At 45.4% G+C, this 142,465-nt stretch overlaps 4 protein-coding genes across 18 annotated transcripts in view; 2 read left to right on the forward strand and 2 right to left on the reverse strand.

Annotated features, from left to right (window-relative positions):
* Positions 1-225: 225 nt before the first annotated feature.
* Positions 226-24,427, forward strand: LOC105494648 (syncoilin, intermediate filament protein). Of its 5 annotated transcripts, XM_011763267.3 has the most exons (5): positions 622-785; positions 8,248-9,427; positions 20,319-20,443; positions 20,607-20,683; positions 22,823-24,427. In XM_011763267.3, the coding sequence occupies exons 1-5, from the start codon at positions 733-735 to the stop codon at positions 22,831-22,833; spliced, it is 1,446 nt and encodes a 481-aa protein (XP_011761569.2). In that variant the 5' UTR covers positions 622-732; the 3' UTR covers positions 22,834-24,427. The 5 variants fall into 5 exon arrangements, with proteins under 5 accessions (XP_070952813.1, XP_011761569.2, XP_011761570.2 ...); XM_071096712.1 differs by lacking the exon at positions 622-785 and adding an exon at positions 226-297 and having other exon boundaries at positions 20,607-24,427; XM_011763268.3 differs by lacking the exon at positions 20,607-20,683.
* LOC105494649 (RB binding protein 4, chromatin remodeling factor) lies at positions 17,884-53,769 on the reverse strand. Of its 2 annotated transcripts, none has more exons than XM_011763271.2 (12): positions 53,612-53,769; positions 52,875-53,022; positions 46,880-47,025; positions 37,089-37,262; positions 36,631-36,746; positions 36,353-36,513; positions 36,124-36,250; positions 35,923-36,000; positions 33,348-33,424; positions 33,175-33,232; positions 32,973-33,083; positions 17,884-25,033 (listed from the first exon to the last, which is right to left on the reverse strand). In XM_011763271.2, the coding sequence occupies exons 1-12, from the start codon at positions 53,625-53,627 to the stop codon at positions 24,968-24,970; spliced, it is 1,278 nt and encodes a 425-aa protein (XP_011761573.1). In that variant the 5' UTR covers positions 53,628-53,769; the 3' UTR covers positions 17,884-24,967. The 2 variants fall into 2 exon arrangements, with proteins under 2 accessions (XP_011761573.1, XP_070952844.1); XM_071096743.1 differs by lacking the exon at positions 53,612-53,769 and adding an exon at positions 53,161-53,179.
* Positions 53,770-53,954: 185 nt separating this feature from the next.
* Positions 53,955-94,995, forward strand: LOC105494647 (zinc finger and BTB domain containing 8 opposite strand). 5 transcript variants are annotated; one of them, XM_024796867.2, is made up of 7 exons: positions 53,955-54,505; positions 81,319-81,343; positions 82,032-82,153; positions 82,383-82,465; positions 84,246-84,298; positions 88,508-88,544; positions 93,875-94,995. In XM_024796867.2, exons 3-7 carry the CDS (start codon positions 82,081-82,083, stop codon positions 93,959-93,961), a joined length of 333 nt encoding a protein of 110 aa, XP_024652635.1. In that variant the 5' UTR covers positions 53,955-54,505; positions 81,319-81,343; positions 82,032-82,080; the 3' UTR covers positions 93,962-94,995. The 5 variants fall into 5 exon arrangements, with proteins under 5 accessions (XP_024652635.1, XP_070952850.1, XP_011761567.1 ...); XM_011763265.2 differs by having other exon boundaries at positions 53,971-54,501; XM_071096760.1 differs by lacking the exon at positions 53,955-54,505 and adding an exon at positions 73,952-74,105.
* Positions 94,996-113,324: 18,329 nt separating this feature from the next.
* Positions 113,325-142,465, reverse strand: part of LOC105494644 (zinc finger and BTB domain containing 8A) — a 66,450-nt gene continuing 37,309 nt past the window's right edge. For 3 of the 6 annotated variants that reach the window (XM_071096714.1, XM_071096724.1, XM_011763261.3), the window contains 3 exons: positions 127,685-128,508; positions 122,688-122,857; positions 113,325-116,795 (listed from right to left, as the gene is read on the reverse strand). In XM_071096714.1, coding sequence (XP_070952815.1) covers positions 116,463-116,795; positions 122,688-122,857; positions 127,685-128,507 — 1,326 coding nt within the window. In that variant the 5' untranslated portion in view covers position 128,508 and the 3' untranslated portion in view covers positions 113,325-116,462. The remainder of the gene's footprint in view (positions 116,796-122,687; positions 122,858-127,684; positions 128,509-142,465) is intronic. The other 3 variants (XM_071096734.1, XM_071096737.1, XM_071096729.1) reach the window with 2 other exon arrangements.

Here is a 142,465-nt window from a genome sequence, read left to right on the forward strand (position 1 = left end):
GAAGCCTCAAAGGGTGGGGCAGAAAGGGGGGTTAAATATGGACTCAATGTGATAGGCGTAAACTCCTCCGCAGTTTTTTTTTAAACTCCCCAGCCACCCAGCCCGTCCCCAGGCTCCAGGCTGTCCCCAAATGCGCGGGGTGCGGCCGTGAACTCTCCTCCCCGGCCGCGCCCTGCCCCGCCCTTCACGACAGCTGCGGGGGACAGCCCGGAGTGCCCTGAGGGTGGCTGCGGTCCTTCCCCTCCTGGGTGGGGACCAGAGGGCGCTGAGCGGCGGCGGACACCCCCAAACACTCGCGTGAGAGGGGTGCTGGGTCCCTTTGAGCAGCCCGCCCAACCCTGCCCCCACCCTCCCAGGCTGGACAGTGGAGGTGCTCCTTGGGGCTTCAGACCCTTCTCCCTCCCCCTGCAACGGGACCCCACGAAAGGAAGGGTGGGGAGAAGGTTCGGGAAGACCAGGGGGCTGGGAGGTTTGGAAAGGCCACTCCAGGCCCCAGTTCCCACTCCCGCCTCAGGCTGGTCCGGGAGGGGCAGAGTCTCCCCGCCCCCAGGTCCGCGCGGCCGCTCCCTCCTCCCCCGGCAGGAGCCCCGGCCAAGTGGGCGCGCCCGGCCCGGGGCCGGCAGGGATCCGGTGTCGGCTGCAGCTGGCAGTGCGGCGGGCACGGGCGCCGGAGCGAGGGGCCCGCGGGCCCGGCTATTAATAACGCGGCCGCCAGTCCGGGGTCGCGTAGCCATGGCCAGCCGGGAGCCCCGGCGCGGCGGGGACGGCGCCGCCCAGGCCGCGAGGTAGGACCGTGCCGGGCCCGCGTCGCCGCCCCCCTGGGGAGGGAGTGCTGCTGGACGGGTTCCCTTTCCCCCCGACCGCGGGCGTCTTTCGCCTGCCTAGGGGTAGTGGTCCAGCTGGGGTGGGGCACTGGAGCCGCCTCGTGAGGGGACATCGGGGAGTCGGGCCGGCCCGGGGTCCTGGCACCTCCGTTTGTCTGTGGCTTTTTATAATACCCCTCCCCCTCCCGGGGCTGCATGAGAGTTAACCCTTCCAGGCGAGTGGGCATCCACCGCTCAAGTGCCATTTGGCCAATAGCAGCCAAAGACACTTCTCGCTTGCCTTCATTCCTCCCTGCAAATGTCAGCTGGAGACGGAGGCCTCCCCTGCTGAATTGGCTGTGTGGAAGCCACTTGGTGCAAGGCTGGGCATCTGCCAGCAGCTTGAAGTTAAGAGTCTGTCAAGACTTGTTCTCTCCGGTCTGGCCTGGGATAGATGGGGGAAGGGTCCAGGGGCCCTCCCCACTATCCCTGCTGGCAGGGCACCGCTGATTAGTGGGGAAAGGGACCTGTGGCTGAGGGGTTTGGGGTGAGAGGCGAGTATTTCTGTCCCAGGTCATACTGTGGCTCTGAGACTTCCCAGTGTACCAAGAGGTGAGGGTGCAAATACACACCTCCCAACACCCCTTCACTGTCACACAGGGGCAAAAAGCTGAGCGGTCTTACACACACACACTCACCCATACTTCTGTCCACACCTACAGCTACACAGTCAGACACAGGACTCTTGCCTGCACAGTGTCACATGCACTCCCAGCCACATCCCTGAACAGGGTTGGAGAGCTCTGCAGTCCTCTGGGGACAGGGACAGAGTGGCAGAGGCAGGCTGCCCAGGGCCCAAGGAAGCTGGAGGTCAGGGGCCCCAGCTAAGCTGGCTTCCTCTCCTCTGAGCCTCCTGTCATCTGCTTCTTTCCCTCCTCTCTCTGTTTAAAAGAGGCGGCTGCGTGAGGGCAGCACCCAGCAGAGGCCTGGCACCATGGGTGGGGTGGCGGAAGCAATACGACGTGTGCTAGCAGCGCAGCTTGGAGGTCAGGAGGCCTGGGTGCTACTTCCAGCTTTGCCATTCGACCTTGGGCAGATTTCCTCCTTGGAGTTCATCTGGTTTCTGCCTGTCTGCCGTTACAGAGCCCCACCCTAGGATATAGAGCAGAATGAGAACTCTGCTTGTCCTTAGGAAACTCACTATCAGGGAGACAGACACATGCACTTCTGTAACTGGAGCAATAAGTGTGAAGATGTGCTGCATACAGAGTATCCTGAGAACACAGATGGGGTTGTCTGGGAGATACTTTATGGAAGAGATTAAGTTTGAGCAGGGCTTGAAGGATGAGTACAAATTTGTTAGGTAGATAGAAGTATATTGTGGGCTGGGCGCCGTGGTTCACACCTGTAATCCCAGCACTTTGGGAGGCCAAGGTGGGCAGATCACCTGAGATCAGGAGTTCAAGACCAGCCCGGCCAACATAGTGAAACCCCGGTTCTACTAAAAATACAAAAAATTAGCCAGGCGTGGTGGCATGTGCCTGTAATCCCAGCTACTTGGGAAGCTGAGGCAGGAGAATTGCTTGAACCCAGGAGTCAGAGGATATATCGTGACTGCTGTGTGCCAGGCTCTATTATATGTGCTGTAGTTATCTCTTTTGAACCTCACGCCTATCCTAGGAGGGTGGTAAATACCGCAGGCCTTCTCCAGCCTCCACCACTTACAACAGTTGTGGAACCTCGTGTGAGTTATTTACTCTGTGCATTGGCTTCCTCATCTATTAAATGGGGATAATAGATGAGGATTCTTTTTTTCTTTTTTCTTTTGAGATAGTCTTGCTCTTGTTGCTCAGGCTGGAGGGCAATGGCGCAATCTCAGTTCACTGCAACCTCTGCCTCCTGCGTTCAAGCGATCCTCCTGCTTCAGCCTCCCGAGTAGCTGGGATTACAGGCACGTGCCACCATGCCCAGCTAATTTTTTTGTATTTTTAGTAGAGACGGAGTTTCACCATGTTGGCCAGGCTGGTCTCAAACTTCTGACCTCAGGTGATCCACCTGCCTTGGCCTCCCAAAGTCCTGGGATTACAGGCGTGAGCCACCACTCCCAGCCAATAGATGATGAGGATTCTATAAATGAGTGTTCATGTAAAATGCCTAGAATAATCTTGAACACAGTGAAGTCATTCCAAGGTGGGCGGCTCGGCAGGAGAATGATGAAAGGGCCGTCTGCTGGGAAAGCAGGGACTACTGAATATCAGAGTGGGTTTGGCTGACTGAGCAGGTGCATCCTTCCTGGCCCTGGCTCTAGGAGCTCTGCCTTCCCAGGTAGTACAGGGTTGTTCTCTCTTTAGGTGGTTTTGAGAAGCTGCATTTCTCAGCTGGACACTGTGGGCTAAGAGTAGGAGGTGTAAAAAGTTAATGCATGCTCTGGGATGTCAAGCATTGGGTGGGTTGCAGGAATAATGTGAGAGGCGGCTAACAAAGGTATGTTTGGGGCCAGGCGCGGTGGCTCATGCCTGTAATCCCAGCACTTTGGGAGGCTGAGGCGGGCGGATCATGAGGTCAGGAGTTTGAGACCAGCCTGGCCAAGATAGTGAAACCCTGTCTCTACTAAAAATACAAAAAATTAGCCAGGCATGGTGGTGGGCACCTGTAATCCCAGCTACTCGGGAGGCTGAGGCAGAGAATTTCTTGAACCTGGGAGGCGGAGGTTGCAGTGAGCCGAGATTGTGCCACTGCACTCCAGCCTGGGCACCAGAGCGAGACTGTCTCAGAAAAAGAAAAAAAAAAACGGTATGTTTGGGCCACATCTTTAAGGACCTTGAAACCATGCCTAGCAGTTTGGGTATTTACTGGTGAAGTGGAGCAATAGTTAACTCTGTGTTGTAGCAAGTTAGCTGTGGTAGTGTAGAGAATAGATTGGGGTGAGGAGAGGAGGAAGTCCTTTTAGAAGATCAGGACAGAAGTGCCAGTGAGACATGATGACTTGGAGTAGGGCCCTGATAGTGGGATGCAGAAGAGGGGGATGGAGACTGTAGTCTTTCTAAGATAGAAAGGTTACTTTTTGGCCAGGTGTGGTGACTCATGCCTGTAATCCCAGCACTTTGGGAGGCCGAGGCAGGTGGATCATGAGGTCAGGAGATTGAGACTATCCTGGCCAACATGGTGAAACCCTGTCTCTACTAAATATACAAAAATCATCCGGGCGTGGTGGTGTGCACCTATAGTCCCAGCTACTCAGGAGGCTGAGGCAGGAGAATCACTTGAACCCAGGAGGCGGAGGTTGCAGTGAGCTGAGATCACGCCACTGCACTCTAGCCTGGGCGACAGAGTGAGACTCCATCTCAAAAAGAAAAAGAAAAGAAAGGACACTTCTTAGTGAACTGGCTATACAGGGGAGGGAAAGAGCTGTTTGAAGATTTCTTGCCTATGGCCGGATGTGGTGGCTCATGCCTATAATCCCAGCACTTTGGGAGGTCTAGGTGGGAGGATCGCTTAAGCTCAGGAGTTTGAGACCAGCCTGAGCAATATAGTGAGAATTCATCTCTACAAAAAGTTAAAAAATTAGCAGGTGTGGTGCTACATGCCTGTAGTCCTAGCTACCCAGGAGGGAGACAGGAGGATGGCTTGAGCCAGGGAGGTTGAGGCTGCAGTGAGCTATGATCACGCCACTGTACTCAGGCCTGGGCGACAGAAGGAGACTCCATCTAAAAAAACAAACAAACAAACAAACAAACAAACAAAAGCAGAGACAGGAAAGACCAAAGCCATTTGCATTTGTGCGGCAAAGCAGCAAGAGAGCACTCCCCACTGGGAACTGACTGAGCTGGCAGCTGGGTCAAAGAGCTCAGATGTCGGAATGATAGAATCTGACTTCAAGAGCCTTTGACAGGCTAGAAGGGTGGGCCAGTTCTAACAAGATGAACTTTTACAGAAACAAGAAATGTTGCTTTTTTTTTTTTTTTTTTTTTTTTTTTTTTTGAGACGGAGTCTTGCTCTGTCACCCAGGCTGGAGTGCAGTGGCCGGATCTCAGCTCACTGCAAGCTCCGCCTCCCGGGTTTACGCCATTCTCCTGCCTCAGCCTCCCGAGTAGCTGGGACTATAGGCGCCCGCCACCGCGCCCGGCTAGTGTTTTTTTTTTGTATTTTTAGTAGAGACGGGGTTTCACCGTGTTAGCCAGGATGGTCTTGATCTCCTGACCTCGTGATCCGCCCGTCTCGGCCTCCCAAAGTGCTGGGATTACAGGCTTGAGCCACCGCGCCCGGCAAGAAATGTTGCTTACAAGCACTTGGTATGAAAAACTTTTTTTTTTTGAGACATAGTCTCGCTCTTTCGCCTAGGCTGGAGTGCACTGGTGCGATCTTGGCTCACTGCAAGCTCCTCCGCCTCCTGGGTTCATACCATTCTTCTGCCTCAGCCTCCCCAGTAGCTGGGACTACAGGCGACTGCCACCGTGCCCAGCTAATTTTTTTTTTTTTTTTTTTTTTGTATTTTTAGTAGAGACAGGGTTTCATCGTGTTAGCCAAGCTGGTCTCGATTTCCTGACCTTGTGATCCACCTGCCTCAGCCTCCCAAAGTGCTGGGATTACCGGCGTGAGCCACTGTGCCCGACCTGCTTTTTTTTGTTGAGATGGAGTCCTGGCCTGTCGCCCAGGCTGTGGTGTGATCTTGGCTCACTGCAACCTCTAACTCCCATGTTCAAGCCATTCTTATGCCTCAGCCTCCTGAGTAGCTGAGATTACAGGCATGCACCACCATGCCCTGTTAAGTTTTATATTTTTAGTAGAGACAGGGTTTCACCATGTTGGCCAGGCTGGTCTCGAACTCCCGAGCTCAGGTGATCCACCCATCTTGGCCTCCCAAAGTGCTGGGATAACAGGTGTGAGCCACCTTGCCTGGCCCTGGAGCACTGCTTTTGATACCCATCCCAATTTCTAGCTCTTGGGGAACTTAAGAATAAAGGTAAATTAAAAAAAAAAAATCCTCAAGAGAGTGACAGTCTGAAAGGTGTCACTTGTGTCACAAGGATATGACACAAATGAAGAGGGCGCTGGAAACCTGGACATGTTTGGAATAACAAAGATAAGCTGTTTTTTGTTTTTTGGTTTTTTTTTAGACAGGGTCTCTGTTGCCCAGACTGGAGTGCAGAGAAGTGCAATCACGGCTTACCACAGCCTCAACCTCCCAAGCTCAGGTGATTCTCCCACCACAGTCTCCCGAGTATCTGGGACAACAGGTGTGCGCCATCATGCCCAGCTAATTTTTTGTATTTTTTTTGTAGAGATGGGGTTTCGCCATGTTTGTTGCCCACGCTGGCCTCAAACTCCTGGACTCAAGAGGTCTTGGCCTCCCAAAGTGCTGGGATTATAGACATGAGCCACTGCACTTGAACATGGTTATTTTTTATTTTATTTATTTTTTGAGATGGAGTCTTGCTCTGTCGCCCAGGCTGGAGTGCAGTGGTGCGATCTCGGCTCACTGCAAGCTCGGCCTCCCAGGTTCACGCCATTCTCCTGCCTCAGCCTCCGGAGTAGCTGGGACTACAGGCGCCCGCCACTACGCCTGGCTAATTTTTTGTATTTTTTAGTAGAGATGGAGTTTCACTGTGTTAGCCAGGATGGTCTCGATCTCCTGACCTCGTGATCCACCCGCCTCGGCCTCCCAGAGTGCTGGGATTACAGTTGTAAGCCACTGCGCCTGGCCTTTTTTTTTTTTGAGACGGAGTTTTGCTCTTGTTGCTCAGGCTGGAGTGCAATGGTATAATCTGGTCTCACTGCAAACTCCGCCTCCCAGGTTCAAGAGATTCTCCTGCCTCAGCCTCCCGAGTATCTGGGATTACAGACATGCACCACCACGCCCGGCTAATTTTGCATTTTTAGTAGAGATGGGATTTCTCCATGTTGGTCAGGCTGGTCTTGAACTCCCAACCTCAGGTGATCCACCTGCTTTGGCCTCCCAGAGTGCTGAGATTACAGGTGTGAGCCACCGCACCTGGCTGACCATGGTTATCTTTAAGTGTTTAGATAACTTACATAGAAAAGAAGGTTGAAATATCTGATCCTAGAAGGAAGTATCAGGTAAATCCAGCGGCTAAAAGTTATAAGGAAGGGCTGGCTATGGTGGCTCAATGCCTGTAATCCCAACACTTTGGGAGGCTGAAGAAGGCGGATCACTTGAGGTCAGGAGTTTGAGACCAGCCTGGCCAACATGGTAAAACCCCATCTCTACTAAAAATACAAAAATTAGGTGAGTATGGTGGCACATGTCTGTAGTCCCAGCTACTTGGGAGGCGGAGGCTGAAATGGCACCACTGCACTCCAGCCTGGGTGGCGGAGCAAGTCTCCCTCTGAAACAAAAAAAAAAGTTAAAACGAAGTTTTTTTTTTTTTTTTTTTTTTTTTTTTGAGACGGAGTCTTGCTCTGTCGCCCAGGCTGGAGTGCAGTGGCTGGATCTTGGCTCACTGCAAGCTCCGCCTCCCGGTTTTACGCCATTCTCCTGCCTCAGCCTCCCGTGTAGCTGGGACTACAGGCGCCCGCTACCTCGCCCGGCTAGTTTTTTGTATTTTTTAGTAGAGACGGGGTTTCACTGTGTTAGCCAGGATGGTCTTGATCTCCTGACCTCGTGATCCGCCCGTCTCGGCCTCCCAAAGTGCTGGGATTACAGGCTTGAGCCACCGCGCCCGGCCGAAGGTTTTAATCTCAACATTATAATTTTATTAGAACTGGGTTGGGCGCGGTGGCTCACGCCTATAATCCCAGCACTTTAGGAGGCCAAGGCGGGCAGATCACGAGGTCAGGAGTTTGAAACCAGCCTGACTAACATGGTGAAACCCCATCTGCACTAAAAATACAAAAATTAACCGGGCATGGTGGTGTGCACCTGTAATCACAGCTACTCAGGAGGCTGAGGCAGGAGAATCACTTGAACCTGGGAGGCAGAAGTTGCAGTGAGCCAAGATCGCACCACCGCACTCCAGCCTGGAGACAGAGCAAGACTCCGTCCCCCACCAAAAAAAAAAAAAAAAAAATTGGTGTGGTGGTGCTACTTGGGAGGCTGAGGCAAGAGAATCGCATGAACCAGGGGGCAGAGGTTGCAGTGAGCCAAGATTGCACCACTGCCCTCCAGCCTTGGCAACAGAGTGGGACTCCATCTCAAAGAAAAAAAAATTTATTATAATTGTGGAACAAACAGCGGTGCCTCAGGTATCTGAAGTCCTTGGAGCTGCATAAGCAGAGACCATATGGTGATGTCACTGGGAGGCTGGCAGGGGATCTACACAGTGGTTGGGTGTGTGGAGGGGTGGATTGACAGACTGGAGGGAGCAGACGAGTGGCTGCTGACATCTAAGAACCTGGGGTAGTCTAGGCCCGTGGCTGCTGGTTCCAGGATTGCACCATCCTGGGATTGTGGCTGCCCTTTCACTTTCAATCATTTCTTTTGCAGGAAAATAAGAGCAGAAGCCAATTATCCTCTTCCTGAGAACTCTGACTCCCTAAATGAGGCAGAAGCCTTGAATCCAGAAGTTACTCTATCTTCAGAGGGGTACTTAAACCTCGAAGACATTCTCTACCTGGAGGACACAGGGGACCTTGATGAGACACTCTATGTGCAAGAGACTGAGAAGCCAGAGGAGGCCCTGTATATTGAAGAGGCCATGCAGCCAGATGAGGCTCTGCATGGGGAGGAGCCTGGGAATCCAGAGGAGACAGTGAGTGTGGAGGAAACCATGGAGCCAGATTGGATGCAGTTTGTGGAGGGGCCCATGGAGCCAGGAAAGCCCACAAACCCAGAGCAGGTTGTTCATGAGGGAGACACAGTCACAAGGGTGGAGAAATCTAACCCTGAGGAGAGCCTCAGAGCCGAGCCGAGCCCCAGCATGGAGGAGAACCTGAGCATAGAGGACCTGGAATTGCTAGAAGGGCGTTTCCAGCAGTGTGTCCAAGCTGTGGCCCAGCTGGAAGAGGAGAGGGATCAGCTCATCCATGAGCTTGTATTGCTCCGGGAACCAGCCCTGCAGGAGGTACAGCAGGTCCATCAGGACATCCTGGCTGCCTACAAGCTCCATGCCCAAGCAGAGCTGGAGAGAGATGGCCTAAGGGAGGAGATCCGGCTGGTCAAGCAGAAGCTTTTCAAGGTGACGAAGGAATGTGTGGCCTACCAATACCAACTGGAGTGCCGCCAGCAGGACGTGGCTCAGTTTGCCGATTTCCGGGAAGTGCTGACTACGAGGGCAACCCAACTCTCAGAGGAACTGGCCCAGCTCCGGGATGCCTATCAGAAGCAGAAGGAGCAGTTGCGGCAACAACTAGAAGCCCCTCCAAGCCAGAGGGATGGGCACTTTCTCCAGGAAAGCCGGCGACTCTCTGCCCAGTTTGAAAATCTCATGGCAGAGAGCCGCCAGGGCCTGGAGGAGGAGTATGAGCCTCAGCTCCTGCGGCTCCTAGAGAGGAAAGAAGCTGGGACCAAAGCTCTGCAGAAAACCCAGGCTGAGATCCAGGAGATGAAGGAGGCTCTGAGACCCCTGCAAGCAGAGGCCCGGCAGCTCCACCTGCAAAACAGGAACCTGGAGGACCAGATCGCACTTGTGAGGCAAAAACGAGATGAAGAGGTTCAGCAATACAGGGTAGGCCCATTGGACATGAAAGGAACTGACGTCTTTTAACCTGGGGAAAGAGCGGCCAGAGTCCAAGGTCTTTGGGGCTGAAGGATAGTGTCACATGTAGGAGCAAAAATTTTGTTCTTTGGGGCCATGCAATTCTTTTCTCCATTCTTCATTCATTCGGGCCCATGCTAAGGACTAAACGTTATCTGCACTCTGGGTTTTTTGTTTTTTGTTTTTTGTTTTGAGAGTCTCAGTCTTACTCTGTCTCCCAGGCTGGAGTGCAGTGGCGCGATCTCAGCTCACTACAAGTTCTGCCTCCCGGGTTCATGCCATTCTCCTGCCTCAGCCTCCTGAGTTGCTGGGACTACAGGCGCCTGCCACCACGCCCGGCTATTTTTTTGTATTTTTAGTAGAGACAGGGTTTCACCGTGTTAGCCAGATGGTCTTGATCTCCTGATCTCGTGATCCACCCGCCTCAGCCTCCCAAAGTGCTGGGATTACAGGCGTGAGCCACTGTGCCCGGCCGGCACTCTGTGTTTTTTTGTGACAGGGTCTTGCTGTCACTTAGGCTGATGCAGTGGCATGATCACAGCTCACTGCAGCTTCGACCTCTCAGGTTCAAGCGATCCTCCCACCTCACCCTCTTGAGTAGCTGGGACTTCAGTCGTGCACCACCATGCCCAGCTAATTTTTTCTTTTTTGAGACAGGTGCAGTCTTGGGGGCTCACTGCAGCCTCAACCTCCTGGGCTCAAGCGATCCTCCTGCCTTAGCGCCCCCAAGCAGCTGGGACTACAAGTGTGTGCCACCACACCTGGCTAATTTTTTGTAGAGACAGGGTTTCACCATGTGCCCCAGGCTGGGTTTGAACTCCTGAGCTCAAGCTATCCGCCTGCCTTGGCCTCCCAAAGAGCTAGGATTATAGGTGTGAGCCACTGCGGCCAGCCAATTTTTGTATTTTTTGTAGACAGGGTTTTGCTATGTTGCCCAGGCTGGTCTTGAAATTATGGGCTCAAGTACTTTTAATGGCAAAAGCTGCAATTAATTTTGCACCAACCTTAATAGAATCCTCTAATCTTCATTTTCCTTTTATGTGCATTTGTCCCCATCTCTCTTGCATTCAAGTTATTTCTGATTAAGTGTGAGCCAGTTCTAATCCCTTTTTAGAACAGAGTGGGATATAAATACTAAGTGAATAAACAATTACGTAGTCCCTCCTAGACTGTGGACTTTCAGAAGGTAGGGAATACATTTTGCTTGTCGTTCTATTACTCTGTGCTACTCAAGGCTCAGAGCACATGTGCTGCGGGGCACTAATGAGAAGACTGTAGTGTGGTGCTCTAAGCAGTGTTTTAATCTTTTGGAACACTGATTCCTTTGGATAAACTTAAAAATCTATGTCCTCCCACAGATTTTGATATGCCCTTAAAGGAACAAGTTTCCCTGTTGAAATGGCTGCATTCACTTCACTGAAGATTTTGTCAAGCTTTCTGTAGTTTGTATTATGAAAACAGTCTGGCCGGGAGCACACGCCTGTAATCCCAGCACTTTGGTTGGGAGGCTGAGGTGGGTGGATCACAAGGTCAGTAGTTTGAGACAAGCATAGCCAATATGGTGAAACCCCATCTCTACTAAAAATACAAAAATTAGGGGGGCATGGTGGCACGTGCCAGCTACTTGGGAGGCTGAGGCAGGAGAATCGCTTGAATCCAGGAGACGGAGGTTGCAATGAGTTGAGATTGCGCCACTGCATTCCAGCCTGGGTAACAAAGTGAGACTCTGTCTCAAAAAAAAAAAAAAAAAAAGAAAGAAAAGAAAAATGAAAACACTGTGGTTTTTGGGGTCATAATACTGCTGAATGTTTTTTTTTTTTATTCATTTATTTATTTTTGAGATGGAGGCTTGCTCTTTCACCTAGGCTGGAGTGCACTGGAGCAATCTCAGCTCACTGCAAACTCCGCCTTCTGGGTTCAAGTAATTCTCTTGTTTCAGCCTCCTGAGTTGCTGGGACTACAGGTACCTGCCACTGCGCCCTGCTAATTTTTTGTATGTTAGTAGAGATGGGGTTTCACCATGTTACCCAGGGTGGTCTCAAACTCCTGAGCTTAGACAGTCCACCCGCCTTGGCCTCCCAATTATTTTTACAGAGTCTTACTCTGTCACACAGGCTAGAGTGCAGTGGCACGATCTCAGATCACTGCAACCTCTGCCTCCTGGGTTCAAGCAATCTTCCTGCCTCAGCCTCCCAAGTCGCTGGGATTACAGGCCTGTGCCACCATGCCCGGCTAATTTGTGTATTTTAGTAGAGATGGGGTTTCACCATGTTGGTCAAGCTGGTCTCGAACTCCTGACCTCCAGTGATCCACTGGCCTTAGCCTCCCAAAGTGTTGGGATTACAGGGGTAAGCCACTGTGCCCGGCCGTAATACTGTTTTTAAACTCTTCATACTCCCCTGACCCCATTTTTAAAAAATTGTTCACAATCTAGTGAAAAGTCATTTATTTAGCATCAATACTATCCTTAATAGCCAGTACTCAGACAGAGTATTAATGTATTAATGAGATACAACATTAATAATTGTATCTCAGGGTAGAAAGTAACAGGCGATTTATGAGAGGTGCAGGTAAAATGGCTGTGGGATAGATGATGATGATGATGATTATTATTATTATTGTTTTCTGAGACGGTGTCTTGCACTCTCGCCCAGGCTGGAGTGCAGTGGCGCGATCTCGGCTCACTGCAACCTCCACCTCCTGGGTTCACACCATTCTCCTGCCTCAGCCTCCCGAATAGATGAGATTGCAGGTGCCTGACACCACGCCCGGCTAATTTCTTTTATTTTTAGCACCGTGTTAGCCAGGATGGTCTCAATCTCCTGACCTTGTGATCCGCCCATCTCGGCCTCCCAAAGTGCTGGGATTACAGGCGTGAGCCACCGCACCCAGCCGGGATAGATTATTTTTAGCCACTGGCTAAATCAGAGAACTCTTCATTAAAAAAGAGGTGAAATTTGAGCTAGGTATGAAAGTATAGGGACAATCTAGACCAGTGCTGCCCAACAGAAATATAATGCAAGTCACATAAATAATCATAAACTTTCTAATAGCCACATTAAAATACGCAAAGATTCAGCTGAGCTAAACCCGAGGGGAGCAGGGGAGAAAATACATAGGTAAAAAAAAATTATAATGTATTTTATCAACATATCTGAAATATAATTAGTAACTTGGCTGCAGGTAAAAAACTTGTGTTTTGGACTTTATTCAGTAGACTGCTGCATCATTAAAGGGATTTAATCAGGGAAGTAACATGATTGCCTTACTACTTTTTTTTTTTCTTTTTTTTCTTTTTTTTTTTTTTTTTGAGACGGAGTCTCGCTCTGTCGCCCAGGCTGGAGTGCAGTGGCGCGATCTCGGCTCACTGCAAGCTCCGCCTCCCGGGTTCACGCCATTCTCCTGCCTCAGCCTCCCGAGTAGCTGGGACTACAGGCGCCCACAACCGCGCCCGGCTAATTTTTTGTATTTTTAGTAGAGACGGGGTTTCACCGTGGTCTCGATCTCCTGACCTTGTGATCCGCCCGCCTTGGCCTCCCAAAGTGCTGGGATTACAGGCCTGAGCCACCGCGCCCGGCCTACTTTTTTTTTTCTTTTCTGAGATGGAGTCTGCCTCTGTCACCCATACTGGAGTGCAGTGGCACGATCTCGGCTTGCTGCAACCTCTGCTTCCCAGGTTCAAGCGATTCTCTTGCCTCAGCCTCCCAAGTAGCTGGGATTACAGGCGCCTGCCACTATACCTGGCTAATTTTTTTTTTTTTTAAGTCAGAGTCTTGCTCTATCGCCTAGGCTGGAGTGCAATAATGCGATCTCGGCTCACTGCAACCTCCACCTTCTGGGTTTAAGCAATTCTCCTGCCTCAGTCTCCCGAGTAGCTGGGACTACAGGTGCACACTGCCACGCCCGGCTAATTTTGTGTTTTTTTTTTTTTTTTTGAAAAGGAGTCTTGCTCTGTCACCCAGGCTGGAGTGCAGTGGTGTGATCTGGGCTCACTGCAACCCCTGCCTCCTGGGTTCAAGCGATTTTCCTGCCTCAGCCTCCTGAGTAGCTGGGACTACAGGTGCATAACACCATAGCTGGCTAATTTTTTGTATTTTTAGTAGAGACGGGGTTTCACCATGTTAGCCAGGATGGTCTCAATCTCCTGACCTCATGATCCACCCACCTCGGCTTCCCAAAGTACTAGGATTATAGGTGTGAGCCACTGAGCCCGGCCAATTTTTTGTATTTTAGTAGAGACGGGGTTTCACCGTGTTGCCCAGGCTGGTCTTGAACTCCTGAGCTCAGGTAGTCTGCCCGCCTCAGCCTCCCAAAGTGCTGGGATTACAGGCATGAGTTACCGGGCCTGGTCCTAATTTTTATATTTTTGGTAGAGATGAGGTTTTACCACGTTAGCCAGCTGGTCTCAAACTCCTGACCTCAGGTGATCATCCTGGCTCAGCCTCCCAAAGTGCTGGGATTATAGGCTTGAGCCACTGCCTGCCTCTCTACTTTTTTTTTTTGGAGATGGAGTCTTGCTCTGTCACCCAGGCTAGAGTGCAGTGGCATGATCTTGGCTCACCGAAATCTCCGCCTCCCGGGTCAAGCGATTCTTCTGCCTCAGCCTTCTAACTGGGATTACAGGTGCCCGCCATCATGTCCCGCTAATTTTTGTATTTTTAGTAGAGATGGGGTTTCACCATCTTGGCCAGGTTGGTCTCCAACTCCTGACCTCGTGATCCATCCGCCTCGGCCTCCCAATGTGCTGGGATTACAAGAAGTACTGGTGCAGGATGTAAAGTGGGCTAGAGATACAGAGCAATGGAGAATAATTAGAAAGCTACTCTAAGGAAGAGGTTAAGATGGTTTCAGATTTGATGATTTGTGCATCTTTCCAAGGATCGTTTTCCAAAGATAATCTTATGACACAAAGTTTTTAAAAAAATATTCAGAAGTCTGTCTGTCTATCTAATCTCTATCAAATGAATCTTTCTTTCTATTGATAGGAAGTCTTGGTCTTCCTGCCTCAGCCTCCCAAGTTGCTGAGATTACAGGTGTGAGCCACCTTGTCTGGCCTGAAACACTCTTGGTAGTATAATAGCTTCTCTTGTTGCTATACCATCATTAAAGTAGGAATCAAGGTCTGAAGGACCTAATTTTTCTTTCTGAAATGGCTTCCTAAACTGTTTGCTAAATTTCTATTTCATCAACTTACTTTTTGTTTGGTTTTCGAGACGGAGTCTCGCTCTGTTGCTAGGCTGGAGTGCAGTAGCATGATCTTGGCTCACTGCAACCTCTGCCTCCTGGGTTCAAGCGATTCTCCTGCCTCAGCCTCCCGAGTAGTTGGGACTGCAGGCTCACGCCACCACACCCAGCTAATTTTTGTATTTTCAGTAGAGATGGGTTTCACCATGTTGGCCAGGATGGTTTCGATCTCCTGACCTCGTGATCCACCCGCCTCGGCCTCCCAAAGTGCTGGGATTACAGGCATGAGCCACTGCGCCCAGACCATCAGCTTACTTAAGGGTGTCCCTTTAATCTTTAGGCTGTACTCCACTCTTAACGATGGCAAAGTTTGCCTCTGTCATCACCTTAATCATCAATTCATTCAAGTTTCTAAGTGCCTAACTACTCTGGACCAGGCAGTGAGCTAAGTGCTGGCAATACCAATTAGAAATAGTATGTGGCCGGGCGCAGTGGATCACGAGGTCAGGAGTTCAAGACCAGCCTGGCCAAGATGGTGAAATCCCATCTCTGCTAGAACTACAAAAAAAAAATTAGCCACGTGTGGTGGTAGGCGCCTGTAATGCCAGCTACTCGGGAGGCTGAGGCAGAATAGCTTGAACCTGGGTGGCAGAGGTTGCAGTGAGCTGAGATTGTGCCACTGCACTCCAGCCTGGGTGACAGTCACTCACCTCATAAAAAAAAAAAAAAAAAAGAAAAAAAAAGAAAGCTGGGCGCGGTGGCTCACGTGCCTGTAATCTCAGCACTTTGGGAGGCCAAGGCGGGCGGATCACAAGGTCAAGAGATGGAGACCATCCTGGCCAACATGGTGAAACCCCGTCTCTACTAAAAAATACAAAAATTAGCTGGGTGTGGTGGCAGGTGCCTGTATTCCCAGCTTCTTGGGAGGATGAGGCAGGAGAATCGCATGAACCTGGGAGGCAGAGGTTGTAGTGACCTGAGATTGTGCCACTGTGCTCCAGCTGGGCAAGAGCAAGACTCCGTCTCAGAAAAGAAAAAAAAGAAATTGTCTGTGTGTGTGTGTTGGGGGGTGGGGGTAACGCTCCTGCCCTCAAAGAGTTTGTACTCCAGAGGCCAGGCTTGGTGGCCCATGCCTGTTATCCCAGCACTTTGGGAGGCAGAGGAGAGTGGATCATGAGGTCAGGAGATCGAGACCACCTGGCTAACTCGGTGAAACCCTGTCTAGCTAAAAATACAAAAAAAATTAGCCGGCCGGGCGCGGTGGCTCAAGCCTGTAATCCCAGCACTTTGGGAGGCCGAGACGGGCGGATCACGAGGTCAGGAGTTCGAGACCATCCTGGCTAACACGGTGAAACCCCGTCTCTACTAAAAAATACAAAAAACTAGCCGGGCGAGGTGGTGGGCGCCTGTAGTCCCGGCTACTCGGGAGGCTGAGGCAGGAGAATGGCGTAAAAACCCGGGAGGCAGAGCTTGCAGTGAGCTGAGATCCGGCCACTGCACTCCACCCTGGGTGACACAGCGAGACTCCGTCTCAAAAAAAAAAAAAAAAAAAAAAAAAAAAAAAAATTAGCCAAGAGTGGTGGTGCATGCCTGTAATTCCAGCTACTCAGGGACTGAGGCAGGAGAATCGCTTGAACCCACGAGGTGGAGGTTGAGATCATGCCACTGCATTCCAGCCTGGGCCAGAGACTCTGTCTAAAAAAAAAAAAAAAAAAAAAAAAAAAAAAAGAAGAAGGCCGGGCGCGGTGGCTCAAGCCTGTAATCCCAGCACTTTGGGAGGCCGAGACGGGCGGCTCACAAGGTCAGGAGATCGAGACCATCCTGGCTAACACGGTGAAACCCCGTCTCTACTGAAAAATACAAAAAAAAACCTAGCCGGGCGAGGTGGCAGGCGCCTGTAGTCCCAGCTACTCGGGAGGCTGAGGCAGGAGAATGGCGTGAACCCGGGAGGCGGAGCTTGCAGTGAGCCGAGATCCGGTCACTGCACTCCAGCCTGGGCCACAGCGCAAGACTCCGTCTCAAAAAAAAAAAAAAAAAAAAAAAAAAAAGAAGTTTGTACTCCAGAATGAGGCGTAACAGATAAAATGAATGTATTTCATAAAATCTAAGCAATGTGGTTTTTTTTTTGAGACGGAGTCTCGCTCTGTCACCCGGGCTGGAGTGCGGGGGCCTGATCTCAGCTCACTGCAACCTCCCGCTCCCAGGTTCAAGTGATTCTCCTGCCTCAGCCTCCCTAATAGCTGGGATTACAGGCACCCGCCACCATGCCTAGCTTATTTTTTGTGTTTTTAGTAGAGACTGGGTTTCACCATGTTGGCCAGGCTGGTCTCGAACTCCTGACCTCAGGTGATCCGCCTGCCTTGGCCTCCCAAAATGCTGGGATTACAGGAACGAGCTACCATGCCTGGCCAGTTTTATGTATTCTTTAGACCAGTGGTTTCCAAAACTAAAGTTTTCTCTAAAGCTATGGACCTTCTCCCCCAGAGAATTGTACGTAGAATGCCAATATATACACCAGGTAAAAGTGAGTTATTCTCTAACTGGAAAGTACCAAGGGCCCTCCAATTTGGCCATCTTTTGGGGTTGCACAGAAAAGTCTGAGAACCACTAAAAAGCCTATTACCTTGAGTATGAGCTCTAAGCCAACAGCAAATCCTAGCTCTATCACTAAGTTGGAAACTTTGGACAAATTACTTAAGCTCTGTGGCTCAGCACCCTCACATGAAACATGAGATTAATAATACTCCCATATCCATAGGATTGCAAGGAATGAACTAGTAAGCCACTTTCCCACAATTCCATGACTATACATTGACTAGACCTCTTCTCCCCCTTTAACTCTTACTCATCCTTTAAACCCGTTTCCCTTCTTCCTGGTTTCCCGACAGGTAACCCTCCTGTTTTCACAGCACCTGTTACTTCATACTATTGCTGTAGCAGTTTCACTTCTGAGTTGGGGAATGTATCCTTTCTGTCTTTGGCCTATGTAGAAAATTAAAATTGGGAATGCTGTCAATGCAAGTGCTGGGGCAACTGTAGACAGACATGTACTGGCCCTTGAGAAGTTAGTATGTAGGTTAGAAGGTGGCAAAAAACAAGGGACTGTTTGTCTAGGTGAAAGAAGTGGCAGGAACACAGGCAGAGATCTGAGTTGGTCAGGGTAGAGTAGTGCTATCCCTGCAAGCCACAAATGTCATTTTAAATGTTCTGGTAGCTCTATTAAAAAAAAGAAACAGGTGAAATTAACTTCAATGCATTTTATTTAACCCAACACATATTTCAACATGTAATCAGTATCAAATATTGACGTATTTTACATTCTTTTTGTGTGCTGTCTTAGAAATCTGCTGTGTAGTTTACACTTACATCACATCTCAATTGAGACTAGTCATATTTCAAATGAGTCATATGTGACTAGTGGCTTCAGTACTAGTAGTCCAGGGCTAGAGGAAAATGTTCATATGGAAGAGTAACAGAGGTTCAAGTTGGAGGTAGGGGTCAAACTAGAGGGGGTCTGAATGCCACTAAATAAAGTGGAAAGCCTTTGAAGGACTGTGAGTTGACTGGAAAGTTAATCTAGTGGTTAACACAGGATTAAGAGAGACCATCCTTAATGCCACTGTAGCGATCCTTTCTTCATTTCATTGAGGCTGCTGCACTCTGTCACAGCTTATCACTGGTGGTGCGGACTGCTTTTCCAAGCATGCACTTTTGTGCCTTGACAACAGGTCTGGTATGTAGTGAGGACTGAGAAATCAGGACAGCAGTATGCAGATGCTTCCCTCTTTAGACGACACACTCTTAGGCATGGCTGGGCACTAAAAAAGGTCCTTGGGCCGGGTGCGGTGGCTCAAGCCTGTAATCCCAGCACTTTGGGAGGCCGAGACGGGCGGATCACGAGGTCAGGAGATCAAGACCATCCTGGCTAACACGGTGAAACCCCGTCTCTACTAAAAAAAAAATACAAAAAACTAGCCGGGCGAGGTGGTGGGCGCCTGTAGTCCCAGCTACCCGGGAGGCTGAGGCAGGAGAATGGCGTAAACCCAGCAGGCGGAGCTTGCAGTGAGCTGAGATCCGGCCACTGCACTCCAGCCTGGGCAACAGAGAGAGACTCTGTCTAAAAAAAAAAAAAAAAAAAAAAAAAAAAGGTCTTTGGACAATGTTGGTGAAAGCTGAGATACAGCCAGAGTATCAAACACTGCAGGCTGATGTGCCACAGGTATGATGTCAAGTATGACTCAGAGGACAAATTTTCTAGATCCTTTTCATAATAGCATTTACCCCAACTGGACTCCTTAGTATTCTTTAAAATGAGGTAAAGTTACTCTCCCTTTAAAAGATACCAACTTCACCCATTCCTCTCTTCCCGACTCCCTCCCGCCTCCTTAAGGATCCATGCCAGCTAGCAGGTCAACCAGAGACTGACTTGCTGACATCTTCCTTACCTTATTCCTCAGGTATATATCCTAGGCAGGGACAATTTACAGAATGCATCCCAACCTGGTTTTGTAAGAATAAGAAAATTATCTGAGGGCTCCCAAGGGTCTCCTGTGCATAGCATCTTCATCTTCCAACTTAGAACAACAAAAGAAATTCAGTCTTTTTGTGTAATGAAAAAAGGATGAGCTGGACACAGTGGCTCACACCTGTGATCCCAGCACTTTGGGAGACCAAGGTGGGGGGATTACTTGAGCCCAGGAACAAGACCAGCCTGGGCAACATAGTGAGACCCTGTCTCTATAAAAAAAAAAAAAATAAGAAGAAAAAAGGATGCAGGAAATTAGCAACTAGGATAGCCAACACCCTCACTAAAGCATCAATTTCCACATGATGTTAAGGTAAGTACCAAGTAGAAGTATCTCTGACTTTAAGGAGCTTTGGACACAAAAACTTTTCCTTAAACAAGCCATTTATTTTCTAAACATGGACTTCCACTAGTTGTGTAACTCTCCTAGAATTCTAGCCAATATTTAATAATTGTTGCCATACTTTTAGTATATATATATATATATATTTTTTTGAGACGGAGTCTCGCTCTGTCGCCCAGGCTTGGAGTGCAGTGGCCGGATCTCAGCTCACTGCAAGCTCCGCCTCCCGGGTTCACGCCATTCTCCTGCCTCAGCCTCCCGAGTAGCTGGGACTACAGGCGCCCGCCACCTCGCCCGGCTAGTTTTTTGTATTTTTTTAGTAGAGACGGGGTTTCACCATGTTAGCCAGGATAGTCTCGATCTCCTGACCTCGTGATCCGCCCGTCTCTGCCTCCCAAAGTGCTGGGATTACAGGCTTGAGCCACCGCGCCCGGCCAAGTAGTATATTATTAAAAACTACCAGTTATCTTAAACTTGCACATGGAGGGAGAAGCATATGAAACTCAGTTCACTAACTAGACCAAAATCCTCCTCAATGACACTAAGGTTGTAATACTAAAAAGTCCCCATCACCCTCCCAGGAGTCTATTAAGCTGTGGTTAACAGACAAGATTCCTTTTAGGTCACCATTTTCACTTTTTTTCCAAGACCAACCTCTCTGAACCTCTGTTTCGTAACCTATCATATAAATGCTGCTCAATACTGCTACGAAGATTAAACAATGAACAAAAAAGTGTTTTATTTAGAGTGGACAATGTCAGGTTTTTATTGTTTGGCTCATTAGAAATGTTCTTGGCCATCTCATGCAGGAACAGCTGGAGGAAATGGAAGAACGCCAAAGGCAGTTAAGAAGTGGGGTGCAAGTCCAGCAACAGAAGAACAAAGAGATGGAACAGCTAAGGCTCAGTCTTGCTGAAGAGCTCTCTACTTATAAGTCAGTTTCCGCTGCTACACAAATCTCATCTAACACTGGCTGAGGGGATGGTGGAAGGGCTTAGGGAAAATTTTAATTTGGAGTCAAAAACAAGGATTTGGGAAATGATTTTCAAATTGTGCTTATCCACAAACACATGGAAAATGGCTCTCTTCTTTTAAAGGGCTATGCTACCCAAGAGCCTGGAACAGGCTGATGCTCCCACTTCTCAGGCAGGTGGAATGGAAACACAGTCTCAAGGTGATCTTTGTGGAGAGAAGAGTGGTGTTTGCATTGTTACTGCTTTCCTAACAGTACTAATTAATGTCTTAAAAACAACAGGCTGGGCGGGGTGGCTCATGCCTGTAATCCTAGGACTTTGGGAGGCCGAGGTGGGCAGATCATGAGGTCAGGAGTTCAAGACCAGCCTGGCCAAAATGGTGAAACCCCATCTCTACTAAAATACAAAACTTAGCTGGGCATAGTGGGCATAATCCCAGCTACTCAGGAGGCCAAGGCAGGAGAATTGTTTGAACCGGGAGGCAGAGGTTGCAGTGAGTCAAGATCACAATACTGTACTCCAGCCTGGACAACAGACTGAGATTCTGTCTCAAAAAACAAAACAAAACAAACCCCCCCCCCCCCAAAAAAAAAAACAACAAAAAAACCCTTAAGTGTGTGCCTAATGACAAGGGGATAGCAAAAACCTCCAAAATGCCTGGGTCAGGCATTCAGAGTTCATTTGGAATGTTTCAGTTTCTAGTAGGACTCAAAATATGCCCTGATTATCACCACGAATTCTGTGGCATCTAGGCTTTGGGCATCTTGTTTCCTCACCCTACCCTACCCACCTGCTATTCTCAGTTTTCCTTACAATAGCAGGGAAGGCAGTTGTGCTATCAAAAATAATAAACATATCTATCCATTAATTTCCTTATTTAATATTCAAAGGCTGTGGTTTTGGGTAGAAGCAGAGATGTTCATATTACAGACTTACCTTTTTTTTCCTTTTTTTTGAGACGGAGTCTTGCTCTATTGCCAGGCTGGATTCAGTGGTGTGACCTCTGCCTCCCGAGTTCAAGTGATTCCCCTACCTCAGCCTCCCAAGTAGCTGGGATTACAGGCACGCACCACCACGCCTGGCTAATTTTTTGTATTTTAGTAGAGACGGGGTTTCACCATGTTGGCCAAGATGGTCTCGATCTCCTGACCTCGTGATGCACTCGCCTCGGCCTCCTAAAGTGCTAGATTATAGGTGTAAGCCACCGTGCCTGGCCCACACAGACTTACTTTTAGACACTGACAAAACTGAAGGCATCTTTCTGACCAATCACCTATTCAGGATCCCTCCCCAAATGTTTTACTAGTATATTCTCCTAAAAGTTCTAGAGTCCCTTAAAGAAACTAAGGATAAAAGTCCGTGTCAAGTTGTATATTATACAGATGCCTATATATTTTATTTATTTCCTAAACTTTTTTTTTTTTTTTTTTTTTTTGAGACAGAGTCTCGCTCCACCCAAGCTGGATAGAGTGTAGTGGCTTGGTCTTGGTCTCGGTTCACTATAACCTCCGCCTCCTGAGTAGCTGGGACTAGAGGTGTGTGCCACCACGGCCGGCTAATTTTTGTATTTTTAGTAGAGACGGGGTTTCACCATCTTGGCCAGGCTGGTCTTGAACTCCTGACCCCGTGATCCACCTGCCTCAGCCTCTCAAAAAAAGTGCTGGGATGACAGGCATGAACCACTGTGCCTGGCCCACAAGTAACTATTGTTGCTTTTTCTAATTTTCTAGGATATTATTATTTTTTAAAATTTCTTTTTAGTAGAGATGGGGGGTCTTGCTATGTTGCCCAGGCTGGAGTAGTGGCACGATCTTGGCTCACTGCAACTCTGTCTCTTGGGTTCAAGCAATACTCCTGCCTCAGCCTGCTAAGCAGCTGGGATTACAGGCATGAGCCACCACACCCAGTCTTGAGGATTTTCTTAAACTGTGTTTGAATCCACATGACTGATAATATGCCTAATGTTTGTGAAATTATAACCTTGCAATTGAAGTCAATGATCTGCTAGCTATCTTTGTGTGGATCAGATTAAAAGTACAATCTGGAAAAGACAATGACTAATCCAAAGAAATGAAACTAAAGAATTTCAGGCATTGTAATTATACCTGTGGAAGTTAACGTACCAGAGAAAAACGTTTAAGTATCCCTCCCATCACCACCACATAGGTTACCATTCACTCTATTTCACAAACAGGAGGCATCCAAATATTTGCTAGGGGAAAGTCATCCCTGATCATCCATAAATCACACTGTAACAACCTCTCCTCAACAAAGCCTGCAGTAACTAAACCTCAGAAGTTCATTGTTACAAACTTTTTCTTTTTCTTTCAACCTTACAGGGGCTGTTTAGAAATATATGGCCAAATCTGTAACCCAGAAACAGCAAAAAACTTCTTAGCAAAGGATCACTAAGTACCCTCTGGACGTTCTCTTCCGAACAGACAAGAGTGCCAGGAACCTGGCAAGCATTTCATCCTGTGGAAGTTGCAAATACTGGCTGACCTGCTTAAAAAGATTGTAGAGTTTGCTGGAGGCAGAACACCAGTCAACTCTTTGCTGGATTCTATTTCATCTGCTGTTGATACTGATCTTAACACACCACGGAAAGGAAAAATGAGCCTCCTATCTTCCAGCAGCAACCCTCACACATGCACTGAGTAAAGGATGAACGTATGGACGCATCTTGGAGTATTTTAAAGAATGTATCTTGCTTTGTATTGACCCAAACCAAAAACATTTTTGAGGGGCACATGTGGGGTCTAAAAAATAGCCAATTTCCATTACATGGATTTACAATTTCCATTCTTTTGTGCCATGAGTGTTAGAATTTAAATGAATACTTTTACAAAATTTACTTTTTGCTAAAGGATATGCTGACCCATATTGTCTACTCTTAAAATTGTGTCAAGTTAATTTTCATTATACTCTAAAACAACTAGACTTGAAGAAAAGAAACCAATCGAGATTTGAATCTAATGGTTAACGCTAATCAGATTTTCCCAAGGATCTTACCTCATCAAAGTGGTTTTGGGTCAGAATGATCTACTCAGTTAAAAAACAACAACAAAAAACTAAGTGGAAAAAAACAGGCATTTTATCTGGTCATTGCATCTGGTGATAAGAGGCTTTCAAAGCTTATTATTTCTAACCTCTAAGTAAAGGCCCCAGTGAAAAACATACTGGGGAGACAAAACCTCTTTCTGAGAAAAGGTTCAAGCACCTTTTCCAAATTTAAATTTTGCCTTAAATTCTCTCTACCACACTGCCTTTGACACTCTTGAAAGTCCATGTAGTTCTCTAGAGATCGACTTCAAAGAAACGTTACCTTATCAAAGACTAATCTGTGCCACCTCTGATTCAGTGTTTTATGTCTTTCACTTTCCCTGTCAAGGAGTAAAGCTCTTTTCTACAGCTCTGGGACTATTATATTTAATTCTGCTCTTGATAGTCAAAGACCACGGAAAACAACTGTCATCTGAAGGACTCTTCTAGAAGCCAGAGACTGGTGTTTGATGGATGTTTTATACTAAATAAAACCCATCAGCATGGGGTTATGTAGAAAAGCAATTTATTCCATTTTAAGCACTTACACAGTTAGTCATGGAGAGTAACAGGCCTGCTGGTGAAACAGGTCACCCAAAATGGAGATGGCATCAAACTAGTGGTCAAGGACTAACTCCTAAAAAAAAGTAACTCTTATCAAGGATTAATTTAATTTTTAAAACAAATACAAGTTATTGATTCACTCTTCTCAACTTGACAGTCTGCATGTGGTGTAACTGTCAGGTAAAAACATACATCTTTACAACTTGGTGGTCCCAAGTTAAAAAAAAAACAACAACAAAAAACACACCATTTCACAGACAGGAAAGAAACAACATGAAAACAGCTGAAGAAATACACTAACGAGCAAAAATATATGAATATATGGGGAAAGAGGAACATGTAGTTTTGACTTAACTGAGGAAACCAAGAGGAAACTGGTCTACATATGAAAATGTGCATCCTGGAAAGTCAGGTGTCAAGATTTTCGAGTAGGAATCTATATGACTTGAATCTCCCCTATTTCCTGAATAAAAGTGACATCTTTCAGTATTTATACTTCATGGCTCAGACACCTACCTCATTTGGCTCTATTCCTTACTCACTCTAGCTTTTACTTAAATGAGTCTGAAAAACTTGGGGATATATAGCATAAGAAGAAAAATAATCACACATAATATTCCCCCTTCTGTAGCTACTTTAGACCTGGGTTACTAGAAAATTCCTGAAGAAAATTTCAACGTTAAGTTTGTGGCTTTGCTGAATCAAGCCCCCCCATTAATATTTAGAAAACACCCACTGTTTGGGCTAATAGCATTATTGGTGGTACCTATTATATAGAGGGATAGCTGAACAAAGTCTGTCTCAAAACCAGTGTTAAATCACTCTCAGGGTTGAGAAGAAAAAAGGGGAGTCTAAAATCACAAGAAGTAAAGACATATCTAGGACCCTTGTCCTTCTGGATCCACGCTTCCTTCAGGGTCTTCATCATTATAAATGTTCTCTGCCTGCCCAAAAACAAGAAAAAGAATTTAGTAAACATGAAGACTTCTTCTAAAACTCAAGGTTTCAACAACAGATTAAGCCAGGAAACCAGACAGTAAATACTTTATAGGTTTTGGGCCACACAGTCTGTGTTATAACTATTCAACTCTGTTGGATGAAAGCATCCGGAGACAACCTATAATGGGTAATGAAGTATTAATTAGCATGACCATGTTCCAGTAAAAACAGGCAGGTGGTCCACAGGCCCCTGATTAGGACATTCCCACAAAACTAAAGTGTGGATACTATTTGTCTTGATAGCCAACATTCTTGAGTTCTTTAACCAGGCATTATTATTTTTCTTTCCTTTTGAGATGGAGTCTTGCTCTGTCTCCCAGGCTGGAGTGCAGTGGCACCATCTCGGCTCCCTGCAACCTCCGCCTCCCAGGTTCAAGCAATTCTCTTGCCTCAGTTTCCCAAGTAGCTTGGATTACAGGCGCATGCCACTATGCCTGGCTAATTTTTTTATTTTTAGTAGAGATGGGGTTTCACCATGTTGGCCAGACTGGTCTCGAATTCCTGATCTCAGATGATCTGCCTGCCTCAGCTTCCCAAAGTTCTAGGATTACAGGCGTGAGCCACTGTGCCTGGCCTAACCAGACATTATTAATAGCCCAAAAGTAAAACAATCCAAATATTCATCAACTAATAACATGGATACATGATATATCCAATCCATATGATGGAATATTATTTGGCAATAAAAAAGCCAGTGAGGCCAGGTGCAGTGGCTTATGCCTGCAATCCCAGCACTTGGGAAGCCAAGGCAGATGGATTACTTGAGGTCATGAGTTCGAGATCAGCCTGACCAACATGGCGAAACTGCATCTCTACTACAAATACAAAAATCAGCCAGGTGTGGGGGTGCACACCTGTGGTCCCAGCTACTTGGGAGGCTGAGGCATGAGAATTGATTGAACCTGGGAAGTGGTGGTTGTAGTGAGCCAAGATTGCACCACTGCACTCCAGCCTGGGTGGCAAAGCGGGACTGTGTGCCAAAAGAAAAAAAAAATTCACATACTTTATGATTTTATTTATATAAGGTGTCCAGGCCAGGTGTGGTGGCTCACGCCTGTAATCCCAGCACTTTGGGAGGTCAAGGTGGGCGTATCATCTGAGGTCAGTTCAAGACCAACCTGGTTAACATGGTGAAATCTCCGTCTCCACTAAAAATATAAAAATTAGCCGGGTGTGGTGACAGGCGCCTGTAATCCCAGCTATTTGGGAAGCTAAGGCATCAGGCACGAGAATTGCTTGAACACAGGAGGTGGAGGTTGCAGTGAGCCGAGATCACTGCACTGCAGCCTGGGACTGAGACTTCGTCTAAAAAAGTGTCCAAACCAGGCAAATCCATAGCTTCTTGGCTGCCTAGGGCTGGGGGACTATGAGTGTGGGGAAAAGAGACATCAGACTGTTACTGTGTCTATATAGAAAGAAGTAGACATAAGAGACTCCATGTATTTGAGATGCTGTTGATCTGTGACCCTACCCCCAACCTTGTCCTTGCAAGAGACATGTGCTGTGGAGACTCAAGTTTTAACGGATTTTGGGCTTTGCAGGGTGTGCTTTGTTAAACAAGTGCCTGAAGGCATTATGCTAGAGAAAAGTCATCACCACTCTCTTAATCTCAAGTACCCAGGGACACGTACACTGCCAAAAGGTCGCAGGGACCTTTGCCTAGGAAAGCTAGGTATTGTCCAAGGCTTTTCCCCATGTGACAGTCTGAAATATGGCCTCGTGGGAAGGGAAAGACCTGATCGTCCCCCAGCCTGACACCCGTGAAGGGTCTGTGCTGAAGAGGACTAGTATAAGAGGAAAGAAGGCCTCTTGGCAGTTCAGATAGAGAAAAGCATCTGTCTCCTGCCCGTCCCTGGGCAATGGAACATCTTAGTAAACCCAATTGCATGTTGTTTACTGAGAAAGGAGAAAACTGCCTTGGGGCTGAAGGTGGGATGTGCAAGCGGCAATGCTGCTCTTTATGCACTAAAAAGGTTTATGGAGATGTTTGCATATGCATATCAAGGCACAGCACTTTTCCTTAAACTTATTCATGTCACAGAGATCTTTATTCATATGTCTTACTGCTGACCTTCTCCCTCCGATGATCCTATTATCCTGCCACTTCCCTTTTTCTAAGATGGTAAAGATCAATAAATACTGAGGGAACTCAGACCGGTGCCAGAGTGGGTCCTCTGTATGCTGGGCAATGGTCCCCTGGGCCCACTTTTTCTTTCTCTATACTTTGTCTCTGTGTCTCATTTCTTTTCTCAAGTCTCTTGGTTCCACCGAACGAGAAACGCCCACAGGTGTGGAGGGGCAGGCCACCCCTTCAATTAGAAAAATAGGAAATGATGGGTACAGGGTTTCTTTTTCAGATGAGGAAAATGTTCTCAAATTGACTGTGGTTGATGGTTGCACAACTGTATATACACTGAAGACTGAACTGCACACTTAAAACTTCCAAAATAACATGTTCCGAATCTTTATATAGTTAAGAGAAAACTTGTTCTTGTATAGAATAAACTCTACTTCTACTGCTTGACAGAATACCTGTGTCCAATGGCATAATCTTAAAATACAGGAACCACTTTCACAGGAGCAAAATTTACTCTTAGCACCTACTATGCACAAATCACTATGATAGGTACTGCAGAGGATGGGACAGTCTTACCTTCAAAGAACTTGTGATCTGACCCCAGTGAAAAAAAATACATACAATTGTGTGATCCTTTCTGATGTCACTTCTAATGGCAAATGTGGGGTGCCTTTTCTCATGACACCAACTGGGTGTACGACTCAATCCTATTCTGACACTACCTGAAGTTAGCTTTGGGAGACCGTCCTTACTTCAGGAGCCAGTTTCAAATCGTTGGTCCCAGGCTACCTGCACACTTCTATCCCACTTGACTACAAATTTTAGGGTTCCCACTACTGCCTCCTCAGGTCTGATAATTTGATGCAATGACTCACAGAACCAAAGAAAGCTTTTTACTATTACTGTTTTGTTTTGTTTTTTTTTAAATAAAAGATGCAGCTGAGGAACCACATGGAAGAGTGCTGCATAGGGCAAGGTGGGGAGGGGTTGCAGTTTCCATGAAGTCTCTGGGCATGCTACCCTCCCAGTCTGTCAATGAGTTGTTCATCAACCAGGAAGCACATCAAATTAAGAGTTTTTACAGAGTTCAATCTCTAGTCCTGCGACCCCAAGGCTGGTGAGTGGGCTGACAAGTTTTAACCCTCAAATCAAGTAACTGGCCTTTCTGACTAAAGTCACTATGAGGCTATCTAGCGGCCCCACTAAAGTCACCTCACAGTAGAACAAACTCAGGTGTGGTCCAAAGTGGATCACCAGGAATGACAAAGATACTTCTAGCACTCTGCAAACTCCAAGTGTTTTTGGGGAGCTCTGTACCAAGAACTGGGACAAAGACCAATACTTACTTACTCTATTACAATGCTAAAATCACCAAATAAAGTAACAACCTGGAATGGAGGTGATGGCTTTGCAGGGATCTAGTTTAATCTTGAGCTCTTCAGTTTTTGTTTTTTTTTTTTTGAGACAGGGTCTTGCTCTGTCACCCAGGCTGGAGTGCAGCGGTGCCATCTTAGCTCATAGCAATCTCTGCCTTCTGGGATCATGCCATCCTCCCACTTCAGCCTCCCAAGGAGCTGGGACTACAGGTACATGTCACCATGCCCACTTATTAAGTTTTTGCATTAATATTGAAGGGATTTATTAAAAAGAGTGAGGTGAATTTTCTGTTCTCAAGTTACGTATCTTTTTCGTAAAAGAATTACAATACAGAAAGGTATAAAGAAACCAAGAACAAGGTACCAACCACATTTTAGCAAACACCTTTTTTTTTGAGACGGAGTTTTGCTCTTGTTGCCCAAGTTGGAGTGCTATGGTGCCATCTGGGCTCACCAAAACCTCTGCCTCCTGGGTTCAAGCAAGTCTCCTGCCTCAGCCTCCCAAGTAGCTGGGATTACAGGCGCCCATCACCATGCCTGGCTAATTTTTTTTTTTTTTTTTTGAGACGGAGTCTCGCTCTGTCGCCCAGGCTGGAGTGCAGTGGCGCAATCTCGGCTCACTGCAAGCTCCGCCTCCCGGGTTCACGCCATTCTCCTACCTCAGCCTCCCGAGTAGCTGGGACTACAGGCGCCCGCCCCTGTGCCCGGCTAATTTTTTGTATTTTTAGTAGAGACGGGGTTTCACCATGGTCTCGATCTCCTGACCTTGTGATCCGCCCACCTCGGCCTCCCAAAGTGCTGGGATTACAGGCGTGAGTCACCACGCCCGGCCACCTGGCTAATTTTTGTATTTATTTTTTAGTAGAGACAGGGTTTCACTATGTTGGCCAGGCTGGTCTCGAACTCCTGACCTCAGGTGATCTGCCCACCTCGGCCTCCCAAAGTGTTGGTATTACAGGCATGAGCCACCACACCTGCCAGCAATCAGCTTTCTAAATATAGACTAGATACACAAAATTTTAATATGAAGAATACCATTATGCTATTCTTCAGTCTGTTCTTCCCCTACTTAACAGCACGTCATGAATATCTTATAAGCCTAACTGTACTTTCTTTTTTTCCCTTAGAGACCGGGTCTCACTATGTCACCCAGGCTGGAGTGCAGTGGTGTGATCACAGCTCACTGTAGCCTCAAACTCCTGGGCTCAAGGGATCCTTCTATCACAGCCTCCCAAAGAGCAGGGACTAAAGGCACATGCCACCATGTCTCATAGCAGCCTCCATCCCCTGGATTCAAGGTATCCTCCTGCCTCGGCCTCCCAAGTAGCTGGGATCCCAGGCACGTGCCACCAAGCCTGGTTAATTTTTTTTTTCGGTAGAGACAGGGTCTCACTTTATATTGCCCAGGCTAGTCTAGAACTTCTGGGCTCAAGTGATCCTCCGTATTTGCATTACAGGTGTGAGCCACTGAGCACAGCCCCTAATCATACTTCTTTTTGATAAGTAATATTTTACAAAGTATGGATGTTGTGATGGTATTTGGAGGTAAAAGAAAAAGTATGGATGTAGTACAATCTGTTAATCTGGCAGGTCACAAACTTATTTTATTTCTGTCTTCAATAGTGCTATTGCATCAGGCGTGGTGGCTCACGCCTGTATTTCCAACACTTTGGGAGGCTGAGGCAGGTGGATCACCTGAGGTCGGGAGTTCAAGTCCAGTCTGACCAACATGGAGAAACCCAATCTCTCCTTAAAAAAAAAAAAAAAAAAATTAGCCAGGCGTGGTAGCGCATCCTGTAATCCCAGTTACTCAGGAGGCTGAGGCAGGAGAATCGCTTGAACCCAGGAAGCAGAGGTTGCTGTGAGCCAAGATCGCACCATTGCACTCCAGGCTGGATAACAACAAAACTGGTCGGGCGTGGTGGCTCAAGCCTGTAATCCCAGCACTTTGGGAGGCCAAGACAGGTGGATCACGAGGTCAGGAGATCGAGACTATCCTGGCTAACACGGTGAAACCCTGTCTCTTCTAAAAATACAAAAAAAAAAAAAACCAAAAAAACCAAAAAAAACCCAACAAACTAGCCGGGCGAGGTGGCGGGTGCCTGTAGTCCCAGCTACTCGGGAGGCTGAGGCAGGAGAATGGCATAAACCCGGGAGGCAGAGCTTGCAGTGAGCTGAGATCCGGCCACTGCACTCCAGCCCGGGCGACAGAGCGAGACTCTGTCTCAAAACAACAACAACAACAACAACAACAAAACTGTCTCAAAAATAAAAAGGCTGGACACAGTGACTCATGCCTGTAATCGAGTACTTTGGGAGGCCAAAGAGGGTGGATCATGAGGTCAGAAGTTCAAGACCACCCTGACCAACATGGTGAAACCCCAACTCTACTAAATACAAAAAATTAGCCAGGCATAGTGGTGCACACCTGTAATACCAGCTACTCAGCAGGCTGAGGCAGGAGAACTGCTTGAACCCGGGAGGCAGAGGTTGCAATGAGCTGAGATCGCTCCACTGCACTCCAGCCTGGGCGAGGGAGTAAGACTCCGCTTAGGGAAAAAAAATTTTAAAAATAAAAAATAAGAAAAAATAGTGCTATTGCAGTTTAAGAAAGTACTGTTGAAAACATCCTCCCTCTCCTCATGACGAGTCAAAAACTATTCCCTGGTACTAGATCTAGTCTGAGAGACAGCAAAACTTTCTTCTGAATTCTTTTCATTTACCAGATGACCATCAAGCTACGTAATTCTTAAAAAACAAACAAACAAACAAAAAGTGGGCCAGCCTCAAGCCTGTAATCCCAGCACTCTGGGAAGTGGGCAAATTGCTTGAACTCACAAGTTCACGACCAGACTGGCCAACATGGCAAACCCCATCTGTACAAAAAAATTTAAAAAATTAACCAGGCCTGGTAATGCACACCTGTGGTCCCAGTTACTAGGGAGGCTGAGGTAGGAGGATATCTTGAGCCTGGGAATAGGAGGCTGCAGTGAGTTGTAATCGCACCACTGCACTCTGCCTGAACAACAGAGCAAGAAATTGTCTTCCACCTCCAAATTCTGGCAAACTCCACACAACATAAAATTTATCAGCTTAGCCATTTTATGTATACAATTCAGTGGCATTAAGCACACTTACACTGTATTAACCATAACCACCATCTCCAGAATATAACTTTTTTTTTTTTTTTAATTGAGATGGAGTCTCGCTCTGTTGCCCAGGCTGGAGTGCAGTGGTGCGATCTCGGCTCACTGCAAGCTCTGCCTTCCAGGTTCATGCCATTCTCCTGCCTCAGCCTCCTGAGTAGCTGGGACTACAGGCACCTGCCACCACACCCGGCTAGTTTTTTTTTTTTTTTTTGTATTTTTAGAAGAGACAGGGTTTCACCATGTTAGCCAGGATGGTCTTGATCTCCTGACATCACGATCCACCCGCCTCAGCCTCCCAAAGTGCTGGGATTATAGGCATGAGTCACCGCGCCCGGCCGAATATAACTATTTTTTAACTATTAATGTATGAGACGCCACAGTTATTTTTATTAAATTGAAGTGCTTTGAAAATTTAAGAGGCTGGGCATGGTGGCTCACGCCTGTAATCCCAGCACTTTGGGAGGCCGAGGCAGGCAGATCATAAGGTCAAGAGTTCGAGACCAACCTGGCTACCACAGTGAAACCCTGTCTCTACTGAAAATAAAAAAATTAGCTGGGCATGGTGGTGCACATCTGTAGTCCCAGCTACTCAGAAGGCTGAGGCAGGAGAAACGCTTGAAACTGGGAGATGGAAGTTACAGTGAGCTGAGACTGCACCACCGCACTCCAGCCTGGGTGGAAAAGTGAAAGAACATCTCAAAAAAAAAAAGAAGAAGAAGAAGAAGAAAATACAATTTAAGGAGGGTGTTCACATTCTTTCATTCTTTGAGGTAGAGACAGGGAACATTTTTGAAATCTAGATAGGTTTCATGGAGAAACAGTATTTGATGTTGTGAGGTGATACACCTCCTTTGGGTATGTAAATTTGTACTTCTAAGATGATGAGGCGAAGACGGGAGAAACACCGCAGATAGATGGTATGAAATCTGGAAGTGAACTACAACTAGAGGTAAACAGACACGGAAAATTCTTGAGTTTTCAAGTCTGGTTAGCTGGGAAAATGTTGGAGCCATACAAAAAAAAAAAAGGAGGAGGAAAGGAGAAAGGAGAAGTGGGAGAGAGGGTCAGTTTTGTTTTGTTTAGCTGAGTTTAAAATACCAGTAGTATAACCAAAATGGTCAAGAACAGGCAGCTGAAAACGATAATGTATAGACAAGTCTTAAAATCACACCCGGGAGTAAAATGAACAGAGATAGTAGCCGTAATCATAAAATATATAAATGTAAATTGATTCTGTGTCTTATTTACCTCACCTCCCCAAAATAAATGACCAAACCCTTACCATTTGCCACACTTGCATGATATTGTCTTCTGATACAGAACAAATCACCCAAGGTTCATTGGGATTCCAGGAGAAATCAGATATCTTGGCAGTGTGACCACCATGAATAAACTGAAAGAGGGAAGAAAACAAAGATGTGAAATGCAGATAGAGGACATTAAACTACACACTACTTCAGTACTGTCCAATGCTTTTAACATACCAACAACTCTGGTGGCCCGTCTTCTGCATCTTCCGGGGATTGTTCTTCTCCAATTTTACTAGTACAAAAGCATAATTTTAAAAGTTAAAATAGATTTACCCCTAGTGACTACCTTTGCAAAGTGTAAATAAAGGAAATAAGTACGCAGACAGAGGAATGAACACAAGAATTACCTTAAATCCCAGACATTCAGTCTGCGATCAGTACCACTGGAAGCCAAAATAGTCTCATTGTGAGGTGACCACTGAACCTACACATAGGAATGAAGAAAACAGCAAAGCCATGAATTAGAAAACAAAGGGAAAAAATTCATAAAATATTTAACAATTTAAAAATTCTGTAAACAAAAGGGAAGAGGAAGTCAAAGTATTATAGATGCTACAGTTAAAATTAAGAGCTAAAGAATTTCTTTTACGGGCAGGAGTGGTGGCTCATGTCTGTAATCCCAGCACTTTGGGAGGCGGGTGGATCACATGAGGTGAGGAGTTCGAGACCAGCCTGACCAACATGGTGAAACCCTGTCTCTACTAAAAATACAAAAATTAGCTAGGTGTGGTGGCGGGCGCCTATAATCCCAGCTACTTGGGAAGCTGAGGCAGGAGGATTGCTTGAACCCAGGAGGCACAGGTTGTAGTGAGCCGAGATCGTGCCACTGCACTCCAGCCTGGGTGACAGAGAGTCTGTCTCAAAAAAAAAAAAAAAATTTCTTGTACGATAACAACCCATTACTAGACCCAGGATATAAGCTTTTGTTCCATTCCCACACCACCCCCTTGCACGCTTTTTTTTTTAGATGAAGTCTTGCTCTGTCACCCAGGCTGGAGTACAATGGCAGGATCTTGGTTCAATGCAACCTCCACCTCCCAGGTTCAAGTGACTCTCCCACCTCAGCCTCCCAGGTAGCTGGGATTACAGGTGCCTGCCACCACAGCCGGCAAATTTTTGTATCTGTGTAGAGATGGGGTTAGGCTGGTATCAAAAAAAAAGATGAGGCCTCACTATGTTGCTTCTAGGCTGTACTTGAACTCTTGGGCTCAAGGAACTTGCTGCCTCAACCTCCTTCGTAGCTGGAGTTGTGCACCATGTGCCCAGCATGATCTTATCTTTTGAAACATCAAATCTTGTCTATTCTTGTGGGGTGATCTCAGCTCCCAGCAATCTCTGCCTCCCACATTCAAGCAATTCTCCTGCCTCAGCCTCCTGAGTAGCTGGGATTACAGGCGCACAGTACCACGCCTGGCTAATTTTTGTATTTTTAGGAGACGAGATTTCACCATGTTGGTCAGGGTGGTCTCAAACTCCTGACATCGTGATCCACCTGCCTAGGCCTCCCAAAGTGCTGGGATTACAGGCATGAGCCATTGCACCCAGCCTACCTATTGTCTATTCTTATTGGCTAATTCTGGCCTCTACCCAAATGCAATCCAATTCTGACCTAAGAACTAAAGTACAGATGACATATACAATAACTATGTTCCTAAGTATTTACTATGAGTTCAGTGTTACACATAAGTCAGAACACCATCACAAGCAAAGCAAAGAGATAGGGTAAGGATAAAATGTTCACCAAGGCGGGCTGAAAAGTAGAAAATAAGAGACTAAGTATGTAGGAGTATGGTTCACCTAAAGCCCAGTTCAGATGCCACCTTCACACACCAGAATTCATCTTTACCACCCTCAGGTTCATAACACTTGACAAAATCTTTTATTATAGTAATTTCTAAACAAGCCCTCCCCCTCACTATAAAATTTTGGCTCGGTTGGGCGTGGTAGCTTATGCCTGTAATCCCAGCACTTTGGGAGGCCAAGGCAGGTGGATCATGGAGACCAGACTGGCCAACATGGTGAAACCCCATCTCTACTAAAAACACAAAAAATTAGCTGGGCATGGTGGCGGGCACCTGAAATTCCAGCTACCCGGGAGGCTGAGGCAGGAGAATCACTTGAACCTGGGAGGTGAAGGTTGCAGTGAGCCGAGATTGCACCACTACACTCCAGCCTGGCCAACAAGAGCAAAACTCCGTCCCCCCAGAAAAGGGGAGCTCCTTGACAGCAAAGGCTACATAATGTAATCTCTCATAGTGCCCTAGCAACAAGCTTTGAACACAGTGCAACAATTATTTCTTTTTTTAATTTTTGCAATCAGACCTTGGCGATGACCTTGAGCAGTAGGATATAAACTCCCACATGCTTAGTGTTCCAATAATGGAACACTAGGCATAAATGGTTTTAAACTGATGAGGCAGAAAATATGGAGCCAGAGGTTTAGGCTTGGATTGAAAAATCAACATATGTGGTATGCAATGAAGAATAAAGAATATATTGGAAGAAGGGAAGAGATCACTAAGTGTCAGACAGAAGGCTGAAAAAATAATCAGGCACTAGTTTTCCTTTCTTTGCAAATTTTTATTAAAAAATAAAGAGACAGGGTTTTGCCATGTTGGCTAGGCTGGTCTCAAACTCCTGGCCTCAAGTAACCCACCCATCTCAGCCTCCTAAAGTGCTGGGATTACAGGTATGAATCATCACATCTGGCCTGTTTTCTTAATATCTGATGAATGTAGGTGGTCAATAACCAGTTTGAGAAAGTACAGAGATAACAAAGAAATAACAATTCCCACAGAAAGTAGCATAGGAATACAGATTTCTATTTTTAGCAACAGCATAAAGCACATGTGCGCCCACTCATACATCCAGGTTTTTCTTAGAAATAACAAAAACAAAATTAGTAGCACTGGTTTCTCTTACCTGGAATATTTCATCCTTATGTGACTCAAAGGAATGCAACTTAAGTTTCAGATTTCTCAGATCCCACAAGGCAACAGTCTAGGTACAAAAACAAGAGTAATTCATTTTTTAAGAAAAAAAAAATACTGTAAGTAAAATTTCTGCAATTCAAAAAAAGCTAGAGAAATTAAATTGTTTTCTATTAAAATAAATGAAACTGACCTTGTCAGCTGATCCTGTGGCAAGAATGAACTCACTATAAGGATTGAAAGAAAGGCAGTTCACTTCAGCAGTGTGAGCGTCGACTGAGTGGCTTGGTTTGGAAGTATTGTTTGAACGAGTATCCCAACTTCAGTGGAAAAAAAAGAGAGGAAAAAAACCCTTGAAATGGTAACTAAACATAAAACTTAGACAAGATATTAAGTAAAAACCCTGAATGGATTCTACTCACATCATAAGTTTCTGATCATCAGCAACTGACCCAAACAGAGACTCATGGAGCAGATGCCAGGAAACATCTTCTACTACTGCAGTATGCCCTGTAAAGATGGTCTTTGCATCCACCACTTTTCCCTCCTTTGGAACGGCACTGATGTCCCACAGGCAGATGGTCTTAAATGTAAAATTAACCATTATATAAAAGGAAGATTCTCACCTCCCCACACACCCCAAAAAAGAAACCAACTGGTAACTAGCCCAGATTTGCTTCAAAATGGGAAGGATACGCACGTGGTCATCTGAAGCACTAAGTAAGTGCCCACTGAGATTTGGGTTCCAAGAAAGCCCATAGCCTTCCTTTTGATGTCCACGGAGACGCAAGTCTGGGTTGCACTCTCCAGAAGGATCTGCAAAGTGACAGACACATCAAGACTACCCAGTCCACTGGTTCTCTGGGCCTACTGAGCATAATGGAATTTTAATCAAGATGTCTAAAAGCTCTTAACATTTATCAGTGATATAGGAACCATTATGACCAAACAGATAATGCTTAAACAGCACCAGTATTTTGTTCTATGTAAAAAGGCATTATTTTTTCATGTAGGCAAAATGAAGAAAAACATACACACATCAATACAAATCACAAGATGTTAAAATTACACAGAGTAACATGCAATTAAACTCAGAGTGAGTGGAACCATGTGTTCCCATAGTGACTCATTTGTATTTGAATACAAAGGGGCACGTACCTGGTTTAGAAGGATGTTTTGTATAGTCAAAGACAAGAACATCACTGGAAGGAGTCTTTGTTGCGATGATACAAGGGTTCTGGGGCATATAACGGGCCCTGTTTACTTCTCCTTCATGGTTGATCTTGATTTCTATTTCAATTTTTCCACTAACTGAACCAAAACCTCCAAATTCTGTAAATAAATTAATTGCAAATGAGAACAAAACAAGAGCTACTCTAGGGTACCCGGAGTATAAAAACACAGGCAAGGATTTTTTTTCCTTAGGAACAAACTGGCATAATACTAGATATTATCTATACATTTGCTAGCACTATAAAGTGCTTTCCTACCCCTGTGATTCCAGGTAGTTAAATACCTAATAAGAAATACAGTCAGCCCTCCATATCAGTGGGTTCTTCATCCATGAATTCAACTAATCATTAAGTGAAAATATTCAGAAAAACAATGCATGTATTGAACACGTACAGATTTCCCCCTCATCATTATTCCCTGAACAATACAGCCTATTTATATAACATTTACATTGTATTCGGTATTATAGGTAATCTAGAGACACTTTAAAGTATATGAGAAGATCTGCATAGGTTATGTGCAAACATTATGCCATGCTGTATCAGAAACTTCAGCATCTGTGAATTTTGGTATCTGAAGGTGGTCTTGGAAACAATTCCCCACGGATTCTAAGAGATGGCTGTATTATATTACTGTCTGAAATTAAGGAAAACTAGAATTCTACTGATGTAGGGTCCAGCCCTACAGGGCTTAGCAGGTATTCTCCCCGTGTGCGGAGACGAGAGATTGTAAGAAATAAAGACACAAGACAAAAGAGATAAAGAGAAAACAGTTGGGCCTGGAGAACCACTACCACCAAGACCTGGAGATCGGTAGTGGCCCCGAAAGGCTAAGTGCGCTGATAATTTATTGCATACAAGACAAGGGGGAAGGGTAAGGAGGGTGAGTCGTCCAAGTGATTGATAAGGTCAAGCAAGTCACGTTATCACGAGACAGGGGACCCTTCACTTTTAGGTAGCTGAATCTGAGGGAAGGCAGCATACCTCACCGTTTCCTTCTATGCACTTATCAGAAAGATCAGACTTTAAGACTTTCACTATTTCTTCTACTGCTTTTTTCTAAGAACCTCAAAGAGGAATCAGGAGTAAGGGAGGAACATGAAAGTGGACAAGGAGCGTGACCACCGAAGCATAGCACCACAGGGAGGGGTTTAGGCTTCTGGATGACTGCAGGCAGGCCTGGATAATATCCAGCCTCCCACAAGAAGCTGGTGGAGCAGAGTGTTCCCTGACTCCTCCAAGGAAAGGGAGGCTCCCTTTCATGGTCTGCTAAGTAATGGGTGCCTTCCTAGGCACGGGCGTTACCACTTGACCAAGGAGCCCTCAAGCGGCCCTTATGTGGGCCTGACAGAGGGCTCACCTCTTGCCTTCTAGCTCACTTCTCAAAATGTCCCTTCAGCACCTGACCCTATACTCACCAGTTATTCCTTGGTTATATTAGTAATACAACAAGGAGTAATATTAAAAGTTGATGATTAATAATGATTATACCAATGACTGATAATGTCCAAGATCATCTCTATATCTACTTTGTATTATAACTATTCTTTATTTTAACTATTTTCTTTATTATACTGAAACAGTTTGTGCCTTCAGTCACTTGTCTCGGCACCTGGGTTATCCTTTGCCCACATACTTCAAAAACAGATCTTAATAAAGTTTAAAATTTCAAAGTACAAATAAGTATGCCGAATAAATAAAACCAATGCTACTACTATAATGAATATTAAGTACACAGTGTGCTAAACACTAAAGTGCTCTTCTTGCATCGCTTGTCTGAAGCTCTAGTTTGGGATGAATGTTCTGAAATACCATCATGCCGTTTATCTTCTCCTTACAGTGTTTCTTTTATTTCAGTGAGGAAAAACAGAGCCACAGCAGCCAGTTCCATTTTGCTACACCCACTTACACACGCCAACCAAAGTCCCTGGTTGAAATAAACCAGGTAGGCAACAACTAGATGAAAACATTTTTTATTCACACATGACTACTATATGCACTTAAGAGAGTTCTCTCAAGTACCATTATAATATGTATAACAATATAATGTGATTATGTAAATCTTGGCAAAGCAATATATAAACAAAGGTAGTTAATGATCAAAGAGTAATAGAAGACAGCATGATATGGTTGCAAAAGTTCCAAAGTAAGAGTCAGACCCAGGTCCCTAAGTGGCTCTGTCACTTACTTAGTTTGGTGATCCAGGGAAGGCCTTCAGTTTCTGAGCCTCAAATACCTTATCCACAAAGCAAAGAAGTTGTGAGAGTAACTTCCATTCTGTCAATCGCATTGCTATGCAGTGCTATTCTTTTTTTTCTTTTTTAAGATAGGGTCTTGCTCTGTCATCCAGACTGGAGTGCAGTGGCGCAATCTCAGCTCACTGCAACCTCTGCCTCCTGGGTTCAAGCGATTCTCCTGCCTCAGCCCCCCAAGTAGCTGGGACTGCCGCCATGTGCCACCACGCCCAGGTAATTTTTGTATTTTTAGTAGAGATGGGGTTTCATCACGGTGGCCAAACTGGTCTTAAACTCTTGACCTCAGATAATCTACCCGCTTCATTCTCCCAAAGTGCTGGGATTACATGAGAGAGTCACTGGGCCGGGCCTAGTGTTATTCTTTGAAGGACAAACATTTTTTCAGAAAGCAAAGACATACATGGGTGGTATGGCTGGCATATTAGATAACTTACAACTTCAAAATAACTTTAGAAAAGCAAACGTTTCACACAGGCTAAAAACCTAAAAATAAAAATTCAAGATAGATTCTAAAGGAGAAAAAAATCCCACATTAAACTAATTTTTCCCCTAACTCCAGCCCACAAGCATCTACAATCTATGAAAAAACAAGGCATATATGGTATGTATCTCAAGAAACTTCAGTCTAAGTACAGGCACAGCTCGTTTTATTGTGCATCACAGATATGTTTTTTCCCCAATTGAAGGTTACAGCAACCCTGCATTGAGTAAGTCTATTAGTGCCATTTTCCCAACATGTGTTCAGTTGGTGCCTCTGGGTCAGCATTTTTTTTTTAGCAATGAAGTATTTCCAAATTAAGGTATGTACATTGTTTTTTAGGCATAATGCTATTGCACGCTTAGGAGACTACAGTAAAATGTAAACATACAAAAAATCTGTGTGGTTTGCTTTATATATTTGCTTTACTGCAGTGATTTGGAACTGAATCCTCATCATATCTCCAATGACACCCCCCACCAAAAAAGTGGCTGGGCATAGTGGCTCACATCTGTAATCCCAGCACTTTGGGAGGCCGAGATGGGTGGATCACGAGGTCAGGAGTTCGAGACCAGCATGGCCAATATGGCAAAACCCCATCTCTACTAAAAATACAAAAATTAGCTGGGCGTGGTAGCACGTGCCTATAGTCCCAGCTGCTCTGGAGGCTAAGGCAGGAGAATCGCTTGAACTCAGGAGGCAGAGGTTGCACTGAGCCAAGATTGCGCTACTACGCTACAGTTTGGGCAACAGAGAGAAACTCTGTCTCAGAAAAAACAAACAAACAAACAAACAAAAAAGATAGCTGCCAGAAAAGAGGCACCAATAACAAAGGAGAAGCCACAGCTGGCACAGAGCCCATGAAGCAAGGGGTAACCACTACATAACGTTGGTTATTTCAGTATTGGGCATATATTAAACATAGGCCTCCTTCACCATAAACAAAACTACAGTAGTAAGAACTTAGTGTATTCAAAATTGAAAATTGGGCTGGCCCAATGTTACTGGGTTATCAGAACTTATTACATCAGTGTTACCAAAGTTGCATACACCCCTCAATGTTAAATTTGACAGGGTTCAGGAGATCAAGACTATCCTGGCTAACACAGTGAAACCCCATCTCTACTAAAAATACAAAAACAATTAGCTGGGCATGGTGGCAGGCACCTGTAGTCCCAGCTATTCAGGAGGCTGAGGCAGAATGGCGTGAACCCGGGAGGTGGAGCTTGCAGTAAGCCGAGATCCCGCCACTGCACTCCAGCCTGAGCGACAGAGCTAGACTCCGTTTCAAAAAAAAAAAAAAAGGTAAATAAAAAATAAAAAATTGACAGGATTAGAAAAAAATGTAAATTGCATTTAAAAAACATTTCAGTGGCTGACTGCGGTGGCACATGACTATAATCCTAACTGCTTGGGAGGCTGAGAATGCAGTAAGCTGTGATCACACCACTGCATTCCAGCCTGGGCAACAAAGTGAGACCTCTGTCTGAAAAAATACACATATAGTAATATAAATAAATAAGTGTTGAAACTGGTATGTGAAAAGGCCAATCTGAAGTAGAAAAGAAAGGCTGAGGTATCAACTTGCCTTCCTATTTTGCTGGCTTCTCTCCATATAAATATTAAAACAAACATGAGGTATAACATGATATAGTAAAGGTGCATAAGTTGCTGTAATTTGATGAATTTTTACATATGTACGCACCAGGTCAAAATATAAAACATTCCCATCCCAGAAGGTACGAACGGTGTCTTCCCAGTCAATACTATGTCCTCAAACAAGGTAACTACCATATGAATTTTACCATTGAGCCACTTTTTGAGCCCATGAACCTTACAACTAAGAATACCAGCTTCAGTAAAATATATAATAATTTATTATAAACTTGGACTAAAGACCAGAGACATCACTTACTTATTTTTATTTTTTCTGAGAAGGAGTCTTGCTCATTAACCAGGCTGGAGTGCAGTAGTAGCGCAATCTCGGCTCACTGCAACCTCCGCCTCCCGGGTTCAAGCCATTCTACTGCCTCAGCCTTCCAAGTAGCTGGGACTACAGGCACGTACCACCACGTCCAGCTAATTTTTTGTATTTTTAGTAGAGATGGGGTTTTACCATGTTGGCCAGGCTTGTCTTGAACTCCTGACCTCGTGATCCACATGCCTCAGCCTCCCAAAGTGCTGGAATTACAGATGCCAGCCACTGCGCCTGGGCGAGATACCAGTTTCTTAAAAAACAAAACTAGGCTGGGCATGGTGGCTCACGCCTATAATCCCAGCACTCTGGGAGGCTGACGCGGGTGGATCATGAGGTCAGGAGTTTGACACCAACCTGGCCAATATAGTGAAACCCCATCCCTACAAAAAATATAAAATAAGCCGGGCACGGTGGTGCACGCCTGTAATCCCAGCTACTCAGGAGGATGAGGCAGGAGAATCGCTTGAACCCAGGAGGCAGAGGTTGCCGTGAGCCAAGATCGCCACACTGCACTCCAGCCTGGGTGACAGAGCGAGACTGTCTCAAAAAAAAAAAAGAAAGAAAGAAAGAAAGAAAGATAAAAAGTGGGCAAAGGACATGAACAGACACTTCTCAAAAGAAGACATATAAGTGGACAATGAATGTGGAAAAAAAGATCAACATCACCATTTATCAGAGAAATGCAAATCAAAACAGATAGATGCCTCTCACACCAGTCAGAATGGCTATTAAAAAGTCAAAAAATAACATGGTGAGGCTGCAGAGAAAAGGGAACACTTAGACACTACTGGTGGGAATGCAAATTAGTTCAGCAACTGTGAAAAGCAGTCTGTGGAGATTTCTCAAAGAACTAAAAATAGGGCCAGGCATGGTGGCTCACGCCTATAATCCCAGCACTTTGGGAGGCTGACGCAGGTGGACCACCTGAGGTTGGGAGTTTGAGACCAGCCTGACCAATATGGAGAAACCCCGTCTCTACTAAAAATACAAAATTAGCCGGGTGTGGTGGGGCATGCCTGTAATCCCAGATACTCGGGGAGCTGAGGCAGAAGAACTGCTTGAACTTTGGAGGCGGAGACTGAAGTGAGCCGAGATCACGCCACTTACTTTACTCCAGCAACAAGAGTGAAACTCCGTCTCAAAAACAAAAAAAACACAAAAAAACCACAAAGAACTAAAAATAGAACTACCATTCAACCCAGCAATCCCATTACTGGGTATATATACCCAAAAGAAAAGAAATCGTTCTACCAAAAAGACACATGCACTTGTTATGTTCACTGTAGCATTATACACAATAGCAAAGATACGGAATCAACCCAAGTGTCCATCAATGGTTGACTGAATACAAAAAATTTTTTTGGCTTAGTGGCTCAGGCCTATAAGCCCAGAACTTCGGGAGGCCAAAGTGGGTGAACTGCATGAGCCCAGGAGTTTTCAGACTAGCCTGGGCAATGTGGTGAGACCCACTCCTCCACAAAAAATATAATGGAAATCGGCTGGGCATGGTGGCACATGCCTGCAATCCCAGCTACTCAGGATGCTGAGGCAGGAGGATTGCTTGAGCCCAGGAAGCAGAGGCTGCAGTGAGCCGAGACTGTGCGACTGCACTCCAGCCTGGGTGACGAAGCAAGACTCCGCCTCAAAATAACAACAAAAACTCAATCATTTAGGAAAAAAAGGCTGGATTCTGATTCCATACCAAATACCAGAACAATAAGTTTTAATGGCCCAAACATAAAAGTCCCAGAAGACAACAATAGATGAATACATACTTTATGAAATCACTGAATGGGGAGATCTGAGGTGGAAAGATTGAGGCCAGAGTTCAAGATCAACCTGAGCAACATAGTGACACGCCATTTCTTAAAAAAAAATTAAATTATCTGGATGTAGTGGCGGGTGCCTGTAATTCCAGCTACTTGGGAGGCTGAGGCAGGAGAATAGCTTGAACCCGGGTGGCGGTGGTCACAGTGAGCAGAGATTGCGCCACTGTACTACAGCCTGGGCGGCAGAGCCAGACTCCGACTCAAAAAAAATAAAAAATAAAAAATAAAAATAAATAAATAAATCCAGGTATGGTGGTGTACGTCTATAGCCAGAGCTACTTGGGAGGCATAGATGGGAGGATCATTTGAGCCCATAAGGAGGCTGCAGTCAGCTAAGATCATGCCAGCGCACTCCAGCCTGGATGACAGAGCAAGGCCCCATTAAAAAAGCAACTTACAGCTTCTAATCAATAACAGGACTAAAGATTTTAAGTTAAACTAGAAAATGATCTGCACCTATTTATTGGGTGGAGAGAGTGTAATTTACCTTATATGAAGAGATACTCAAAAGGAAATATGGGCAAAAGACATAAATAAGCAGCTCAAGGGAAATATGAAGTAAGCTCAACATCACAAATAAAAAAAGCAATGTAAACTGAGAATGAGTTCTATTGAGTCCAGTGTTGGCAAGGGCATGGAGAAACAGACATAAATACGGCTGGGCGCGGTGGCTCAAGCCTGTAATCCCAGCACTTTGGGAGGCTGAGACGGGCGGATCACGAGGTCAGGAGATCGAGACCATCCTGGCTATGACGGTGAAACCCCGTCTCTACTAAAAAAATACAAAAAACTAGCCGGGTGAGGTGGCGGGCGCCTGTAGTCCTAGCTACTCCGGAGGCTGAGGCAGGAGAATGGCGTAAACCCGGGAGGTGGAGCTTGCAGTGAGCTGAGATCCGGCCACTGCACTCCAGCCTGGGTGACAGAGCAAGACTCCGTCTCAAAAAAAAAAAAACAAAAAAAACCCAAAAAAACAGACATAAATACATACGCTGTTGTGGGACTTCAAATCTTTTTTCGGAGTGCAACTTAGCAGTATCAATTATATTAAAAAATGGTCCTGCCCTTTGATACAACATTCTACTTAGAGAGTATTTCTATAGCAAAACTATGCTTTTAAAGTCAAAAAATTAGAAACCATCTAAATGTCAATCAATAAAGAATCATTATGGTCTACTATATAGCCATCAAAAGGAGATAGGTGACCTTATATCATATATAATTGCTTATATTAGGCCACAAGAGCAAATTCTGAACCTATATTGCATATTCTATACTTGGCATACAAAACTACTCAACATATTTGTTTAATGAGTGATCCAATACACAGGATAAATCCTTTAGAAAACAATACATCACAATACATCAAGTGATATCCAGGGGAAAAGTTTTTGTTTTGTTTTTTGAGATGGAGTTTCCCCTTTTTTTTTGCCCAGGCTGGAGTGCAATAGTGAGATCTTGGCTCACTGCTATCTCTGCCTCCTGAGTTCAAGTGATGCCATCTTGCCTCAGCCTCCTGAGTAGCTGGGTTCTTACAGGTGCATGCCACCACGCGTGGCTAATTTTTTATTTTTAGTAGAGACAGGGTTTCACTATGTTGGGCCAGGCTGGTCTCGAAGTTCTGACCTCAAGTGATCCACCGGTCTCAGCCTTCCAAAGTGCTGGGATTACAGGCGTGAGTCACTGCACCTGGCTGGGGAAAGGTTTATTATATGGGAGAAGGGGTGTGTTTTTTACATTATGTGTAAAATTATATATACAATTATATACATATAACAAAATTATAAAATATATAAATCATATGTATATTTTATCAAATTATATATATAATTATATAATTTTACACACAAACACAATATATATACACACACATATATGTAGTTTTACAATTTATCACACTACCAATTAGAGTATTTGTGCCTAAGTAACAGCAAGAACAAAAGGCAGGAGGATCATTTGAGGTCAGGAGTTCAAGACCAGCCTGACCAACATGATGAAACCTTGTCTCTACTAAAAATATAAAAATTAGCCAGGGATGGCGGTGCATGCCTGTAGTCCCAGCTATTTAGGAGGCTGAGGCAGGAGACTCGCTTGAACCTGGGAGGCGGAGGTCGCAGTGAGCCAAGATCGCACCACTGCACTCCAGCCTGAGCGGCAGAGCAAGACTCCATCTCCAAAAAAAAAAGGGAAAGAGTAAGCATGTCATGATCAGTTACACCCTTAGGTTATGGCCTAAAAATAGGATATAATGAAACAACTCATTGGAATTTAGTTTCTATACATATAGGGAGTGCCATGATTAAGTCATTTCTACCACTTTAAGCCTAGAAAGGGTAATTTAAGTTAGTGTTTCTCAACCTTTTTTTTCACTACTGCTCCTCTAAGAAATCTTTTAAGAACTACCCCTTCCCCACCAGTCCCACGAAATTTTAATACCATAGATATCCTATGTACTTTGTGCATATCTGTGCTTTAGACAATCAACCAGTAAGATTATTTACACCTACTCACACACACAAACCAATTTTCACCTCTTTAGGGGTAGTTATCTCCCATCTTAAGAATGTACAGCAATATGGACGGGCGCGGTGACTCAAGCCTGTAATTCCAGCACTCTGGGAGGCTGAGGTGGGTGGATCACATGAGGTCAGGATATCAAGAGCAGCCTGGCCAACTTGGTGAAACCCTGTCTTTACTAAAAATACAAAAACTAGCTAGGCGTGGTGGCAGGTGCCTGTAATCCCAGCTACTCAGGAGGATGAGGCAAGAGAATCGCTTGAACCTGGGAGGCAGAGGTTGCAGTGAGTGAGGATCACGCCACTACACTCCAACCTAGGCAACAGAGCGAGATTCTAAACAAAAAAATAAAAAATAAATCAAGAATGTACAGCAATAATATATAGTATATTTCTGCTTCTTTCAATTGCAGAAATCCTCCCCGCCAGCACCAGCTGAGAAAAGTTTATTGTGAAGGCACAGAACCAAGGATGTGTTAAATATTTCTTCTGATATCTACAACTCTAATATAAATATCTACCATTGCAAACTCAGGCTTTCCTCAAGCTTAAATATTGTTTCTAAAGTCACAGTTTATCAAACTGGATATAACTTTTATAATTCAAAAACATAAAAAGATTATGACCCACACATCTTTACTTCTTTCACGTTTAAGATTCCTACCTCCTTTCTCACTGTCGTAGTGTGACGCATCAAACTGAGCATCATCATTAGGGAGTTGCACACTGGCTATAACAAGATGGTTTTGTTCATCCGATGTGTGTGTCCCCAGGACAAGTCGATGAATGCTGAAATCTTTCCCTTCTGGTCTGTAACGGCAACATATGGTCACTATTCAAATTAGTAACATCAGGAGACCGCGAGGTCAACAATATACGTGTACGTAAAAGTCACTACTACACAATCAGGTTTTAAGAGAGGGGAAAAGTCATTAAGAGTCTTTTCTTCTCTCTCTTTTTTTTTTTTAATAAATAGTCTCACTCTTTCGCCCAAGCTGGAATGGAGTGGTGCGATCTTGGCTCACTTCAACCTCTGGCTCTTGGGTTCAAGTGATTCTCACACCTCAGCCTCCCTAGTAGCCGGGACTACAGGAACCCGCCACCATGCCTGGCTAATTTTTGTATTTTTAGTAGATACGGGATTTCACCATGTTGGCCAGGCTGGTCTCAAACTCCTGGCCTCAAATTTTCCACCCACCTCAGCCTCCCAACGGGCAGCATTACAGGCAAGAGCCACCGTGCCTGGCCAAGAGCCACATTTTCTACTTAATTACTCTGGAGAAAAAGTAAAACGTTTAATGGAATAAAATGGGAATTAACTACTCACTCACTACCAACAGGTTGGAGGGAAAGCAAACCATTGTTGGGTATGCTAATAATTTTGCTCACTAAAATTTTTCATTGAAAAGAAGGGGAAAGGGCGCAAAGAAATTGAAAAGAAAAAAATGAAAAAAGGGAAAGAGGAGGAAATAACATTAAGTAAACCAATTTACCAAATATTTACTAACTGCCTAATCAATGGACACATGGCTCCAAACGTAAAGTACAAAGAAGATTAAGACACAATTCCTGACCTCAAAAAACCTGCGGCTGGGCTAGGCACGGCAGCTCACGCCTGTAATCCCAGCACTTTGGGAGGCCGAAGAAGGTGGATCACCTGAGGTCAGGAGTTCCAGACCAGCCTGACCAATATGGTGAAATCCCATCTCTACTAAATACAAAATTTAGCTAGGCATGGTGGCAGGTGCCTGTAATCCCAGCTACTCAGGAGGATGAGGCAAGAGAATCGTTACTAAAATACTACTAAATTAGCTGGGTGTAGTGGCAGTGACTATAGTCCCAGCTACTAGGGAGGGTGGGACAGGAGAACTGCTTGAACCTAGGAGTTAGAGGTTGTAGCGAGCCAAGATGGCGCCACTGCACTCCAGCCTGGGCAAAAGAGCAAGACTCTGTGTCAAAAAACAAAACAAAACAAAAAACACAATCGGCAGCTGGCTAATCCCAGCTACTCGGGAGGCTGAGGCACAAGAATTGCTTGAACCTGAAAGGTGGAGGCTGCAGTGAGCAGAGATCGTGCCACTGCACTCCAGCCTGGGTGACACAGAAAGACTGCCTCCTGTCTCAAAAAAACAAAAACAAAACAAAAACAAAAACAAAAAAACCAAAGAAAGAAAGAAAAGAATGAAAAGGAAAGGAAGAAAATTAAACAACGTGCCTAAGATCACACAGCTACTAAGTAACAGAAGTATGCTGAAGTCCAAATCTGACTTCTGATATGGGAGAGCACAGTGGGAGAGAAGGCCGATTAAAATGGACTTTATTTAGTGTCCTGAATGCCGTCTTAAGGCATTCTGGACTCCATACTGGGTCAAGGGCATCCACATCATCTGGGAACTTGTTAGAAATGCAAATTCTCACATCTACTCCAGACCCATTGAATCAGCAACTCTAGAAGGTGGGGCACAACTATCTATCTCACTATACCTCCAGCTGATTACAATGCATATAAAATTTTGAGAACTCCTGGTCTAGATGGGAAAGATCCTACACAAGCAGAATTCATTAGGGTTTATAAATTGACTGCCTATAAAATGGAGAAAGGGAAAATGTCAAACCAAAGCCAATTATGATGAAAAGAAACAGGAACAGTAGGAGAGAAAGTTGGGGTAAGGCCTTCATAGAAGGAATAATTCCATTTACAACATGTCAAACTGAGGAAGCCAGTAAGATATACCAGAGAAGACACCGGCAGGCAGAAGAAAAATCAGGAAAAGCTCCAGAGAAATTAGGTCTAAAGATATCAATAGGAATTCTTCTGCACAGATGTCACAGGCAAAGCTTTGAGAGCATCTACCTTACACTGAAAAGAGGGATATGAACAGAAAATTGTAATTACCTGTATGTAGACGGTTAGACAAAGAACCAGAAAAAGAATGAAGGAAAAGACAGTGTTACAGAACTACAATTGTCGTTTTTCTTTTTTTAAAAGGGGGAAATGGATATGAATAAACACCAGAAAAAGAACACACACAAAAGTAAACACTGCATCAGGGCTGCTTGCTTGTACACAATCCTTATCTTAAAAAACAACAACAAGGCCAAGGTGGCTCATGCCTGTAATCCCAGCACTTTGGGAGGCCAAAGTGTGAGGATCACTAGAGCCCAGAAGTTAAAGAACAGCCTGGGCAACATAGCAAAAAATTTTTCAAAACTTAGCTAGGCGTGGTAGCGTGTGCCTGTAGTCTCAACTATTCCAGAGGCTGAGGCAGAAGGATCCCCTGGCCCAGAAGGTCAAGGCTGCAGGGAACTCTGATTGTGCCACTGCAACCCAGTCTGCGCAACAGAGCAAGATCCTGTCTCAAAACAATTTTCGGCCAGGTGCAGTGGCTCACGCCTGTAATCACAGCACTCTGGGAGGCTGAGGCAGGTGGATCACCCGAGGTCAGGAATTTGAGACCAGCCTGGACAACATGGTGAAACCCCCTCTACTAAAAATACAAAAAATTAGCTGGGCATGGTGGCGGGTGCCTGTAATCCCAGCTACTTGGGAGACCGGGGGAGGAGAATCGCTTGAACCCGGGAGGCGGAGGTTGCAGTGATCTGAGATCATGCCACTCCACTACAGTATGGGTAACAAGAGTGAAACTCCGTCCTTCGTGTCAAAACAACAAAAAACCAATTCTCACATTATTTATATAGATTTGCTAGGCCGGGCGCGGTGGCTCAAGCCTGTAATCCCAGCACTTTGGGAGGCCGAGACGGGCGGATCACGAGGTCAGGAGATCGAGACCATCCTGGCTAACACGGTGAAACCCTGTCTCTATTAAGAAATACAAAAAACTAGCCGGGCGAGGTGGCGGGCGCCTGTAGTCCCAGCTACTCGGGAGGCTGAGGCCGGAGAATGGCGTAAACCCGGGAGGCGGAGCTTGCAGTGAGCTGAGATCCGGCCACTGCACTCCAGCCTGGGTGACAGAGCGAGACTCCGTCTCAAAAAAAAAAAAAAAAAAAAAGATTTGCTAATGCAGAAAACTACTAAGATGACAGCACAGATTTCAGCTTTGGGGAATTAAGTCTTTAATTCTTGCTTTCGAAACCTAGCTAGTCATTCTATTACTTGGGAAGTTTCTGAAGAGTAGTGGTTCTAGAATGTTTAGTAGGTATGGGGTGGCCAATATTTGTGATCCACTAGTCCAATAAGCACAATTTAGCATATGACTATAGTAAATCTGGAATCGCCATTCAAGTACATTTCTCATTAAGTACTCTGCCACAAGGTCTTTGAGACCGGGTGGCACTCCGTAGCTCAGGCTGGAGTGCAGTAGTAGGATCACAGCTCAAGGCAGCCTTGACCTCCCAAGGCTCAGGTGATCCTCCTGCCTCAGCCCCCGCCGAGGAGCTGGGACTACAGGTACACACCACCATGCCCGGATAATATGTATAACTTTAGTAGAGACGGGATTTTCACCATGTTGCCCAGGCTAGTCTTGAACTCCTGGCCTAAAGCAATCTGCCTGCCTCAGCCTCCCAAAGTGCTGGGATTACACGTGCACACGTGTGAGCCACCATGCCCAGCTCACAAGCTCTCAAATGGTTTGAATTACCACTGAAAACTCTTGACAGACATGATTCCAATTATCCTGAATTCCCCCAAGCAATTCTGATGATCAATTGAATGTGGGAACTCCTGGTCATGATAAAGAAGCTTCTAGGCTGGGCATAGTGGCTCACGCCTGTAATCCCAGCACTTTAGGAGGCCGAGGCGGGTGGATCACGAGGTCAGGAGATCAAGACCATCCTGGCTAACACGGTGAAACCCCATCTCTACTAAAAATACAAAAAATTAGCCGGGCATAGTGGCGGGCGCCTGTAGTCCAGCTACTTGGGAGGTTGAGGCAGGAGAATGGCGTGAACCCGGGAGGCGGAGCTTGCAGTGAGCGGAGATCGCGGCCTGGGCAACAGAGTGAGACTGTCTCAAAAAAACAAACAAATGAGTTTTACTCCAACTGTTGTTGGAGCAAAAATGTAGTAAAACTGTTTCTTGCATTGTTGGGCAGTGGTAAAAATATTTAACTGTAAAAAAAAAAAAACCAAAAGCTTCTAACTCCAAATTTCTAGTCTTTTACTATGGTTTTGTGTAACATCCCTAGGACAGATTTCTCTAGTTTTCTTTATGCCACTGTAAAGGTAGCAGCCTCATTCTTAGATTACTAGTATAATTTCTGCCAAATTTCTATTATTTGTTGAGCTGCATCATAGTCTAATAACATTTTGCAATTATCTTGACTTTTAAAGATCTGAGTTTTGAAGGAATTTACTTACTTAGCACACAATCGCTTTTGAATGTTATTCGGAAAACTCAGGTAGTTTTGTAACAGAAAATCCGTTATTTCAAATGGCGCAATGGTCTTGTTAAAACTTTATGTTAGTATCATCTAAATTTCTTCCTCTTTGTTTTCTGCATTGTCATTTCTTCCTAGAAGCCTTTCCTGATACTCCAATTGGGCAAATTTTCCTTCCTCTGATAATTTTCTGTGCCACTTTTATGCTAATTATAACTAATTTGGATCCCCTGAAATGTGGCACCTAATACAGCCCAATAAATGCAAACTAAATATTTTATCCCCTCTATTAGAGATAAGCTGCATGTAAAAAACATGGGATTAATCTTTATAGCGCTCACTATGCCCAAACCCCTTATAAGAAAACCATTCCACTTTCAGGTGTTTTCTAGGTACCCTAATTATCTCTCTACAACTGCTGTCATCATATATAATTATAATTATTAGTTTGTATCTGCCACTTCAACTAGACAATGTGCTCCCTGAAGGCAGGTACCATGACATACTATGAGAATTCAAACTAAGTTTTGTTGAGACCAGATTCAGTGGCTCACGCCTGTAATCCCAGCACTTTGGGAGGCAGAGGCGGGCGGATCACCACAGGTTAGGGGATTGGAGACCAGCCTGTCCAACATGGTGAAATTGCGTCTCTACTTAAAATACAAAAAAATTAGCCAGGCGTGGTGGCAGGTGCCTGTAATCCCAGCTATTTGGGAGGGCTGAGGCAGGAAAATCGCTGGAATCTGCGAGGCAGAGGTTGCAGTGAGCCAAGCTCGCGCCACTGCACTCCAGCCTGGGCAACAGAGTGAGACTCCGTCTCAAAAAGAAAAAAAAAAAAAAAGTTTTGTTGTAAGGACTGGACTCATGGTAATACTTTTTTCTTTTATGGGGTGGGGGGCGGTAGAGACGGGGGTCTATGCTCCCAGGGCTGGTCTCCAACTCCTGGCCTCAAGTAAGCCTCCTGCCTGGGCCTCCCAAGGTGCTCGGATTGCAAGGGTGAGCCACTGCTCCTGGCCATAATAGTTTTTGAAAGTTGACAAGTTTTGTACTATTATTTGGTACAGCTATTATTATTACAGGTATTATCATCAGCTACAGCCATTCAATTCAGTATCAGAGAAAGAAAACGCCAATGTTTTCTCTTGTCAGGTAAATTACAAAATCATTTTGTTATTTTGCCTTTGTGGCCTAGAAAAAATGTCACAAAGAGGTTTTGATCACATGCCTTCTCCGGGTGACTGAAGAGCGGAAAACAGAAAATCAGTATGAGAAATCTACACTGAAGACACATCAAAATAACGTTCAGGAGAGTCATGTCACCTTGTTACATCTGGAAGCCACTGGGCAGTTAGGCTGGGCCACTCCAGAGCATGGGTCATCACCAAATCATAAAGAAAAGGGGTGTTCTTTTTCCATATTTTGTATTCCTCGTTGATCACTCGTTCTTCCACTGCGTCGTCGAACGCTGCTAAAAATTTTTAAAACAAATTAAGTTAGCAAACAAACGGAAACTGGGTAATCCTCTGCAAAGCTACCAGCATGACTCCTACAACCTCACTCTGAAATGGAGGTGATTTGTCTAAATCCCCACGGCAGAGGTACCCACACTCCTCTCCACCTTCGCGGCGCCAGAACTCCTCGGGGCATCCCCGCCAAACACTCCGTTACCCGTTCCACGCCACCGGGCCAGGCCTTCGGAGCACGCTCGCGCGCGCTGAAACTCACAAGCCCGACTAGAAGGCCCGAGCTCCGAGCCTTGTGGGTAGAAAGCGGTGTCCCGAGGCTCGGGACAGAGGCCGAGAGACCGATATCGAGGGCAGGAGGAGGAACAAACAACCGCCGGGAGCCCCACCGCCAGCTTCGCCAGCGGCGACGGACGTCGGTCCCAGGGAACCCGCGAGCCGTTAGCCCGCCCCGCGGGGAGTTCCCTCTTCACGCCTTCGGTACCGGGAACTGCACTCGGCAAACTCGGGCCTGCCCTCACTGTTAGGCCGTGTCGAGGCCGCGGCTCAGCCCCGGCACCCGCTGCCCTCCTGGGGCGGCCCCGGAACCCTCACCTTCCTTGTCGGCCATGGCGGGCAGACGAGCCGGGGGAACCCTGGGGTCGAGCGTTCCGGGAGGGGCGGGGAGGCAGCAGGCGCTCGCTCTGCGCGCGCGGCCTCTATTGTTTCCTGCGCCCCCAGCGCGAGGGCCGACTCGCGCACCTTCGCGCCAACATCAGCCAATCGGAGCGCTCCTAACGGCGGGAAGGGCGGGGAAGCCGCGCTTGCGACCTATCCAGACGCGCGGAGTAGCTTTCCGCGGGGACCGAGGCGCGCGCTCCGCCCCTCCCCCAACACCTCCCGCCGCCGACTTCTAGCGACTGCGCGCGACAGCGTTGACGGGACTGCGCCCGGCCAGGGTCACGTGAGAGAGGTTTAGTCCACACACTCCCGCGGCCCGAGGGCAGCCATTTTCTTGAAGGCTGTTAAGCTTACAACCCTTTCAGAGTACTGAAATGAAAAATATAGAATGACTTCGGGTCTAATTATCAATTTTGGGGGTGAGGCGGGGAAAAGAACCTCGCCACTCAGAGCCAGAGGGGTTTCATTCAAGGTGCCCTTCAACGTTTTCCCTTAGTCTTGAGAAGGAACTAGTAATGAAGGGAGGGCAGAAGATGGGGTTTTGGCCTTTTAAACATGTGATCCAAGCAACAGGGTCGGGACTAAAGCAGGTTAGCGGCCAACTCCGAGAACGGACTGTGGTCCTTTAGGGGTGTGTGCTCAGGGGCGGGGTCTAGAGCGGAAGTAGTAACTGCGGGCCGAAGTCCGGCGGATGAAGGGCGGAAGTAGAGTGTCTAATCCTGCAGTGATGGCGCAGGAAGAGGAAGATGTTAGAGATTACAATTTGACTGAGGAACAGAAGGCGATCAAGGCCAAGTATCCGCCAGTCAATAGGAAGTACGAGTGTGAGTAGGTGGCTTACTTCTCTCTTTAGATGTGAGCACACAGGCATCCTCTCTCCTTACCCGCAGCTTCCTGCTACTCTTTCTCCTTTGCCCCATAGGTACTTCAAGCGTGATCCCATTTGTGCCGGGTGTTATAGTCTCATTCGTACTTGTCCTGGGGATGCTGAAGGAAAAAGCCACCTGGTTTAATAGTCGCGAAACCTGGCCTCTCTCATTTACAGTCTCTTGAACTTCTTCCACATGTGCCTAATCACATTTATCTTCGTAAATTCTAAAGATAACCATATTTTCAGACGTTTGCAGGGTTGTTACTCCCATGTATTTCCCAACGGTGAGATAAGAGTGTGCCAGGTTAGAGGACTCGGAAAGCTAATTAGGGGATTTCTAACTTGATGTTTCACCTCGATCATATTAGCAAAAAGACCTGGTTTTGCCATTTATGATTGTGATTTTTAAAAATGATTATTTTACGTCGGGCGCGGTGGCTCACGCCTGTAATCCCAGCACTTTGGGAGGCCGAGGCGGGCGGATCACCTGAGTTTGGAAGTTCAAGATCAGCCTGACGAACATGGAAAAAACCCGTCTCTACTAAAAATAAAAAATTAGCTGGGCGTGGTGGCGCATGCCTGTAATCCCAGCTACTCGGGAGACTGAGGCAGGAGAATCGCTTGAACCTGGGAGGCGGAGGTTGCCGTGAGCCGAGATCGTCCCATTGCACTACAGCCTGGGCAACGAGCGAAACTGTCTCAAAAAAAAAAAAAAAAAAAAATATATATATATATATATATATATATATATATATATGTTTTTAGAGATGGGGTCTCGCTCTGTCGTCCAGGCTGGAGTGCAATGGAGAGATCATAGCCCGCGCTGCAGCGCCCAGCTGGTTTTGCCATTTATTCGCTTAGTGACTTTAGGCAAATCACATAACCTATCTTTGTCTCTTAAATTCTATATTAAACGTTAAGCTGTCATCCCTAAAGGTAGCTGTGGTTTGGGGAGCACAAATCTGACTTTTATCTGCTTAAAAACTTTCATTAATTTCTCATTGTCCTCTCTGTAAAATCTACTTATTTACCATAGTATTCTAGGCTCTGTGCTTTCTGGACCTGGCATACCTCCTAGCATATCCCCTTCTCTCACTTAAAAACAATTTTAAAATATAGGCCGGGCGCAGTGGCTCACACCTGTAATCCCAGCACTTTGGGAAACCGACATGAGTGGATCCCCTGAGGTCAGAGTTCCAGACCAGTCTGGCCAACGTGGTGAAACCCCGTCTCTACTAAAAATGCAAAAATTAGCTGGGCATGATGGTGGGCGCCTGTAATCCCAGCTACTCGGGAGGCTGAGGCAGAAGAATTGCTTGAACCCAGGAGGTGGAGGTTGCAATGAGCTGAGATCACAGCACTGCACTTCGGCCTGGGCAACAGAGGGATACTGTCTGTCCCCGCCCCCCCCCCCAAAAAAAGATTGGATGCTGTGGCTCACGCCTGTAATCCCAGCACTTTGGGAGGTTGAGGCGGGTGGATCACCTGAGGTCAGGAGTTTGAGACCAGCCTGGCCTGGCCAACATGGTGAAACCGCATCTGTACTAAAAATGCAAAAATTAGATGGGCATGTTGGTGGGCGCCTGTAATCCCAGCTACTTGGGAGGCTGAGGCAGGAGAATTGCTTGAACCCGGGAGGCGGAGGTTGCCATGAGCTGAGGTTGCGCCATTGCACTCCAGCCTGGGTGACAGATCTGGGCCACAGAGCCTGACTCTGTCTCAAAAAAAACAATTATTTTTAATAAGTCATATATATTGATTCGAAATTCAGAAAGTGTGACGTAACGCAGTGAAAAGTAACTCTGGCAGCCCCCATCCCCAACCACCTAGTTCCCCTCTGTAGGGCAGTCATCGTTACCTTTTTCTTACATGTACATACCTAGATGTTCTAGCATTTACTTTAACCAGTTTTCAGTTGATGGATGTTTAGGCTGTTTTTACTCTTGTGGTATTAGAAACAGTGCAGCAGTGAATACACTTGTACATCCATTGTTTTGTACATGTGCAAGTGAATCTGTAGAATCAAGTTCTCCAAGTTAAATTGCTTTGCCAAAGGATATGTGCGTTTTTTTTGTTTCTGTTGCTAAGACTCATACGTTTTTTAAAAGGATATTTTAACTTAGACAGTTATTGCCAAATTGCTCTCTATAGAAGTTGTACCAATTTATACTTTCACTAGTATTGTGTGAATGTGCCTCTTTCCTCCCACTTTTACCGTTACCATACTTTTTGGCCTTTTCCAATTTGTAAAGTATACTTACTGTATTTTTCTTATTGTAAGTGAAGTTGAACATATTATAGTGTTTTGGAAGCTATTTGTATTTCCCATACTGGGGTGTGTATGTTAATATTCTTAGCCCTTTTTTCTCTTGGGTTATTTTTTTTTCTCTTGGGTTACTAGTTTTTCTTACTAGGCAGATAGTATTGTTATGCAGTGCAGCTCATTAACCTGTGGTCCCCAACTTTTTTGGCACCAGGGACTGTTTTCACGGAAGTCAGTTTTTCCACCAATGGGCGTTGTAGGGGAGTATGGTTTCAGGATGATTCAAGTGCATTACATTATTGTGCATTTTATTTCAGTTTTATTACATTGTAATATATAATGAAATAATTATACAGCTCACTGTAATACAGAATCAGTGGGAGCCCTGAGCTTGTTTTCTTGCAACTAGGTGGTCCCATATGGGGGTGACAGATCATCAGGCTTTAGATTCTCATAGGGAGCACACAACCTAGATCCCTCCAATGTGCAGTTCAAAATAGTGTTCAAGCTCCTATGAGAATCTAATGCTGCGCCTGATCCAAAAGAAGGTGGAGCTCAGGCAGTAATGTAGGCAATGGGGAGTGGTTGTAAATATAGAAGAAACTTTGTGAGCTCATGTCCTGCTGTGCTGCCTGGATCCTAACAGGCCACCAACTGGTACCAGCCTGGGGGTTGGGGACCCCCTGCATTAAGCCTTTCTTTTTTTTTTTTTTTTTTGAGACGGAGTCTCGCTTTGTCATCCAGGCTGGAGTGCAGTGGCACGATCTCCAGTCACTGCAACCTCCGCCTCCCAGGTTCAAGTAATTCTCCTGCCTCAGCCTCCTGAGTAGTTGGGATTACAGACATGCATCACCACACCGGGCTAATTTTTTTTTCTTTTTTTTTTTTTGAGATGAAGTTTCGCTCTTGTTGCCCAAGCTGGAGTGCAATGGTGCGATCTCAGCTCACTGCAACCTTTGCCTCCTGGGTTCAAGCAATTCTCCTGCCTTAGATCCCAAGTACCTGGGATTACAGGCACCTGACACCAAGCCCGCCTAATTTTTGTATATTTAGTAGAGAGGAGGTTTCACCATGTTGACCAGGCTGGTTTTGAACTTCTGACCTTAGGTGATCCACCCCCCTCGGCCTCCCAAAGTGCTGGGATTACAGGCGTGAGCCACTGTGTCTGGCCAACTCTTCCTTTTTTTCTTTTCTTTTTTTTTTTGAGACAGTGTCTTGCTCTGTCTCCCAGGCTGGAGTGCAGTGGCACCATCTCAGCTTACAGCAACCTCCGCCTCCTGGGTTTTTTTTTTTTTTTTTGAGACAGATTCTTACTCTGTCGCCCAGGCTAGAGTGCAGTGGAGCGATCTCTGCTTACTGCAAGCTCCGCCTCCCAGGTTCACGCCATTTTCTTGCCTCAGCCTCTTGAGTTGCTGGGACTACAGGCGCCCGCCACCACGCCCGTTTAATGTTTTGATATTTTTAGTAGAGATGGGGTTTCACCGTGTTAGCCAGGATGGTCTTGAACTCCTGACCTTGTGATCCACCCGCCTCGGCCTCCCAAAGTGCTGGGATTACAGGTGTGAGCCACTGTGCCTGGCCTCAAGTGATTCTCTTGCCTCAACCTTCTGTATGACTGGGATTACGGGCGCCCACCACCACGCCTGGCTAATTTTTGTGTTTTTTTAGTAGAGACAGGGTTTCACCATGTTGGCCAGGATGGTCTTGAAATCCTGACCTCAAGTGATCGCCCACCTGAGCCTCCCAAAGTGCTGGGATTACAGGCATGAGCCACCACGCCCAGTCAACCCTTTCTTTTATGGCTTCTAAGATAAGATGTCATACTCAGGGAAGGCCTTGTCCACTGAGATTTTAAAATAATTTTCCTATTTTGTTTCTATACATTTGAAAAGAAAACTTTTATTGAATAACCTGTGGCCAGGCCTGGTGGCTCACACCTGTAATCCTAGCACTTTGGGAGGCCAAGGTGGGTGGATCTCTTGAGGCCAAGAGTTGGAGACCAGCCTGGCCAACATGGCGAAATGCCATTTCTACTAAAAATATAAAAATTAGGCCAGGCACCGTGGCTCATGCCTGTAATCCCAGCACTTTGGGAGGTCAGGAGATCGAGACCATCCTGGCCAACATGGTGAAACCCTGTCTCTACTAAAAATACAAAAAAAATTAACTGGGCTTGGTGGCATGTACCTGTAATCCCAGTTTGAATCCGGGAGTCAGAGGTTGCAGTGAGCCAAGATCACGCCATTGCACTGCAGCCTGGTGACAGACTGAGACTCTGTCTCAATAAATAAATAAATAAAATAAAATAAAAATTAGATAGGTATGGTTGTGGTGGTGCATGCCTGTAATCCCAGCTACTAGGGAGGCTGAGAAGAGAATTGCTTTAACCCAGGAATTGGAGTTTGCTTTGACCCGAGATGGCACCATTGCAGTCCAGCGTGGGCAACAGAGTGACTCTGTCTCAGAAAGTAAAATGAAGGCTGGGCTCAGTGGCTCACGCCTGTAATCCCAGCCCTTTGGGAGGCCGAGGCAGGTGGATCATGAGGTCAGGAGATTAAGACCATCTTGGCTAACACGGTGAAACCCCGTCTCTACTAAAAATACAAAAAATTAGCCGGTTGTGGTGGTGGGCGCCTGTAGTCCCAGCTACTCGGGAGACTGAGGCAGGAGAATGGTGTGAACCAGGGAGGTGGAACTTGCAGTGAGCCGAGATCACACCACTGTACTCCAGCCTGGGTGACAGAGCGAGACTCCGTCTCAAAAAATAAAAAACAAAAAAAAAATCTAAAAAACTTTAATTGAGTCACCTGGAATTAGATACCAAGGAAAAAAAATCTTTTTTTTTTTTTTTTTTTTCCTGAGACAGTCTCATTCTGTCACCCAAGCTGGAGTGGTGCAGTGGCGCGATTTTGACTCACTACAATCTCTGCCTCCTGGACTCAAATGATCCTCCCACTTCAGCCTCTCGAATAGCCGAGATTACAGGTGTGCAACACCATACCCAGCTACTTTTTCATTTTTAGTAGAGATGGAGTTTCAGCATGTTGGCCAGCCTGGTCTCAAATTTCTGACCTCAGGTGATCTGCCCGACTTGGCCTCCCAAAGTGCTAGGAGTACAGACATGAGCCACTGCACCCAGCGAAAATTTATCTTTTACTGAAGTATGATGTACTTATAGAAGAGTGCCCGTGTCATAAGTTAATATTCAGAAACTGAGTATACTTGTATAAGTAGTATAATAGCAGTTCTCAAAATGTAATCTTTGTATTCCTGGGTTTCTCTGTATCCTTCCAAAGGGGCTGTGATGTCAAAACTATTTTCATAATAATACTGAGATGTTACTGTTTTCACTGTGTTGATATTTGTACTGGTGGTACAAAATCAATGGCTGGTAAAACTGGCCCCAGCCTGTAGTCCCAGCTACTCCGGAGGCTGAGGTGGGAGGATAACTTGAATCCAGGAGTTTGAGACTGGGCTCGGTCTTTTGGAGCTGTAATTGCACCACTGCACTCTATCTTGGGCTACAGAGCAAGGCTGGGCTCTATCTTTTGGAGCTATAATTGCCCCCACTGCACTCCATCCTGAGCTACATAGCAGGAACCTATCTGTGAAAAAAAAGCAAAAACAAAATCTCTTGGCCCCTTAGCACAAATAGAGACAGCAGCACCAAACTGCATGCTAGAAAGCCTCTGTCTACCAGGCTGGAGTATAGTGGCGCTGTCATGGCTTGCTGCAAACTTGAACTCCTAGCTGTTCTCCCACCTCAGCCTCCTGAGTAGCTGGGACTACTATCTATATGCCTGGCCACCACACTTAGCTAATTATGTTATTTTTTGTAGAGATGGGGTCTTGCCATGTTGCCTAGGCTGGTCTTGAAATCCTGCCCTTAAGCAATCCTCCTGCCTTGGCCTCCCAAAGTGCTGAGATTACAGGTGTGAGCCACTGCACCTAGCCGTAATGACATTCTTCAGTGAAAATGACTTTTTTTTTTTTTTTTTTTTTTGAGATGAAGTCTCACTCTGTTGATAGGCTAGAGTGCAGTGGCGCCCTCTCGGCTCATTGCAACCTCCTGCTTCTGGGTGCAAGCAATTCTCCTGCCTCAGCCTCCTGTGTACCCGGGACTACAGGCATGTGCCACCATGCCCAGCTAATTTTTATATTTTTAGTAAAGACGGGGTTTCACCATGTTGGCCAGGATGGTCTCAATCTCTTGACCTTGTGGTCTGCCCGCCTCAGCCTCCCCAAGTGCTGGGATTATAGGCATGAGCCACCATGTCCAGTTGCTTCTTTTTTTTTTTTTTTTTTTTTAAGTACATGGTAGTAAATTAAACACCTGGGTGAGGTGGCTCATGCCTATAATCCTAACACTTTGGGAGGCCTAAGCCAGAGGATTTCTTGAGCCTGGGAGTTCCAGATTAGTCTGGGGAACACAGTGAAACACATCTCTACAAAAACAAAACAAAACAACAACAAAAAAAACCGCTGGGTGTGGTGGCATGTGTGTGTAGTCCTGTAGTCCCACCTACTGGGGAAGCTGAGCCAGAAGGATTGCTCGAGCTCAGAAGTTCAAGGTTGCAGTGGGTTGTTATCATGCCACTATACTCCCGACCTGGGCGACAGAGTCCCTGACTCCAAATAAAAAAAAAAAAGGAAAAAGAAAAGAACATTCTTAGGCTGGGAGCAGTGGCTCACACCTATAATCCCAACACTTTGGGAGGCGAAGGTGGAAGGATCACTTGAAGCTAGGAGTTTGAGCAACGCGTGCAACCTAGTGAGACCCCCATCTTTTTAATAGAAAAAGAAAAAAAAAAGTAAAAAAAAATTAGCCGGGGCTGGGCATGTTGGCTCATGTCTGTAATTCCAACACTTTGGGAGGCTGAGGTGGGCGGATCATGAGGTCAGGAGTTCGAGACCAGCCTGGCCAACATAGTGAAACCCCGTCTCTACTGAAAATACAAAAATGAGTCAGGTGTGGTGGCGTATGCCTGTAGTCCCAGCTACTCGGGAGGCTGAGGCAGGAGAATTGCTTGAACCTGGGAGGCGGGGGTTTTGGTGAGCTGAGATCACACCACTGCACTCCAGCCTGGGCAACAGAGTGAGACTCAGTCTCAAAAAAAAAAGAAAAAAAAAAAAGCCAGGCATGGTGGTGCATGCCCTCAGTCCCAGCTACCTGAGGCAGGAGGGATTTCTTGAGCCCAGGAGGTCAAGGCTGCAGTGAGCCATGATTGTGCCACTGTACTCCACCTTGGTAGACAGTGAGAACCCGTCTCTTAAAAAAAAAAAAAAAACAGCAGCAAACTAAAGGCCAAGTACAGTGGCTCACATCTGTAAACATTTTTTTTTTTTTGTCGTCGTTGAAACAGATTCTCACAGTGTTGCCTAGGCTGGAGTGCAATGGCACCATCTTGGCTCACTGCAAGCTCTGCCTCCTGGCTTCAGGCCATTCTCCTGCCTCAGCCTACAGAGTAGCTGGGATTACAGGCACCTGCACCACGCCCAGCTAATTTTTTGCATTTTTAGTAGAGCCAGGTTTTCACCATTTTGGCCAGGATGATCTTGATCTCCAGATCTCGTGATCCGCCCGCCTTGGCCTCCCATAGTGCTGGGATTACAGGCGTAAGCCACCAAGCCCGGCCAAAGATATTCTTTTAAAAAAATTGTTTAGGCCGGGCGTGGTAGCTCATGCCTGTAATCCCAGCACTTTGGGAGGCCGAGGTGGGCGGATCACGAGGTCAGAAGATCGAGACCATCCTGGCTAACACAGTGAAACCCCGTCTCTACTAAAAATACAAAAAATTAGCCGAGGCCGGGCGCGGTGGCTCAAGCCTGTAATCCCAGCACTTTGGGAGGCCGAGACGGGCGGATCACGAGGTCAGAAGATCGAGACCATCCTGGCTAACACGGTGAAACCCCGTCTCTACTAAAAAGTACAAAAAACCAGCCGGGCGAGGTGGCGGGCGCCTGTAGTCCCAGCTACTCGGGAGGCTGAGGCAGGAGAATGGCGTAAACCCGGGAGGCGGAGCTTGTAGTGAGCTGAGTTCTGGCCACTGCACTCCAGCCTGGGCGACAGAGCGAGACTCCGTCTCAAAAAAAAAAAAAAAAAAAAAAAAAAATTAGCCGGGCGTGGTGGCGGGTGTAGTCCCAGCTACTCAGGAGGCTGAGGCAGGAGAATGGCGTGAACCCGGGAGGCAGAGGTTGCAGTGAGCCGAAATCGCGCCACTGCACTCCAGCCTGGGCGACAGAGCAAGACTCCGTCTCAAAATAAATAAATAAATAAAGAATATCTTTAATGAATCAGTAAGAACTATTGATGTTATGAAATCTTAACTTTTAATATTCTGAATAGGTGCCTTTTTAATTGTTGACAAAATAGTGGAAATCTAAAATATTTGAAGAGATTTATTCTGAGCCAAATATAAGTGACCATGGCCCCTGACACAGCCCTCTGGAGGTCCTGAGAACATGTGCTCAGTGTGCCCAAGGTAGTCAGGGCCCAGCTTGGTTTTATACATTTCAGAAAGGCATGAGACATTAATCAGATATGTTTAAGAAATACATTGCTTTGGTCCAGAAACGTGGGACAACTCAAAGCCGAGGGGTGAGGGGGGTGGACGGTTGGGGGAGCCTCCATGCTATAAGTGAATTTAAACATTTTCGGGTTGATAATGGGTTGAATTTGTCTAAAGACCTGGGATTGTGGCTCATGCCTGTAATAATACCAGCACTTTGGGAGGCTGAGGCTGGCGGATCATGAGGTCAGGAGATTGAGACCATCCTGGCCAACATGGTGAAACTCTGTCTCTGCTAAAATACAAAAAAATTAGCCAGGCATGGTGGCATGCGTCTGTAATCCCAGCAACTCAGGAGGCTGAGGCAGGGGAATCGCTTGAACCCAGGAGGCGGAAGTTGCAGTGAAGCCGAGATTGTGCCATTGCTCTCCAGCCTGATGACAGAGTAAGACTCCGTCTCAAAAAAAAAAAAAAAAAAGACCTAGAATTGATAGAAAGGTAATGTTCTGGTTAAGATAAAAGATTGTGGAGAACAAAGTTCTTTTGAAGTCTTATAGTGGCTGCCCTTAGAGACAATAGATGACAAATGTTTCCTATTCAGATATTCAGATGTTAGTTAATATCTTTAAGATTGGGAGGGTCTGCAAGAAAAAGATCTAGCTATGTTAATAGAGATTCTTTAAGGATGCAAATTCTCCCCCACAAAGAACAACTTTGCCGGGCCATTTCTTTCTTTCTTTCTTTCTTTTTTTTTTTTGAGACAGAGTCTCACCCTGTCGCCCAGGCTGGAGTGCAGTGACACCATCTCGGCTCACTGCAACCTCTGTATCCTGGGTTCAAGCAATTCTCCTACCTCAGCCTCCCGAGTAGCTGGGATTACAGGTGCCTGCCCCTATGCCCAGCTAATTTTTGCATTTTTATTAAAGACGGAGTTTCACCATGTTGGCCAGGCTGGTCTTGAACTCCTGATCTCAGGTGTTCCGCCCGCCTTGGCCTCCCAAAGTGCTGGGATTACAGGTGTAAACCATCAAGCCCAGCCCTGGCCATTTCAAAATATGGCAAAGAAACATGTTTTGGGGTAAAATATTTTGATTTTCTTCCTTCCTTCCTTGTCTTGTATCTTGTAATGTTATGCCTGAGTCAGGTTAGAAAGTAAGTCACTATATATAGGGTTAAATAAAACCCTTCTGATGAGAATTTATGATTTGTAGGGCATGACTCCCCAAACCCCTTAGAAAGGAATTTGGGCAAGATAAAAAAAATCAGAGTTTAGTCCTCATAATATTCTGTGTAACAAAATTGGAAGTATGTATAAAGTATTTTTGTGGCATGCTAAGTGTTGATTACTCGTGGAAAAGAACTTCTGTAACTGGCCAGGCTCAGTGGCTAACACCTGTAATCCCAACACTTTGGGAGGCTGAGGCGGGCGGGTCACCTGAGGTTGGGAGTTCGAGGCCAGCCTGACCAATATGGAGAAACCCCATCTCTACTAAAAATACAAAATTAGCCCGGCATGGAGGCGCATCCCTGTAATCCCAGCTATTCAGTAGGCTGAGGCAGGAAAATTGCTTGAACCCAGGGGGCAGAGGTTTTGGTGAGCTGAGATCACTCCATTGCACTCCAGCCTGGGCAACAAGAGCAAAATCTGTCTCAAAAACAATTTGTGTAATTGAGTTGTGAGCTGAACTAGCTCCATTTTTCGTGGACCGCTTTCCTTGAAAGAATGAAAGACATGCTATTGTTATTCAGACTTGAGTATTTGGCTTGCTCTATCGCCCAGGCTGGAGGGCAGTGGCAGGATCTCGGCTTACTGCAACCTTGGCCTTCTAGGTTCAAGGGATTTTCCTGCCTTGGCCTCCTGATTAGCTGCGATTATAGGCCCCACCTCCACGCCCAGCTAATTTTTTTTTTTTTTTTTTTTTGTATTTTTGTAGAGACAGGGTTTCACCATGTTGGCCAGGCTGGTCTTGAACTCCTGACCTCAGGTGATCCGCCCACCTTGGCGTCCCAAAGTGCTGGGATTATAGGCGTGGGCCACCACGCCCGGCCGGCAGATATTTTCTTGAAAGTGAACAGTGATCTGTCACGTTAAGGAAAATAGCTGACAATATTTGTTGGTAATGATAAAATTCAAGGTTTCAAGTCCAATTAGAATTTTCAGGCCTGGTGAGCTAAATCCCAGCACTTTGGGAGGCCAAGGGGTATCCGGAGAACCCGCTCCCGATGTTTAACATGGGTTCTTTTCTATTTCCTAAGTGTCTCGGCTGGGTTGAGAAATAAAGGGAAAGAGCGTAAGAGAGAGAAACTTAAAGCTGGGTGTCCGGGGGAGACATCACGTGTCGGCAGGATCCGTGATGTTCCCCGAGCAGGAAAACCAGCCAGTTTTTACTAGGATTTTCAAAAGGGGAGGGAGTGCATGAATCGGGTGTGGGTCACAGAGATCAGGGCGAGATCACAGCATCACAGGACCACCGGATGAGGTGAAATTAAAATTGCTAATGAAGTTTCGGCACGCATTGTCATTGATAACGTCTTATCAGGAAACAGAGTTTGAGAGCAGATAACCTGTCTGACCACAATTTATTAGGTGAGAATTTTCTCATCCTAATAAGCCTGGGAGCACTATCGGAGACCGGGGCTTATTTCATCCCTTCGGCTTTGACCATAAAAAACGGGACGCCTTAAAAAGGGGCCGTCTATAGGCCTACCTTCGGGGTGCATTCTCTTTCTCAGGGATGTTCCTTGCTGAGAAAAAGAATTCAGCAATATTAGGCCGGGCGCGGTGGCTCAAGCCTGTAATCCCAGCACTTTGGGAGGCCGAGGCGGGCGGATCACAAGGTCAGGAGATCGAGACCACAGTGAAACCCCGTCTCTACTAAAAATACAAAAAAAAAATTAGCCGGGCGCGGTGGCGGGTGCCTGTAGTCCCAGCTCCTCGGGAGGCTGAGGCAGGAGAATGGCGTGAACCCGGGAGGCGGAGCTTGCAGTGAGCTGAGATCCGGCCACTGCACTCCAGCCTGGGCGACACAGCGAGACTCCGTCTCAAAAAAAAAAAAAAAAAAAAAAAAAAAATTCAGCAATATTTCTCCTATTTGCTTATGAAAGAGGAGGAATATAGCTGTGTTCCTTCCGACTCACCAGCGGCCAGTTCAAAGTTACCTCTCTTGTTCCCTGTGTTGGAACTGAACTGTCGATTCCTTCCTGGGCAGGGGTCGCCGCGAAGGATCACCGACACGAGATTCACAGCAGAGAGTTATTTATTACTAGTGCGCTAGGGTCCTAAGCTCTAAGTTGGCCCTGGGACCCCGACTGCTTGTTACAGGCTGTTTATATAGGCAAACACAAGTTCAAACACAGCTTATGGCGCGAAATTCAAACAAAGCTTAAGGCGCAAAATGATTGGGTCTAGCTATGGCCTGAGCAAGGTGTCTTATGCTAATTGGTTAGAGCAGGACCTTATGAGGTTTTTTTCCTGGAGTTGTTGATTCCGGGAACTTCGAGGCAGGGTGGGACCCCCGGAATTGGCAGGGTGGGACCCCATGAGGTTGTTTCCCGGAATTGGCAGGGTGGGACCCTATCAGGGTGGGTCCCTATCGAGGCAGGGTGGGACCCTATCCAGAGCCACCTGGTGTTAATTTTTTTCTATATGAGGCCTAGTTTCTAAGTTTTATGAGGCCTAGTTTCATTCCCTCCTCTTTTTGTGTCAGATTGAGCCTCTTCTTCAGTCCTGAGGGTTTGGTATTGTTGGGTCAGAACTATAGCATGTACTATGTTTAATCTATTTCTAATAAGGGTGAGTAAGCGGTTGAGTATGCATGGCCTGAAAGTCAGGATGAGCGTGAGCAGGATGAGGGGTCCTAAGATGGTGGAGATTAGGGTGCTAAGCCAAGGGGATTGGTTGTACCAATTTTCAAACTAATTTTGCTGAGATTCTCTCTCTTGTTTTCTCTTGTCTAATCTTTCTCTTAGTTTTGCCGTAGAATCTTTAACTACTCCTGAATGATCTGCATAAAAACAACACTGCTCTTTTAGGGCTGCACAGAGCCCGCCCTCTTTCAGAAAGACAATTTCTAGTCCTTGTCGGTTTTGTAATACAACTTCAGACAGAGAAGTCAAGGACTCTTCAAGTTTTGTGATAGATTGTTCTATGGCTCTAAGGTCTTCATCTATGGCTACTTTAAGTTGTTGCAGATGATGGTTACCATGTACTAGGGCTGCTGTCCCGGTCCTAACTCCAGCCGCTACCTTAATTCTTAACATGATGGCGAGGGTGAGGGAGATAGGTTCTCTCTTTGGTCTAGTATGAGTTTTTTGCTCATACCGGAGATCAAAGGAGTCTCCAGAGTGATAGTATACTCGGGGAACAACTTGTACCAACACGCTATAGTGGGTGCCACTGCTAAAAACGGCTGTGGATACACAGGGGGTGAGCCCAGTGTTGCAAGCCCACCAGTCCGTCTCGGAGGGGACCAGATAGTGATTGGAGCTGGGTACTGTCAAGGTTACATTACAAAGATGCTGATGACTAAGGGGCACTTGGCCTATGCAGGTTCCTGACCTAGAAACTTCAGCCAGGGTTAGTTTTCTTTGTTGTTCCTATGCGCATCTAGTAGGATTGGCGGAGTTAGTGAAATTATTAGTGGAGGCAATGCCTTCATAGTACGGGGGGCCTGTTGCCAGACATAGCCAGCAAGAGGAGGTAAATTCTGGCTTTGTCTGGTTTAAAGCGAAATAGGAGCCCTTTATGAGATTTAGGAGCCTGTCACCTATTCCCAGGTCAAGGGGCCTGCGGGTGACGTTTTGGGCTGAGGGTGTGTATTTAGAGGAGGTGGAGATTAAAGGCGGGGAAGTGCTTTTAGGAGCTCTTGGTTGGGGCTCTCTTGGTGCAGGAACCAGGGGCTTCCTTGTTTCTGATAAAACTTGGTTTGGTCCTACTGCGACAGGGGCTGTGATAGGGTTGACTATTAATTTGATTTGGATAGGGATTCTATACAGTGGCTTTTGGTATAAATATAGGCCTCATATTAACCCGGATATCTAACGGTTATCAGATTTTGCTGCATCTTCAAACTTGATGCGGACCAGATTGCAAGTTTTTGAATATCAGGTTCTGGTGCAGCGCTGGACAAAGGACATGGTTATGTACCAGGGTTTCGTGGCCCATTTCTATTCTCCATCATTAGTAGTTATACAGGACCAACTAGCGCAAAACAGGGCATCTATTTCTTCACAAGTTTTTCTCATTTCTCCTGTCCTGAATCCGGGACAGGCATAGAACCCGTTCTGGCTTACGGACACCTTTCTAGCCTGTTTTCTTCATTCTCCCCTTTCCATGTCATCTATTTTTGCTATTTTGTCTAGGTTGAAATAGAGGTCAGGGAACCAAGTCCTCATAGGAGTAATTTTTGAGGTTTTATCTAAGACCTCATGAGTACTAAAATCAATTACCTGCCAGGTCAGGTTATATGGCCGGTGGGGGTTATTACTGCCAGCGACGCAGGGAAGGAGGGCTAGTAATAAGCAAGGGGCTAGATACGAGAGAGTCTTATCTTGAGCAGGTCCTCGGAGCGTCGGAGTCTCCATGTCTTAGGTGGTGTTGGTCCGGGCGTCTCTGGAGCAGCCTTGGCGTGGGATGCGTGGATCCAAGTGGAGATTCCGTCAACCTTTATGGCTGTGGGTGTGGTCAGGAGAACAATGTAGGGTCCTTTCCACCGAGGCTCTAGTCCTTGAGTGCAATGCCGTCTAACGTAGACAGAGTCTCCCACCTGGAAGGGGTGACTGGTCTGTGGATGTCCTGGTTGGTACAGTTCTGCCAAGGGGGCCCAGATTTGGGCCTGTACTGCTTGGAGTCCTTTTAGCCGGGCCTGTAGATCAGTCTTAGGATCGGAGGGGGAGAAGGAATTAAGCAAGGTTGACAAAGGGGGAGGTCCTCCGTAGAGGATTTCATATGGAGTGAGCCTAAAACGGTTTGGCGTATTTCGGGCCCTTAACAGAGCTAAGGATAGGAGGCGTCTCCAATCTTTTAAACCAGTCTCTAAGGTCAATTTAGTAAGGGTCTCTTTTATTGTTCTATTCATTTTTTCTACCTGTCCTGAGCTCTGGGGTCTATAGGCACAATGTAATTTCCAATTAATCCCCAATATCCTGGCGAGCCCCTGACTTACCTGAGAAACGAAGGCCGGCCCGTTATCTGACCTAATTACCTTGGGAAGTCCGAATCTAGGAAAGATTTCTTCCAAAATTTTCTTGGCTACTATGTGTGCCGTTTCTTGCCGGGTGGGGTAGGCTTCTACCCATCCTGAAAAGGTATCTACAAACACCAGTAAGTACTTATATCCAGCATAGTGAGGTTTTACTTCAGTGAAGTCTATTTCCTAATAGACTCCTGGGCGGTTACCACGAGTTCGTTTCTCTTCTGGCACTCGGGTAGCCCCAGCGTTTACCTGCTGACAGACCTTACAGGCAGATGTCACTTGTTCTACGAGGGTACTTGCCTATGGGATTAGAAAGTCAGTTTTTTCAATCAGTAATTTTAGCTTTCGATTACTCAAGTGTGTCCAGGCATGCATTTGCTGGATCATTGCCAGGGCCTCCTTTTGGGGAAGGACTATTTTTCCTCCTTTTTCCCAGTTTTTAGTGTCTTTGTTTTCTATAGCCCCTATGGCTTTTGCTTCTTCCTGGTCTTCTGGGGTATAAGTATGTTCAATAGTTATGTGGCTGGTTTCGTCAGGTTCTTTGGCTAGGGTCAGTACTTCCGCCATGGCGGCTTGCCTGGCCACTTGGTCAGCCTGTCTGTTTCCTACTGCAACTGGATCCTGTCCTTTCTGATGCCCGGGGCAGTGAATTATAGCCACTTCTTGAGGAAGAAAAAGGGCTTTTAATAAGGCAATTATTTCAACTTTGTTCTTGATTTCCTTTCCTTCTGAGGTTAGGAGACCTCTTCTTTCATAGATACTTCCATGAGTATGAGCCGTTGCAAAGGCATACCGGCTATCAGTATAAATGTTAGCTTTCTTTCCCTTGGACAGCTCTAGGGCCTTGGTTAGTGCTATTAACTCAGCCTTCTGTGCAGACGTGCCAGGAGGTAGTGATTGTGCCTAAATGGTGTTGTGGCCATCTACTACCGCCGCTCCCGCCCTCTGGGTACCTGAGTCAAGGTAACTGCTGCCGTCTGTGTACCAGGTGTGATCCGCGTCTGGGAGTTCTTGGTCTTTAAGGTCTTCCCGTGTTCCATGGGTCTCAGCCAGTACTTGCCGACAATCGTGTGGGCTTGGTTGGTCTTCTGGTACCGGCAGCAGCGTAGCAGGGTTTAGGGTGACCGGAGGGCCAAACTGGACGTGGTCCGTGTCCAGTAGGAGGGCCTGGTAGTGGGTTAGGCGTGCGTTGGTTATCCACCGGTCCGGGGGCTGCCGCACTATGGCCTCTAGAGCATGTGGGGTAATAACAGTCAGTGGCTGCCCAAGGGTTAACTTAGCAGAGTCCTTGACCAGCATAGTGGTGGCTGCCATGATACGAAGACACGGGGGCCAGCCGGCCGCCACAGGGTCCAGCTTTTTAGACAGGTATGCTACCGGTCTTTTCCAAGGCCCTAATTTTTGGGTCAAGACCCCTTTGGCAATCCCTTGCCTCTCGTCCAGGAAGAGGGTAAAGGGCTTTGAGGTGTCCGGTAACCCAAGGGCCGGGGCAGACAAGAGTGCTTGTTTTAGTGCCTCAAAAGCCAATTGATGCTCTGTCTGCCAGGTGAAAGGGGTGCTCTCCTTGGTGAGTGCATAAAGGGGGGCGGCCAGTTCAGCAAAACCGGGTATCCACAAGCGACAGAACCTAGCAGTTCCCAAGAATTCATGTACCTCCCTGGGATTTCGTGGTGGTGGAAGGCGAGCCACTGTCTCTATGCGCCCAGGGGTGAGCCACCTTTTCCCTTCACTCAGGATATACCCCAGATATGTTACCTTGGTCTGACAGAGCTGTGCCTTCTTGGCGGATGCCCGGTATCCTTTTTCACCTAGTGCCTGGAGTAGATGCCTGGTACCTTGTATACAGATTTCCTTTGTAGGAGCAGCCAAGAGGAGGTCATCCACATACTGGAGTAGAGTCACTTCTGGATTTTGGGTCCGGAAGTCGGTCAGGTCTCGATGAAGAGCCTCATCGAAGAGAGTGGGAGAGTTCTTGAATCCTTGGGGAAGCCGGGTCCAGGTCAATTGGCCTGAAATTCCTTTCTCAGGATCCTTCCACTCAAAGGCAAAGAGTTCTTGGCTTTGGGGGGCCAGAGGTAAACAGAAGAAAGCATCTTTTAAATCTAATACTGTATACCAGTTATAGCCTGGTTTTAAGGTGCTGAGTAAGTTGTAAGGATTGGGGACCGTGGGATGGATGTCCATGGTTCTTTTGTTAATTTTTCTCAAGTCTTGGACAGGCCTGTAATCCTGAGTACCAGGCTTTTTTACTGGCAGAAGAGGAGTGTTCCAGGGCGAGCGACAAGGTCGCAACACTCCGAGTTCTAGAAATTTGTTAATGTGCTGCCGAATTCCTATATGAGCCTCTCGGCTCATGGGATATTGCTTGATAGACACGGGCACCGCCGTGGGCTTTAAATCAATTATGATTGGGGCTTGATACTTAGCTAGCCCGAGTCCTCCCGTTTCCGCCCAAGCTTGGGGAAAGTCTTGCAACCAAACATCGGGGAGGCTAGTGATGACCGGAGCATCGAAAAGCCGATGCTCATCTTGCAGAGACACAGTTAAAATTTGGATGGGCTGACCGTCCCGATCTAACACTTGGGCCCCAGTCTCGGAGAAGTGGATTTGGGCTCCGAGCTTGGTCAGAAGATCTCGCCCTAGGAGGGGGTAGGGGCATTCAGGTACCACCAAGAAGGAATGTGTCACCATTCCTCGTCTAAGATTAACTGTCCGGTGGTTAGTCCACTTGTGCAATTTTCCCCCTGTTGCCCCCTGGACCCAGGATGTGCGGGAAGACAGGGGCCCGTCTGCCTTTGTCAAAACTGAATGTTGGGCCCCTGTGTCCACCAAGAAGGTGGTGGGATGCCCCCCTACAGAGAGAGTTAGCTGGGGCTCGGGGGGGGCTCCAGAGCCTTGACACCCCTATTTGCTATCTTCACCTAGGGTGAGGACAGCGGCAGGTTTCTTTTGGTCTTTAGGACGCTTGGGGCAATCTTTGATCCAATGTCCCCGTTCTTTGCAGTAGGCACACTGGTCTTTTTCCACTGTTGGCCGCCTCCGCTTCTCTCCCTCTCTCCCTGGTCCTTTCTCTCTCACAACTGCCGCCAGGATTTTTGTTAAATGCTTATCCCTCACTCGGTCCCTACGATCCTCTCGCTCCATCTGTTCCTTCGCTAACCTGGCTTCCTTTTCCTCAGGGGTTTCTCTCTTATTATACACTTTTTCTGCCTCCCTAACCAATTCCTGTAATCCATAGGTTTGGATTCCATCTAGCCTTTGGAGTTTTCCTTTGATATCTAATGCAGCTTGGTCTATGAATGCCATAGCTACGGTAGCCTTATGTTCTAGGGCCTCTGGATCGAATGGGGTATACATTCGGAACCCTTCCAGAAGCCTTTCCATGAAGGCTGCCGGGCTTTCGTCCCTTTCCTGAGTTATGGTCCTTACCTTGGCCAAATTTGTGGGGCGCTTTCCTGCCCCTTTGAGACCCGCCAACAGAGCCTGGCGATAGATTCGGAGACTCTCCTTACCTGGTGCTGTTTCATAGTCCCAGTCTGGGCGGGTGAGGGGAAATCCCTCGTCTATTTCATTGGGAAGTTGGGTTGGGAGGCCTCCTGGTCCTGGCACATTTTTCCGGGCCTCCAGGAGGACTCGCTGCCTTTCTTCAGTGGTTAGGAGGACCTGCAAGAGTTGCTGGCAATCATCCCAAGTGGGCTGGTGAGTGAGGAGAATGGATTCTATCAACGAGGTTAGGGCCTGGGGGTCTTGGGAAAAGGAAGGGTTATGGGTTTTCCAGTTGTAGAGGTCAGAGGCAGAGAAGGGCCAGTACTGGACCGTGCGATTGACAGTACGGAGGGGAAAAAGGGAGGATTGCCAAGTGGAAGGGCCATCTGGGTCCTCAGTCCGCCGCAAGCGGAGACGTGGAGGTGTTGGCGGCGGCGTCCGAGGGGTGAGCTTGGGCGGGGCTGGAGAAGGAGACGGGGTGGAGGGAGGGGCCGAGGGAGAAGTTGGAGAAAGGGTAGGGGCCGAGGGAGAAGTTGGAGAAAGGGTAGGGGCCGAGGCGGTAGAGGAAAGAGCTGGGGACAAGACAGGGGGCAAGGGTGAAGCGTAAGGTGGAGGTCCCAGAAGGGGGTTCTGAGGTGGAGGAGGCAGGGGGTCAAGAAGGAGGAGATCCCTCTGGGGTTCATCTGGGAGGACTGGCTTAGGCGGGTCCGGATTCCGATTCTTTGGGGCTTCTAAGGCAAGGAGGGTAGATTGGGATGGGGAAGGGGAATGAAGGAAGGGTTTCACCCAAGAGGGAGGATTTCGGACCAAATCCTCCCAAATAATTATGTAGGCCACCTGGTCCTGGTGTCCGAGTGGCCCAGGATCCATCACTTTTGCTTTAACCTGCAAGATAATTGAGAAGTTAAATGTTCCGTCCCGGGGCCACTCCCCATGGAGGGTTGGCCATTCGGACGAGCAAAATGTTTTCCATCGTCCCTTACGGACTTCTACAGAGAGGTGGTGGGCTCGAGCCCGGACGTCAGGGAAGTGAGTCAGGGTTAGAGACAAAGGAGTCGTCAACGTCTGTCCTATTTCGTCCACGTACAACAAGGACAAAACGAAGGTAACAAAAATAAAGACCAGACAAGTAAGGAGAAGCCGCGCGGCCAGAGAGTGGCGCCACAAGATCACAAAATATTCAGACGGCAGGGGCGACCTGCCTACAGATTTGAGGAGGCTGGCTGAGTCGTCAGCCTTCTTCCAGACTACCGCCAGGGCGTCCCCCGGGGCGTAAGTGGGAAGGTGCCGGACACGTCTGTCCCCCTTCCCCACTTAATTCAGAAGGAGTACTCCCCAGAGTTCAGAGTTAGCCGGCAAGACAGACAGAAGAAAACGAAAGTACCTGGTAGGTCCGTTCAGTCAGCAGTCTGTGGCCTGGGCCAGATGGGTCTCCGCCGGATGGGTCGGGGGTCCTCGGATGACCCCACTTCCCGGCCAATGCACCAAATGTTGGAACTGAACTGTCGATTCCCTCCTGGGCAGGGGTCGCCGCGAAGGATCACCGACACGAGATTCACAGCAGAGAGTTATTTATTACTAGCGCGCTAGGGTCCCAAGCTCTAAGTTGGCCCTGGGACCCCGACTGCTTGTTACAGGCTGTTTATATAGGCAAACACAAGTTCAAACACAGCTTATGGCGCGAAATTCAAACAAAGCTTAAGGCGCAAAATGATTGGGTCTAGCTATGGCCTGAGCAAGGTGTCTTATGCTAATTGGTTAGAGCAGGACCTTATGAGGTTTTTTTCCTGGAGTTGTTGATTCCGGGAACTTCAAGGCAGGGTGGGACCCCCGGAATTGGCAGGGTAGGACCCCATGAGGTTGTTTCCCGAAATTGGCAGGGTAGGACCCTATCAGGGTGGGTCCCTATCGAGGCAGGGTAGGACCCTATCCAGAGCCACCTGGTGTTAATTTTTTTCTATATGAAGCCTAGTTTCTAAGTTTTATGAGGCCTAGTTTCACCTGAACATCATTGTTACCCTGTTCTTTTTTTAAGATGTCCAGATTTCATATTGTTGAAACACACATGCTCTACAAACAGTTTGTCCAGTTGATACAATCACAGGGTCCTGAGGCGACATTCATCCTCCTCAGTTTACAAAGAAGATGACAGGATTAAGAGAGTAATGACAGGCATAGGAAATCACAAGGGTGTTCATTGGGGAAGTGATAAGTGTCCATGAAATCTTCACAATTTATGTTCAGAGATTACAGTAAAGACAGGTGTAAGAAATTATAAAAGTATTAATTTGGGGAACTAATAAATGTCCATGAAATCTTCACAATTTATGTTCATCTGCCGCGGCTTCAGTTGGTCCCTCTATTCGGGGTCCCTGACTTCCCGCAACAAAGGGGGACAGATGGCTTCAGCCCATAAGTTCGAGACCAGCCTGGGCAACGTGGTAGAACCCTGTCTCTTACAAAACATTAATCAGGTGTGGTGGTGCGTGTCTGTAGTCCTTGCTACTTGGGAGACTTTAGGTGGAAGTATTACTTGGGCCTGGGAGGTCAAGGCTGCAGTGAGCTATGATTGTACCACTGCACTTCAACCTGGATGACAGAGTGAGACTCTATCTCAAAAAAGAAAACAAAAAGATTCATTCTAAGTGCATAATAGATCAATGGATTTTAATTTCACGGTATGGTAAGTTCATTGTTATGGTTATGGATTCCACATTTCAACTAATGTTGAAAAAACTACCATGTTTTGGCTGGGCGCTGTGGCTCATGTCTGTAATCCCAGCACTTTGGGAGGCCAAGAGGGGTGGATTGCCTGAGGTCAGGAGTTTGAGACCAGTCTGGCCAATGTGGTAAAACCCCGTCTCTACTAAAAATACAAAAAAAAAATTAGCCAGGCGTGGTGGCACGCGCCTGTAATCCCAGCTACTCAGGAGGCTGAGGCAGGGGAATTGCTTGAACCAGGGAGGTGGAGGTTGCAGTGAGCCAAGATTGCGCCACTGCACTCCAGCCTGGGCGACAGAACAAGACTCCGTCTCAAAAAAAACAAAACAAAACAAAACAAAACTACCATGTTTTGAGTTTTGGTATAATATAAAAAGAGACTATCCATAATTTTTTTTAAAGGCTAGTTAAGTAAAGCAGTGGGAGTGGAGAAGGAACAAAGAAATCTATAACTGGTTATAATGAATTAATTGTAAACATCACTGCACTTGGACCAGCCTATCCACAATTATTTGAAGAAGATATTACAATGCTCCTCTATTTTCCTTCTGCATATTTGTGAGGTTGGATTTTATTTATGCACTCCGACTAAATGAATATATTGCAAGACATTTAAAATATTTGAAAAAATGCAAAACAGTGCCAGTCTTCGCTAATTTTTTTATTAATAACTTTTATTTTTTTTTAGAGATGGGACCTTACTCTGTTGCCCACACTGGAGTGCAGCTCACTGTACTCTTAGCTCACTGCAGCCCAAGCTCCTCGGGTCAGGCAGCCCTCCCCATCTCAGCCTTCCAAGTAGCTGGGACTACAGGCATGCACTACGACACCTGGTTTTTTAAAAACTTTTTAAGAGATGGAGTCACACTATGTTGTCTAGGCTAGTCTTGAATGCCTGACCTCCATCTGTCCTCCTGCCTTAGCTTCTTCAGTTGCTGGGGTTACAGGCATGAGCCACCATGACCAGCTAAATTTTTTTAACCATGTAGTTACTTTTCATAAAAATATGCAAGGCCAGGATGGTGGTAAGCACTTGAGCCCAGGAGTACTACGATATATTGTACTATGGTTGTGCCTATGACTAGCCGTAGGGAAGCTCCATCTTTTTTTTTTTTTTTTTTTTTTGAGATGGAGTCTTTCTCTGTTGCCCAGACTGGAGTGCAGTGGCATGATCTTGGCTTACTGCAACCTCTACCTCCCAGGTTCAAGCAACTTTTCTGCCTCAGCCTTCCAAGTAGCTGGGACTACAGGCACACGCTACCACGCCGGGCTAATTTTTGTATTTGTAGTAGAGACGGAGTTTCACCATGTTGGCCAGGATGGTCTCGAATTCCTGACCTCAAGTGATCCATCCACCTCAGCCTCCCAAAGTACTGGGATTACAGGCATAAGCCAATGCGCCTGGCCAGGAAACTCCATCTTTAAGATAAATAAATAAAATCAAAAAAATAAAAATACTCAAATTATGTTCAATAAAATGGGATTATTATCATTATTATTGTTATTTAGATGGAGTCTCACTCTGTCACCCAGGCTGGAGAGCAGTAGTGCGATCTCAACTCACTGCAACCTTTGCCACCTGGATTCAAGCGATTCTCATGCTTCAGCCTCCCAAGTAGCTGGGAGGGATTACAGCATTGTGCCACCATCCCCAGCTAATTTTTTGTATTTTTAGTAGAGATAGGGTTTCACCGTGTTGGCCAGGCTGTTCTCTAACTCCTAATTTCAGGTGAACCACCCACCTCGGCCTCCCAAAGTGCTGAGATTACAGTCGTGAGCCATCACACCCAGCCTATTGTTATTTTTAAATGAATTAATACATATTTTAAAATATTTTCACTTCAAATTTGCAGTGTGGTTAATGACCGATATAACACATATTAACAAAAGCTCTTTGGGGTCTTCAATAATTTTTAAGAGAATAAAGAATTCTGGGCTGGGTGTGGTGGCTCACGCCTGTAATCCCAGCATTTGGGAGGCTGAGGTGGGCGGATCACAAGGTCAAGAGATCGAGACCAGCCTGGCCAACATGGTGAAACCCCATCTCTACTGAAAATACAAAAATTAGCTGGGTGTGGTGGTGCACACCTGTAGTCCCAGCTACTTGGGAGGCTAAGGCAGGAGAATCACTTGAACCTGGGAGGTGGAAGTTGCAGCGAGAATCTGTCTCAAAAAAAAAAAAAAAATAGAATTCTGGAGACTCCAGAATTTGAGAACCACTGCCCTATAGCATTGTATCACTGTCTTTTAAATTTATTTTTTTTTAATTGAAATACAATTTAGTCTGGGTGAGGTGGCTCAGGCCTGTAATCCCAGCACTTTGGGAAGCCGAGGTGGGTGGTTCACTTGAGATTAGGAGTTTTACCTGCCTGGCCAACATGGCAAAATCCCGTTTATACTTAAAATATACAAAAAATTAGCCAGGCATAGTGGTGGATTCCTGTAATCCCAGATACTCAGGAGGGTGAGGTGGGAGAATCACTTGAACCTGGGAGGCAGAGGTTGCAGTGAGCCAAGATCACTCCACTGCACTCCAGCCTGGGCTACAGAGCGAGACTCTGTCTCAAAAAAAAAAAAAATATATATATATATATGTATATACACACACACACACACACACACGTTGTAACCGACACTCCATCCAATCTATAGAACGTGTCCATCACCAGAGAAAGTTCCCTTTTGCTGTTTTCCAGTCAATCCTCCACTCCCTTTTCTTGAGAAAAACACTTGTGTTTTCTATCACCATAGCTTAATTTTGCCCATTTTAGTTTTCATATAGATAGAACCACATAGTTTAGATTCCTTTTTTTTTTTTTTTTTTTGAGGCGGAGTCTTGCTCTGTCACCCATGCTGGAGTGCGGTGGTGCAATCTCGGCTCACTGCAACCTCCGCCTCCCAGGTTCAAGCAGTTCTCCTTCCTCAGCTTCCTGAGTAGTTGGGACTACAGGTGTGCGCCACCACGACCAGCTATTTTTATTTTTATTTTTTTTGTATTATTAGTAAAGATGAGGTTTCACCATGTTGACTAGGCTGGTCTTGAACCCCTGACCTCGTGATGCACCCGCCTCGGCCTCCCCAAGTGCTGGGATTACAGGCGTGAGCCACCGCGCCTGGCCAGATTCTTTTATGTCTGGCTTCTTCACTCATGTCGAAGGTAAATACAACTGGACATTACTCAGAGCAGTGAAAACAGGTTTTATTTAATAACTACTGAGGGAAAAGAGCTGAGCTCCATTCTGATTTGTGTGGGGATGACCCCACATTTTAAAGGGAGAGGAGAGAGGGGAGCTTAATAGAGTCAGAGCAGTGAAAAAGTACAAAGAGTTAATCAATGTAAATGTGATTAGTCTAGCTGTGTCTGATAGCTGACAGTTATGGATATTAGGATTCTTTCCTCCCACAGAGGCTGGGAGACAAAGGCCCCATCCTTCCCATTGATTACATTTCAAAGGAATGGCCCTTGGGTTTTTGAGGAAGACATTTATAAGTATTTAAGAGATACATATTCATATTTGTAAGCCCTTCTTAGTACCTGCTCTAAGGAAATTTAGGGGCCTACATAAGGTGTTTGCTAGAACAAACATATTCTCCTGGCCATGATGCTCTTTCTCAGGCAGGCATTTTAATGAAGCACGGAGGGTTAGGCTCATCCTAGGGACCCGACCCTCTCCTTCCCCACTTTTTTTTTTTTTTTTCGTTTTTTGAGTTTTGTTCTTGTTGCCCAGGCTGGAATGCAGTGGCACGATCTTGGCTCACTGCAACCTCTACCTCCCGGGTTCAAGCGATTCTCCTGCCTCAGCCTCCTGAGTAGATGGGTTTACAGGTGCGCGCCACCAAGCCCAGCTAATTTTTTGTGTTTTAGTAGAGATGAGGTTTCATCATGTTGGCCAGGATGGTCTCTATCTCCTGACCTTGTGATCCACTCGCCTCGGCCTCCCGAAGTGCTGGGATTACAGGCATGAGCCACTGCGCCTGGCCTCCGGTTTTTTCTTTTAAGTGTAACCGCCCAATGGGTTCACTTTGCCCGCTGCCAAGACAGAGCCGATTCATCAAGATGGGAGAATTGCAATGGAGAAAGAGTAATTTATGCAGAGCTGGTTGTGCATGAGACCGGAGTTTTATTACTCAAATCAGTCTCCCCGAGGTTTCGGGGATCAGTTTTTAAAGACAATTTCACGGGTAGGGGCTTGGGAAGTGGATGCTACTGATTGGTCAGGTTGGAGATGGAATCACAGGGGATTGAAGTGAGTTTTTCTTGCTGTCTTCCTATGTGGGACGGCAAAACTGGTTGAGCCAGCTTTCCAGTTTGGGTGGTGTCAGCTGATCCATGGAGGGCAGGGTCTGCAAAATATCTCAAGTATTGATCTTAGGTTTTGCAATAGTGATGTTATCCACAGGAGCAATTTGGGGAGGTTCAGACTCTTGGAACTAGAGGCTACATGACCCTTAAACTCCAATTTCTAATCTTGTAGCTAATTTGTTAGTCCTTGAAAGGCATTCTGGTTGGTCCCCAGGCAAGAAGAGGGTCTTTTTGGGAAAGGGCTGTTATTGTTTCAGAGTCTAACCATGAACTGAATTCCTTCCCAAAGTTAGTTCGGCCCACCAGAAATGAACAAGGACAGCTTAAAGGTTAGAAGCAAGATGGAGTCAGTTAGGTCTGATTTCTTTCACTGTCATAATTTCCTCAGTTATAATTTTGCAAAGGCAGTTCCAAGTGAAGGAATCATATTAATGATCTCCAAGAATTCCTTCTAGCCGTAATATTCTATGATCCTAAGTGGGAAGAATTGATGAAAGCCATGATGTGGGCTAGGCGCAGTGGCTCACGCCTGTGATCCCAGCACTTTAGGAGGCTGAGGTGGGTGGATCACCTGAAGTCAAGAGTTCAAGGGCAGCCTGGCCAACATGGTGAAACCTCACCTCTACTAAAAGTACAAAAATTACCCAGGTGTGGTGGCATACGCCTGTAATACCAGCTACTCAGGAGGCTGAGGCAGGAGAATCGTTTGAACCCTGAAGGCAGAGGCTGCAGTGAGCCAAGATCGTGCCACTGCACTCCAGCCTGGATGACAGAGTGAAACTCCATCTAAAAAAAAAAAAAAAGATATGGCTTAAGAATAGACTCTAAAAATGTTGAGAGGAGATATCCAATGGGAGTGTACTATGGTACCGTTTGTTACTTTCTGGTTTTCCTGTGGAAATATCCGGAAAAAGCTCGTATATTGTGGAGTTTATTTTCTAAATTGATTTTACCTAGGATTAGGTTCACTGTAAAAGAAAAGGTGAGACAGAAACCTGGAATTTTATTTTATTTATTTATTTAATTTGAGATGGAGTCTTGCTCTGTTGCCCAGGCTAGAGTGCAGTGGCTCAATCTCAGCTCTCTGTCTCAAAAAAAAAAAAAAAGATTCCAACAAAGCAAAGCAATTAGCTTTGTTGAGTAAATAGATAGCAAAAGGTGTGGATGGACTGGCCTACGTTTTCTTGCTCTTTAAAGATGATATTCCTAATAATAACGGACTAGAGTTATTTTGTGTGTGTGATTTGAGAGTGAAGTTTAGTGTCTTATAAGTGTTTTTCCCTCTCTCCCTCAGATTTGGATCATACAGCGGATGTCCAGTGAGTATAGTGGGAGTTCATTCCTTTGAAACCATGTCAATAGGAAGACTGAATGTTTTAATCTTGGTATCCCTATCTTTAATTTTTCCCCTCTCATTTTGGTTCCTACACAATATGAAAATCATGGTTTAAAAGCACCCAGTTTTGCAGGGTTCAGTGGCTCAGTGAGCCAAGATCACACCACTGCATTCCAGCCTGGGTGACAGAGAGAGACCCCATCTCAAAAAATAAAAATAAGGCTGGGCACAGTGGCTCACGCCTATAATCCCAGCACTTTGGGAGGCTGAGGCAGATGGATCATGAGGTCAGGAGTTCGAGACCAGCCTGACCAACATGGTAAAACCCCGTCTCTACTAAAAATACAAAAATTAGCCAGGCGTGGTGGTGTGCGCCTGTAATCCCAGCTACTTGTGAGGCTGAGGCAGGAGAATCGCTTGAACCGAGGAGGCGGGGGTTGCAGTCACCCGAGTTCGTACCACTGCACTCCAGCTTGGGCGACAGAGTGAGACTCAGTCTAAAAAACATAAATAAATAATAAAAATAAAAGCACCCAGTTGCAGTGCCATTAAATTGATTGAGGCCTTAAAATTTGTATTTATCATACTGAATTTATTTTGACTTTGCTTGCTATCAAGTTTTCTTTCTCACGGTGGATTATATTACACCGAGCATGAATGTGCTTCTTTAGGTTACACGCGTGGGGAGATACTCTGGAGGAAGCATTCGAGCAATGTGCAATGGCCATGTTTGGTTACATGACAGATACTGGGACAGTGGAGCCCCTCCAAACAGTAGAAGTAGAAACCCAAGGTAAATGATTTATTCACAAGGAAGAAATTGTTATACAGTATTGTATACAATTGTGCAGTATTTTACATAATATGAGTATTATTTTCACAAAAAGAACCAGAAAATTAATGATGAGTCTTTTCTTTCTCTTTCAACTGACCTAGACATTTATTGCACTTTTAAATTCAAGTATGTTTTTAGAGACCAGAATTATTAAACATACTATTATGGCTGTTTTGATCCTGTGTAGGAGATGACTTACAGTCTCTTCTGTTTCACTTTTTGGATGAATGGCTTTATAAGTTCAGTGCTGATGAATTCTTCATACCCCGGGTAAGCAAAGGTTTTTCTTTTTTATTGAGCAAATGGATTCTTAGTTCATATTTTAAAATAGAACAGATGATTTAAAATAGGACATGTAAAACAAAACAAATCCATACAAATAAGACGATACTAATTTGCAGAAATCATAATGACCACGGGTACTTCCTGGTTAACCTGCATTTGCCTATGTGTGAACATTTTGTATTTAGATCTCATGTATTTGTCACTAATCAGGATTGTGTGATAAAAAGGTACCTACAGTTTTCATCCACGTTTTTTTCTGTTTTTGTTTTTGATAGAGACAGGGTGTTGCTATGTCACGGAGGCTGGTCTTGAACTCCTAGCCTCCAGCAATCCTCCTGTCTCAATTTTGCAAAGTGGTGGGACTACAGGTGTGAGCATTGCACGCAGCCTCATCCACACTTTTTATATGTCCCAAGTTTGAGCTATATTTATGTCCATCCATTGTTCCTTTTGTTCCATTTGAAATGTAGTAGCCCTGTCACATTGGCCTAAGTTAAACAATTGCAGCTTTTAGTTTTCCTTAACATGAAAAAAGGAAAAGCCAAATGGAGATTGCTTGCTGCTGTCATCCTTTAGAAGGGAACACATCTGCAATGTCATTGTTATTTAACAGAGATGGCACTCTCTGCTTTTATAATTCCTCCATTCTCTGCTTTACCAGCTTCACTGCTTATACTCACTCTATCAACTGACTCACTCACCCTACAGAGTTCAAGTGCCTACCAGTATTTTATTAGGCTCAGAGTGATTGAAATCCTATGTCCTCCTCCACCATATATCTATTTTCCCCCAGCATTAAACAACAGCTTTTATTGAAGTGGCAGTGTACAGCAGCAGTGGAGGTACTGCCCCCTGCAGAGCAGGGCTACCCTATAGGCAGTGTGTCCAGAGTAGTCCTCTAACATATATCTTGCAGAGAAATTCTTTTGACTCATATTTTTGGATCTTACATCCTTCTAGAATGCCTCCCTTGAATATGTAAGAAAAAACTTATTTCCTTGAAATATATTTAATACTCAGCTTGGGCAACATGGCAAAACTCCCTCTCTGAAAACAAACAAACAAACAATAATAATCTGGTGGCACATGCCTGTGGTCCCATCTACTCCAGAAGCTGAGGTGGGAGGATTGCTTGAGCTTGGGAGGTGAAGGTTGCAGTGAGCCAAGATCATGCCAGGGCATTCCAGCCTGGGCAACAGAGCGAAACCTTGTCTCAAAAAAAACAAAAACTAAAAAACCCATATACATATATATCTCATTTGTTGTCCTATTTAAGCTAATATTTTAATTTTCTTTGCTTCACAGAAGTTGTATGCTATTGTTTTCTAGAAAAGGTTGTAAAGGCCAGGCGTGGTGGCTCACGCCTGTAATTCCAGCACTTTGGGAAGCTGAGGTGGGTGGATCACCTGAGGTCAGGAGTTCAAGACCAGTCTGACCAATAAGGTGAAACCCCATCTCTACTAAAAATACAAAAAAATGGATTGGCCGGGCGTGGTGGCAAGCACCTGTAGTCCCAGCTACTTGGCGGGCTGAGACAGGAGAATTGCTTGAACCTGGGAGGCGGATGTTGTAGTGAGCCGAGACCATGCCACTGCACTCCAGCCTGGGCGACAGAGTAAGACTCCGTCTCAGAAAAAAAAAAAAAAAAAAAAAGAGTTGTACAGGTTTTTAGTAGATGGTCCAAAAAAACAAAACAAAACAAAAAGATTTTTAGTAGATGGTCTATTATGAGCTTTTTTAATTAAAATTTTTTTTTCCTCTCTAGGAAGTGAAAGTACTTAGTATTGATCAAAGAAATTTCAAATTACGATCAATTGGGTAAGTTTTGAAAATCTTTTAAGTACCAAGTTAAAGTTATATTCTTCATTGAATTCAATGGGCAAGGAAACAGAGGGCCACTTGCAGATTGAGTTTTGTGGGATGCCTAAGGACTTGGAAGGACCAGAAACTTATCAAAATAAAGTTGATTTTAATTGTTAAATCTGATTCCCAATTTGTTGATTTTTAGGGAGAGAATACAAATAATTGCTAAATGGCACAGCATAAAGCCCAGCTTAGTGGATGGGAAACACTGACACATTTTTTTCTCATACATTCTCACTTTTAGACCTATTTAAATCAGTTCTTTCTACTAACAAATCGTACTTTTCTTTTCCTGCCAGAGTTTGCAAACACTTAATTAGGTCACTTTGACTGGACTTGTCTCTCAGGTTTCTTTAGTCACTTAATTATATTTTTTAGGTTTTTAAATTTTTTTTTTTTAGATAAGGTCTTGTTCTGTCACCCAGGCTGGAATACAGTGGTGCGGTCACGGCTCATTGCAGCTTCAGCCTCCTGGGCTCAAGGGATCCTCCCACCTCAGCCTCCTGAATAGCTGGGACCACCAAGTGCACCACTACGCCTGACTGACTCTTTTGTTTTCTGAAGAGATGGGGTCTCCCCATGTTGCCCAGGCTGGTCTCAAACTCCTGGGCTCAGACTGTCCCCTGGCCTCAGCCTCCCAAAGTGCTGAGATAACAGGCATGAGCCACTGTTCCTGGCCCTCCTAGGTTACTTTTACATACAACTTTTAAATTTTATTTTCATTTATTTTTTATTTATTTGGCTTTTTTTGAGACAGAGTCTTGCTCTGTTGCTCAGGCTAGAGTGCAGTGGCGTGATCTCAGCTCACTGCAACCTCCACCTCCTGGGTTCAAGTGATTCTTCTGCCTCAGCTTCCCGAGTAGCTGAGATTATAGGTGCCTGCCACCATGCCCAGCTAATTTTTTGTATTTTTAGTATAGACGGTGTTTCACCATGTTGGCCAGACTGGTCTCAAACTCTTGACCTCAGGTGATCTGTCCACCTCGGCCCTCCCGAAGTGCTGAGATTACAGGCCTGAGCCACTGCGCCCGGCCTCATTTATTTTTTTAGAAATGGGTTCTCATTCATTATGTTGCCCAGGTGTCCTCCAACTCCTGGGCTCAAGTGATCCTCCTGTCTTGGCTTCCTGAGTAGCTGGGACAACAGGTGCACACCACCACACCTGGCTCAATTTAATTTATTGATTTATTTGAGACAGGGTCTTGCCCTGGCCCCCAGGCTGGAGTGCAGTAGTGTAATCATGGCTCACTGCAGCTTTGAACTCCTGGGCTCAAGTGATCTCCTTCCTTAGCCTCCCAAGTACCTGAAATTACAGGTGCGCACTACCGTGCCCAGCTAATTTGTTGTTGTTGTTGAGACAGAGTCTTGCTCTGTTACCCAGGCTGGAGTGCGGTGCTGCAGTCTTGGCTCGATGCAACCTCTGCCTCCAGAGTTCAAGCGATTCTCCTGCCTTAGCCTTCTGAGTAGCTGGGATTACAGGCGCCTGCCACCATGCCTGGCTAATCTCAGCTAATTTTTTATTTTTTATAGAGATGGGGTCTTGCTGTGTTGCTAGGCTGGTCTCTAACTCCTGTGGCCCCATTTTATATTGAATTTCATTCACTTCTTTTTTGTAAAGTGAGATCTTTTATTATCTTCACCTCTGTGTTGTTGTTGTTGTTTAATGAGTAAAGAAACAGACTTGCTGGGTGCGGTGGCTCACGCCTATAATACCAGCCCTTTGGGAGGCCAAGGCGGACGGATCACGAGGTCAAGAGATTGAGGCCATCCTAGTCAACATGGTGGAACCCCATCCCTACTAAAAATACAAAAATTAGCCAGGCGTGGTGGTGGGCACCTGTGACCTGAACTACTCAAGAGGCTGAGGCAGGAGAATCGCTTGAACCCAGGAGGTGGAGGTTGCAGTGAGCCAAGATCGTGCCTCTGCACTCCAGCCTGGCAACAGAGCGAGACTCCGGCTCAAAAAAAAAAAAAAAGAAACAAGCTTGTCCAAAAGTACTAGCTAATATGTGTTTGAACAGAATTTTAAAACTTTGCTCTTTCTACTACACCACGTTGTGATCTTCAGTCACATTAGTGTCAAAGGCAGAGAGGAGACTGATCCCAAGTTCTAAATTACTTTTCTAGGGCCTTCTATATACAGATCATGGATACTTTTAGAAAAGTTGTAAAGCGCAAACCAAGTTTGGAGCGTATTATAGAGTCTAGTATTTTGCCTTTGGTACTCAGACTTGCTTTCTGCAATGGGAGGTATTATTTAATTAGGTTTTTTTTTTTCTTTTTTGTTTCGTTTTTGTTGTTTTTGTTTTGAGAGAGGGTTTTGCTTTGTCTCTCAGCCTGGAGTGCAGTGGCATGATCATGGCTCACTACAACCGTGACCTTTTGGGCTCAAGCAGCCCTCCTACCTCAACCTCCCATGTAGCTAGGACTACAGACATATGCCACCATGCCTGGCTAATTATTATTATTTTTTTTTAAACATTTTTTGTAGAGACAGGGTCTCACTACATTTCCCAGGCTGGCTCTAACTCCTGAGCTCAAGCTATCTTCCTACCTCAGTCTCCCAAAGTGCCGAAATTACAGGTGTGAGCCACTGCACCCAGCCTACTTTAGTTTCATAACTCTGAGGATAGTAAAAATTTTGAATATGTTACTACTCTGTTTTGAAACAATATTTATTAAACAATGTTTATTGAGATTCCACCATAGGTACACTATATTGGGGCACATTTATTTTGAGATCAACTATCAACCTTTTTTAAAGTTTTTTAAATTAATTTTTTTTTTGTTTTTTAGACAGTCTCACTCTGTTGCCCAGGCTGGGAGTGCAATGGCATGATCTTGGTTCACTGCAATGTCCGCCTCCCAGATTGAAACCATTCTTGTGCCTCAGCCTCCCGAGTAGGTGGGGCCACAGGCACATACCACCATGCCTGCCTAATTTTTGTATTTTTAGTAGAGACGAGGTCTCACCATGTTGGCCAGGCTGGTTTTGAACTCCTGGATTTACCTACCTCTGCCTCTCAAAGTGCTGGGATTACAGGTGGGAGCCACCATGCCTGGCCACTATAATTAAATTTTTTTTTTTTTTTGAGACAGAGTCTCGCTCTGTCGCCCGGGCTGGAGTGCAGTGGCATGATCTCAGCTCACTGCAATCTCTGCCTCCTGGGTTCAAGCGATTCTCTTGCCTCAGCTTCCTGAGTAGTTCAGATTACAGGTGCCCACTACCATGCCTGGCTAATTTTTGTATTTTTAGTAGAGACGGAGTTTCACCATGTTGGCCAGGCTGGTCTTGAACTCCTGACCTCAGGTGATCTTCCCGCCTTCGCCACCTAAAGTACTGGGATTACAGGTATGAGCCACCATGTATGACCTTCTTCGTTTTGCTCTGTTGCCTAGGCTGGAGTACAGTGGCATGATCTCAGCTCACTGCAACCTCTGCCTCTTGGGTTGAAGCGATTACCTGCCTCAGCCTCCCAAGTAGCTGGGACTACAGACATGTGCCACCACACCTGGCTAATTTTGTATTTTTAGTAGAGACAGGGTTTCTCCATGTTGGTCAGGCTGGTCTCGATCTCCTGACCTCAGGTGATCCACCCACCTCAGTCTCCCAAAGTGCTGGGATTACAGGCGTGAGCCACCATGCCCAGCCGGTAATTAAAAATTTCTTTTGAGGCAGAGTGTTGCCCTGACACCCAGCCTAGAGTGCAGTGGTGCAATCACAGCTCACTGCAGCCTTGACTTCTGGGCTCAAGCAATCTTCCTGCCTCCTCCTCTTGAGTGGCTAGGACCACAGGCATGTGTCACCACACCCAACCAATTTTTTTTTTTTTTTTTTTAATTTTATGTACAGATGAGGTCTCCCTATGTTGCTCAGGCTGTTCTCAAACTCCTGGGCTCAAGCGATCCTCCCTTTGGCCTCCCAAAGTGCCAGGATTATAGGTGTGAGCCACCACGCCCGGCCTTAACTATCAACCTTGAGAGCAAATAATGACCACTGCGCACACGTCCCTCAACAGCTGTATCTTCTGACACATCAAAGTGAAACAACAGCTCCCTGACCCCACCTGTCTCTTTTGGCTTTCTAGCATGTTAACCACATTTACAAGGCTTATATATAAAGAGAGAACAAATCTTAATCATGTTTTAATTTGTATTCTCAAGGTGGGGAGAAGAATTTTCATTGTCCAAGCACCCTCAGGTATGTTTTAAAATCCAGTCATTAAGAACATGAAAAATTTCCTTACTATAAAGTTCATGTATGTGACAGTCAACTTCAGTTAGTTCTAACTGGTGTAAAGTGGTAAGTTTTTCTCAAAGTTCTCTGACCTGTCTGGATGTATTTTGTTAAAATACTGTGATTATACACACCTGATTTAGTGGATGAGGAGTCAGCATTGGGTTCTAGGGTCAGGTTTGTTCAGATTATTGTGGGATTTGAAATTCCCTTTGCCTTTTTGACCTTTGATTTCTTCTCCTATAATAAAGATGTTGGACTAGATGTTCTCTATTGTACCTTATACTTTCTGTGTGTCTCTAGATTCTGTATTTGCCGACCTGTATGGCGTCACTCTATGATAGGAAATCTATTGGAATAGGAGTTGGCAGGGTTTTTTTTCTGTAAAATGAACAGAAAATGAATGTTTTAAGATTTGTGGGCCAAGAATGACAGAAGAGCAGCTACTCAGTGCTTCTGTTGTAGAACCAAAGCAGCCATAGATAATACTTAAATGAATGAGTTCACTTGTATTCTAGTAAAACTTTTTTATGCCCATTGAAATTTGAATTTCTTACCATTTTCAAATGTAACAGAATGTCATTGTTTTGATTTTCCCCCCCAACCATTTAAAAATGTAAAAATCAGACCAGGCACGGTGGCTCAGACCTGTAATCCCAGCACTTTGGGAGGCCAAGGCAGGCAGATCGCTTGTGGTCAGGAGTTTGAGACCAGCCTGGCCAATATAGTGAAACCTAGCTTCTACTAAAAATACAAAAATTAGCTGGGCGTGGTGGTACGCACCTGTAATCCTAGCTGCTCAGGAGGCTGAGGCAGGAGAATCACTTGAACCTGGGTGGCAGAGGTTGCAGTGAGCTGAGATCATGCCACTGCACTCCAGCCTGGGTGACAGAGCAAGACTGGTCTCAAAAAAATAAAATAAAAATAAATAAATAAAGATATAAATATCACTCTTACTTTATGGGACTGTAGAAAAAGAGGCGATTTGGCCTGTGAGCTATATATATTTTGCTGACCCCTGTGTTTAGGCCAGATACAGTCATAGGTCACTTAACTACTGGGATACATTCTGAGAAATGCATCTTTAGGTGATTACGTCATTGTGCAAACATCATAGAGTGTACTTACACAAACCTAGATGGTATAACCTATGCTATATGGTATAGCCTATCGCTCCTAGGCTACGAACCTGTACAACATGTTACTACACTGAATACTATGGGCAGTTGTTACACATTGGTAAATATTTGTGTGTTGATATTTCTAAATACCAAAAAAAGGTATAGTAAAAATACAGTATTATAGGCTGGGTGTGGTGGCTCACGCCTGTAATCCCAACACTTTGGGAGGCCGAGGTGTGAATCACCTGAGGTCAGGAGTTGGAGACTAGCCTGGCCAACTTGGTGAAACCCTGTCTCTACTAAAAATACAAAAATTAGCTGGGTGTGGTGGTGGGTGCCTGTAATCCCAGCTATGTGGGAGGCTGAGGCAGGAGATTGAACCTGGGAGGCGGAGGTTGCAGTGAGCGGAGATCATGCCCTAGCACTCCAGCCTGGGCAACAAGAGTGAAATACCGTCTCAAAAAAAAAAAAAAAAGGTATTATAATCTTCTCAGACCACCATGCAGTTAATCATTAACCAAAATGTTGTTATGCAGCACAAAACTGTATTCTAAATTCACACTTGCCATTGGAAGTATTCAGACTGAATCATGAGCAAATTAATTTCATTTACTCCTAAGAGTTTTTGTTTATGTGAGACAGTGCCTTGCTATGTTGCCCAGGCTGATCTGAAACTCCTAGGCTCAAGCAATCCCCCCACTTCAGTCTCCTGAATAGCTGAGCTTATAGGTACATACCACCAATTCCAGCTTGGTACTCCTAACAGTTTTTTGTTTTTTTTTTTTTTGAGACGGCGTCTCATGCTATTGCCCAAGCTGGAGTGCAGTGGCACGATCTCGGCTCACTGCAACCTTTGCCTCCCAGGTTCAAGCAATTCTCCTGCCTCAGCTTCCCGAGTAGCTGGGATTACAGGCACATGCCACCATACCCGGATAAGTTTTTGTATTTTTAGTAGAGATGGGGTTTCACCATGTTGGCCAGGCTAGTCTCGAACTCCTGACCTCGGGTGATTCACCTGCCTCAGCCTCCCAAAGGAGGCATGAGCCATCACGCCCAGCCAACAGTTTTTATTATTTCTTTTTTTCGAGACAGTCTCACCCTGTCACCCAGGAGGGAGTGCAGTGACACAATCTCTGCTCACTTCACCCTCCCCCTCCTGGGTTCAAGGGCTTCTCGTGTCTCAGCCTCCCGAGTAGCTGGGATTACAGGCGCATGCAACTATGCCCGACTAATTTTTGTATTTTAGTAGAGATGGGGTTTCACCATGTTGGCCGGGCTGGTTTCAAACTCCCGACCTCAGGTGATCTACCCACCTCGGCCACCCAAAGTGCTGGGATTATAGGCGTGAGCCACCGCACCTAGCTACTTCCTATTTTTTGAATGAATGATCAAATAACTTTTTTTTTTTGAGATAGAATCTCACTCTGTTGCCCAGGCTGGAGTGCAGTAGCGCAATCTCAGCTCACTGCAACCTCCGCCTCCCAGGTTCAAGTGATTCTCCTGTCTTAGCCTCCTGAATAGCTGGGATTACAGGTGCACGCCACCACGCCCTGCTAATTTTTGTATTTTTAGTAGAGGCGGGGTTTCACCATGTTGGTCAGGCTGGTCTCAAACACCTGACTTCAGGTGATCCGCCTGCCTTGGCCTCCCAAAGTGCTGGGATTACAGGCATGAGCCACTGTGCCCAGCCAATCAAACAACTTTTCAAAGCCAAAAGGAATATTTTACAAATAGCTTATTATTATTATTATTATTTTTTTTTTTTTTTGAGACAGAGTCTCGCTCTGTCGCCCAGGCTGGAGTGCAGTGGCACAATCTCGGCTCACTGCAAGCTCCGCCTCCCGGGTTCACGCCATTCTCCTGCCTCAGCCTCCCGAGTAGCTGGGACTACAGGCGCCCGCCCCTGCGCCCGGCTAATTTTTTCTATTTTTAGTAGAGACGGGGTTTCACCATGGTCTCGATCTCCTGACCTTGTGATCCGCCCACCTCGGCCTCCCAAAGTGCTGGGATTACAGGCGTGAGCCACCACGCCCGGCACAAATAGCTTATTAAAACATCTGGTTCCTGAAATATTTCTTGGTTTAAAAATACCTTCCTGGTTTTAATATTGTCTTTACCTTCTCTCCATGAATCCATATTCCATCCATCCATGAGTTTATGCATGCATTCAGCAAATGTTGAATCAAGTGCCTCTAGTGTTTCAGACATTTTTTTACGCACTCAAGGTAGAAATGTAATAGGATAAGTGAAGTCTCTGCCCTCACTGAGTTTAAAACGTAGTGGAATAAGTGAGCCAGACAAACATGTAAACACATAATTTCAGATAGTGACCAGTGCCATCAGGGTAAGGCAAGAGAGATAAGTGAGCATAAATATGGAAGAACTTTCCAGGTGAAGAAACAGGTGTAAAGGCCCTGAAATGAGATAGGTTGTGTTCACGGAACAGCAAGCTGGAGCTGAGAGTGAAGGTGTAATAGTAGCAGATAAGGTTGTAGAGATAGGGCCACAGCCTCTTTGGTAAAATTTGGTAAGGCGGGTATAGGATCGAATACTCATGTATAGAAGTTGGCCTTCTGATGGGAGCAGGGACAAGCCATTCATTGCAGCCAGGGAGGCTAAGGTGAGTACAGATACAGCATGATGGTAGATTTGGTGGTAGGAAGATGCGTCAGTTCTTACTGAGTTGCTCTTACTTTCTCTAGGAAGCACAATTGATTGAGAGTGAGAATGAGGGAGGAATGATCACTAGAGGAGAAGGGAAAGAATTGTCTCAGAGAGTGAAAAAGGGAATTTATTGGTAATTGTAAGATTTTACTGCAAGTGCTGAATTCCTGTTTGAGATGTGTAGACATACACTCAGGGTGATACCAATTAGCATGGTGTGTGCTGCCATAAGCAGACAGTTGAACTTGAATTAGGTTGTGGTTTTGCCAGGTGATTGTGGCAGAGGAGAAAAAGCAGCGGCACTGCCACTTATATCCTTCTGTGAAATCTTCCTTTTTTTGTGTGGTGTACAGCTAGCAAATGTCATTTACGTATTGCTGGATACATTTTATGGTGCACAGAATTACTGTAGATTCCTTTTGGAGCTGGAAAGAACCTAAGAGAACATCTAATTCTGTGGTCTTAAACTGGGGCAGGGTTGGGCAGTGTCATGTATCAGAGACGTGTGGAGAGCTTTTGATCTGGGAAAGTGTATCTTACTCTTCAGCTAGACTTGGAAAGAGAAGAGTCCCAAGAGGTGAAGTGAGTGTTGGCAGCTGAGGAAGAGAATAGGTTGAGTTCCTAAGGCCTAGGTCAGAGTATAAGGAGGTGGTTGGGGTTTCAGAAGGAGCCCCGAGCCAAATAGTAGAAAAGCTTGTGTTGTTTGATTCAACCCATTTTTTTTTTTTTAATCATCCTCAAAAGCTTTTTACTTTTTTTCTTTCCAACTTTTATTTTTAGGTTCATGGGGTGCACATGCAAGTTTGTTACATGGGTACATTGCATGTTGTGGAGGTTTAGTGTACAGATAATTTTTCACCCAGGTAATCAGCGTAATACCTGATAGGCAGTTTTTCAATCAGCAGACCCGGTGTCTTGTTTCCCTCTGTGTTCATGTGTACTCAATGTTTGTGTCCCTCTTAAATATATGGAAACGTGGTATTGGTTTTCTGTTCCTGCACGAATTCACTTAGGATTATGGCCTCCAGCTCCATCCATGTTGTTGCAAAGGACATGATCTCATTCTTTTTTATGGCTGTGTAGTGTTCCATGGTGTATATGTATCACATTTTCTTTATCCAGTCTACCATTGATGGGCATGTGGGTTGATTCTATGTCTTTGCTATTGTGAATAGTACTGCAGTGAACATACCTATGGATGTGTCTTTATGTGATTTAACCCATTTTATCAATGAAAAACTGATGTCCAGATAGGCCAGACAATTTCTATACCCAGCTGGAAACAAAGCCAGGATTAGAGTTCCATGTCCCAACTCCATTGTGCGTGGGTTGCCTCTCATTTTTCTTGGATCCCTGTATACTATGCTAATTTCATAACGAATTGTTTCATGTGAGTTTTTCATTTTCAAAATACCAAAATTTTTACTTTCTGCCGATTGTTGCTAGAGTTAATGATTATGATTTTAATATCCTATTTTCCTATTTTTTTTTCTCTAACCCCAACTTTAGGGAACAGAAGTCAAAGCAATAACATATTCAGCAATGCAGGTGTATGACGAAGAGAAGCCAGAAGTTTTTGTGATCATTGACATTTAAGACACCAAAAAAGAAAAGACTCCTATGAATAACTGCTTTTTTTTTTCCTTTTTTTCCTTTTGAGAAGACACTATGAATTAAATTCTACAGCGTCTTTTGATACGTGGAAATTTGTAGAACAGAAATGTTTTAGTTAAAATGTGACTTTCAGAAAGGGAAAATCAGGGTACAGCCTTAGTCTGTGTTCCCCAAATAATCAGACTTTAAAGAATTCTTCAATCCCCAAGGGACAGTTATGGTCCTTTGATTCTCTGCTGTGGCAGTAGGTGCCTCATGCCCTTCCAGTGCAATGCAAGCCCTCCAGCCTCACCCCAGCGAGGATGTCAGCAGCAGCCTGAGGCTAAATCCAGGTTGAAAAAAGAGTAACTTGAAAAAATATATTTGCACACACAGAATTTTGTTTTTCTTCCAAGTTGGTTAAGACATATATTTTCTTTCTTTCTTTCTTTTTTGTTTTTGAGTTGGTCTTGCTCTGTAGCCCAGGCTGAAGCGCAGTGGCATGATCTCGGCTCACTTCAAGCTCCGCCTCCTGAGTTTACGTCATTCTCCTGCCTCAGCCTTATAGGTAGCTGGGACTATAGGCGCCCGCCACCATGCCCAGCTAATTTTTGTATTTTTAGTAGAGACGGTTTCACCGTGTTAGCCAGGATGGTCTCGATCTCCTGACCTCATGATTCGCCCCCCTTGGCCTCCCAAAGTGCTGAGATTACAGGCATAAGCCACTGCGCCTGGCTACAAGACATATATTTTCTATATATACATCAAGGGAGGTTGTGTTTTAGGTTGCTATAGGACAGGTATCCTGTATTCCAGTTGGTTTTTATAGAGAAACAATTAGACTTCTCTAGATAGAGCCCTGATTTTCTCTTACGCTTTCACTTTTTTAAAAGCACTGATGATATTTCCTATTTTCTCATAAGAAAACGTCAATACTATGCCTTACAAAGAGACTTTTCCTTCTAATGTAGAATTTTATTTGAAAGTGAGTATATGTGTATAACTAGAGAATAAAAGGAGAATTTTTGAAAAATTTATTTATTGTTGTTGTTGTTTAACTACCTAAGTTATTCGTCCTTTTTTTTTTTTTTTTTTTGAGACGGAGTCTCGCTCTGTCACCCCAGCTGGAGTGCAGTGGCCGGATCTCAGCTCACTGCAAGCTCCGCCTCCCGGGTTCCCGCCATTCTCCTGCCTCAGCCTCCCGAGTAGCTGGGACTACAGGCGCCCGCCACCTCGCCCAGCTAGTTTTTTGTATTTTTTAGTAGAGACGGGGTTTCACCGTATTAGCCAGGATGGTCTCGATCTCCTGACCTCGTGATCCACCCGTCTCGGCCTCCCAAAGTGCTGGGATTACAGGCTTGAGCCACCGCGCCCGGCCTATTCGTCCTTTTTTTTTTTTGAGACAGGATCTAGTTCTGTCTCCCAGGCTGGAATGCAGTGGTGCAATCATAGCTTACTGTGACCTCAAACTGCTGGGCTCAAGCAGTCCTTCCAACTCAGCCTCCCAAATAGCTGGAACTACAGGTATGCACCACCATACCTGGCTAAGTTTTAAAATTTTTTTGTAGAGATGCGGTCTCACTATGTTGTCTTGAACTGGTCTTGAACTCCTGGGCTCAAGTGATCTACCTTGGCCTCCCAAAGTGCTGGGATTACAGGTGTGAGCCACTGCACCTGGCCTAACTATTTGTCTTTAAGGAGACATGAGGCCAGGAAAACAACCTTAAAATGATCTGAACTCTTAAAGTAGAAGACTTTTTATAAATGAAATTTAGTTTGATTCACAACTTTTTTCTTGTTTCTATTGATACAGGTACTATCTTTTGGGATCAAGAGTTTGCAAAATTGCTATTTATTCACAAGAACATAAAAAAATTGCCACTGGGTGGTGCTGAATATCCTCACAGTATGGCAAACTTGAACTAAAAGGAACGGATTAGCAACTATTTTTCTATGAGTGTTTAACAGAAAATAGGGTTAATGAAAGCCGGGCACAGTGGCTCACACCTGTAATCCCAGCACTTTGGGAGGCTGAGGCAGGTGGATCACCTGAGGTCAGGAGTTCAGCCCAGCCTGGCCAACATGGCAAAACCCTATCTCTACTAAAAATACAAAATATTAGCCTGGTGTGGTGGCAGGCGCCTGTTATCCCAGCTACTTGAAAGCCTGAGGCAATGAGAATCGCTTGAACGCAGGAGGTGGAGGTTGCAGTGAGCTGAGATTGTGCCACTGAATTGCAGCTTAGGTGACAGGGTGAGACTCCATCTTAAAACAGAAAAAGAAAATAGGGTTAATGAAGAATAGGCCAAGAGCCTGTGGTTTGAAAAGCAGCTCTTCAAATGAATATATAGCAGGAACACTGGGTAGTGCTTTTTAACCTTCTTTGTACTCAGGCACCTTTTACAGATTTGAATTGTAACTCTTCAAGCCAAAAACATCCCTCAGAACCCTTTTGTTTTTTTGAGACGGAGTCTGGCTCTGTCGCCCAGGCTGGAGTGCAGTGACGCGGTCTCGGCTCACTGCAAGCTCTGCCTCCCAGGTTCACGCCATTCTCCTGCCTCAGCCTCCCGAGTAGCTGGGACTACAGGTACCCACCACCATGCCCGGCTAATTTTTTTCATATTTTTAGTAGAGACAGGGTTTCACTGTGTTAGCCAGAATGGTCTAGATCTCCTGACCTCGTGATCCGCCCGCCTCGGCCTCCCAAAGTGCTGGGATTACAGGCGTGAGCCACCGGGCCCGGCCAAATTTTATGTATTTTTAGTAGAGATGGGGTTTCACCGTGTTAGCCAGGATGGTCTCAGTCTCCTGACCTTGTGATCCACCCGCCTCGGCCTCCCAGAGTGCTGGGATTACAGGAGTGAGCCACCGCGCCCGGTCTAGAACCCTTTTACCTTTTATTAGGATTGATTGCCAGGCTGAGATGGGGCTCTTTTTTTCACAGAACCTTTGCATATCGTGGGCTAATTGGAGCTTGATCGTGAAAATGAACAATGGAAGACCAGGAAGGCAATGAAGGCCAAATCCAGAATAAGAAGAGGGTGAGAGCTGGAATATATTAAAACCAAGTAGAGCTGGGCATGGTGGCTCGTACCTGTAATCCCAGCACTTTGGGAGGCCGAGGTGGGTGGATCACTTGAGCCCAGGAGTTTGAGACCAGCCTGGGCAACATGGTGAAACCCCATCTCTACTAAAATATAAAAATTAGCCATGTGTGGTGGCATGCACCGGTAGTCCCAGCTACTTGGGAGGCTGAGGCAGGAGAATCTCTTGAACCCAGGAGGCAGAGGTTGCAGTGAGCCAAGATCGTGCCACTGCACTCCAGCCTGGGCAACAGGAATAAAACCCTGTCTCAAACAAAACAAAAACTACATGGGGCACAGACTTGCCCAGGACAAAAAGCATGTGAGGCAACTATATTGTTACCCGTGAAAGGTCTTGCTTGACTATGAGTTGACAGGTTCTTGGCGTTTTGAACAAATAATTGGACAAAACGCACAAACAAAGCAAAAAAATGAAGCAATGAAAGCACAAATTTATTGAAACAAAAAGAACACTCCATAGAGTGTGAGCAGGCTCAAGCAAGGGCTCAAGAGCGCTGGTTACAGGATTTTCTGGGGTTTAAATACCCTCTAGAGGTTTCCCATTTCTTACTTGGTTATATTCTACGTAAATTAAGGAGTGGCCCATGACCAGTGTGATTGGTTGTAGGAGGTGACCAATCAGAGGCTGAAGTAAAGTTCCCACTGAAGACTGGGGAGCCAAAGGGAGTACCATCTGATCTTCTTGATTCAGTTCTAGGAAGTCAGCGCACATCTGCCTTAGGTTCCCTGCCTGCAGACCCTATTCTGCCTCAATATTGCTTACCACCAGTACTACATAATGGAGTTAAGTAAAAACAAGTGAGATGTAATTATGCAATACAAATTATAATGTATGATAAACTTATAATCTATTTATTTTAATGTCAATTTCAAATTTTAATATGAGTTTTTGGCCGGGCACAGTGCCTCATGCCTGTAATCCCAGCACTTTGGGAGGCTGAGGCGGGCGCATCACTTGTGATTGGGAGTTCCAGACCAGCCTGACCAACATGGAGAAACTCTGTCTCTACTAAAAAATACAGAATTAGCCACACGTAGTGGCACATGCCTGTAGTCTCAGCTACTTGGGAGACTGAGGCAGGAGAATCGCTTGAACCTGGGAGACAGAGGTTGCAGTGAGCCGAGATCGTGCCATTGCACTCCAGCCTGGGCAACAAGAGCGAAACTCCATCTCCAAAAAGAAAAAAAAATGTATGTTAGTTTTTAAATATGCCAAAATGAGGGTAATCAATAGAAGGAAATTGAGTATGTCACCCATTATATAGAAAATTGGCATCTTTAGTCCATCAGCAGCAATGCACAGTTTATTTTGGTTTATTTATTGAAATGGTTGCACTGGCTGTCACCAGATTCTTCTGCTAGTTTCAAATACGTGTTTTGGTCTAGGGAGCAGATTGTCCCCCACAGCAGAGCTAATTGGTTTAAATGGGGAGTGAACCTTATCCTCACATGAAAACTCTGTTCTAGTTATAAGTGTCTCAACATTATCTCTCACCTCATGACATACCCACTCATCTTCACTTTTCTGTCCAATTCTCCTTTTTGGGCTGCCTTTATCCTTCCTCCTAAAGTAAGGGAAGCAAACCCACTGCCCAAGGAGCCAGGTGGGTAATGGAATTGGCTGTAAGTGTTGAGCCCAGGGATTATAGTGTCTGAGAGGTCAGCTGCCTCAGCGACAATCCTTGTCGGTAGTAGGAATACAAGCTGAGTGTCGTAGTTTTTCATGACACCTCAAAAATTGGGATTTTTATGTGAAAGCTCCCAATTTTTTGGGGGGGGGGGGAAACTACTATGGTCATCACAATGAGGGGCAAACATCTTGCAAGTTCTGCGTTAAAGTCCACATCAGGCCTGGTGTGGTGGCTAACGCCTGTAATCCCAGAACTTTGGGAGGCCGAGGCAAGTGGGTCACAAGGTCAGGAGTTCAAGACCAGCCTGGCCAAGATGGTGAAACTCATCTCTACTAAAAATACAAAAACTAGCTGGGTATGGTGTTGGGCACCTGTAATTCCAGCTACACGGGAAGCTGAGGCAGAGAATTGCTTGAACCTAGGAGGTGGAGGTTGCAGTGAGCCAAGATTGTGCCACTGCACTGCAGCCTGGGCGACAGAGCGAGGCTCCACCTCAAAAATAAAAAGTAAATAAATAAATAAATAAATAAATAAAGTTCACGTCAAAGCCTGTCACCAAGAAACCTTGCCAACCATTTCAGCCATCAGTGGTCTTCTCTGAATTGTGCCTGTCTAGTTAGTTTTAAAGATTTGCCAGCTTAGTCAATTTTATAATTGTCGAATGTTTTCTAGTTTTGTCTCTCTGAAGAGAAAGCAAGCCCCCAGATCACATAATAGATGGTCATTGACTACTTAATGATCAATGGATTAAGTGTTTTAGGGCTACCTAAAACTCTTAGGCAGAGACTGCGGGTCAACTTCTTGAACAAATCTCAAGAGCTTAAGAATCTCAAATCCGCCGTCTCAAAAAAAAAAAAAAAAAAAGAATCTCAAATCCGGCTGGGTACGATGGCTCATGTCGGTAATCCCAATAATTTGGGAGGCCAACACAGGTGGATCGCTTGAGCCTAGGAGTTTGAGACTAGCCTGGGCAACATGCTGAAACCCCACCTCTACAAAAATACAGGAAAATAGCCGGGGATGGTGGCACAGGCCTGTAGTCCCAAATTGGGCAGCTGAGGTGGGAGAATCACCTGAGTCCAGGAAGTCTAGACTGCAGTGAGCCATGATGACACCACTGCACTCCAGCCTGGGTGAGAGTGAGATCTTGTCTCCAAAAAAAAAAAAAAAAGGAATCTTAATTCACAAGCCTTGATTCTTAATCCTTGCTCTATTGATGACCTTGGACGTACTTCCTTATCTATGTGTTATGGGTAACAGTGTATGTATGTACTATGGGTAACAATAGTGGTATGATGATTTTTTTTTTTTTTAGATGGAGTCTCGCTCTGTTGCCCAGCGTGGAGTACAGTGATGCGATCTTGGCTCACTGCAAGCTCCACCTCCTAGGTTCACGCCGTTCTCCTGCCTCAGCCTCCCTAGTAGCTGGGACTACAGGTGCCCGCCACCACGCCCTGCTAATTTTTTTGTGTGTGTGTAGTTTTAGTAGAGACGGGGTTTCACCATGTTAGCCAGGATGGTCTTGATCTCCTGACCTTGTGATCTGCCCGCCTTGGCCTCCCAAAGTGCTGGGATTACAGGCATGAGCTACCGCGCCTGGCTGATGATCTTTTTAAACATTTTTATTTTTATTTTAGAGATGGGATGTTACTATGTTGCCCAGGCTGGTCTTGAACTCCTGGGATCAAGAGATCCTGTTGCCATGGCCTCCTAAAGTGCTAGGATAACAGGTGTGGCCCACCTCACCCAGTTGATGATCTCTTATTACTGGTACCTCCCCATCTAAGATGGCTAAGTGGTTGTATCCACAGCCTCTTTTGCCAGTTCTCTCCAGTTTGGAAGAGAATGTTCAAGAAGAACCACTCATACCCTTCTCAAGATAGAAGTGCCATCATGAACTACTGGGGCTACCCCTCACCCAATCTGACATGCAGAAGGCTTGGGGATTACCAGATTCTGCCCAGTAAGAAGCCCTGAATGATCTCAACGATACTAGCTTTGCCACAGAGAAACTATGAGACTGAGAATTTAGTTTCCTCACTTCAGAAATGAGGATATTGGAAAAGATATCCTCCAAAAGCTCTTCCAGAGCAAACTGTTAGAATTTAGTGACTGTATTACTTTATCAGTATGATTTCCTAATGTACAATGTACATTTTTTTTGTTTACCTATAAGTGGCCTGGTACGATAGCTCATGCCTGTAATCACAGCACTTTGGGAGGCTGAGGTAGGTGGATCACCTGAGGTCAGGAGTTCGAGACAAGCCTGGCCAATGTGGTGAAACCCCATCTCTACTAAAAATGCAAAAATTAGCTGGCCATGGTGGCAGGCGCCTGTCATCCCACCTACTCTGGAGGCTGAGGCAGGAGAATCGCTTGAACCTGGGAGGCGGAGGTTGCAGTGAGCCAAGATCGCACCATTGCACTCCTACCTGGGCGACAAGAGCGAAACTCCGTTTCAAAAAAAAAAAAAATTACCTATAAGTAATTGCTTAATGTTAAATTCTGAACATGCAAGAGTGTGCTTTTAGAATGAACCAACATTATGGCCGGGCGCAGTGGCTCATGCCTGTAATCCCAGCACTTTGGGAGGCCAAGGTGGGTGGATCACCTGAGGTCGGGAGTTCGAGACCAGCCTGATCAACATGGATAAACCCCGTCTCTACTAAAAGTACAAAATTAGCCGGTTGTGGTGGCGGGCGTCTGTAATCCCAGCTACTAGGGAGGCCGAGGCAGGAGAATTGCTTGAACCTGGGAGGCGGAGGTTGCAGTGAGCTGAGATCGCGCCACTGCACTCCAGCCTGGGCAATAAGAGTGAAACTCCATCTCAAAAAAAAAAAAAAAATGAACCAACATATATTTTGTCATAAATGCATATCCAGGTCTCCACTGTACAAAACATTCTTCTAGGTGCTTCCAACTGGAAAATGTTACCCATTTGTCCTACAGCAATTTTACATGTAGTACATTTATTCTACATTTTATTAATGAGGAAATTAGTGACAACTAATACTATCTGGCTATAAGAGGCAGACTTGAGACTTCAGACTGTAGTCAGTGTATTTACACAACATTCTTTCTTTCTTTCTTTTTTTTTTTTTTTTTTTTTTTTTTTTGAGACAGAGTCTCTGCTGCCAGGCTGGAGTGCAGTGGCGCGATCTTGGCTCATTGCAACCTCTGCTTCCCGGGTTTAAGTGATTCCCCTGCCTCAGCCTCCCGAGTAGCTAGGACTACAGGCACGAACCACCATACCTGGCTAATTTTTTCTATTTTTAGTAGAGATGGGGTTTCACCATGTTGGCCAGGATGGTCTCAATCTCCTGACCTCGTGATCCACATGCCTTGGCCTCCCAAACAGGCATGGTGGTGCGCACCTGTAATCCCAGCTACTCGGGAGACTGAGGCAGGAAAATCGCTGGGACCCAGGAGAGAGGTTGCAGTGATTCAAGATTGTGCCACTGCCCTCCAGCCTGGGCAACAGAGCGAGACTCCATCTCAAAAATTAAAGTAAAGCAAACTAAACTAAACTAAGCTACCTCCCAGTATAAACACTAAAGACATTATAGTCATGGGCTCTGAGGACTAAGCTCTGATTTTTTTATCTTGCCCAAATTCCTGTCTAAGGGGTCTGGGGAATCATGCCCTACGAACCATACATTTTCATCAGATGAATTTTATTTAACCCTATATATCGTGACTTACTTTCCAATCTGACTCTGGCATAACATTTTGTTGTTGTTGTTGTTTTTGAGACAGAGTCTCAGTCTGTCACCCAGGCTGGAGTGCAGTGGTGTGATCTCGGCTCACTGCAGCCTCCACCTCCCAGGTTTAAATGATTCTTCCACCTCACCCTCCCAAGTAGCTGGGGCTACAGGCATGTGCCACTGCACCCGGGTAATTTTTGTATTTTTAGTAGAGAGGGGGTTTTGCCATGTTGGCCAGGCTGGTCTGGAACTCCTGGCCTCAGGTGATCTGCCTACCTCGGCTTCCCAAAGTGCTGGGATTACAGGTGTGAGCCACCGTGCCCAGCCTTCTTTTTAGAGAGAAAGTCTGGCTCTGTTGCTCAGAGTACAGTGGCATGATCATAGCTCACTGCAGCCTTAAACTCCTGGGCTCAGGTGATCATCCCGCCTCAGCCTCCTGAGTGGCTGGGACTACAGGCATGTGTCACCATGCCTGACTGCTATTTTTTTGGGAGACAGTGTAACTACCCAGTGGGTTCACCTTACCTGCTCTCTAGACAGAGCTGATTTATGAAGACAGGGGAATTGCAATAGGGAAAGAGTAATTCACGCAGAGCTGGCTCTGCGGGAGACCAGAGTTATATTATTACTAATTAAGTTTGCCCAGTATTTGGGGATCAGAGTTTTTAAGGACAACTTGGTGGATTGGGGGAAACCAGTGAGCCGGGAGTTCTAATTGGCCAGGTCAGAGATGAAATCGTAGAGAGTGGAAGCTGTCTTCTTGCGCTGAGTGAGTTCCTGGGTGCGGGGCCACAAGATCAGATGAGCCAGTTTATCGATCTGGGTGGTCCCAGCTGATTCAGCAAGTGCAGGGTCTGCAAAATATCTCAAGCACTGATCTTAGGGCAGTTTAGGGAAGGTCAAGATTTTGTAACCTCCAGCTGCATGAATCCTAAACCATAATTTCTAATCTTGTGGCTAATTTGTTAGTCCTACAAAGGCAGTCTAGTCCCCAGGCAAGGAGGTTTGTGTTGGGAAAGGGCTGTTATCATCTTTGTTTTAAACTGTAAACTGTAAGTTTATCCTGAAGTTAGTTTAGCCTCCGCCCAGTAATGAAGAAGGACAGCTTGGAGGTTAGAGCCAAGATGGAGTCAGGTTAGATCTCTTTCCACTGTCTCAGTCATAATTTTGCAAAGGCAGTATGTTGCCCAGGCTAGTCTCAAACTCCTGCCCTCAAGCAATCCTCCCACTTCCTCCTCCCAAAGTGCTGGTATTACAGGCATCAGCCACTGTGCCCAGCCCCCTCTTTAATTCTAAAATGGGCCACAGTGCTTGGTAAAGGGGTGTCACCATTCTAGAGACAACCCTGGGAGCCTGTGCCATCTGCACAACTGACATGGTAGCTAGAATCTTAGTTTATTAAACTGGGCAAGCTGAGTCACTCGTTTCTGCTTCTCCCTTTCCTTTCTCTTCTCCAGACTTATTTCCTTTCTCCTACTTATCTACTGTGGCTTTTTCCTGTGCTAATCTAGCTTTCTTTCTCCCATATCTTAGTTGAGCATCTATATTAAAAAGCACTTCAGGCCAGGCGCGGTGGCTCACGCTTGTAATCCCAGCACTTTGAGAGGCCGAGGTGGGGGGATCACATGAGGCCAGGAGTTCAAGACCAGTCTGGCCAATATGGTGAAACCCCGTCTCTAACAAAAATACAAAAAATTAGCCGGGTGTGTGGCACACGCCTGTAATCTCAGCTACTGGGGAGGCTGAGGCAGGAAAATCGCTTCAACCCAGGAGGCAGAGGTCACAGTGAGCTGAGATCGCGCCACTGCACCCCAGCCTGGGCGACAGGACGTCAGTGAGATACCTCTGGCCAAATCCCACGGGAGTAGTTCCCTAGCGTAGCAGGTCCAGGCTCCGTTCCGGGCCTTCTCGCGGCTCCCATTGGCTCGGCCGCAGACTCCTGGGGCGCCGACGCCTCCTACTGGCCGCCGCGGCGAGGCCCCAGAGCAGGGCACTGGCCAGTCCCAGCTGAGTTGGGGGGTGTCAGGGACGCAAGTGACTTCACAGAGGACAATGTCATAACCTTAAGTAACACCAAACAACTTTTCCTAAAGTGGGGATAAGAGGCTCGCTCTCTAGACTGCAGGTCTTAAGCACCTGCCGCGGCATCTGATCGCGCGGATTGGAGTCCCCGCCGCCCCTCAGTCGTGGCGTGGCTTCCAGGTTAGTCATTCCACAGCACAAACCCCCAAGTCCAACTATTTTAAATGATGGTGTGGATCTAGTCGGTGCCTGGCAAATGTGGGTTTTTTATTTTTATTTTTTAATTTATTTATTTATTTTCTGAGATGGAGTTTCGCTGTTTTTACCCAGGCTGGAGTGCGATGGCATGATCTCGGCTCATTGCAACCTCCGCCTCCCGGGTTCAAGTGATTCTTCTGCCTCAGCCTCCCGAGTAGCTGGGATTACAGGCGCCCACCACCCTGCTAGGCTAATTTTGTATTTTTAGTAGAGACGGGGTTTCACCATGTTGGCCAGACTGACCTGACCTCAGGTGATCCGCCGGCCTCGGCCTCCTAAAGTGCTGGAATTACAGGCTTGAGCCACCGCGCCGGGGCCAAAAGTGGACTTTTTATAAGGCGTCCACTACACACGACAGAAAAATGTCTATTTCCCTCTAACGCCCCTAGAGTCTAGCTAATCTAGCTTTAGGGGTGTCTGGTAAGTCCCGGGCCTCTCCAGTGGGGACGGTGGGGGAATGGGGGTCTAGCTGTTAGACTCTGAATAACTTTCCAGCAAAAGTAGTTGTGAGGAAAAACAGGACTGAAAAGGAAAAGTTTCTACCCCTTAATCTCGCTCACTGGCATAGTCATCCCTGAAAATAATACATAAAGTCAGGGTTTATAGAGGGGTCACTTGCTTGAACATGATATTCATTGTTTAGGGAGAGAAAATCCAGGCTTTCTTTTTCATTTATTTGTTACTTTTTAAATAGAGAGGGTCTCATAATGTGGCCCAGGCTGGAGTGCAGTGGCACAGTCATAGCTCACTGCAGTTTTGAACTCCTGGGCTCAAGCGATCCTCCAACCCCAGCTTCGCTTCCCGAATAGCTGGGACTACAGGCCTGTGCCACCATGCCCACCAAATTTTAATTTTCTGGGTTTTTTTGGTGGAGGTAGGATGTCACTGATGCCCAGGCTGGCCTCGAACTCCTGGCCTCAAGTGATTCTCCCACCTCATCCTCCCAAAGCGCTGGAATTACAGGAGTGAGCCAATGTGGCCATATCTCAAGGCCTTCATTTTTTAACATGTGGTGCTAATACTTTTAGGTGGGGTTTTCAACTCCTGGGTTTTTTGTGGATTTTTTCCTCAGTATATAGAAAAAGTTTATTTATTTATTTATTTATTTTTTGAGACGGAGTCTCGCTCTGTCGCCCAGGCTGGAGTGCAGTGGCCCGATCTCCACTCACTGCAAGCTCCGCCTCCCGGGTTCACGCCATTCTCCTGCCTCAGCCTCCCGTGTAGCTGGGACTACAGGCGCCCGCCACCGAGCCCAGCTAGTTTTTGTATTTTTAGTAGAGATGGGGTTTCACCGTATTAGCCAGGATGGTCTAGATCTTCTGACCTCGTGATCTGCCCGTCTCGGCCTCCCAAAGTGCTGGGATTACAGGCTTGAGCCACCGCGCCCGGCCAGAAAGTTTTAAATCAGTTCAGATAGGCAACAAAAGGCACAGTATCTTTTGTTTTTTAAGAAGTTTCATTCCTGTTGCCCAGGCTGGAGTGCAGTGGCGCAATCTCAGCTCACTGCAACCTCCACCTCCTGGGTTCAAGCAATTCTCCTGCCTCAACCTCCCAAGTAGCTGGGATAACAGGTGTGTGCCAACATGCCAAGCTAATTTTTATATTTTTGGTAGAGACGGGGTTTCACCATGTTGGTCAGGCTGGTCTTGGACTCCTGACCTCAAGTGATCCACCTGCCTTGGCCTCCCATAGTGCCGGAATTACAGGTGTGAGCCACCGCGCCTGGACTCGGCATATAACCTTTTAAAATTATGCAAGAAAATAAAAAGACAAAAAATTACGGGCCAGTTGTAGTGGATCATGCCTGTAATCCTAGCACTTTGGGAGGCCAAGGCTGGCGGATCATCTGAGGTCAGGAGTTTGAGACCAGTCGGACCAGTATGGCGAAACTCTTGTCTCTACTAAAAATACAAAAATTAGCCGGGTATGGTGGCGCATGCCTATAATCCCAACTACTCTGGAGGCTGAGGCAGGAGAATCGCTTGAACCTGGGAGGCGGAGGTATGAGCTGAGATCACGCCATTGCACTCCAGCCTGGGTGACAGAGCGAGACTCTGTCTCAAAAAAAAAAAAAAAATTATGCAAGAAAGTACCATTTTGTCATTGGAAGAAATTCTTTTTTGTAGGAGACTGAAGAGATATACTTGTCCTGAATGGATTGCAAACATAACCTTCAAGGTGGGAATGAGGATGGTACTCTATCCAAAAGTTGTGTTTTAAGTTATTTTCAAAGCTTTTTTTTTTTTTTTTTTTAGATGGAGTCTTGCTCTTTTGCCCAGGCTGGAGTACAGTGGCCCGATCTCGGCTTACTGCAACCTCTGCCTCCCGGGTTCAAGCAATTCTCCTGCCTCAGCCTGCTGAGTAGCTGGGATTACAGGCGCCCGCCACCACGCCCAGCTAATTTTTGTATTTTTAGTAGAGATGGGGTTTCACCATATTGGTCAGGCTGGTCTCGAACCCCTGACCTCAGTGATCCACCCACCTCGGCCTCCCAAAGGTGCTGGGATTACAGGCGTGAGCCACCACGCCTGACTTTAATGGTAATTCTTGAAGAAATAAAGCAAAAGAGAAATTTGCTGTTTCCAAATTCGTCTGAAGTCTTCTTTAAATAATGCAGTAATATTTTCCTGCCTCTCTAGGATTCCATTTAACTGGAACTAAAGAATGACTTAATTCAATTATTTTATGGAATTCTAATGTGTAGCAATTGAGCTTTTACAGTGCTTGGAGTGTTCTGATTCCTTTTTTTAAAAAGAAAATATTAATGCTTGTAAAATTTCAGTATGTAGTATTTCAGTCACGTATTTATTATACAGTATAGTTCTTTTATTGGTTTGAAGTACTGTGTGAATTCCCAGAATACAATACCCGTAATCAAATAAAATTCGAATGCATCCCAAAATAAAAATGGGGTATTTTAAGACTACTCATTATTTTATTAGAGTGTCGATATTACTAGTCCCTATTAAAAACCTTAGATAATGGAACATGCAGTGTGTCTTGAAATTTCACAAAAATAAGTATTTTCCTGGACTGGGCACCTCTATTTTTAAAATTTTCCTTAATGATACAGTTGAGAATCAGTGGACTGGAAGGTCAAATGGTCCTACTCCTTCTCCCTGGCATCTATATGGGGAGGACACAGCGAAACCTTGAATGGGCCCTATTTTGCATGTCACAAACATTGGGAAGCTTTTATTTATTTATTTATTTATTTATTTATTTTTATCTTTAGAGCCAAGATCTTGCTGTATCATCCAGGCTGAAGTGCAGTGGCACCATCATAGCTCACTGCATCCTTCATTCAGTGATCCTGAGGCTCAAGTGATCCTCCCATCTGAGCCTCCTGAGTAGGTGAGACTACAGGCATGTGCCACCACACCCACCTAATTTTTCAATTTTTTGCAGAGACTGCGTCTTGTTATGTTGCCCAGGCTGGTCTCAAACTCCTGGGCTCAAGCAGTCCTCCTACCTCAGTCTCCCAAAGTGTGGGGATTACGGGCATGAGCCACTGTACCCAGCCTAGTTTTTTTTTTTTTTTTTTTTTGAGACGGAGTCTTGTTCTGTCACCAGGAGTGTAGTGGCGTGATCTCAGCTCACTGCAACCTCTGCCTCCCGGGTTCAAGCAATTCTCCTGCCTCAGCCTCCTAAGTAGCTGGGACTAAAGGCTCGTGCCACCACACTCAGCTAATTTTTATATTTTTAGTAGAGATGGGGTTTCACCACATTGGCCGGGATGGTCTCGATCTCTTGACCTCCTGATCCACTCTCCTTGGCCTCCCAAAGTGCTGGGATTATGGACATGAGCCACCATGCCCAGCCAACCTAGCTTGCAAAAATACTTACACCCAAGCCCCACCTGCCAGAGATTCCGATTTGCCTAGGCATCTACATTTTAAAAGCTCCACAGGTGATTCTAATGTGCAATCGAAGTTGAGGATCTCTGGTCTAGGCAGAAATGTTCCCTTTTCTCCCTTATGGGCTGAATAAAAATAAGTTTCTCTTTAATAAAGAAAATAAGTAGCTGTAAGTAATATCAACAAGGAAATAAATGATTTTCCCAATGTATAATGGAATTGTGTATCTGGAAATCTGAAAGAGCAAGGCAGGCAAAGTATAAAATCATGCTTGCAAATGATCTAGCTAAGTGCAAAGGTAAAGGGCTTTTCCCTGGTCTCTGGTTTCCTTTTTTTTTTTTTTTTTTTTTTTTTTTTTTTTTTTTTTTGAGACAGAGTCTTGCTCTGTCACCCAGGCTGGAGTGCAGTGGTGTGATCTCGCCTCCCTGCAACCTCCACCTCCCAGGTTCAAGCAATTCTTGTGCCCCTGTCTCCCGAGTAGCTGGGATCACAGGCGTGCGGCACCACGCCCGGCTAATTTTTGTACTTTTTATAGAGACGGGGTTTTACCATGTTGGCCAGGCTGGTCTTGAACTCTTGGCCTCAAATGATCTGTCCACCTCAGCCTCCCAAAGTGCTGGGATTACAGGCGTAAGCCACTTTACCCAGCCTCTGGTTTCCTAGTTAAAGGTGATAAAGTATGCAATGGATTTTGATGGTTTGGAAAAAAAAAAAAAAGAGTAGGGAAAAGTGTTATACTATTTCAGTAATTGCAAAATATTTTGACTTCAAGAGTCCCTTTGCTTCTCTTGCTGTGTGTGGTTTATTACTTGTTAACATTACACTTAAATATGTTACTTTTTTGGTGGCATTAATACAGTTCTGTGGGGAGAAGGCTGAAGTGAAAATGAATTTATAGATCCTTGGTGGATTCATTTTTCTGGCCTATTCATGGGTCCATTAACAGGAATAGTTAAGCAACTCCTGTATCAAAATTATATGTTACTTATACTTCACAATATATAAAACAGCTGGCTATATACTACCATTTCTGTGATAACCTAAATTTTATCATTAAAACTCTTGTAACTAAAGGCATCGGTGGCCCATCTGTAACAGCCGCTGCCGCGATGCCAGCTGCAGTGGGGGAAACGCAGCTGAGGCTCACGGCTCCAGGGAGCCCGCAGGAGCTGGCTACAGGCAGGAACCCTGCCCCTACTGAGTTGGCAGGGCTGGAGTCCCACACTCGTGGGCACAGCTGCAGCTATCCAGCTGCGGCTCCAGACCTGGGCATCCCTGCACTCTTCAGGGCTTGGGAAGCTCCCGGCCCCCACAGGCTCAGAAGTGCCTGCTCCCATTCCCTGGCCTGTTTCTGCTCCCGGCACCTGCTCTGTTGCAGAGCAAAGTTGTGGCCAAACCTAGGTGGTGTCGTGACCTGGCCAGGTTCAGCATGCTTGAGGTGGCACTGACACGCCAGCCCCCTGCCACCTCGGCCCCCTCTAAACTTTGGGCACCCATGTGCATGGAAGGGAGGCCAGCCAGGGGGGTATGAGGGTGACTCAGTTCAGGCCAGCAGTGCCCTGTGGCACAAACAGTGTGGGCACCATGGAGGGCATGTTGATGGTAGGAAGCCGATAGGTTCCCGGGTGGAAAAAGGTGAGTTCCCAGTGAAATCCCACTTTCAAGCCAGTGAATGCCTGAAGCCTGGGGGCTGGGCTGGCAGTTCCAGGTGGAGTCCAGGGCTGGGGTAAGAACTTGTGGTGTTTTCTGGGCTGCCCATGGATACCCATGGACCAAGCAGCATGCACTTCCTCCCTTCTGAGCCCATAAAAACCCCTGGACTCAGCCAGACTCAGCCGACTGTCAGGACTACCAGCTGCGGGAAGGAGCTACCCACTTCGGTCTCCTTAAAAGGACCTGCCTGCAGGTCTCCTCTTGGGTGAGAGCTGGTCATCTGGACACTCATCAGGTCGACCTGCCTGTGGAAAGGAGCTAGCCACTTTGGGACTCCTGAGAGCTGTTCTGTTGCTCAGTGAAGCTCCTTTCCGCCTTGCTCACTCTGCAGTTGTCTGCGCACCTCATTCTTCTTGGATGCAGGAAAAGAACTCGGGCCCCACTGAAGGGTGGACTGAAAGAGCTGTAACACAAGCAGGGCTCAAACACGCCCCCTGCTCACCACGTTGGGGGCGACAAGAAGGAGAAGAGCTGCAGCCCTTCTGGCAGCCCAGACCTCGAGGCTCCCTGAGCCAGGGCTGTGACATGCTGTAACACCCTCTTTGGGGCTCTGCAGTTCCTTGCATCTCTGAGCTTTCGGGCACCACTGCATTCCCCTTGTCCAGATGCTGGTGCCCGCAGTGGAAGCCGCTTTTGGTACATCTGGTCTCGCTGCAGCCTCGCATGGAGCTGGTGCCTGTGCCAGCGCTGAGAGCTGTCCACCCCGCTGCAGCCAGTGCGCCTGGTTGTGTGCAGTGGCAGGACCCCACGCTCACTCACTCACACACCCATCACTCCGTGCCTGGCTCACCCTTGGCAGACATGGGATCCAGGCCGGTACCACCAGTGGAGCACAGCCTGCCAGGCCACATGGGTGGAATGAGCCCAACAGGCACAAGCAAAATCCAAGCAGAGGTGCCACCGGCCAAGAAGTTTCTGGATCCTGTGAGATAACTAAAGTCATGTCCTTTACATAACATTTATTCTATATAGAATGTATCCACATACAATGATGTCAGCTTTAAAACAATCACTTGTATAAAATCATCTATAAAATAGAGTGATACATAATACACCTCAGTGAATTACGCTGATGGTCTAGGATTCAGAAAATGTGATCATTCTATTTTCTATTTTTTTGGCCACCATTTCACTGGGTTGTCTTAGGTTCCTTTTTTTTTTTTTTTTTTAATGGAATCTCGCTCTGCCACCCAGCCTGGAGTGCAGTGCCGTGATCTTGGCTCACTGCAACCTCCGCCTCCTGAGTTCAAGCAATTCTCCTGTCTCAGTCCCCAGAGTAGCTGGGATTACAGATGCCCGCCGCCATGCCTGGCTAATTTTTGTATTTTTAGTAGAGAAGGGGTTTCACAATATCGCCCAGGCTGGTCTCCAACTCTTGACCTAAAGTGATCCACCTGCCTCGGCCTCCCAAAGTGCTGGGATTACAGGTGTGAGCCACCGTGCCTGATCTTTAGGTTTTTTTACTGTTCTGTGCCTCAATTTATTTACCTTTCATGTGGGATAACTGTCCTATTTCACAGATATGTAAAGAATAACATAAAATTATTAAACACTTTGCAAATATAAAATGCTATATAAACGATAAATAGTAATACTGATACACTCATATAAAATAACATAAAACTTTGTTTATAATCTAAAGTTTGGTCCTCCTGTACCTATTTTTCTTTTTTTTTTTTTTTTTTGAGTCAGAGTCTTGCTCTGTTGCCCAGACTGGAGTGCAGTGGCATGATCTTGGCTCACTGCAACCTCTGCCTCCTGGGTTTAAGCAATTCTCCTGCCTCAGTCTCTGGAGTAGCTGGGATTACAGGTGCACGCCACCATATCCGGCTGATTTTTTTTTTTTTTTTTTTTTTTGTATTTTTAGTAGAGATGGGGTTTCACCATGTTGGCCAGGCTGGTCTCTAACTCCTGACCTCATGATCCGCCCACCTCGGCCTCCCAAAGTGCTGGGATTACAGGCATGAGCCACCGCGCCCCGCCTCCTGTACCTATTATTATCGCCCTTCCCAGTTAAACACATCTTACGCTACACTGCTTTTAGTGATTTTCCATACTTATTTAATTTTAGGACTAAAAAAATTTTTTGAAAACCAATATGAGTGGAAATTTCAATAAATCTTGGCATGACCTGGCAAAATAACTTAATAATTGAGTTCTGAGCTCATAAATAATTGAAGCACCAAACTTCTTTCATCCATTAGTCAGTACTTAGCCATATAGAAAACAGTAACTATGCTTATTTTGATTGCATTACTGAAAATATAATATTGAAAAATTTGTTCCTAAATTTTAAAAAGTCTTAAGATCTGATACCCATAGAAGGAACATCATGTGCTAAGGATGTGATTTGCTTCGCTAAGAGACCATATGGTTACCTGCTTATAAGCACAGTGAGTAATAGGAGTTACGAAATGAGGCTGCAGCGCTCAAAGGGAATTCAAGAAGTTGTCTAATTCCATGGTTTTCAACGTTGTGCACCTGAGTTCTGCAGAGGTGTCTGGGGAAAGGTTTGTGGGGGGCTTTAACCAGAGCAGCTCTGATTTTAGAGTTCATCCCTTAAATTTGAGCATCTCTAGGAAATAATTCATTTGAAGAGTTTCTCAGGTTAAAAAATTACTTTAAACTGCAGATCTAGTCCATTTTGTTTCTTCCAGACACTAGGCATGACTGCAGTGGTGCTTTCTTTTTGTAATGCTTCATCCTATACCCAGACACTCTTGAGAGTAATGGAGTTAGAAGGGCATTCAGAAGTTGATAAATGGCATTCCTGCAAGAGCAAACTTTGGTCTAACCAAGTCTTGATATTAAAAAAAAAAAATCCTTGGCATAAATAAAGCTTATTTAAACAGATTATACCCCTATGTAACATTTGCCCACATGTAAAAACCAAAGAATTCAATTTTCTCAAATCATCAATAGACAGTTTCACTGTAGAAAATAACCGGTCTCTAATGTCTTAGATATATATGATATGATAACTGGAGGCATTATTTACAACTTACAGACATGTCTTAAATGTTCTTTTATGATGTTAAAATGATACAACAGATTTGTCTAGTTTGGTGAACTCGATCGTTGTTTTGTGGGGATCGTTTGATGCTTGTTATAAACAATTATGAGAAAGCATTATTTCTGAAAAGGCAATTACAAGTGCTGGTGGCAGTGTGTTCAGTGAATGTTGCTGATATTCATGCTGATGTATGTAAAGTTTGCATGCAGAAGATAATAGCATAAAAGGACATTTAGATCATAGACTAAATAAAGTGCATTAGAGTATACACATGCAAGCACTACTTCATTGATATGAATGAAGTTCAAATCAGCCATTTTTCCTATTGGCTCTAACAACTAAAGAATCAGGTTTTAATTTCAAAAGGTGTCAGTATTACTCTGGTAAGACTAGAGAATGACAAGCATTTCCTTCCTCATTCAGATACACTTTAATTGTTAAGAATCCTGATTTAGGCTGGGCATGGTGGCTCACGCCTGTAATCCCAGCACTTTGGGAGGCTGGGGCGGGGGCGGGGGGGGTTGGATCACGAGGTCAGGAGTTCGAGACCAGCCTGGCCAACATAGTGAAACCCCATCTCTACTAAAAATACAAAAATTAGCCTGACATGGTGGCACGTGCCTGTAGTTCCAGCTACTCAGGAGGCTGAGGCAGGAGAATCATTTGAACCCGGGAGGCGGAGGTTGAGGTGAGCCGAGATCACGCCATTGCACTCCAGCTTGGGCAACAGAGCGAGACTCCGTCTCAAAAAAAAACAGAATCCTGATTTAGGAACAGCCATGTTGGGAGAACAGAGAACTCAATGCCTATCATCCAGTCTTGAAGCAACTGGAAATGTGCCATCAAGGGAATCTTGAAAAAGTCTCAGTTAAGTACCATGAAACAAATGGTTATTCATCTATTTTTAAAATTTTTAAAAGAAAGTAACCAATTTAGCCTAGAAATCGGTATCAAGGACAATAATTAATGAAAGAACAAGAGAAGATAATAACATAAAAAGTATCATTTTGAGGTATGTCATTTTAAAATGGCATTTAAAAATACAGTAAAATAGATGGTGCCTCTCCATATCCAATGAAATTCTATCAAGCTCCACTGTGATAACTTGCAGAAGAGACCTTTATGAAGTTCAGCTCTTTACTTCAGATACTTAGATTTTACCTTTAGAACTAAAACAATGCTTCTCTAATTTAGCTGTAATTTTGGAATGTTTCATAATTCAGGCAGGGGAGAAGTTTTTTGGTTTTTTAATTTTCTGTTTTTTGTTTTTTGTGACAGAGTTTCACGCTTGCTGCCCAGGCTGGAGTGCAATGGCACAATCTCAGTCCACTGCAACCTCTGCCTCCTGGGTTCAAGTGATTCTCCTGCCTCAGCCTTCCGAGTAGCTGGGATTACAGGCAGGCACCACCACGTCGGGCTAATTTTGTATTTTTAGTAGAGATGGGGTTTCTCCATGTTGGTCAGCCTGGTCTCGAACTCCTGACCTCAGGAGATCCACCCGCCTCAGCCTCCCAAAGTGCTGGGATTACAGGTGTGAGCCACCGTGCCCAGCCCAAAGGGGAGAAGTTTAAACTTTGTATATTAGGAGAAAATTTGTCTTGAAAATATATAAACAAGAGAAGCAAAAATGTTCAATGTACTTAAGTGAATAATTTGTTCAAATAGTTTTATACTTTATATTTACATATAAATAACTTGACATAAAAACATACCAATAGGTACTGTAGGGACATTACTTAGCACTATTTGAAAATCTCTAGATCAAGATATTATATGTTGTTGAAAATGATTCAATTCCTCCTTTCATACTTTCTAATTCTGATTGGCTTATTTTTATAATTACTGCCAACTGGTGAGGTTTGACTTCTATTCTTTGCCATTTCAGGAGACATACAGGGAGAGAATGTTGAAAGAGGATTGTTTAAAATCAGACCCTGTCCAGTCATCAGCTTTCTCTCTCAAACTTTCTGACCTTAATTTCTTCATTTGTAAATCGGAGATAGTATCCACCTCACTGATTGAGAAAATATGTGAGAGAGTACTGTATAAATAATATAGCACTACATAATATTAGAAATCACTCAAATATGGTAAGAACCTCCTAGTTTATTTTCCTTTTTTTTTTTTTTGGGGGGGTTTCTCTCTTGTTGCCCAGGCTGGAGTGCAATGGTATGATCTTGGCTCACTGCAACCTCTGCCTCCCAGGTTCAAGTAATTCTCCTGCCTCAGCCTCCCGAGTAGCTGGGATTATAGGCATGCGCCACCATGCCCGGCTAATTTTATATTTTTTAGTAGAGATGAGGTTTCACCATGTTGGCCAGGCTGGTTTTAAACTCCTGACCTCAGGTGATACGCCTGCGTTGGCCTCTCAAAGTATTGGGATTATAGGCGTGAGCCACCGCGCCTGGCCTGTTTTTCTTTAGAGAGATGGATAACCATATTGATAGATCGTCTTCACAAACTGCCTTGACTTTTAGGCAACATTAGTTTCCTGCTTTAAGAAAATATCTGCATTTAATCTTTGGTCAGCCTCTACTTTCATTTTTTTTATTGTTTGTTTTGTTTTTAACAATACTGAGAGTAATTTTAACCTAATGATAAAAATGTCAAATATGAATGATTTCAAACATTTTAGTCTTCTTCCATAATCCTTAAACGTTCAGGATATCAGAGTAATGACAGATTGTTTCAGATCTCAAATTAATACAAAGACTAATTTGTCTAGTCAGGTGGGTTGCCAGATCCTTAAATGTGCTCTTAACTGGTTTCCTGTGAAATTAAACATTGGTTGTATATGTGTTTTTGAAACATCTTGAAATTGTCTTACATAAAGTTTGGATGTGGTGAATTTATTTAAACTATTTTCTTTGAAAAAAGTTTGCTAAGTAGATCTTCCAATATTAAAAGAAAAAGGGTATCTCTGTAATAAAGTAAGAGGATTGTAATGAAAGTAAGAGGATAATTGTTCATCCATCATGCCAACTCAAGCTAGTTCTTTCTTTCCAGTGCAGCAACACATTTTAGGGCAACAAAGTTCAGAATGGATACAATGGCCTGTTCAGAAAGCATGCAAGTTATATCAGATCATTTCTTTAAAGTCAGTATGATAAATTTGTTAACTAGACTCTGACCACAGAAAGAGAGAGATACAGGAAGTCAATGTAAATTGCAGACATGCCAGCTCTGTTGGTTCACATTACAGCTACCTAATGTTGGGCTTAATTTCTTTTTCTTCTTCTTCTTCACTATCATCAACCTGTTGGATGACCAGATCAGCAGACCCATCTTCTACAATCTCCACATAGGATCTATTCTCATCTTCACTCAAGTGCCATCTGGAATCCTTATCTCCATCTGATGGGGACATAAGATGTTGTTCAGCTTCCAAGTCAATGGGGAGGCTGTCTATGCCAAATTCTGCAAGACACTCATTACACAGTCTGTAGCGCCTGGTTCCCTCCTGTACCACTTGCCCTGTTAGATCTGTCACATGACGTTTACATTTTCTGCAGATGAGTTTACATGCCTGGTGAATCTGTGTAGAGATTTAAATAGTGATAAAAGTGATTTTTCAAAAGCAGGACAGTTTGATATTTTAGGTACCAGTTCATAAACTTAAGAAGTTCAAAGCCATGCATTAAACTCAAATTAACATCTATTATTAGAAAAAGATCAAGGGTTTTAGTGGCAAATTGATGTCACAGAAAAACATCAGCTTTCTCTAAATAGTGGCTATCATGTTTTTTATTATTAATATTACATAATAATTTCACTTATCCCTTAATCCAATAGCATTTGGGTATCTGAGGTAACAACAGGATACTTCCTATGATAATAATAATTGCAAACACTTACATGCACCATGCACTTATTTATTTTTATTATTTATTTATTTATTTATTTTTGAGACAGCATCTTACTCTGTCGCCCATGCTGGAGTGCAATAGCGCAATGTCAGCTTGCTACAACTTCCGCCTCCCGGGCTCAAGCAATTCTCTTACTTCTGCCTCCTGAGTAGCTGGTATTACAGGCACACGCCACCATGCCCAGCTAATTTTTGTATTTTTAGTAGAGATAGGTCATGTTGGTCAGGCTGGTCTTGAACTCCTGACCTTGTCATCCATCTGCCTCGGATGCCCACAGTGCTGGGATTACAGGTGTGAGCCACTGTGTCCAGCATACTTTTTATTTTTAAGATAGGGTCTCCCTCTGTCACCCAGGCTAGGGTGTTGTGGTGACCATAGCTCACTGCAGCCTCAACCTCCCAGGCTCAAGCAATCCTCCCATCCCAACCTACCAAGAAGCTGGGATTACAGATGCATGCCACCACACCTGGCTAATTAAAAGAAATTGGCCAGGCGCTGTGGCTCAAGCCTGTAATCCCAGCACTTTGGGAGGCCGAGACGGGCGGATCACGAGGTCAGGAGATCGAGACCATCCTGGCTAACACGGTGAAACCCAGTCTCTACTAAAAAATACAAAAACCTAGCTGGGCAAGGTGGCGGGCATCTGTAGTCCCAGCTACTCGTGAGGCTGAGGCAGGAGAATGGCGTGAACCCGGGAGGCGGAGCTTGCAGTGAGCTGAGATCCAGCCACTGCACTCCAGTCTGGGCGACAAAGCGAGACTCTGTCTCAACAAAAAAAAAAAAAAAAAAAAAAATTTTTTTAGAGAAAGGGTCTTGCTATGTTGTCCAGTCTGAACATATCTTAATTTGAGGTGGTGGTGGGGGTGGAATCTCTCTTGTTTTGTGTATTAATTTTTTGTTATTTTACTAGAGAAAGATAAATATTGTAAAAATTTAAATGTATCAATATTTTAGATAGAAGGAGTACTTGCCATTTTTATTAATAAAAGATCTGCTGGAGAGAGGACCACACAGGGATTGGAAGGCTTGGGGTTCTAGTCATTTACTATCTTCGTCACTTACTAACCATGTATCTTGGAGCAAGTAATTTAAAACATTATATAAACTTGCTTTAGGGTGACAGTTAAAATACTTAACTGGTAAGATATGGGCACCACCCAGACAGATGAGAAACCTGACTAATTCTACTGGACACTCGTCATAAACAACTACTATGGTGCTGGTTCTACGTATCAGCGTAGTATTATCTTTGCTTGCTTCCTGTGGCTAATGGGAATACCACTCACAGGGCTAACATGAGGACCAAATGAGTTAACGTGTAAAATGCCTTGGTAAACAGCTGTAGTTGAGGAATAATTAGGTATTATAATTAGTAATAAACAACTTTGTTCAACAGCTGTCAGAACAGTAGATTATGGGTTCTAATCTAAAAATTATAAAAATTAATTGTATAGGCCGGGCACGGTGGCTCACGCCTGTAATCCCAGCACTTTGGGAGGCCGAGGCGGGCGGGTCGCTTGAGGTCAAGAGATCGAGACCATCCTGGCTAACACGGTGAAACCCCGTCTCTACTAAAAAAAAAAAAAAAAAAAAAAAAAAATTAGCCAGGCCTGGTGGCGGGTGCCTGTAGTACCAGCTACTCAGGAGGCTGAGGCAGGAGAATGGCATGAACCCGGGAGGTGGAACTTGCAGTGAGCTGAGATCGCACCACTGTGCTCCAGCCTGGGCAACAGAGCAAGACTCCATCTCAAAAATAAATAAATAAATAAATAAATAAATAAAGTCAGGACAGTGTAGAAGTAGGCCACCAAACACAGTAAAAATACCCAAGAAGCTGGACACGGTGGTCCACACCTGTAATTCCAGCACTTTGGGAGGCCAAGGTGGTTGGATCACTTCAGGTCAGGAGTTTGAGACCAGCCTGGCCAACATGGTAAAACTCCATTTTTACTAAAAAAAAAATACAAAAATTAGCTGGGCATGGTGGCACATGTCTGTAATCCCAGCTATGCAGGAGGCTGAGGAAGGAGAATCACTTGAGCCTGGGAGGCGGAGGTTGCAGTAAGCTGAGATCGCGCCACTACACTCCAGCTTAGATGACAGAGTGAGACTCCATCTCAAAAAAAAAAAATCCAAGAAAGCTAATATAGCCTGGTAAAATATGTAGGAAAGCGTATGTAACTACCACTAGTACAGTTATTATCCTGTGCATAACTGTTGACATATTGATCAGTAAACACTGAAAGTACACGATTTGAATGAATCCTGATTTCTCCTGAGATAGTAATATTATGTCTACTAGATTGGGCGTGGTGACTCACACCTGTAATCCCAGCACTTTGGGAGGTGGAGGTGGGTGGATCACTTGAGGCCAGGAGTTCAAGACCAGCCTGGCCAACATGGTAAAACCCCGTCTCTACTAAAAATTAAAAAAAAAAAAAAAAAAAAGTAGCTGGGTATGGTGGTGTGTGCTTGTAATCCCAGCTACTCGGGAGGCCAAGGCAGGAGAATCTCTTGAACTCAGCAGGTGGAGGTTGTGGTGAGCTGAGATCATGCCACTGCACTCCAGCCTGGATGACAGAGCGAGACTCTGTCTCAAAAACAAAACAAAACAAAAAACTATGGGTATCAAATGTGGTATTGTTTTTGTTACAAGCTCTGATACAGATTCATGTCCATCCCTCCAAAATATATATCTTCTAACTCCATCCACTGAAATACTGTAAAAGAAATGACACCTCCATAACAATGATTGCCCAGACTTTGAGCTCTAATTTCACTTTCCATTAAAGGAAACGGATTGAGAAATGGCTGGTTCCAGCTCTGTTGTAGGGAAAGTACAAAGTGAGTCTTGGCCTCTTTTGGAGTCAGAGAACAAGGACACTTTCAAAATTTAATGGAGTTGTGACAAAAGGAGACAAGAGCCAGTGTCAAGGTAGAGACTGTTCACTGGATAAAACTGAAAATTTGAGTATCAAAAAGAATAATAATTGTGGATCCAGACATAATAAACCAATACAAATTCCTGAGACCATCGGATATCTAAAAATATAAGACCAGCAGGTGTGGCGGCTCATGCCTGTAATCCCAGTACTTTGGGAGGCCGAGGTGGATGGATCACTCAAGGTCAGGAATTCAAGACCAGCTTGGCCAACATGGTGAAACCCCACCTCTACTAAACATACAAAAACTGGCCAGGTGCGGTGGCTCAAGCCTGCAATCCCAGCACTTTGGGAGGCCGAGACGAGTGGATCACGAGGTCAGGAGATCAAGACCATCCTGGCTAACACGGTGAAACTCCGTCTCTACTAAAAAATACAAAAAACTAGCCGGGCGAGGTGGTGAGCGCCTGTAGTCCCAGATACTCAGGAGGCTGAGGCAGGAGAATGGCGTAAACCCGGGAGGCGGAGCTTGCAGTGAGCCGAGATCTGGCCACTGCACTCCAGACTGGGCGACAGAGCCAGATTCCGTCTCAAAAAAGAGAAAAAAAAAAAAAAATACAAAAACTAGGTGGGCACCTGTAGTCCCAACTACTTGGGAGGCTGAGGCAGGAGAATTGCTTCAATCTGGGAGGCAGAGGTTGCAGTGGGCCAAGATCACACCATTACATTCCAGCCTGGGCAACAGAGCAAGACTCTGTCTCCAAAAAAAAAAAAGAAAGAAAGCAGGTATAGTGAAGACCCTCTCTGGTTGGACAGCAGCAACTAGACTGAGATCCTTCCAGACAAGGATTCAGTAATCACTGGTAGATGCTGAGTATCTGCAGTGGTGATTCTGACCTAGACACTTAAAACATTTATACAGTTTACATTATCTTTGGCTCTGAACAGACCGGTATATAAAAACATGTTAGACTAAGTGAATTAAAATGGAAATATAAAACTATTTACCATGAAAAGAATATACCCCACTTCAAGGTCTAAAAGGACAATAAAATCAATATATATAATTATGCTTTATGTGCAAAGTAAAAACACTAAGTTGGAGAAATTTTAAATATGGTAGAGTTGTGTGAAAATATTTCCCTCAGCAAATGAGATGATCCTAAAGCCCATAAATGTACATTTTTTTTTTTTTTTTTTTTTTTTTTTTTTGAGACGGAGTCTCACGCTGTTGCCCAGGCTGGAGTGCAGTGACGCGATCTCGGCTCACTGCAAGCTCCGCCTCCTGGGTTCATGCCATTCTCCTGCCTCAGCCTCCTGAGTAGCTGGGACTACAGGCGCCCGCCACCGCGCCCGGCTAATTTTTTGTATTTTTAGTAGAGACGGGGTTTCACTGTGGTCTCGATCTCCTGACCTTGTGATCCGCCCGCCTCGGCCTCCCAAAGTGCTGGGATTACAGGCTTGAGCCACCGCGCCCGGCCATTTTTTTTTTTTTTTTTTTTAACACAGGGTCTCACTGTGTCATCCAGGCTGGAGTGCAGTGGCTTGATCTTAGCTCACTGTAACCTCCACTTCCTGGGTTCAGGCGATTCTTGTGCCTCAGCCTCCTGAGTAGCTGGGATTACAGGTGTGAGCTACCACACCACACTAATTTTTGTATTTTTGGTGGATGGGGTTTCACCATTTTAGCCAGGCTGGTCTTGAACTGAACTGGCCTCAAGCCATCTGCCCGCCTTGGCCTCCCAAAGTGCTGGGATTACTGCGCCTGGCCAAATGTACATATTTCTTAAGAAGTAAAATGATGGGTCAGGTGTGATGGCTCACGCCTGTAACCCTACCATTTTGGGAGGCCGAGGCAGGTGGATCACTTGACCCCAGGAGTTCAAGACCAGCCTGGGCAACATGATGAAATCCCATCTCTACAAAAAATACAAAAATACAAAAATTAGCCCGGCGTGTTGGTGCAGGCCTGTAGTCCCAGCTACTCAGGAGGCTGAGGAGGAAGGATAATTTGAGCCTGAGAAGTTGTGGCTGCAGTGAGCTGAGATGGTGCCACTGCACTCCAGCCTGGGCGATAGAGAGAGACCCTGTCTCAAACAAAACAAAACAAGGCCGAGCGTGGTGGCTCATGCCTGTAATCCCAGCACTTTTGGGAGGCGAAAGCAGGTGAATCACCTGAGGTCAGGTGTTGGAGACCAGCCAGGCCAATGTAGTGAAACCCCATCTCTACTAAAAATACAAAAATTAGCCGGGCGTGGCACACCCCTGTAATCCCAACTACTCGAGAGGCTGAGGCGGGAGAATTGCTTGAACCCGGGAGGCAGAGGTTGCAGTGAGCTGAGATTGTTGGCTGGGCAACGAGTGAAACTCCATCTCAAGAAAACAAAAACTCCATCTTAGCTAACACAGTGAAACCCTGTCCCTACTAAAAATCAAAAAAAAAAAAAAAAAAAAAAAAGAAATTAGCTGGGCGTGGTGGCAGGCACCTGTAGTCCCAGCTATTAGGGAAGCTGAGGCAGGAGAACGGCGTGAACCCAGGAGGCAGAGGTTGCAGTGAGCCGAGATCGCGCCACTACACTCTAGCTTGGGCGACAGAGCGAGACTCCATCTCAAAACAAACAAACAAACAAAGAAAACAAAAAAGAATTAGTAAAACGATGAAAAAAAAATCATACATACTGTTCGAAAATGGCTACTTAGATGGTCTAGTCTGCTAAATCTTTTTCCGCAGGCTTGACATGGATAGGGCTTTTCTCCTGTATGACAGCGAAGGTGGCGCTTTAGGTCTGCCTTCCGCTTCACCACATGTGGGCAGTACGGGCACTTGAATCGCATCCGGGGCAGATCATCTGTCAAGAGACGCTTTGATTAAATCATTGGAAAGTTTGTGGGGAAAAGAAAGAGATCAGCCTGTTACTGTGTCTATATAGAAAGAAGTAGACATAAGAGACTCCATTTTGTTCTGTATTTGAGATGCTGTTAATCTGTCACCCTACCCCCAACCTTGTCCTTACAAGAGACATGTGCTGTGGTAACTCAAGGTTTAATGGATTTTGGGCGTGCAGGGTGTGTCTTTGTTCCTAGAAAAGCTAGGTATTGTCCAAGGTTTATCCCCATGTGATAGGATGAAACAATGTTGCTAAAAGGTTTATCTCAAGGCACAGGATTTTCCTTTAAACTTATTCATGTCACAGAGATCCTTCTTCTTTTTTTTTTTTTTTTTTTTTTGAGACGGAGTCTCGCTCTGTCACCCAGGCTGGAGTGCATTGGCCGGATCTCAGCTCACTGCAAGCTCCGCCTCCCGGGTTCACGCCATTCTCCTGCCTCAGCCTCCCGAGTAGCTGGGACTACAGGCGCCTGCCACCTCGCCCGGCTAAGTTTTTGTATTTTTAGTAGAGACGGGGTTTCACTGTGTTAGCCAGGATGGTCTCGATCTCCTGACCTCGTGATCCGCCCGTCTCGGCCTCCCAAAGTGCTGGGAGAGATCCTTGTTCTTATGTCTTACTGCTAATTTCCTCCCTAAAAACGATCCTATTGTCCTGCCACTCCCTTATCTTTAAGATGGTAAAGATAATTATCTATAAATACTAAGGGAACTCAGAGGCCGGTGCTGGCGTGGGTCCTCTGTAAGCTGAGCGCCGGTCCCCTGGGCCCCTGCTTTTCTTTCTCTATACTTTGTCTCTGTGTCTTATTTCTTTTCTCAACTCTCTCGTTCCACCTAACGAGAAACACCCACAGGTGTGGAGGGGCAGGCCACCCCTTCAAAGTTCATAATAACAATTCTAATAACAGAAAGAATCCAATCCAATCCCACTGGAAACAAGAAAAAAATAAACTTAAAAAAAATTATGAAATAAAAAGAATGCACAAAGAGTTGGTGAGCCCAAAAAATAACAGATGAAAGAAATTTTATTAAGACTAGATTGTCAATGTAATTCTAAGTATAGAACTTTAACTTCAGTATTTGATATATTTAGAAAGTTGGGTAAATTCGGCTGGGCATGGTGGCTCATGCCTGTAATCCCAGCACTATGGGAGGCCAAGGCGGGCAGATCACGAGATCAGGAGATCGAGACCATCCTGGCTAACCCAGTGAAACCCCTTCTCTGCTAAAAAATACAAAAAATTAGCCGGGCATGGTGGCAGGCGCCTGTAGTCCCACCTACTCGGGAGGCTGAGGCAGGAGAATGGTGTGAACCCAGGAGGTAGAACTTGCAGTGAGCTGAGATGGCGCCACTGCACTCCAGCCTGGGCGACAGAGCGAGACTCCGTCTAAAAAAATAAATAAATAAAAAATAAAAAAAAGCAAGTTGGGTAAATTCAGACTGATACAGACTGCCATGCTTTTTTTTTTTTTTTTTGGGATGGAGTTTCACTCTCGCCCAGGCTGGAGTGCAAGACGCAATCTCTGCTCACTGCAACCTCCACCTCCTGGGTTCAAGCAATTCTCTTGCCTCAGTCTCTTGAGTAGCTGGGATTATAGACACGCACCAGAACGCCTAGCTAATTTTTGTGTTTTTAGTAGAGACAGGGTTTCACCATGTTGGTCAGGCTGGTCTCGAACTCCTGACCTCATGATCCGCCCGCCTCTACCTCCCAAAGTACTAGGATTACAGGCGTAAGCCACTGTGCCTGGCCTGCCGTGCCTTTTTTTTTTTTTAATTTAATGCATTAGAGTCATTAGATTTTAAATGTAAAATAGTACTATATTTTAAAACTGTACACAATTTCAAAGTAAAAGTATTTAATATTTAAGCTTTTTTCTTGGAGGAAAATCACTTGAGGTCAGGGGCTTGAGACCAGCTTGGCCAACATGGTAAAACCCCATCTCTACCAAAAGTAAAAAAAAAAATAGCCAGGTGTGGTGGCGCATGCCTGTAATCCCAGCGTTTTGGGAGGCTGAGGTGGTAGAATCGCTTGAACCCGTGAGGTGAAATTTGCAGTGAGCCAAGATTGTGCCACTGCACTCCAGTCTAGGCAACAGTGTGAGACCCTCTCTCAAAAAAAAATAAAATAAATAAAATAAATAAATAAATAATTATTGTTCAATTTAGGTATGACAATAGTATTGTAGTTTTTTCCTATACTATTTTAAGGACACATTCTGAACGATTTACAAGTGAAAACATATGATGTCTGAGATTGGTTTAAAAGTAATAAAGGGAGTGGGTTAGGGATAAGGATACAGACATGAGACAGGCCATGAGTTAGAGGTTGTGGGACTAGGTCATGGATGCATGGAGGTTAATTATACCATTCTCTTTTTACTTTTGTATATGTTTGAAACTTTTATAAAATAAAAATCAGGCTGGACACAGTGGCTCATTCCTGTAATCCCAGCACTCTGGGAGGCTGAGGTGGGAGGATCATTTCAGGCCAGGAGTTCAAGACCAGCCTGGGAAATATAATGAGACCCACCATCTCTACAAAACAGCAAAATAAAATAAATATGTAATTTGTATCTTACAACCTTGAGGAGTTTCATTTTAATATAATTTTCCTTTAAATTTACATGGAAACTATTAGGCAAATTTGTTAACTGATTAACTGGGGGGAAAATTGTATGATACGCATTTCTTATCCCTATTCTCTACTTCCAGAGTGAAGGAGGATTATTCTGAAACTGTCAATTTACATGATCTTTCTGCGTTTTACTATTATCATGAAAATGAGATGTCTCATGTTGCACACTGGTCCACTGTAGACTTACAGGACCAGTGTCATGGGTTGTATGTGAGGTGTTCTTTTTTGGGTGGGAGATGGGCTCTATGTTTCCTCTGCTGGTCTTTTAACTCCTGGGCTCAAGTGATGCTCTGCCTTAGCCTCCCCAGCAGCTAGGACTACAGGCATTCCTTAAAAAAAAAAAAATGATGTGTTGGGCGCAGCGGCTCATGCCTGTAATCCCAGCACTTTGGGAGGCCGAGGAGGTCAGATCACCTGAGGTCAGGAGTTCAAGACCAGCCTGGGAAACGTGCAGAAACCCCGTCTCTACTAAAAATACAAAAAATTAGCTGGGCGTGGTGGCAGACGCCTGTAATCCCAGCTATTCCGGAGGCTGAGGCAGGAGAATTGCTTGAACCCGGGAGGCAGAGGTTGCGGTGAGCCGAGATTGCGCATTGCACTCCAGCCTGGGCAACAAGAACAAAATTCCGTCTCAAAAAAAGAAGAAAAAAAATGTATTTGTATCTTTTTTTTTTTTTGAAATGGAATCTCCCTCTGTCACCCAGGCTGGAGTACAGTGGCGTGATCTCAGCTCACCACAACCTCCACCTCCCGGGTTCAAGCAATTTTCCTGCCTCAGCCTCCTGAGTAGCTGGTATTACACGCCCAGCTTATTTATTTTGTATTTTTAGTAGAGACAGGGTTTCACCATATTGGCCAGGCTGGTCTTGAACTCCTGACTTTGTGATCTGCCTGCCTCATCCTCCCAAAGTGCTGGGATTACAGGCGTGAGCCACCACGCCCAACCTGTGTTTGTATCTTAATAAGCTAAATATTCCTCTGAGTAAATACACAGAAAAAAAAAAGACTATTTAAAAGTGAAAATATCGGCCGGGCGCGGTGGCTCAAGCCTGTAATCCCAGCACTTTGGGAGGCCGAGACGGGCGGATCACGAGGTCAGGAGATCGAGACCATCCTGGCTAACACGGTGAAACCCCGTCTCTACTAAAAAATACAAAAAACTAGCCGGGCGAGGTGGCGGGCGCCTGTAGTCCCAGCTACTCGGGAGGCTGAGGCAGGAGAATGGTCTAAACCCGGGAGGCGGAGCTTGCAGTGAGCTGAGATCCGGCCACTGCACCCCAGCCTAGGCGACAGAGCAAGACTCTGTCTCAAAAAAAAAAAAAAAAAAAAAAAAAGTGAAAATATGTGTCTTAGAGATTGAACTATTTAGAAAAGAGCTTTAAACATTTAAGAGTAATCTAACCACCCACAGATACAGGTTTGAAAAATCATGGGTTCTGACCCTTAGTACTCTTATTATTTGGATTGTCATTATATTTATTCAATATTATTTTGAATTAAAAAATTTAAATCCACGTTTTATGAAACAAATTTCTTCTTCCTTTTTTTTTGAGACACAGTCTCGTTCTATTGCCCAGGATGGAGTGCAGTGGTGCAATCCCAGCTCACTGCAACCTCTGCCTCCCAGGCTCAAGTGATTCTCCTGCCTCAGCCTCCTGAGTAGCTGAGACTACAGGTGTGCACCACTATGCCTGGCTAATTTTTTTTGTTTTTTGAGAAGGACTCCTGCTCTGTCACCCAGGCTGGAGGGCAGTGGCGCAATCTCAGCTCCCTGCAACCTCCGCCTCCTGGGTTCAGGTGATTCTCCTGCCTCAGCCTCCTGAATAGCTGGGATTACAGGCACATGCCACCATGCCCCGCTCATTTTTTTGTACTTTTAGTAGAGATGGGGTTTTGCCATGTTGACCAGGCTGGTCTTGAACTCCTGACCTCAGGTGATCTGCCCACCTCAGCCTCCCAAACTGCTGGAATCACAGGCGTGAGCCACCACGCCTGTCGTTACTAAATAAATTTCATTACAGAGATAGAACTTTTGAAAAAAATCAGTTGCTTCAACTGCTTAGAGCACCTGAAACTAAGGGTGTTTTGACAGAAGACCGATTTATATAGCACTTTGGAACCTAGAGGAGGGGACTTATGCCCTTCTTGGGTACCTGGAAAACTTTTGGATGTGACATCAGATCCTTGACCGTACTGATAGCCAACAGGAGGAGAGTCCATTTCAGCATCAATTTGTGCTTGTTCTTCAGACTGGGAAACATGGCTGGAAGAATCAGATGTTCGTGCTTCTCGTTTGCTTGACTTATAATGAGTAACTTCAGAAGGCTGTGACATTCTCAAATGTTTGGTCTTTTTAATGGACTCTTTCCTTGGTTCACGCTTGGCCAAGGGTTGTTGAGTATTCTTCTGGGAGGCTGGATGATAATTATACTTATTCCAAGATTTTCCACTTATTATACCTGCTCCTTGCTCTGGGCTTAGGTGAGAACGTGGAGAACTGCTTCCTTCTTGCCAGCCACCACTATAAAAAGAGGAACGTTCTACACCATTAGAATTGGCATCTTTATCTGAGAGACTGAAATAGCGATCTTTTTCTTTCTCACTAATGTCTAAGGAAGATTTAATAAAAGTCTTACATACACTTATGACATCAGTCATCTGAAGGAAGCTAGCAGCCGACATTACTTCTATGACATTCTGACCAGTAAGAGACAGTTTGCCAGAATATACGAAGTCCAAGATAACTGTAAAAGTGTCAGGGGAGAAAGCCTGAAATGTAGCTGTGGTTGGCTGACTTGTCTCTTTTGAATTCTGAGAAAGAAGCATTTTAAAGTAGCCGCTACTAGCAAATAATACATTTCGATGTGCTTTGAAGACCTTCCCTTCAACTAGAATACTGCAGTCACAAAATACATCTTGCCTGCGCTGCTCGTTCAGTTGCTGCAGGAGGTGAGACTGATGAGAGGAGATCTCCATTCTGAAGAGGAAAAGACACGTGTGGTTACCAAAACCTACATTACAATTATTTTATTTTGTTTTGAGACAGGATCTTGCTCTGTTGCCCAGGCTGCAGTGCAGTGGTGTGATCAAAGCTCACTGCGGCTGGGCACAGTGGCTCACTCCTGTAAGCCTAGCACTTTGGGAGGCTGAGGCGGGGGGATCACCTGAGGCCAGCCTGGACAACATGGTAAAACCCTGTCTCTACCAAAAATACAAAAATTAGCTGGGTGTGGTGGCGGATGCCTGTAATCCCAGCTACCTGGGAGGCTGAGGCAGACGAATTGCTTGAACCTGGGAGGCAGAGGTTGCAGTGAGCCAAGATTGCACCACTGCACTCGAGCCTGGGCCACAGAGCAAGACTCCATCTCAAAAAACAAACACCCAAAAAACAAACAAATAAAAAATGCTCACTGCAACCTTAAACTCCTGGTTTCAGTGATTCTCCTACCTCAGCCTCCAAGTAGCTGGGACTACAGGTGTGCACCACCATGCCTGGCTTTTTTTTTTTTTTTTTTTAATAGAGATAAGGTCTCGCTATGTTACCCCAGCTGGTCTCTAACTCCTGGACTCAAGCAATCCTCCTGCCTCAGCCTCCCAAAGTGAACAATCCTTTTCTAAGGTGAGTCAACTAAAATAATAATCAGAAGCCTCTTTTATTCCATTAAGAACTCTTTCTTGTTGGAGAATATAATTGCCAAGACACAGAAGAGAATAGGTTTCAACACATCACTTAATACTAGACTGTTATCACCTGGGCACGGTGGCTTATGCCTGTAATCCCAGCACGCTGGGAGGCTGAGGCGGGCAGATCACAAGGTCAAGAGCCAAAGATCATCCTGGCCAACATTATGAAACCCCGTCTCTACTAAAAATATGAAAATTAGCTGGGCGTGGTGGTGCACGCCTGTAGTCCCAGCTGTTCAGGAGGCTGAGGCAGGAGAATCGCTTGAACCTGGGAGGTGGAGGTTGCAGTGAGCTGAGGTCGCAGCACTGCACTCCAGCCTGGCAATAGAGCAAGGCTCTGTCTCAAACAAAAACAAAAACAAAAAACCAAAAAAAAAAAAAAAAAAAAAAAAAAACCAAAAACACCTGAGACTAGTTTTTTAGAAAATTACTTGTTTTATTAGCAAAATTTATTGAGCATCTTCTTCTTCTTTATTTATTTATTTATTTTGAGACAGAGTCTTGCTCTGTAACCCAGGCTACAGTGCAGTGGCGCGATCTCAGCTTACTGCAACCTCCACCTCCCAGGTTCAAGCGATTATCCTGCCTCAGCCTCCCGAGTAGCTGGGATTACAGGCACCCGCCATTGCGCCCACGATCGTGCCTGGCTAATTTTCGTATTTTTAGTAGAGATGGGGTTTCACCATCTGGCCAGGCTGGTCTTGAACTCCTAACCTCGTGATCTACCCGCCTTGGACTCCCAAAGTGCTGGGATTACAGGCGTGAGGCACCGTGCCCAGCCTTCTTTCATTTTTTAAATATAGAGATGAGGTCTCACTATGTTGCCCAAGCTGGTCTTGAACTCCTAGGCTCAAGAGATCCTCTGGCCTCAGCATCCCAAAATACTAGGATTACAGGCATGAGCATGTTCAATAAATCAGGCCTTTTGCTATATGTTGAGCCAACACATTAGATTTTTGCCTTCATGTTGTTTTCAATCTAAAACGGTTATCAGACATTAAACAAAGACTCCAGCCCAGGGTGGTAGCTCATGCCTGTAATCCCAACACTTTGGGAGACAGAGGCAGGAGGATAGCTTGAGCCTAGGAGTGAGAGAATAGGCTATTCAACATAGCAAGACCCTATCTCTACAAAAAAATATATATATATATATTTTTAATATATATATTTATATATTTATTAAATATATATATATATTTTTTTTTAATTAGCCAGGTGTGATGGAGAGCACCTGTAGTCCTAGCTATTTAGGAGGCTGAGGCAGGAGGATCACTTGAATCCAGGGGGTGGAGGCTGCAGTGAGCCATGATCACAACACTCACTGCACACCAGCCTGGGCCACAGAGACTCTGTCTCTGAAAAAGTTAAATTATAGGTGGCTCACACCTGTAATACCAGCACTTTGGAAGGCTGAGGCAGGTGGATCACTTGAGGTCAGGAGTTCAAGACCAGCCTGGCCAACATGGCGAAACCCCATTTCTACTAAAAAAAAAAAAAAAAAAAAAGTCGGGCATCATGGCACACACCTGTAATCCCAGTTACTTGGGAGGCTGAGGCAGGAGAATTGCTTGAACCCAGGAAGTGAAGGTTGCAGTGAGCCGAGATTGCACCACTGCACTCCAGCCTGGGCGACAGAGTGAGATTCCATATATATGTGTGTGTGTGTGTGTGTGTGTGTGTGTGTATAGTTAAATTTAATTAAATTCAACAAAGACTTGCATGAAGTTACAATGACAAGTTAAGTGCTAAGAAAGAAAGAAGGTGCTATGAGTAGTATAAAGGGGCTATGAGTAGTATCCTAGCTTAGACTGAGATGGAGAAGGTTGGGGATACCTCTTTAGAAGTAACATTTAAACTGAGACCTCAAAGGTGAGCAGGAATTAGCCAGGTAGAGTGAGGAGAAAAATTTCTGGTTCCAGCAAAATAGTGGTGAAAACTTTTCTGCCACAAATCCCTAGAGATGCTGGATAAAATACAGCTGAAGTTTTTTAAAGGTGTGGCTGAGCTTGCAAGAAAGATGTAGAAATCCCTAGACGCCAGCTAAGCGGAGGCAGCACAGCCTGAGCTGTGTGGGCCAGTAATGGCTAAGGGACTAGGTCCTTACCAGTACCAAACTCTGATCTATTAGAGCTGACAGCTGGGAAGTTAGAACCCTCTGAGGACCACAACCTTAGTGAAAAGGGACTAAAAATTCTGACTAAGTCCAATGAGAAGGTAAAGAAAGTTTGTCTTTGCAGGGCCCTGGGTAGGGAAAAAAAGGCCCTAGGTGAAATACTGAAGCCCAGTGGTTTGCCTTGTGAGATTCTGGAGGCCAGATTTACTTTACCTGCTTGGTGTGGGAAATCTCAACCTGAAAAATTAACATAGGCCGGACACAGTGGCTCATGCCTGTAATCACAGCACTTTGGGAGGCTGAGACGGGCAGATCGCTTGAGCCCAGGAGTTCGAGATCAGCCTGGGCAACATGGTAAGATCCCCATCTCTATAAAAATAAATAAATAAAGTTTAAAAAAAGAAAAATTAACCTGAAAATTGATCCCGGGCTGGTAGTGCCTTCAGGGCACCTTGCAGAAGCAAATGTGACATTGCTCAGGAAGGGTGGGTCTCTGAACGCAAGCCAGGCAGAAATAAGCTGTGCTTAAGCTGAATTCAAAATCATTCCCCTCTGTACACAAAGTGGGTAATTGCAAATATTGTACAAACATGGTATCAAGTATCTCCTATCTTAAAAACAGAGGCCGGGCGTGGTGGCTCACGCCTGTAATCCCAGCAATTTGGGAGGCCGAGGCGGGCAGATCACCTGAGGTTAGGAGTTCAAGATCAGCCTGGCCAGCATGGTGAAACCCCATCTCTACTAAAAGTACCAAAAAATCAGCCGGGCATGGTGGAGCATACCTGTAATCCCAGCTACTCAGAAGGCTGACGTAGGAGATTTGCTTGACCCTGGGCGGTGGAGGTTGTAGTGAGAAGAGATTGCGCCACTGCACTCCAGTCTGGGCAACAGAGTGAGACTGCACCTCAAACAAACAGGCCGGGTGCGGTGCCTCACACCTGTAATCCCAGCACTTTGGGAGGCTGAGGCGGGCGGATCACTTGATGTCAGGATTTCTAGACCAGCCTGACCAACATGATGAAGCCCCATCTCTACTAAAAATACAAAAATCAGCTGGGTATGGTGGTGGGCGCCTGTAATCTCAGCTACTCAGGAGGGTGAGGCAGGAGAATCGCTTGAACCTGGGAGGCAGAAGCTGCAGTGAGCCGAGATTGCGACACTGCACTCCAGCCTAGGCAACAGAGCAAGACTGTAACTCAAAAACAAACAAACAGATGTGCCAACAAAAACTTCCCCTTTGGCCTGGGTGACACGAGACTCCGTCTCAAAAACAAAAAACCAAAAAAACTTCCCCTTGATTTCACACCTACATTTTGGCTTCTATTCCATTTTTCTTTCAACTCCCTTTACACAAAATTCATTGAAATAGTTTTGTTCTGTTTTGTTTGTATTTGTTGTCTCCCTGTCTCTCTTGAACCCATTCCAGTCAGGTTTTCATCACCATCCATCAAAACCACTCTTTTTTTTTGAGTTAGAGTCTCACTCTATCACCTAGGCTAGAGTGCAGTGGCGTGATCTCGGCTTACTGCAACCTCTGCCTCCCGGGTTCAAGAGATTCTCCTGCCTCAGCCTCCTGAGTAGTTGGGATTACAGATGCGTGCTACCACACCCAGCTAATTTTTGTATTTTTGGTAGAGATGAGGTTTCACCATGTTGGCCAGGCTGGTCTCGAACTCCTGACTTCAGGTGATCTGCCTGCTTCGGCCTCCCAAAGTGCTGGGATTACAGGCGTTAGCCATCGGGACTGGCCAAAACCATCCTTTTTATGGTTATTAGTAACTTGCGTGTTGTCAAATCCAATGATCATTTCTTTGTCTTCATTTTGCCTACACAGTTGGTCATTGTCTTCATCCTAAAACACTTTTTTCACTTGACCACCAGGACACTACTCCTTCATGGCTCTCCTACCTCACCGGCTACTCCTTCTCAGTCTCCTTTGCTGGTTCTTCTCCATTTTCCTAATCTCCAAATTTTGGAATGTACAGGGTCTCAGGCCTCAAACATCTTCTCTACCTATATCGTTCCCTAGGGAGTATTTAGGATCCCATCCAGGCTCATAGTTTCAAACATCAAGCAAGCAATCAGTCCTGCACTGACACCAGCAAGTTGTCCTGTAATTCAATTCAGTTCTTTTTTTTTTTTTTTTTTTTTTTTTTTTTTGAGACGGAGTCTCGCTCCGTAGCCCAGGCTGGAGTGCAGTGGCCGGATCTCAGCTCACTGCAAGCTCCGCCTCCCGGGTTCACGCCATTCTCCGGCCTCAGCCTCCCGAGTAGCTGGGACTACAGGCGCTGCCACCTCGCCCGGCTATTTTTTGTATTTCTTAGTAGAGACGGGGTTTCACCGTGTTAGCCAGGATGGTCTCGATCTCCTGACCTCGTGATCCGCCCATCTCGGCCTCCCAAAGTGCTGGGATTACAGGCTTGAGCCACCGCGCCCGGCCTCAATTCAGTTCTAACACTATGTAACTGGAGAGAGCATCAGATCCCAGAGGTTGAAGGCTCAGTCCCAGAAGGCATCCCCCAACTTCTGATGCCAATTGCAGGCCCCAGCTTGTTTTATGTGTGCTTCTGACTAGCCAGCTATAAACTGGGGTTCCCATAATGCCCTCCTTAAGTTTGATTAATTTGCTAGAGTAGCTCACAGAACTTAGGAAAACACTTAAGTTTCTTGGTTTCTTATAAAAGATATTACAAAGGATATAGATGAAGAGATGCATAGGGCAAGGCACGTGGGAAGGCGCTTGGAGCTTCCACGCCCCCACCAAGTGCACCACCCTCCAGGAACCTCCACATGTTCAGCTATCTGGAAGCACTCCAAACCCAGGCCTTTTGGGTTTTATGGAAACTTCGTTATGTAGGCATGAATGATGATATCATTCGCCATTGGTTATCAAATTAACTTTTAGCCTCTCTCTCCTCCCCAGAGGCTGGGGGTGGGCTGAAAGTCCTACTTCTCTACTCCTGCTTGACCTTTCTGGTGACCAGCCCCAAACCTGAAGCTACCTAGAGGCTGCCAGTCAGCCAGCAGTCAATTCATGAGCATACAAAAAGACACCACTTTGGAGATTCTAAGGATTTTAGTTGTATGCCAGGAAAGAGGGATGAAGACCAAACACATATTTCATAATATGATAGCATCTTTTTTAAAAAATTATTTATTTTAAATAAATAGAGACACAGTCTCACTATGTTGCCCAGCTTGGTCTCAAACTGGTGGGCTGAAGCAATCCTCCTGCCTTGGCCTCCCTAAATGCTGGGATTACAGGCATGAGCCACCACGCCCAGCAAATCACAGCATCTTAACATGTGCAAAACCATACTTTTGGCCGGGCGCGGTGGCTCACGCCTGTAATCCCAGCACTTTGGGAGGCCGAGGCGGGCGGATCACAAGGTCAGGAGATCGAGACCATGGTGAAACCCCGTCTCTACTAAAAATAGAAAAAATTAGCCGGGCACGGTGGCGGGTACCTGTAGTCCCAGCTACTCGGGAGGCTGAGGCAGGAGAATGGCGAGAACCCGGGAGGCGGAGCTTGCAGTGAGCCGAGATTGCGCCACTGCACTCCAGCCTGGGCGACAGAGCGAGACTCCGTCTCAAAAAAAAAAAAAAAAAAAAAAAACCATACTTTTTGTTCACCTCCATCCTAAATCTACCTTTCCTACACTCTTATCCATCTTAGGAAACGTAACCTCCATTCTACCAGCTGTTTAGATCAAAGCCATTGTGTCATCTTTGACTCCATGTTGTTGGTTTCACCTTCAGAATAGCAAAATCCCACCACTTCTCTCCATGGCTGCTGCTGCCACCTTGATCCAAGTCACCATCACTTATCATCTAGAGGCTATTTGTTGAGATGGAGTTTTGCTCTTGTTGCCCCAGCTGGAGTGCAGTGGCGCAATCTCAGCTCACTGAAACCTCCGCTTTCAGAGTTCAAGTGATTCTCCTACCTCAGCCTCCCAAGTGGCTGGGATTACAGGCGCCCACCACCACGCCCAGCTAACTTTTGTATTTTTGTTTTTTTTTTGAGATGGAGTCTCGTTTTGTTGCCCAGGCTGGAGTGCAGTGACAAAATCTCGGCTCACTGCAAGCTCCGCCTCCTGGGTTTACGCCATTCTCCTGCCTCAGCCTCCCGAGTAGCTGGGACTACAGGCGCCCGCTACCTCGCCCGGCTAGTTTTTTTGTATTTTTAGTAGAGACGGGGTTTCACCGTGTTAGCCAGGATGGTCTCGATCTCCTGACCTTGTGATCCGCCCGCCTCGGCCTCCCAAAGTGCTGGTATTACAGGCTTGAGCCACCGCGCCTGGCCTCTGCCTCATTTCTTATATTTGTCCTACTGCATGGGCTAGGATCTCCCATAAAGTGTGGAACAGAGGCCATGACAGCAGGTGTCACTTGCTGAATGGAAACACTGCTAAAATTTAACTACTAATAATGATGCTTAGGCTGGGCATGGTGGCTTACATCTCTAATTTGGGCACTTTGGGAGGCCAAGGCAGGAGGATCACTTGAGGCCAGGAGTTTAAGATTTGAGACCAGCCTAGGCAACAAAGTGAGATCCTGTCTCTAGAAACAAAACAAAACAAAACAAAAATTAGCTGGGCATGGTAGCGTGCACCTGTGGTCCCAGCTACATGGTATGCTGAGGTGGTAGGATCCCTTGAGCCCAGGAGGTCAAGGTTGCAGTGATCCTTGTTTGTGCCACTGCACTCCAGCCTGGGTAACAGAGACAGACTCTTATCTCAAAAAAAAAAAAAAAAAAAAGAATGACGACGTTTAATATAGGAGTTTGATTGGTACCCTTTGTTTTCAATTTGCTAAAACTTAAAAAATCATAAATTAGAGTTAAAATGTATTAAATGTTTATTCTGCATTTATACGTTTTCCCCTCTTTGTATATTAGTTTCCTAGGGCTGCCATTAACAAAGTACCACAAACTAGGTAACTTAAAAAAATATAATTTTATTGTCTTGCAATCTGGAGGCTAGAAATCCAAAATTAAATTGTCAACAGGATCATGTGTTTTCTGAAACCTGTAAGGGAGGAATCCTTCTTTATTTCATTCTATCTTCTGGTGGCCCTAGGTGTTCCTTGGTTTGAAGCAGCTTATCCCCAATCTCTGCCTCTGTCTTCATATGGCCATCTTCTCCCTCCATGTGTGTCTCTCTATCATTACAAAGTATTCTGTCCTCCTTGGTCAGGTGTGGTGACTCACACCTGTAATCCCAGCACTACCTTGGAGTAGTAGGCCTACCTCGGAGGCCGAGGTAGGTAGATCACTTAAGGTCAAGAGTTCGAGACCAACATGGTCACCATGGTAAGATTAACATGGTGAAAACCTCTCTTTAGTAAAAATACAAAAATTAGCTGGGTATGGTGGCAGGCGCCTATAATTCCAGTTACTTGGGAGGTTGACAGAGGAGAATCGCTTGAACCTGGGTGGCAGAGGTTGCAGTGAGCCAAGATCCCGCCACTGCACTCCAGCCTGCGTAACAGAGTGAGACTCCGTTTCAAAAACAAAACAAAACAAAACCCAAAGTATTCTCTCCTCACATCTTCACACTGTCTTCTCATAGGGACACCAGTGATACTGGATTAAGGGTCCACCCTACCCTAGTGACCATATTAATTACATCTTCAATGGCCTTATTTCCAAATAAAAGACTGTAGATTAGGACTTAATCATATTATTTTGGGAGAACAAATTTAACCCAAAACAACCTGTTAAAATGGTATATTACATTAATGGATTTCTTGGATGATGAATGACCTCTGTATTACTGGAATAATCTAATCCAGTCTTTACCTATGAGTAAGACTATATTAATGCCTCACCATCTGAACTCCCACCCCAGACCACCACCAGATTCAGTCACTTAACCTGATTTTTTTTTTTTTTTTTTTTCAGACAGGGTCTCACTCTGTCACCCAGACTGGAGTGCCACTGGCACAATCTTGGCTCACTATAACCTCTGTTTCCCAGGTTCAAGCAATCCTCCCACCTCAGCCTCTAGAGTACCTAGGACTACAGGCGTGCACCACCATGCCTGGCTAATTTTTTGTATTTTTAGTAGCAATGGGGTTTCACTATGTTTCCCAGGCTGGTCCCAAATTCCTGGGCTCAAGCAATCCACCTGCCTCAGTCTCCCAAAGCGGTGGGATTACAGGAGTGAGCCACTGCACCCGGCCTGAGCGGTTATTTTACAAATACATTAACTACTACTCAGTACTGTATGAAAGTTATAAACATGAACATATATAGAGATGAAGACCCTATAATGAATTAGTTCCCAAGAGTTCTGTTTATAATGAAGTTTCTTCCATGTTTAATATAGGCCAGGTTCTACTAGTAATGGGCTTCGAAATCCCAAATCTCCCAGAAATTATTAAATAAAAAAGACTGAGTCACTTAGCTAGGGATTGGACCTTCACATTATCATTATGTGCCCCAAGATCCAGCTTTTGCTGAGTGCTTATATGACCTTGTTTCTGGAGTACAGACAAACCCAGGATACTGTGCTAACAGAGACATAACATATGCATAGTTATGTCGGACAACTGCGAAACAAGACATCTGGGAATATTGCTACAGAAGAATTAAATCAGTGCCTAATCTTTTACAGGTTGAGTATCCTTTTTTGTTTTTGGAGATAGTTTTGCTCTTGTTACCCAGGCTAGAGTGCAATGGCACAATCTCATCTCAACATCCGCCTCCTGGGTTCAAGCGATTCTCCTGTCTCAGTCTCCTGAGTAGCTGGGATTACAGGAATGCGCCACCATGCCCAGCTAACTTTTGTAGTTTTAGTAGAGACAGGGTTTCTTCATGTTGGTCAGGTTGGTCTCGAACTCCTGACCTCAGGCGATCTGCCCGCCTCAGCCTCCCAAAATGCTGGGATTACAGGCGTGAGCCACCGCACCCGGCCAGGTTGAGTATCCTTTATCTAAAATGCTTGGGACTAGAAGCATTTTGAATTTCATATGTTTTTTTATTTTAGAATATTTGCATTATACTTAGGTTCAGCATCCCTAATTGGAAAATCCAAAATCCAAAATGCTTCAATGAGCATTTCCTTTGAGCATCAGGTTAGTACTCAATAAGTTTTAGATTTTGGAGCATTTCAGATTTCGAATTTTCGGGTTAGGGATACTCAACCTGTATTAGCATATCCCCTCAGTTAAAATATAGTAATTCCTCTGTTCTCTTTGAAACAAGGTAGTTGGGTCATGACTACATTTTTTTGATACGATAAATAATGCTTAATATGGTTTGGCTGTGTCCCCACCCAAAATCTCATCTGGAATTGTAATGCTCATGGGTGGCACCAGGTGGAGGTAATTGAATCATAGGCGCAGTTTCCCCCATGCTGTTCTCATGACAATGAGTGAGTCTCACGAGATTTGATGGTGTTATAAGCATCTGGCATTTCCTCTGCTGGTACTCACTCCATCCTGATGCCCTATAAAGAAGATGCCTGCTTCTCCTTCACCTTCTGCCATGATTGTAAGTTTCCTGAGACCTCCCCAGCAATGAAGAACTGAGTCAATTAAACCTCTTTCTTTTATGAATTACCCAGTCTCGGGTACTTCTTTGGATCAGTGTGAGAACAGACTAATACAATGCTGCAACAAATATTTTTGCAGGCCAGGCACGGCGGCTCACGCCTGTAATCCCAGCACTTTGGGAGGCCGAGACGGGTGGATCACCTGAGGTCAGGAGTTTGAGACCAGCCTGGCCAATGTGGCAAAACCCCGTCTCTACTAAAAATACAAAAATTAGCCAGATGTATTGGCGTGCGCCTGTAATCCCAGCTACTCTGGGATAGACTGAGGTAGAAGAATCACTTGAACCTGGGGGGCTGGAGGTTGCAGTGAGCTGAGATCTCACCATTGCACTCCAGCTTGGGCAACAAGAGGGAAACTCTATCTCAAAAAAAAAAAAAAAAAAAAATTTTTTTTTTTGCATATACATCCTTGAGCATTGTTATGGTTTTAATGTCGCTACAAACTCATGGAACAGTATTAAGAGGTAGATTAAAGAGGTTATTAGGTCACGTGGGCACCTTATTCATGCATGGATTAATGCCGTTATCTCGGAAGTGGGTTAGTTAGCATGGGAGTGGGCTCCTGCTAAGAGTTTGGCCCCCTTGTTGTCTCTCTGTGTTGCTCCTGTACTTCCTTGCCATGGGATGCCTTCCACCATCTGATGATCCTTGCCAGATGCTGGCATCAGATCTGTGAGTCAAATAAACTTCTGTTCTTTATAAATTACGCAGTCTGTGGTATTCTGTTATAGCAACAGAAACAGACTAATACAAGCATTAAGGACATAATTTGATTCCTAGAAGTCCAGTTGTTAAGTGGGTACTGACAAACGGCCTTCCAAAAACACTATCAATTTGTATCTCCATCAACACCATAGGACAGTGCCCTTTTCCCCAGTATTTTCATTAACCCTGAAAATTCTCTTGCTCTCTTTTTTTTTTTTTTCAAACAGAGTCTTACTCTGCTGCCCAGGCTGGAGTACAGTGGTGCGATCTTGGCTCACTACAACCTCTGCCTCCCAGGTTCAAGCGATTTTTGTGCCTCAAGCCTCCCTACTAGCTGTGACTACAGGCATGTGCCACCGCACCCAGCTAATTTTTTGTATTTTTAGTAGAGACGGAGTTTCGCCATGTTGGCCAGGCTTGTCTCAAACTCCTGGACTCAAGTGTTCTGCCTGCCTCCCAAAGTGCTGGGATTATATACAGGCATGAGCCACTGTGCCCAGTCAATGCTCTCTTAAAATTTTTTGTTTGTTTTTTTCTGTTTGTTTTTTGTTTTTTTGAGACGGAGTCTCACTCTGTAGCCCAAGCTGGAATGCAATGGCGCGATCTTGGCTCACTGCAATGTCCACCTCACAGGCTCAAGCGATTCTTCGATCCACCCACCTGGGCTTCCCCAAGTTCTGGGATTATAGGCGTGAGCCACCATGCCCCGCCTCCCTTTAAAATGCTGTCCCATCTACCCTTACAGAAAAATACCAGGAAATATCAATACTATTATTTAACATTGTCCTGGAAGTACTAGCCAATGAATTAGACAAGATAACTAACTACAATGTGTGAATATTAGAAAGAATGAATTATTATTACTGCAGGTGATACTGTATATCTATAAAGTAAAATCAGAAAACCATAAAAATAGGCCGGGCGCGGTGGCTCAAGCCTGTAATCCCAGCACTTTGGGAGGCCGAGACGGGCGGATCACGAGGTCAGGAGATCGAGACCATCCTGGCTAACACGGTGAAACCCCATCTCTACTAAAAAATACAAAAAACTAGCCGGGCGAGGTGGCGGGCGCCTGTAGTCCCAGCTACTTGGGAGACTGAGGCAGGAGAATGGCGTGAACCCGGGAGGCGGAGCTTGCAGTGAGCTGAGATCCGGCCACTGCACTCCAGCCTGGGCGACAGAGCGAGACTCCGTCTCAAAAAAAAAAAAAAAAAAAAAAAGAAAACCATAAAAATAAAATTCTTTTCCCATGTTGGAGTAACTGGTACTAGACTTGGCCTTCTGCTATAAACAATTAGAAAAACCGAACAAAATACATGAAAAAAATTATTTTCAGACAATGAAATCAGGGAGTATGGGACTGTGATCCCTGAGAGAATGGAACCAAGTGAGGTATGTCCTACTATTACTTTGGCTTTCTAGACTGGAATACAGGAAGAGAAAAATCACACTGAATGGAGCAGAGATCAGTGTTTAGGAGCATGAGGTGCCTGGAAGTTTGAGGCAAAGTACCAGAGAAGCAGCAACTATGCAAAGAGATCAATAACTCTTCACAGGAGTCCTGAGTTTCTACAAGCAGAAAAATTCCCAGAGCTCACACACAGAGAGTTGGAAGATATTTAAGTTGTTGGTTTTTTTTTCTTTCCCCCCCAACTTTTTTTTTGTTTTTGAGATGGAATCTTGCTGTGTTGCCCAGGCTGGAATGCAATGGTGTGATCTCAGCTCATTGCAGCCCTCTGCCTCCCAGGTTGAAGTGATTCTCCTGCTTCAGCCTGCTGAGTAGCTGGGATTACAGGCGCCTGCCACCACACCTGGCTAATTTTTGTATTTTTAGTAGAGATGGGGTTTCACCATGTTGGTCAGGCTGGTCTTGAACTCCTGACCTCAGGTGATCCACCCGCCTCAGCCTCCCAAAGTGCTGGGATTTTAGGTGTGAGCCAGTGTGCCTGGCTGATATTTAAGTTTTGACCAGTCAGAGTAAACATTGTTTGCTGAAGCTGAACATCCAGGGCATAAAGTAGAGACCCTGGAAGAGTAATATCTTAGTAAAAGGACTAACCTAACACAACAGTAAAGATAACTCTAGAACTGCCCCAAAGCTTAAAAACAAGCCTCAAAATCAAGCTGATTCATTAACAAATTAACAAGTAAACCAAAATTCAATTAAGACAGACAACAAAAACCAGATACTCAAAAATATATATTTATAGTGTCCATCATTCCATAACAAAATGATTAGTCACAATGGCGTGAGGCTGTAGTCCCACCTACTTGAAAAGCTAAGGCAGCAGGATTGCTTGAGTCCAGGAGTCAGAGGCTGCAGTACGCTATGATCACACCTGTAAATAGCCACTGCACTCCAGCCTGGATAACATAGTGAGAGCCTGTCTCCATAAATAAATAAATAAAACATTTTTTTTTAATCAGAAGGAAAATTAGTCGATAGAAACAGATCTAGAAAGAGATGCTAGAGTTAGCAAAGAAGGATGTAAAAGCATTAACTATACATATACTCAAATATTTTTTTAAAAATGAACATATTGAAAGATATAAAAATAGTCAAATAAAATTTCTAGAAATTAGGGCCGGCCCAGTGGCTCACATCTGTAATCTCAGCACTTTGGGAGGCCGAGGCGGGCAGATCACTTGAGGTCAGGAGATGGAGACCAGACTGGCCAACATGGTGAAACCCCATCTCTACTAAAAATACAAAAATTAGACTGGATGTGGTAGCTCAGGCCTGTAATCCCAGCACTTTGGGAGGCCGAGGCAGGCAGATCACCTGAGGTCAGGAGTTTAAGAGCAGCATGCCCAACATGGCAAAATCCTATCTCTACAAAAACACACACTCACACACACACACACACAAAATTAGC

Source organism: Macaca nemestrina, chromosome 1 (assembly GCF_043159975.1).
Source record: "Macaca nemestrina isolate mMacNem1 chromosome 1, mMacNem.hap1, whole genome shotgun sequence".
NCBI lineage: Eukaryota > Metazoa > Chordata > Mammalia > Primates > Cercopithecidae > Macaca > Macaca nemestrina.

Bases quoted from the DNA above. Each gene is read 5' to 3' on its own strand.
- LOC105494648 (XM_071096705.1), top strand. From the start codon at position 733: ATGGCCAGCCGGGAGCCCCGGCGCGGCGGGGACGGCGCCGCCCAGGCC. The intron at 786-8,247 runs GTAGGACCGTGC...TTTCTTTTGCAG, and splicing joins GGCGCCGCCCAGGCCGCGAG to GAAAATAAGAGCAGAAGCCA. The intron at 9,428-20,318 runs GTAGGCCCATTG...CATCTCATGCAG, and splicing joins AAGAGGTTCAGCAATACAGG to GAACAGCTGGAGGAAATGGA.
- LOC105494649 (XM_011763271.2), bottom strand. The intron at 37,263-46,879 runs GTAGGAATCTTA...ATTTATTTACAG, and splicing joins CTACGACAGTGAGAAAGGAG to AATTTGGAGGTTTTGGTTCA. The intron at 36,001-36,123 runs GTCAGTTTCATT...TTTTGTACCTAG, and splicing joins CCACAGGATCAGCTGACAAG to ACTGTTGCCTTGTGGGATCT.
- LOC105494647 (XM_011763265.2), top strand. From the start codon at position 54,369: ATGAAGGGCGGAAGTAGAGTGTCTAATCCTGCAGTGATGGCGCAGGAA. The intron at 54,502-81,318 runs GTGAGTAGGTGG...TCTCTCCCTCAG, and splicing joins AGTCAATAGGAAGTACGAGT to ATTTGGATCATACAGCGGAT. The intron at 84,299-88,507 runs GTAAGTTTTGAA...TGTATTCTCAAG, and splicing joins TTCAAATTACGATCAATTGG to GTGGGGAGAAGAATTTTCAT.